We start from the raw sequence: 103912 nt of genomic DNA, 5'->3' as shown, positions 1-103912 counted from the left end.
GCTTGGCCCTCTGTGAAAAACAACTGGGATCCAGCTTCCCTGTGATGCTGAATTATATAAGCGGAAGAACATAAATAGATAGAAGGATGGATGATTGTATTTTGTGTACAATTGTTGAAGTGTAAAAAGGGTTGGCCCTCCGTGGTGCCCTAAGCAAAGTTTGATTTTTGGAGCCCTTTAATAGTGCCAATAATAGTGATTAATGATCACCTACTATAAATGTATTTCATTTTCTAATGTTGATGTTGTTGTAATCCACAGTGAAAAATGTCATAAAAACAGAGAGAAACAATAGATCAAACCTGAGAGCTGCACAGTTGCAGCAGTGTGGTTTACGTCATTGTGTTGTCAGCCTGTTTTACACATCGGTGGTTTCTTATTGACATGTAAAAAGATCTGAAATCGTAGTAAATTCAGCTGCTATTGTGGGCTGGGGATGATTTACACTTAACATTTTAATAACTGGGTACTGAATGTCAGAGGCCCAATGTTCCCTCTAATTTTTCACGTGTCTGAGCGAACACACAAACTCCCTGAGCGATCCCTTGGACCAATGAGCGACATCAGACGTGTGCACTGTGGTCACGCCGGCATCGAATCCATCCAAGTTACATGGTTTATTAAAAGAATCAAATTACAGCGTTTACATTTATGTTAGACTACTTTTAATTAACTGCTTTAGCCCATTTACCATGAAAATGTAAAAAAAAATCTTGTTCATGACCTGTGCAGTATGTTAACACTATTGGAAGTAAAAATAACTTGAACTCCAATTTCGAAAACACAACTTTCTTTTTTCTTTTATAAAGCTCTGACTTGTATCATGAGTCTGTGGTCTGGGAGAGAGTCCTGTAACTCTCTGTCTACAAAATATAGTAAATAATGACCAATGCTGAGCAATTAATTATATAGTTACTTCTTCAAAAAAGTAACTCAGTTTGGCAAACAAAGTTTTTTGCAGCTATTTTTTTAAATGCAGCCAAGGCGTTTTTAAATAAACATTTCAAACTATTTACAGAACAATCAGCTGTTCTGCATCAAATCTGATGCCACACAAATTATTTGTTCCCCTCCAAAAAATAATTTCTGTCCACTATGAGATAAAGGAAAAGAACAACAGCCTGATACCTGCAGGCCTGACAGCAGGAGATGTATCACTCCTGTAACACCTGTAACATTCAGCAGTCGCCTCATTGTTCTGACACACACAACAAAACTACTGACTACACTACACACTAACTACACAAGATTTGTGCTAAACGTTGCAAATCTCTCACATCTCAAAGCACCGCCATCACTCCTAAAACTTCCCCCCGTTTCTTAACAACTAGACGCCACGTTGCCATATCATTCTTTGATTGGTCGACATGGTACTTTTTTGGACGAATAGGAAAGGCAGAGGGGGGTGGGGTTTGTTTTTGCTCACAGGTGGAGAGCGCTTTCGAGTGTTTTCCTTATAAAACGCCGTTTTTACCGTTTCTTCCTGCAGTAAATATAAACAACGATAGTATTCAGAAAGAAAACAAAACATTGCAGATGTTTTTATCACAACTCTGGTTTTACGTGGCCTATCAACACAATTTAAAAACTGGTGTAAAGTCCCCAATTTTTCCGTCAATTGTTCCGTCTGTCCTGCTCACATCTCCAATGGTTGTACACGTTGTCATTAACATGGCTTCACTCCACATCAGCCACGCCGCTTTGCCAGCTAAAACACTGGTGTCGGCACATAAGGACGCTGTCATAGCCTGCCAACAACGTTGATTGGCTGCGCATACACGCATTATTGGCTGGACTATGGGATAAGGTGGCATCGTTCCCATATGGGAGCAGCCAGTCACTTACTGACTAACACTGCAAAACAGAATTGTTAAAGTATTAATTTTAATTTCAATTCAGGTTAGATTTTTTTTGGTGCGCAACGCAGAATTTCTGTGCGCAGAGACTGTGCCAGCAGTGCGCAATTGCGCACGTGCGCAGCTTAGAGGGAACATTGCATAGGCCCACTAAAAGTTACAAAATAAGCTACTATCAAATACATTTTCTGTAAACACATCAGAAGGTTATTTATGTGGCAAAAAGTTAGATCTATACAAAATGTTGCAGGGAAACGGAGAAGGAGCTCGTATAGGTTTGAGTTTTATTCACATCTATTGTGCAGGTACAAATAGCAGAGTGGAAAACTTTATACTTTGTGTTTGCAAACATTAATTTATGAAGATTAATTAACATGAGTGTAGCACAAAGTAAAGGTGGAAGCAGTATTCTGACATGACAGTGCAATCAAAACACATTTTGCCACAACAATCTGTGAATAATTGTAACAAACAACTGTCATTTTAATATTGGACAAACTAGTTGTGCAGCCCTAACCTGAAATATGCTGTTTGTTCTGAATGAAAAACGTTAGTCTTTGGTAAACATTTTAATCCCATTTATAGATGCAATATGTTATTTCAGTTAAGACTAAATGTTACCACACGTTCCCATCATTAGAGCGCATTTAAAGTGTGGAGAAGTCTGTGAAGGTTCTCAGTCATCCAGGTCATCGTAGTCTAAGGAGCTTGGAAAGAAAAGCGCCTGGACTTCTTTGAGTTACTTGAAGACGTTTCACCTCTCATCCGAGAAGCTTCTTCAGTTCTAAGGGTCAAATGGTGGAGAGTCCAAGCTGTATTGAAGAATTTCTAACTTCATGTAGGCTAAACAGCGGCCTAGAATTAGACTCAAAACCCTGCAGTGCCCAAAATAAAGGGGGCATTAATGTGCCAGATTCAACAGAACACCAGAAATAACTGCTAAGATGGGTCCAACACATCTGAGTTCATGCTGGAGGAACTGTGGGACACACTCTGCCAACCACACTCATATATTGTGGCTCTGCCCTAAACTCTGTGTATTCTGGAGGCAGATATTTGATGCTCTCAAAGACATTTTCCAAGGTAAATATTCCACTAAGTCCTACAGTAGCAGTGTTGGGAAGGATTGCAGAACATATTGACTGCAAAGCCAAAAGTTACCTGCTAAATATATGACTCACTGCAGCCCTAAAATGCATAACTATCAGATGGTTAAAACCAGATATAATCTATGGATCCAGTGAGTGTCTGTCTGATGGAACAAATTACATACTCAGACTACAGAAACAAGTCTTTGAGAAACGGTGGGGACCCATGTTACCTTTACTATTACAATGAAGAACACCACCTAATTTTGTGAGCTCTCTCTCTCTACACACGCACACACGTGTGTGCTGGACATTCATGGCTGCTTTGTGTAGTTACAGTTGAATAGAGGAAGTGTAGGATGTATCACTGCTGATTCAAAATAACATGTAAGAGTTTGTGGAATGTTCTTTGTCTGTGTGTCTGTATATAAGATGTAAGGGCGGTGGCCACAATTCAGAGATGGTCCTGGTATTTCACTGGGAAGCTCTCTCCACATTGTAATGTGTTTATTAAACCCGCTTCAAATCAAGCTCACTGGGTGCAGGTTATTGTTAAATTTTCCTCAACAATTTGGCGTTGTCAGGCTGGATTCCTCAGGTGAGTTTTGCTGAATCACTGGTATGTGGTGACTGGCCATCCTGAGGTAAAATTGCCTCAGTCCCACCGTTCCTTTGTTTTCAAAAAGGGGGAATGGCGGGGTGTGCTTCAGCAACTCACACATGCAGGAATTTTTAAAAGAACCAAGAGAGGCACTGCAGAGGATCTGCATCAGTGAGCTGTTTTGATTTGGGAGGGTTTTATACGGGTGTAATTCATGGTTTGTATCACTGCAGTGAAAACTGATGTTACTGATCACGAGAGAGGAACATATGTTAGTGACAAGTTTCTGTGTTGTGTCCCACCTGTATCTACACAGACCCTGTGGTCTATATCATGAGCACCTACACATTAAACAACTGTAACATTATAATGGCATCAAGCTCACACTGAGGCCTGTGGGGCACTATCAGCCACTGAGACAACAGACAAATTTAAGTGTTTTAACATATGAATATTAAATACTTAAGGGCTACTTGTTTAAACAATGGAGGTGAACGATACATCATCATTTTACATGATAATATCACAGATGATAGACTAAATGAATAGATTTTAGGTGCTTGTGCATTCTTAAAGTCTGATATGTTGAACTGAACTGAGTGTGTCAGCTGTTCAAAGCCTCTCCCAGTCAGTGCTGTTCTCCATGCCTGTCTTACTGCACATGGTGTAATTAGCACAAACACTTTAAAGGTGAACATTTAGGACTTACTGCAAATGTTACTATGTCAAAGTTTCTGTGACTCAAACAGAGGAAATTTTGATTTTTTTATTTCCACACCGAAATTATTTAAAAGTATTTAATAGCATATCACACCCAAAATATGCTTCGGTTCACATTTAACTCCAGAAAATCATCAATCAAAACATGGATATTACCTGACCACAGATTCGTGGTGATGTCACTGCTCTTTTAACTGTTTGGTGTCTTTGCTTTGTTTGCTGGTTGTAGAAATGGTTTATTTGAGCTTTGAGCTGAGATTCAGAGGTTTCTGTGGACACTGCTCATGTCGGCACTTATATTTCTGACCTTTTCTTATAGCCGATTAAATATGATCTCCTCCCTTTTGCCCCCATTTTTGGTGGTGTAGGCACAAATGATCAGGCATGACATTTTCATAATAAATAAGATACTGCAAATAATTATTTGTGCGATTGAAGTGAATTGAAAATGTGTATGCAATCATACAGTTTTAAAGATTTGGCCTAAATAACGTTGGAGTGAATGAGTCTAAACATGATGACCAAACTAGTGATACCCTGACACACACACACACACACACACACACACACACACACACACACACACACACACACACACACACACACAGCATGTTATGCCAGTTTCAGCTGAAACTATGTTTCAAACCATATTCTGGGTCTTTAGTTCACCATTTATGAGGTTTCAAGAAGAAAATAAAAGACAGATCTGAATGTTTGAAAATGTTTTGGAAAGATTCTGTAAAGATGAGATGAAAAATACTCAAAGGATAAATTTAATTGGTTTATTATTTAGATAAGGTGAAAAAAGTTAAACAAACAAATAAATGAAGAAAAAAGGCAGAGGAGAGAAAACCCCAACAATCCCCTCTGAGCAAGCACTTGGCGACATTGGGGAGGAAAAACTGCCTTTAAATGGGCAGAAACCTCCGGCAGAACCAGGCTCAGGAGGGACAGTCAACTGCCGGGACTGGTTGGGGGTTTTAAATGGATGATTCCTCATCCATTTAACACATCTTTGGTGGAGTTTAAATGTAAAATGGGCAAAATTCATCGTGATCGTGACTCCTCACATCAGCATGCTTGGTTACCCGACAACATTAAAACGACTTGCAAATATGTTTAAATGGATGATTCCTCATCCATTTAAAACATCTTTGGTTGCATTTAAATGTAAAATGTGCAAAATTCCTCACGATCGTGACTCCTCATGTCAGCAGGCTTGGTTAGACGATCACAAAAAAATGACTCGCAGAGATGTTTTAAATGGATGATTCCTCATCCATTTAAAACATCTTTGGTTGCGTTTAAATGTAAAATGCACAAAATTCCTCGCGATCGTGACTCCTCACGTCAGCAGGCTTGGTTAGACGATCACAAAAAAATGACTCGCAAAGATGTTTTAAATGGATGATTCCTCATCCATTTAAAACATCTTTGGTTGCGTTTAAATGTAAAATGCGCAAAATTCCTCGCGATCGTGACTCCTCACGTCAGCAGGCTTGGTTAGACGATCACAAAAAAATGACTCGCAAATATGTTTAAATGGATGATTCCTCATCCATTTAAAACATCTTTGGTTGCGTTTAAATGTAAAATGCGCAAAATTCCTCGCGATCGTGACTCCTCACATCAGCAGGCTTGGTTAGACGATCACAAAAAAATGACTCGCAAAGATGTTTTAAGTGGATGATTCCTCATCCATTTAAAGCATCTTTGGTTGCGTTTAAATGTAAAATGCGCAAAATTCCTCACGATCGTGACTCCTCACGTCAGCAGGCTTGGTTAGACGATCACAAAAAACTGACTCGCAAAGATGTTTTAAGTGGATGATTCCTCATCCATTTAAAACATCTTTGGTTGCGTTTAAATGTAAAATGCGCAAAATTCTTCACGATCGTGACTCCTCAAGCATGCTTGGTTAGACGATCACAAAAAAATGACTCGCAAAGATGTTTTAAGTGGATGATTCCTCATCCATTTAAAACATCTTTGGTTGCGTTTAAATGTAAAATGCGCAAAATTCTTCACGATCGTGACTCCTCAAGCATGCATGGTTATACGATCACAAAAAAATGACTCGCAAAGATGTTTTAAATGGATGATTCCTCATCCATTTAAAACATCTTTGGTTGCGTTTAAATGTAAAATGCGCAAAGTTCCTCACGATCGTGACTCCTCACGTCAGCATGCTTGGTTAGACGATCACAAAAAAATGACTCGCAAAGATGTTTTAAGTGGATGATTCCTCATCCATTTAAAACATCTTTGGTTGCGTTTAAATGTAAAATGCGCAAAGTTCCTCGCTATCGTGACTCCTCACGTCAGCATGCTTGGTTAGACGATCACAAAAAAATGACTCGCAAAGATGTTTTAAATGGATGAGGAATCATCCATTTAAAACATCTTTGGTTGCGTTTAAATGTAAAATGCGCAAAGTTCCTCGCGATCGTGACTCCTCACGTCAGCATGCATGGTTAGACGATCACAAAAAAATGACTCGCAAAGATGTTTTACATGGATGATTCCTCATCCATTTAAAACATCTTTGGTGGCGTTTAAATGTAAAATGCGCAAAATTCCTCATTTTACGCAGGACTCCTCACGTCAGCATGCTTGGTTAGACAATCACAAAAAAATGACTCGCAAAGATGTTTTAAATGGATGAGGAATCATCCATTTAAAACATCTTTGGTGGAGTTTAAATGTAAAATGCGCAAAATTCCTCGCGATCGTGACTCCTCACGTCAGCAGGCTTGGTTAGACGATCACAAAAAAATGACTCGCAAAGATGTTTTAAGTGGATGATTCCTCATCCATTTAAAACATCTTTGGTGGAGTTTAAATGTAAAATGCACAAAATTCCTCGCGATCGTGACTCCTCACGTCAGCAGGCTTGGTTAGACGATCACAAAAAAATGACTCGCAAATATGTTTAAATGGATGATTCCTCATCCATTTAAAACATCTTTGGTTGGGTTTAAATGTAAAATGAGCAAAATTCCTCGCGATCGTGACTCCTCACGTCAGCAGGCTTGGTTAGACGATCACAAAACAACGACTCGCAAAGATGTTTTAAGTGGATGATTCCTCATCCATTTAAAACATCTTTGGTTGCATTTAAATGTAAAATGTGCAAAATTCCTCACGATCGTGACTCCTCATGTCAGCAGGCTTGGTTAGACGATCACAAAAAAATGACTCGCAGAGATGTTTTAAGTGGATGATTCCTCATCCATTTAAAACATCTTTGGTTGCGTTTAAATGTAAAATGCACAAAATTCCTCGCGATCGTGACTCCTCACGTCAGCAGGCTTGGTTAGACGATCACAAAAAAATGACTCGCAAAGATGTTTTAAATGGATGATTCCTCATCCATTTAAAACATCTTTGGTTGCGTTTAAATGTAAAATGCGCAAAATTCCTCACAATCGTGACTCCTCACGTCAGCAGGCTTGGTTAGACGATCACAAAAAAATGACTCTCAAAGATGTTTTAAATGGATGATTCCTCATCCATTTAAAACATCTTTGGTTGCGTTTAAATGTAAAATGCGCAAAATTCCTCGCGATCGTGACTCCTCACGTCAGCATGCATGGTTAGACGATCACAAAAAAATGACTCGCAAATATGTTTAAATGGATGATTCCTCATCCATTTAAAACATCTTTGGTTGCGTTTAAATGTAAAATGCGCAAAATTCCTCGCGATCGTGACTCCTCACGTCAGCAGGCTTGGTTAGACGATCACAAAAAAATGACTCGCAAAGATGTTTTAAATGGATGATTCCTCATCCATTTAAAACATCTTTGGTTGCGTTTAAATGTAAAATGCGCAAAATTCCTCGCGATCGTGACTCCTCACGTCAGCAGGCTTGGTTAGACGATCACAAAAAAATGACTCGCAAATATGTTTAAATGGATGATTCCTCATCCATTTAAAACATCTTTGGTTGCGTTTAAATGTAAAATGCGCAAAATTCCTCGCGATCGTGACTCCTCACATCAGCAGGCTTGGTTAGACGATCACAAAAAACTGACTCGCAAAGATGTTTTAAGTGGATGATTCCTCATCCATTTAAAACATCTTTGGTTGCGTTTAAATGTAAAATGCGCAAAATTCTTCACGATCGTGACTCCTCAAGCATGCTTGGTTAGACGATCACAAAAAAATGACTCGCAAAGATATTTTAAGTGGATGATTCCTCATCCATTTAAAACATCTTTGGTTGCGTTTAAATGTAAAATGCGCAAAATTCCTCGCGATCGTGACTCCTCACGTCAGCAGGCTTGGTTATACGATCACAAAAAAATGACTCGCAAAGATGTTTTAAATGGATGATTCCTCATCCATTTAAAACATCTTTGGTTGCGTTTAAATGTAAAATGCGCAAAGTTCCTCGCGATCGTGACTCCTCACGTCAGCAGGCTTGGTTAGACGATCACAAAAAAATGACTCTCAAAGATGTTTTACATGGATGATTCCTCATCCATTTAAAACATCTTTGGTGGCGTTTAAATGTAAAATGCGCAAAATTCCTCATTTTACGCAGGACTCTTCACGTCAGCATGCTTGGTTAGACGATCACAAAAAAATGACTCGCAAAGATGTTTTAAGTGGATGATTCCTCATCCATTTAAAACATCTTTGGTTGCGTTTAAATGTAAAATGCGCAAAATTCCTCACGATCGTGACTCCTCACGTCAGCAGGCTTGGTTAGACGATCACAAAAAAATGACTCGCAAATATGTTTAAATGGATGATTCCTCATCCATTTAAAACATCTTTGGTTGCGTTTAAATGTAAAATGCGCAAAATTCCTCGTTTTACGCAGGACTCCTCACGTCAGCATGCATGGTTAGACAATCACAAAAAAATGACTCGCAAAGATGTTTTAAATGGATGATTCCTCATCCATTTAAAACATCTTTGGTGGAGTTTAAATGTAAAATGGGCAAAATTCGTCGTTTTACGCAGGACTCCTCACGTCAGCATGCATCTTTGGCTCTCCAACGGGAGATTGAGAGACCAGCTTTGGACTGGTTTCCTCTCCACTTGGTGACAGTGGGGAGGAAAAACTGCCTGTAAACGAGGACAAACCTCCGGTAGAACCAGGCTCAGGAGGGGACAGTCAACTGCCGGGACTGGTTGGTGGGGTTAACAGAGGTGGAGCAAGACGAGGCTACATCAGGTGAGGAAGCCGTAGCGTCTCTCCTCTGGAACAAGTGGAACCATTTCTTCTTTACGTACTTTCTTACTTTTCCAGGAGCGCTTTTCTTCTCCAGGATGATTTCTCAGCTCGTGGAAGGTTTCTGATGCTGCTGCTGAAACGAACTGAAACTTGCTGTTGCTCACCCCTATTTATAGAAAAACATCAAAGGATTCTTAAGATCTATGACATCATCACTCCCTAAGCCAATGAGATTGTCGCTTTGGAGCGTGATGTCACAGGAGGCGGGCCACGCCCCCCGCCGCCATGACAGCTTCAGCTATGGTTCGTACGTGTTGTGTAGTCGGTTGCAACGTTAGATCTCACGATCGTGAAGGCAAGAAACTGGATAATGGGCTCTTTTCATCGTTTTCCATCCTGGCGGCGACGTGAGGGATCCCATGTATCCGATATCACCAAACAAAGACGCCAGGCATGGATTGCAGCGGTGAGACGAGCGGATATCGAGTTCCGTGCAATCTCCAGCTTTTTGTTGGTTTGCTCGCGGCATTTTCTCTCCGGTGAGTTCTAAATTAATTCATATCACTATTAAAAGGCTTTTAGTGTTTTTTCTCAATGTGCTGCGGTCATAGATAATGAGATAAAACATGCTAACGTGTGATGCTGCACAACCACGTCATGTCGACTGAGTAGCTTTTGATTTGGCATTATTTCAGGCAAACCAGCATATGAAATGGATGTAACAAATCCAGACTGGGCACCAACACTGGGGCACGACGACAAACCTGTGTCAGACTCGGACCGGCACGCAAGGCGTATGCAACAGAAGCGAAAAAGAGCACCCATTGCAGGTAAACACCCCCCCCCCTCCAAAAACATACTAAATTGCTCTTATGGTACACTAATCCACACATAACTTAAAGATGAATCACACACATGTCATTGGAATATTGGTGTACATTAACCTTTTGTCTATGCACTATTTTTATCTTACAGGCTTGATGATCGATGAAGGTCTGACAGAAGAACAACAACAAAATAAACATGTCATGGAGGCAGTGGACAGCAATTGTGTTGGACAAGTGGAGGTTGACGTACCAGCTGCAAATGTGGACAGTGGTGATGGAGTGACAGCGTCACGGAAGCTGAAGGGCAGACGAAGGATTGTGTGTGCAGTCAACAGGGCAGAGCAGAAATAAACCGGCTGTTGGAGGAGAACAGACTGCTTCGAGCACAGTTGCAAAAGACAGAGCTGAATGAAACTTTCTTAAAGGACGATACCGAAAAAGTAAGATATTACACTGGACTACATTGTTATGCTGTCTTAATGTCCCTCTTCAACACTGTCAAAGATTTCCTGCCAATATCAAAGAAACTGACAGGTTTCCAAATGCTCTTACTCACACTAATGCGTCTGAGACTTGATCTTCCAGTCCAGCATCTTTTCATCTATTCGATGTGTCCCACAAAACACTGTCTTCTGTCTTCACCGATACCATTGATGTTTTGTATGCCCGCTTAGGAGCACTGGTGCACTGGCCTGAGAGGCACTGTCTGCAGGCGACAATGCCTCCACAGTTTACTGAAACTTTTGGAAAACGAGTAGCCATCATTGTTGACTGTTTTGAGATTCGAACAGAAAGACCATCTAATTTAAAGGCACGCGCACAAACATACTCTCATTACAAGGGTACACACACCATAAAATACCTCATCGGGATTACACCCCATGGAGCTATTTCTTTCATTTCCAGGGGATGGGGGGGTCGTGCATCAGATAAACACATCACAGAGAGATGTGGCATTCTTCAAAAGCTGTTACCAGGGGACGTAGTATTGGCTGACAGAGGCTTTGACATCAGAGATGCTGCAGGAATGATGTGTGCACAGGTCAAGATTCCAGCTTTCACAAAAGGCTACGACGTGCCCACCTGAGAATTCACGTTGAGCGAGTAACAGGTAGTTTGCGCAACAAGTTCAAAATGTTACACACTACAATGCCAATCCGATTACTCTTATCATGTGACGATTGATAAGATCGTTAAGGTTTGCTGTGTTTTTGTTAATATGTGCCCCAGTGTTGTTGTCAAACCAGGGCCAAATGACACTTGCTCCTGTTGAGTATTCTTAAAGCTGTTTTTTTGGATGTACAGTACATTGTAAATAGTTGTACTTTGTGTGAAGTTGTTTTAATAAAACAAAAAAGAATAGTATATTTGTTTGTTTTTCTTTATTATAGATCTATTCACATGTACACAGCAATCACATAAAAATGAAATGCAAACTATTTACATCGCACCACACAGCTGTCATCAATCTTTAACCACAACATGAAACATTACAGGCTATTTAGAGCAGCACGTTGTTTCGAGAAGTATTTCCCAACAAGTTCAGGAAGGCACAGTTTACGAAAGAAGTCTTGTGCTTGCTTTAAGCGCGGTTTCCAGAAATCCACAGCAGGGAAGACGGCAAGGTCTCTCTGTGTCCACAAAACGAGGTCACAGTGGTTGGCGCCCGTAACAATTTTTTCAAAGTACCGTCTCTTGGCGTCTTGCACAATCGGTCGCGATACAGCCCTTTGTCTTTTGCGCTGATTTTGAGCATGGTTCTGGCAGTCCCGAATCCAACACTCCAACACTGTGTGCTTGTTTTGCTTTCTGGCCTACTGACATGGCGCCGCGATCCCACAATGCACTGCGGCGTGACGTCAACTCCAAAGCCCTATTTTTTTTTAAACTGTTTTCAAACTTAACTTAAAATTTCAGTGTTTTATTTGTATATTGCAAAATCACAATAATCTTCCAATTTAGAACTACAAGTAAAAAAAATTAATTTTCATAAACCACGCAGAGCCGCACCATAAGGACTAAAGAGCCGCGTGCGGTTGCCGACCCCTGATCTAAAGGGTTTAACAAAAAGCTTCCTGCTGGAAAATGAAATGTCCCCACTGGGCGATCGTGGCTCAAGAGTTGGGGGTTCGCCTTGTAATCGGAAGGTTGCTGGTTTGAGCCCCGGCTTGGACAGTCTTGGTCGTTGTGTCCTTGGGTAAGACACTTCACCTGTTGCCTACTGGTGGTGGTCAGAGGGCCTGGTGGCATCAGTATCCGGCAGCCTCGCCTCTGTTAGTGAAAGTGAAACATGCTTTCATCTGTTTTTGGTAATGTGCTGGAAAAGCTTGAAAATCGACCTTGAATGTGCTTAAAAAGTGCTTACAGTTATTATTACAGTTTATAGCAGGACTTTCATGGCAACAGCTAATCTTTATTTTGTTTACTGGGAAATGAAATGCTGCCAATTCACAAAGCTGTGTTTCAGCTGCACTTCCTGTTGTAGACTTGTGATGCACACAGGCTCTGTTCCAGCACTCAGCATGTTCTTCCTTATTTGCTCCACCAGGGGGAGTTCCTCAACTATGACATCCTGATAGGAGTGAACCAGGGAGAGGGACTGAAGTTTGTGGACGACAGTGAGGACAACGACGGCATCTCAGCTGCGGCGTTCGACTACACCATCTCCAACTTTGTTGACAACCTCTACGGATACCCAGAGGGTGAGGACGCCACCTCTGTACACTGCCACTTTTTCAGTTATTCCATTTTACAGCCTCCTCTCACTTAACTGCATTTTGCAGCATCATCAGGTTTTGTCTTATTAGGAGCCGCGTTTGTTGATCTGTTAGTTTTTTTCTGTTTACTGTAATAAATGGATTAAAATAAACGGATAATCATCAAAATGACAAATGTGGACAATTATCAAAGCTTACATTACAGTTCTGACAGCTTGAGTTCACATGAATTTTCAAAAGAATATAAAAACCTGTGAAAGTGCTTTAAGCGTTTAAAACATGCGAGTAAAGAATGGAATCAGTAACATGTGAGCCCAGTGAAGTGCATCAAACAAGACAAGCGTGCTAAAGAGAGCCACTCATCCACATCACGGCGTGTCTGCGCCTTAACCTTTGAGGCTCTGTGGGCAGTAATGCTATCATCCCCCAGGTAGTCGGCTCCCAGTCTCAGTGTCTGTGTTTCTGACAGATCGGCCTGCGAACCCGTCACAGCCGGACCACAGTCACAGTACAGACATGTTTGGATAATGCAGTCATGCTTCCTCTCTGTGCCTGTCACTCGTTCTGTTATCTGAAAGACTTTTTTTTCCTCTCTAGATTTCTCACTCGCTTCCTGGCTCTTGGTTCATCTCACCAACATTTGCTTTGGTTTCATATCTTTTCATCAGACCGATCTCTTAAAAAATGTCTCGCACTGCTGTTACTTTGCTCTTAGCAGTTTTTCACTTTTATCTTTCTTCCCCCTCCTTTTGTCCCCTCCTGTGCTTCTTCACCAGGCAAAGACATCCTGAGGGAGACCATTAAGTTCATGTACACAGACTGGGCGGACAGGGACAACGGCGACATGCGGCGGAAGACTCTGTTGGCCCTGTTTACGGACCACCAGTGGGTGGCACCAGCTGTGGCCACTGCCAAACTCCATGCTGAGTTTCAGTCCCCAGTTTACTTTTACACGTTCTACCACCACTGCCAGACGGAGACGCGGCCCGAGTGGGCCGACGCCGCGCACGGAGACGAGATACCTTACGTGTTCGGCGTACCGATGATCGGTGCCACGGACCTGTTCCCGTGCAACTTCTCCAAGAACGATGTGATGCTGAGCGCTGTGGTCATGACTTACTGGACTAACTTCGCAAAGACTGGGTAGGCCTCATGTCGTAGTGTAAACTGTACACGTTACTGTATGTTCTCTGACAGCCTTCTAGTCATCTTGAATACTTGAATCTGGGTTGCTAGTTTAATTCTCGTGTGGCTTTGAAGAATTGAACATACTGGTTGACCAAAAGCATCCAGATCCCAGAGCAGCCGGTTGGTCTTAGATAGTTGAAAGGCTGCACAGAGAATGGGCCTCCTGTCTGTATTCAGTGTATTGATTCCACATGTTACTTATAATGGAGACTGAATATAACTTTGAACTGAAACGTTTAACCTTTATGCTCCACCAGGGACCCCAACCTGCCCGTCCCTCAGGACACCAAGTTCATTCATACCAAGCCCAACCGCTTCGAGGAGGTCATCTGGACCAAGTTCAACTCAAAGGACAAGCAGTACCTTCACATCGGTTTGAAACCTCGTGTCAGAGACAACTACAGAGCTAACAAAGTGGCCTTTTGGCTGGAATTAGTCCCTCATCTTCACAGCCTGCACGACGTGCTCTTTCCCACCACTACGCGCTCCCCTGCAGGCCGTGATCCCGGCACCACGAGGCCTCGAACCACTCGTCATCCTTACCCTACCTTCCCGTCAGATCCCGAGCCCGAGGGCTCAGAGCGCCCGCCCCAGGACCTCTTTCCCGGAGACACCCGCGACTACTCCACTCTCATTTGACACGCCTCCCTCCTGTTCTTCTCTAAAAATTCCCAATCTGCTGAGCAGTTTGGAGGGGGGAGGCGTACACTAAACATATAACTATAAAAACACTCATATCTTTCATTCTACCAGCATTTTTAGGTGCCAAGTAAGTACTGCTGTGTTTCATTTCTCATCGAGGGAGAAGAAAAACGAAAGAAAAATAGAGTATCGCTATTTACCGTCAACTAACAGAGTTCTGTCATGTTCTCGTGACAAAGTGCCAAACTGGCCTCAGTCGTGTTTTTCTTTCTTTCATCTTCTCTTTTTGTTGTTTTGTTTGAAGCATTTGTTTAATTGTTGTTTTTTATTGTGTGGAAATAATTTTTCTGAAAATATAGATATAGAGAAATGATATAGAGAAAAGCAGAAAAAGGCCAACAGTAAAAACTCAGACTCCAGCATGAGCTCCTTCCTGCTGCTTAACCAATCACCTTCCTCCATATCATCACTGCTCCCTCCCTCCTCCTCTCGCCATCCTACACCACCTTTGTTATTTAACACCGACCCCCCCAATCTGATAATCAGACAAATTCCCAGACACCTGACTTCACTGTGTCGACACCGTTCCTGACTATTTCTGACCTCAGGTCAGCTCTGCTATTATCCTCACATTAAGGGTTCGTTCACCTGCCTGCAGATGATCTGTGAGCTCGTCGGTTGTAAATTAAACTCTAAGCACACTGAGGGTAACCGGGAGGCGTTCAGGGCCTGCAGTGCAGAGCTGCAACATGACAAAAAGGGATGGGGGCTCAGATCTCCTGAACAGGGTGGAAACAACACGGTGGGTTTGTGCTGTTTGTGATTCCTGCTCCGTCACTCTGGTGGAGACGACTGCAGCTCAGCAGCGCTCCCTGCTGATCCTCTGATGAAGATGTCAACAGTATGTAAACTGAGCTGATGTGCTGCTGTTTGAGCCCACGTGGTAGCGTACGTCCAGTATGGGAGAACTTAGTCACCGGTGCTGTCTTTGCTTGTGCTCTAGCTTTAGCCTGTTTGATTGTTTGTTTTCTATTTTATTACTGCCTAAAAGGGGAGGTGGGGGAAACACATGCCTGACTTCTCCTGTCAGAGGTTTTGTAAGCTCACTGGAAGGGAAACGTGCACAATGTAAATCATAAAACAACTGACTGGGGCTGTGCTGCAGGTGGATCAGTGCTGTGGACAGTAGCTGTGGAAAAGAGACTGGACAAAGACTCTCAGCCTTAAATACAGGACAGAGGATGATCCGATCATCTTTCAGCTAACAGTGTCGAGCAGAAGGACGGCCGGCTGATGCGTCCGTACGAACCCTTTTGTACTCACTCCTGTGTATAAGGAGGCGGCGAGGGGTTGTGTAGTTAACCTCAGCACCACACAGCTACAGCAGAGGAGAGAACACAAACGAGTCCTTTCATTCGGCTCTGTTCTTTCTCCTTGTCTGTTTTATAAGCTAACACTAGAAGGCGCCATTGTGGCACATTCAGCGCTCACTCTGAGGTCACTGGACAGAGAAGAAAATACCAAACTGGGAGACGGATGGAGACGAAACATCTGGAAGATCAGAACTGTACATTTTTAAGTGTAAGAAAAAAAACAGACAAAATATTTGTAAATATTAAGTTTCTTGTTTATTTTATGTTTTGTTTTTTTGGGGTTTTTTGGAGTGAATGAATGATATGCTTATTTTGTGATGACAAAAGACAACAGGTGCAGTTTGTAATGAGAAGAAAAAAATGGCCGTTAGCTTGAGGTTTCAAATGAGTTCATCCTTACCACCGATCAGTTTTGTCTTTGTTTCTTCAACATTTATTTTATTTTTGTCATAACGTTGATCGTTATCATGTGACCATCCTGTAGCAGGAAGGTCGCTGTAGCAGAAGTCATCTCCACTGAAGCCCCCTCACAGCAGAGGGCCAGTCATGCTGTTTATTAGAATTTGCTAGTTTCCAGTGAGAAAAAACATTTTCATCAAGTTTTAAATCCTTTCGTTGCTCTTTTCTCTGCGATTATCATAAAATCGTCGTCCTCTTTTCAAGCCTTAGCTCGCTTTTATTTTGAAAAATGAGTCTTGTGATCAGAGATGAATCTGTGCTGCATGATGTGCGTAACATCAGAGCGATAAAAGCCAGCTTTGCCTTTCAGTGATTCGCAGTAAGGACATAAATGACCTAAACTGAGACAGAAAAAAGTGCAGTCAGTTAAATGTTAGCTCACCTAACATGTAGCAGTGTTTACATGTAGCCATGTTTGACAGACTCCAGGGCTTTGATACCATAAGATGCCTCATATCCTCACAGACTCATGAGATCACACAGGTGGTCTGACCTGCTCGTGTCACACTGTGCTGTCTGTCTGTCTGTCCGTTGTTTTTCTCCTGCAGTGATGTTATGTAGCAGAAAAACAGTTGGATGCTGGAAAAGTGCAGAGCGATGGGTGACGTGTGGAGAACATCACAGTCTGTGTGTGTTCAACAGCTGTTAGAGCCACACTTTGTCCTTTCTGTGGTATAACTGCTGGATTTATTTTATTCCAACACTTAGAAACTGTCAGCAAAGCAAAACTTCATGATTGGATGATCCTGTGTCACGTCCACAGTGTCAAACGTGCACAGAGACAGTGACACCCACAGAGAAACCCTCAGCTTGGTGTCCATTGCAAATCTGCACCTGTTGTCTTGTTTCTACTTTCTTTGTTGAACTCAGAAACTCGAGACTTGAGATGAAGAAAAATGTTAAATAATGGAATAAAAAAAAGATGATTATTAAAAAAAGTAAAGTAAAATTATATAAATAAATGAGGTGATGATATTTCTGTTTACTTTAGAAGTTATTATACACTGTATGCTGCGATTCTGATCTGGGAAACATTAAAGACATTCATAGCCAGACTGCTGACTTTGTGTTTTTATTCAGTCGCCTAACAGAAGTGCAGTAAGAAACGATTTAGCCCATCCTGATTTCTTAGCTGTTTGCATATTTGACACACTTACATGTTTCAGATCATGAAGAACATTTTTATGATAGATAAAGATGACCAGAGTCAGTGTAAAATAAAGCTTTTACATGTATTGCTGGGAGGTTGGCAGCTCCCTCCACTGCTTGGCCCTCTGTGAAAAACAACTGGGATCCAGCTTCCCTGTGATGCTGAATTATATAAGCGGAAGAAAATAAATAGATAGAAGGATGGATGATTGTATTTTGTGTACAATTGTTGAAGTGTAAAAAGGGTTGGCCCTCCGTGGTGCCCTAAGCAAAGTTTGATTTTTGGAGCCCTTTAATAGTGCCAATAATAGTGATTAATGATCACCTACTATAAATGTATTTCATTTTCTAATGTTGATGTTGTTGTAATCCACAGTGAAAAATGTCATAAAAACAGAGAGAAACAATAGATCAAACCTGAGAGCTGCACAGTTGCAGCAGTGTGGTTTACGTCATTCTGTTGTCAGCCTGTTTTACACATCGGTGGTTTCTTATTGACGTGTCTGAAGATCTGAAATCGTAGTAAATTCAGCTGCTATTGTGGGCTGGGGATGATTTACACTTAACATTTTAATAACTGGGTACTGAATGTCAGAGGCCCAATGTTCCCTCTAATTTTTCACGTGTCTGAGCGAACACACAAACTCCCTGAGCGATCCCTTGGACCACTGAGCGACATCAGACGTGTGCACTGTGGTCACGCCGGCATCGAATCCATCCAAGTTACATGGTTTATTAAAAGAATCAAATTACAGCGTTTACATTTATGTTAGACTACTTTTAATTAACTGCTTTAGCCCATTTACAATGAAAATGTAAAAAAAAATCTTGTTCATGACCTGTGCAGTATGTTAACACTATTGGAAGTAAAAATAACTTGAACTCCAATTTCGAAAACACAACTTTCTTTCTTTTCTTTTTTTTCTTTTATACAGCTCTGACTTGTATTATGAGTCTGTGGTCTGGGAGAGAGTCCTGTAACTCTCTGTCTCCAAAATACAGCATATAATGACCAATGCTGGGCAATTAATTATATAGTTACTTCTTCAAAAAAGTAACTCAGTTTGGCAAACAACGTTTTTTGCAGCTATTTTTTTAAATGCAGCCAAGACGTTTTTAAATAAACATTTCAAACTATTTACAGAACAATCAGCTGTTCTGCATCAAATCTGATGCCACACAAATTATTTGTGCCACTCCAAAAAATAATTTCTGTCCACTATGAGATAAAGGAGAACAACAGTCTGATACCTGCAGGCCTGACAGCAGGAGATGCATCACTCCTGTACAGTGCTTTAAGTGGCCCAGAAGAGGTGCCGGTACTCTATTTTTTTTCCGCCTCCCCTGAGGTAACAACAACTATATTGAATGGGTTTTATATACAACAGTCAACAGACAACCTTATACAAAATAATAAATCATTTTATTAGTTTGTGGATTTGCTTGAGCTAGAAAGAGCTACTGAACATAAATAAAATGTGCAAAAAGGTATTGAATTTTTTTTTTAAACAAAATGTACATAAAATAAATTATAAACTAATTTGTATTTTGCTCTCTCTTGAGCACTTGTAAAGTGTACCTGCAGAGCTTGGTAGTTCTCCCATACCACTGTTCTCTCACTTGAAGCAACCCAAACATAATAACCATAGAACAGTAGAACATAATCTTGAGTCTTGAAGATGGTTCATTTCTTTACCCCTGAAAAATATACAAAAGCAGATTCAGCAAAATACAATCACAGTACACCAAATGAAAAATGAGAAATACTGTACAAATCATTTTACCTAGAAAAGGCTCCAGCATGTTTTGGGCTCCACTTTCCTTTCACTTTGGGCTTCGCAGTTTGTGGATGTTGCACTTCTCCTCCCTAGTGCCAGCCATGTCTGCACATATGTTTGTGTGTTAAACTGATCCAAGGGTGGTCCGTTGCATTTCAGGAAAATCATATTTGAAAGCCTTTTGATGTTGAGAGAGTTTCTTTTATCTGTCAAAGTATCATTCATTGAGCTGAAAGCTCGCTCGCATTCACTTGTTGATACTGCAATGGTGTGGACAGCTGTAAGAAGCGGCTTCAGGGCTGCTGGTGTCTTGGAAGCTTTAAGGTCTTTATACTCCCTAAATCCTAGGACACTTTCCCTCTCCCCAACTCTGAATCTCTGACATAAACGTCTGACCGCTGCATCCCCATATTGAATATCTAGAGATGCAGGCCAGGAGTCAGACTGGAGGACCTTGATGTCTGAGAGGAGGTGACTATCTGTCTTTTCAGATGAGGTTTTACTGACATGCGAGGAAGTTGTTGGAGTCATCCTGCACTTAACATTTTCAGCCAGGCTATGGAAAAATTGGCCATGGTTGATTTTTATAACCCTCTGATTTTCATGCAGGCATACATTTCTGAAGATTTTCTCCTTTTCAGCTTCAATGGCAGTTTGTGTGGGACCAGGTGTGGATACCATTGAGCACTCTCGGTTAACTCCCTTTGGTTTTTTGGTGATGCATGGTAGAGGGAGTAAAGCTGATCTAAGAATATTTTAAAGTGGTTGATTCCTCCTACCTCCTTCAAAACATCACAAACTGCCAGTTCCAGTCTGTGATTGGAACAATGCCAGACAAACAGGTAAGGGAATTTGGAACAAAGCTGCGCAGCAACTCCTGCTTTCCTCCCAAGCATCACTGAGGCTCCATCACAAGCAAATGCCAACAAATGTTGCTGTAGGTAGTGAGGGTCAAAGCCATTATTATGAAGACATCCTAACAGTGCTTCAGTGATGTCCTTTGCTGTGGTCCCCTGCAGCTCAATCAGTTCAAAAAATATTGTGTCTGGATTTTCAGTGGAAATAGCTGACCGCAGGCACACGACAAGCACAGACTTTCCACTTATTGTAGTGGATTCATCAATGAGCACACACAATTTTCTTTCATTCATCACTATGTCATTGACTACCTTCTTTTTCATTTCAGCTGCAATGTGATCCAGTATATTTGCACATGAGTTATTAGAGTGCAAAACTCTGCCCATCTTGACACCATTTAAGACTTGCAACTGGACATCTATTGGCATGTCTGTAAAGGGACGCCCATGCTTGCCAATCTTATAAGCTGTTCTAAACACATTGCAAGTTGAAGCGTAGTCAGCCTTTCTCATATCTTCAATGTGTTTTTGCATTGTATTTTGTGTTGCCTTCTCTTTTATTTCAACTGCTTTCTTGTGATAAATTGAGTCTCTGTGCTCTTTTATTTTCTTTCGTAGTGAGTTTTGTTGTGCAGCCTTGTCCCTTCCAAAAGACGAGATTAAGCACCCACTCCACTCCTGCGACACTCTCTGCCCTTGCTGCATGTCCACGCGAGCACAAACTTGACTACACACACTACAACCCAACTTTTGATTTCTGCTGATCAGCCACTTGTAATTTGTGGAGAAATACCGGACTTGTGCTTGGGACCAACATTCTGGCCACTCATGCTCGCTAACGCGGCTGTTGTCATCGGTAGAAATGGTGTCATTCTCGTCCTCGTCGTCGCCAAAAGTGCCGTCGTCCGCGGCTGCGGGACTAGTGCAGCTTTCATTAGCTTGCGTCTGACCTGCAGCGATATCATTCTGGCTTGGTGGGGTGTCAGCCAGCGAGTCCTCTGATTCTGACCTTGTTCTTTTACTACTCAGAGTCTGAAGCCAGGAGAGCATATTAAGTGTTCATTGTTTTTGTATTTTAACGAGCAGCTGTTTGCGCGTTTTACACACCCTCTCCGGACCACGTTGAGTTGTTGACATGACAACGGCAAAAGCGACGCATGCGCTTTTCACTTGTAAAACACATTGGTGTATGGGTAATGTAGTCTCTGCTCTCGGTGGGACGAATTAGGAAGCGTGCTTGTGAAGGGCGCTCTGAAAAGCGGCAGTGCAGCCAAACGATGTGCAAATGAGAGTACCGGTACGCTAAAAGCACGTTCTGGGCGCATGGAGAGGTGGCGGTACTCTCAAGAGCTATATTTAGAAGTGGCGGTACTGAGTACCGGCGCGTACCGGCCCACTTAAAGCACTGCTCCTGTAACACCTGTAACATTCAGCAGTCGCCTCATTGTTCTGACGCACACAACAAAACTACTGACTACACTACACACTAACTACACAAGATTTGCGCTAAACGTCGCAAATCTCTCACATCTCAAAACACCACCGTCACTCCTAAAACTTCCCCCGTTTCTTAACAAATAGATGCCACGTTGCCATATCATTTTTTGATTGGTCGACATGGTACTTTTTTAGACGAATAGGAAAGGCAGAGGGGGTGGGGTTTGTTTTTGCTCACAGGTGGAGAGCGCTTTCGAGCCTTTTTTCTTATAAAACGCCGATTTAACCGTTTCTTCCCGCAGTAAATATAAACAACGATAGTATTCAGGAAGAAAACCAAACATTGCATTTTTTTTATCACAACTCTGGTTTTACGTGGCCTATCAACACGATTTAAAAACTGGTGTAAAGTCCCCAATTTTTCCGTCAATTGTTCCGTCTGTCCTGCTCACATCTCCAATGGTTGTACACGTTGTCATTAACATGGCTTCACTCCACATCAGCCACGCCGCTTTGACAGCTAACACACCGGCGTTGGCACATAAGGACGCTGTCATAGCCTGTCAACAACGTTGATTGGCTGCGCATATACGCATTATTGGCTGGACTATGGGATAAGGTGGCATCGTTCCCATATGGGAGCAGCCAGTCACTTACTGACTAACACTGCAAAACAGAATTGTTAAAGTATTGATTTTAATTTCAATTCAGGTTAGATTTTGTTTGGTGCGCAACACAGAATTTCTGTGCGCAGAGACTGTGCCAGCAGTGCGCAGCTTAGAGGGAACATTGCATAGGCCCACTAAAAGTTACAAAATAAGCTACTATCAAATACATTTACTGTAAACACATCAGAAGGTTATTTATGTGGCAAAAAGTTAGATCTATACAAAATGTTGCAGGGAAACGGAGAAGGAGCCTCGTATAGGTTTGAGTTTTATTCACATCTGTTGTGCAGGTACAAATAGCAGAGTGGAAAACTTTATACTTTGTGTTTGCAAACATTAATTTATGAAGATTAATTAACATGAGTGTAGCACAAAGTAAAGGTGGAAGCAGTATTCTGACATGACAGTGCAATCAAAACACATTTTGCCACAACAATCTGTGAATAATTGTAACAACTGTCATTTTAATATTGGACAAACTAGTTGTGCAGCCCTAACCTGAAATATGCTGTTTGTTCTGAATGAAAAACGTTAGTCTTTGGTAAACATTTTAATCCCATTTATAGATGCAATATGTTATTTCAGTTAAGACTAAATGTTACCACACGTTCCCATCATTAGAGCGCATTTAAAGTGTGGAGAAGTCTGTGAAGGTTCTCAGTCATCCAGGTCATCGTAGTCTAAGGAGCTTGCAAAGAAAAGCGTCTGGACTTCTTTGAGTTACTTGAAGACGTTTCACCTCTCATCCGAGAAGCTTCTTCAGTTCTAAGGGTCAAATGGTGGAGAGTCCAAGCTGTATTGAAGAATTTCTAACTTCATGTAGGCTAAACAGCGGCCTAGAATTAGACTCAAAACCCTGCAGTGCCCAAAATAAAGGGGGCATTAATGTGCCAGATTCAACAGAACTCCAGAAATAACTGCTAAGATGGGTCCAACACATCTGAGTTCATGCTGGAGGAACTGTGGGACACACTCTGCCAACCACACTCATATATTGTGGCTCTGCCTTAAACTCTGTGTATTCTGGAGGCAGATATTTGATGCTCTCAAAGACATTTTCCAAGGTAAATATTCCACTAAGTCCTACAGTAGCAGTGTTGGGAAGGATTGCAGAACATATTGACTGCAAAGCCAAAACTTACTTGCTAAATATATGACTCACTGCAGCCCTAAAATGCATAACTATCAGATGGTTAAAACCAGATATAATCTATGGATCCAGTGAGTGTCTGTCTGATGGAACAAATTACATACTCAGACTACAGAAACAAGTCTTTGAGAAACGGTGGGGACCCATGTTACCTTTACTATTACAATGAAGAACACCACCTAATTTTGTGAGCTCTCTCTCTCTACACACGCACACACGTGTGTGCTGGACATTCATGGCTGCTTTGTGTAGTTACAGTTGAATAGAGGAAGTGTAGGATGTATCACTGCTGATTCAAAATAACATGTAAGAGTTTGTGGAATGTTCTTTGTCTCTGTGTCTGTATATAAGATGTAAGGGCGGTGGCCACAATTCAGAGATGGTCCTGGTATTTCACTGGGAAGCTCTCTCCACATTGTAATGTGTTTATTAAACCCGCTTCAAATCAAGCTCACTGGGTGCAGGTTATTGTTAAATTTTCCTCAACAATTTGGCGTTGTCAGGCTGGATTCCTCAGGTGAGTTTTGCTGAATCACTGGTATGTGGTGACTGGCCATCCTGAGGTAAAATTGCCTCAGTCCCACCGTTCCTTTGTTTTCAAAAAGGGGGAATGGCGGGGTGTGCTTCAGCAACTCACACATGCAGGAATTTTTAAAAGAACCAAGAGAGGCACTGCAGAGGATCTGCATCAGTGAGCTGTTTTGATTTGGGAGGGTTTTATACGGGTGTAATTCATGGTTTGTATCACTGCAGTGAAAACTGATGTTACTGATCACGAGAGAGGAACATATGTTAGTGACAAGTTTCTGTGTTGTGTCCCACCTGTATCTACACAGACCCTGTGGTCTATATCATGAGCACCTACACATTAAACAACTGTAACATTATAATGGCATCAAGCTCACACTGAGGCCTGTGGGGCACTATCAGCCACTGAGACAACAGACAAATTTAAGTGTTTTAACATATGAATATTAAATACTTAAGGGCTACTTGTTTAAACAATGGAGGTGAACGATACATCATCATTTTACATGATAATATCACAGATGATAGACTAAATGAATAGATTTTAGGTGCTTGTGCATTCTTAAAGTCTGATATGTTGAACTGAACTGAGTGTGTCAGCTGTTCAAAGCCTCTCCCAGTCAGTGCTGTTCTCCATGCCTGTCTTACTGCACATGGTGTAATTAGCACAAACACTTTAAAGGTGAACATTTAGGACTTACTGCAAATGTTACTATGTCAAAGTTTCTGTGACTCAAACAGAGGAAATTTTGATTTTTTTATTTCCACACCGAAATTATTTAAAAGTATTTAATAGCATATCACACCCAAAATATGCTTCGGTTCACATTTAACTCCAGAAAATCATCAATCAAAACATGGATATTACCTGACCACAGATTCGTGGTGATGTCACTGCTCTTTTAACTGTTTGGTGTCTTTGCTTTGTTTGCTGGTTGTAGAAATGGTTTATTTGAGCTTTGAGCTGAGATTCAGAGGTTTCTGTGGACACTGCTCATGTCGGCACTTATATTTCTGACCTTTTCTTATAGCCGATTAAATATGATCTCCTCCCTTTTGCCCCCATTTTTGGTGGTGTAGGCACAAATGATCAGGCATGACATTTTCATAATAAATAAGATACTGCAAATAATTATTTGTGCGATTGAAGTGAATTGAAAATGTGTATGCAATCATACAGTTTTAAAGATTTGGCCTAAATAACGTTGGAGTGAATGAGTCTAAACATGATGACCAAACTAGTGATACCCTGACACACACACACACACACACACACACACACACACACACACATACACACACACACACACACAGCATGTTATGCCAGTTTCAGCTGAAACTATGTTTCAAACCATATTCTGGGTCTTTAGTTCACCATTTATGAGGTTTCAAGAAGAAAATAAAAGACAGATCTGAATGTTTGAAAATGTTTTGGAAAGATTCTGTAAAGATGAGATGAAAAATACTCAAAGGATAAATTTAATTGGTTTATTATTTAGATAAGGTGAAAAAAGTTAAACAAACAAATAAATGAAGAAAAAAGGCAGAGGAGAGAAAACCCCAACAATCCCCTCTGAGCAAGCACTTGGCGACATTGGGGAGGAAAAACTGCCTTTAAACGGGCAGAAACCTCCGGCAGAACCAGGCTCAGGAGGGACAGTCAACTGCCGGGACTGGTTGGGGGTTTTAAATGGATGATTCCTCATCCATTTAACACATCTTTGGTGGAGTTTAAATGTAAAATGGGCAAAATTCATCGTGATCGTGACTCCTCACATCAGCATGCTTGGTTACCCGACAACATTAAAACGACTTGCAAATATGTTTTAAATGGATGATTCCTCATCCATTTAAAACATCTTTGGTTGCATTTAAATGTAAAATGTGCAAAATTCCTCACGATCGTGACTCCTCATGTCAGCAGGCTTGGTTAGACGATCACAAAAAAATGACTCGCAGAGATGTTTTAAATTGATGATTCCTCATCCATTTAAAACATCTTTGGTTGCGTTTAAATGTAAAATGCACAAAATTCCTCGCGATCGTGACTCCTCACGTCAGCAGGCTTGGTTAGACGATCACAAAAAAATGACTCGCAAAGATGTTTTAAATGGATGATTCCTCATCCATTTAAAACATCTTTGGTTGCGTTTAAATGTAAAATGTGCAAAATTCCTCACGATCGTGACTCCTCATGTCAGCAGGCTTGGTTAGACGATCACAAAAAAATGACTCGAAGAGATGTTTTAAATGGATGATTCCTCATCCATTTAAAACATCTTTGGTTGCGTTTAAATGTAAAATGCGCAAAATTCCTCGCGATCGTGACTCCTCACGTCAGCAGGCTTGGTTAGACGATCACAAAAAAATGACTCGCAAATATGTTTAAATGGATGATTCCTCATCCATTTAAAACATCTTTGGTTGAGTTTAAATGTAAAATGCGCAAAATTCCTCGCGATCGTGACTCCTCACGTCAGCAGGCTTGGTTAGACGATCACAAAAAAATGACTCGCAAAGATGTTTTAAGTGGATGATTCCTCATCCATTTAAAGCATCTTTGGTTGCGTTTAAATGTAAAATGCGCAAAATTCCTCACGATCGTGACTCCTCACGTCAGCAGGCTTGGTTAGACGATCACAAAAAACTGACTCGCAAAGATGTTTTAAATGGATGATTCCTCATCCATTTAAAACATCTTTGGTTGCGTTTAAATGTAAAATGCGCAAAGTTCCTCGCGATCGTGACTCCTCACGTCGGCATGCTTGGTTAGACGATGACAAAAAAATGACTCGCAAAGATGTTTTAAATGGATGAGGAATCATCCATTTAAAACATCTTTGGTTGCGTTTAAATGTAAAATGCGCAAAGTTCCTCGCGATCGTGACTCCTCACGTCAGCATGCTTGGTTAGACGATCACAAAAAAATGACTCGCAAAGATGTTTTACATGGATGATTCCTCATCCATTTAAAACATCTTTGGTGGCGTTTAAATGTAAAATGCGCAAAATTCCTCATTTTACGCAGGACTCCTCACGTCAGCATGCTTGGTTAGACAATCACAAAAAAATGACTCGCAAAGATGTTTTAAATGGATGAGGAATCATCCATTTAAAACATCTTTGGTGGAGTTTAAATGTAAAATGCACAAAATTCCTCGCGATCGTGACTCCTCACGTCAGCAGGCTTGGTTAGACGATCACAAAAAAATGACTCGCAAAGATGTTTTAAGTGGATGATTCCTCATCCATTTAAAACATCTTTGGTTGGGTTTAAATGTAAAATGCGCAAAATTCCTCGCGATCGTGACTCCTCACGTCAGCAGGCTTGGTTAGACGATCACAAAAAAATGACTCGCAAAGATGTTTTAAATGGATGAGGAATCATCCATTTAAAACATCTTTGGTGGAGTTTAAATGTAAAATGCGCAAAGTTCCTCGCGATCGTGACTCCTCACGTCAGCAGGCTTGGTTAGACGATCACAAAAAAATGACTCGCAAAGATGTTTTAAATGGATGAGGAATCATCCATTTAAAACATCTTTGGTTGCGTTTAAATGTAAAATGCACAAAATTCCTCGCGATCGTGACTCCTCACGTCAGCAGGCTTGGTTAGACGATCACAAAAAAATGACTCGCAAATATGTTTAAATGGATGATTCCTCATCCATTTAAAACATCTTTGGTTGCGTTTAAATGTAAAATGTGCAAAATTCCTCGCGATCGTGACTCCTCACGTCAGCAGGCTTGGTTAGACGATCACAAAAAAATGACTCGCAAATATGTTTAAATGGATGATTCCTCATCCATTTAAAACATCTTTGGTTGGGTTTAAATGTAAAATGAGCAAAATTCCTCGCGATCGTGACTCCTCACGTCAGCATGCATGGTTAGACGATCACAAAACAACGACTCGCAAAGATGTTTTAAGTGGATGATTCCTCATCCATTTAAAACATCTTTGGTTGCATTTAAATGTAAAATGTGCAAAATTCCTCACGATCGTGACTCCTCATGTCAGCAGGCTTGGTTAGACGATCACAAAAAAATGACTCGCAGAGATGTTTTAAGTGGATGATTCCTCATCCATTTAAAACATCTTTGGTTGCGTTTAAATGTAAAATGCACAAAATTCCTCGCGATCGTGACTCCTCACGTCAGCAGGCTTGGTTAGACGATCACAAAAAAATGACTCGCAAAGATGTTTTAAGTGGATGATTCCTCATCCATTTAAAACATCTTTGGTTGCGTTTAAATGTAAAATGCACAAAATTCCTCGCGATCGTGACTCCTCACGTCAGCAGGCTTGGTTAGACGATCACAAAAAAATGACTCGCAAAGATGTTTTAAATGGATGATTCCTCATCCATTTAAAGCATCTTTGGTTGCGTTTAAATGTAAAATGAGCAAAATTCCTCACGATCGTGACTCCTCACGTCAGCAGGCTTGGTTAGACGATCACAAAAAACTGACTCGCAAAGATGTTTTAAGTGGATGATTCCTCATCCATTTAAAACATCTTTGGTTGCGTTTAAATGTAAAATGCGCAAAATTCCTCGCGATCGTGACTCCTCACGTCAGCAGGCTTGGTTAGACGATCACAAAAAAATGACTCGCAAAGATGTTTTAAATGGATGATTCCTCATCCATTTAAAACATCTTTGGTTGCGTTTAAATGTAAAATGCGCAAAGTTCCTCGCTATCGTGACTCCTCACGTCAGCATGCTTGGTTAGACGATCACAAAAAAATGACTCGCAAAGATGTTTTAAATGGATGATTCCTCATCCATTTAAAGCATCTTTGGTTGCGTTTAAATGTAAAATGTGCAAAATTCCTCGCGATCGTGACTCCTCACGTCAGCAGGCTTGGTTAGACGATCACAAAAAAATGACTCGCAAATATGTTTAAATGGATGATTCCTCATCCATTTAAAACATCTTTGGTTGGGTTTAAATGTAAAATGAGCAAAATTCCTCGCGATCGTGACTCCTCACGTCAGCAGGCTTGGTTAGACGATCACAAAACAACGACTCGCAAAGATGTTTTAAGTGGATGATTCCTCATCCATTTAAAACATCTTTGGTTGCATTTAAATGTAAAATGTGCAAAATTCCTCACGATCGTGACTCCTCACGTCAGCAGGCTTGGTTAGACGATCACAAAAAAATGACTCGCAGAGATGTTTTAAGTGGATGATTCCTCATCCATTTAAAACATCTTTGGTTGCGTTTAAATGTAAAATGCACAAAATTCCTCGCGATCGTGACTCCTCACGTCAGCAGGCTTGGTTAGACGATCACAAAAAAATGACTCGCAAAGATGTTTTAAGTGGATGATTCCTCATCCATTTAAAACATCTTTGGTTGCGTTTAAATGTAAAATGCACAAAATTCCTCGCGATCGTGACTCCTCACGTCAGCAGGCTTGGTTAGACGATCACAAAAAAATGACTCGCAAAGATGTTTTAAATGGATGATTCCTCATCCATTTAAAGCATCTTTGGTTGCGTTTAAATGTAAAATGCGCAAAATTCCTCACGATCGTGACTCCTCACGTCAGCAGGCTTGGTTAGACGATCACAAAAAACTGACTCGCAAAGATGTTTTAAGTGGATGATTCCTCATCCATTTAAAACATCTTTGGTTGCGTTTAAATGTAAAATGCGCAAAATTCTTCACGATCGTGACTCCTCACGTCAGCATGCTTGGTTAGACGATCACAAAAAAATGACTCGCAAAGATATTTTAAGTGGATGATTCCTCATCCATTTAAAACATCTTTGGTTGCGTTTAAATGTAAAATGCGCAAAATTCCTCGCGATCGTGACTCCTCACGTCAGCAGGCTTGGTTATACGATCACAAAAAAATGACTCGCAAAGATGTTTTAAATGGATGATTCCTCATCCATTTAAAACATCTTTGGTTGCGTTTAAATGTAAAATGCGCAAAGTTCCTCGCTATCGTGACTCCTCACGTCAGCATGCTTGGTTAGACGATCACAAAAAAATGACTCGCAAAGATGTTTTAAATGGATGATTCCTCATCCATTTAAAACATCTTTGGTTGCGTTTAAATGTAAAATGCGCAAAGTTCCTCGCGATCGTGACTCCTCACGTCAGCATGCATGGTTAGACGATCACAAAAAAATGACTCTCAAAGATGTTTTAAGTGGATGATTCCTCATCCATTTAAAACATCTTTGGTGGCGTTTAAATGTAAAATGCGCAAAATTCCTCATTTTACGCAGGACTCTTCACGTCAGCATGCTTGGTTAGACAATCACAAAAAAATGACTCGCAAAGATGTTTTAAATGGATGAGGAATCATCCATTTAAAACATCTTTGGTGGAGTTTAAATGTAAAATGCGCAAAATTCCTCGCGATCGTGACTCCTCACGTCAGCAGGCTTGGTTAGACGATCACAAAAAAATGACTCGCAAAGATGTTTTAAGTGGATGATTCCTCATCCATTTAAAACATCTTTGGTTGGGTTTAAATGTAAAATGCGCAAAATTCCTCACGATCGTGACTCCTCACGTCGGCATGCTTGGTTAGACGATCACAAAAAAATGACTCGCAAATATGTTTAAATGGATGATTCCTCATCCATTTAAAACATCTTTGGTTGCGTTTAAATGTAAAATGCGCAAAATTCCTCACGATCGTGACTCCTCACGTCGGCATGCTTGGTTAGACGATCACAAAAAAATGACTCACAAAGATGTTTTAAATGGATGATTCCTCATCCATTTAAAACATCTTTGGTTGCGTTTAAATGTAAAATGAGCAAAATTCCTCGCGATCGTGACTCCTCACGTCAGCAGGCTTGGTTAGACGATCACAAAAAAATGACTCGCAAATATGTTTAAATGGATGATTCCTCATCCATTTAAAACATCTTTGGTTGCGTTTAAATGTAAAATGCGCAAAATTCCTCGCGATCGTGACTCCTCACGTCAGCATGCTTGGTTAGACGATCACAAAAAAATGACTCGCAAAGATGTTTTAAATGGATGATTCCTCATCCATTTAAAACATCTTTGGTTGCGTTTAAATGTAAAATGCGCAAAATTCCTCACAATCGTGACTCCTCACGTCAGCAGGCTTGGTTAGACGATCACAAAAAAATGACTCTCAAAGATGTTTTACATGGATGATTCCTCATCCATTTAAAACATCTTTGGTGGCGTTTAAATGTAAAATGCGCAAAGTTCCTCGCGATCGTGACTCCTCACGTCAGCATGCATGGTTAGACGATCACAAAAAAATGACTCTCAAAGATGTTTTAAGTGGATGATTCCTCATCCATTTAAAACATCTTTGGTGGCGTTTAAATGTAAAATGCGCAAAATTCCTCATTTTACGCAGGACTCTTCACGTCAGCATGCTTGGTTAGACAATCACAAAAAAATGACTCGCAAAGATGTTTTAAATGGATGAGGAATCATCCATTTAAAACATCTTTGGTGGAGTTTAAATGTAAAATGCGCAAAATTCCTCGCGATCGTGACTCCTCACGTCAGCAGGCTTGGTTAGACGATCACAAAAAAATGACTCGCAAAGATGTTTTAAATGGATGATTCCTCATCCATTTAAAACATCTTTGGTTGGGTTTAAATGTAAAATGCGCAAAATTCCTCACGATCGTGACTCCTCACGTCGGCATGCTTGGTTAGACGATCACAAAAAAATGACTCGCAAATATGTTTAAATGGATGATTCCTCATCCATTTAAAACATCTTTGGTTGCGTTTAAATGTAAAATGCGCAAAATTCCTCACGATCGTGACTCCTCACGTCGGCATGCTTGGTTAGACGATCACAAAAAAATGACTCACAAAGATGTTTTAAATGGATGATTCCTCATCCATTTAAAACATCTTTGGTTGCGTTTAAATGTAAAATGAGCAAAATTCCTCGCGATCGTGACTCCTCACGTCAGCAGGCTTGGTTAGACGATCACAAAAAAATGACTCGCAAATATGTTTAAATGGATGATTCCTCATCCATTTAAAACATCTTTGGTTGCGTTTAAATGTAAAATGCGCAAAATTCCTCACAATCGTGACTCCTCACGTCAGCAGGCTTGGTTAGACGATCACAAAAAAATGACTCGCAAAGATGTTTTAAGTGGATGATTCCTCATCCATTTAAAACATCTTTGGTTGCGTTTAAATGTAAAATGCGCAAAATTCCTCACGATCGTGACTCCTCACGTCAGCAGGCTTGGTTAGACGATCACAAAAAAATGACTCGCAAAGATGTTTTAAGTGGATGATTCCTCATCCATTTAAAACATCTTTGGTTGCGTTTAAATGTAAAATGCGCAAAATTCCTCACGATCGTGACTCCTCACGTCAGCAGGCTTGGTTAGACGATCACAAAAAAATGACTCGCAAAGATGTTTTAAATGGATGAGGAATCATCCATTTAAAACATCTTTGGTTGCGTTTAAATGTAAAATGCGCAAAATTCCTCGCGATCGTGACTCCTCATGTCAGCATGCTTGGTTAGACGATCACAAAAAAATGACTCGCAAAGATGTTTTACATGGATGATTCCTCATCCATTTAAAGCATCTTTGGTTGCGTTTAAATGTAAAATGCGCAAAATTCCTCGTTTTACGCAGGACTCCTCACGTCAGCATGCATGGTTAGACAATCACAAAAAAATGACTCGCAAAGATGTTTTAAATGGATGATTCCTCATCCATTTAAAACATCTTTGGTGGAGTTTAAATGTAAAATGGGCAAAATTCGTCGTTTTACGCAGGACTCCTCACGTCAGCATGCATCTTTGGCTCTCCAACGGGAGATTGAGAGACCAGCTTTGGACTGGTTTCCTCTCCACTTGGTGACAGTGGGGAGGAAAAACTGCCTGTAAACGAGGACAAACCTCCGGTAGAACCAGGCTCAGGAGGGGACAGTCAACTGCCGGGACTGGTTGGTGGGGTTAACAGAGGTGGAGCAAGACGAGGCTACATCAGGTGAGGAAGCCGTAGCGTCTCTCCTCTGGAACAAGTGGAACCATTTCTTCTTTACGTACTTTCTTACTTTTCCAGGAGCGCTTTTCTTCTCCAGGATGATTTCTCAGCTCGTGGATGGTTTCTGATGCTGCTGCTGAAACGAACTGAAACTTGCTGTTGCTCACCCCTATTTATAGAAAAACATCAAAGGATTCTTAAGATCTATGACATCATCACTCCCTAAGCCAATGAGATTGTCGCTTTGGAGCGTGATGTCACAGGAGGCGGGCCACGCCCCCCGCCGCCATGACAGCTTCAGCTATGGTTCGTACGTGTTGTGTAGTCGGTTGCAACGTTAGATCTCACGATCGTGAAGGCAAGAAACTGGATAATGGGCTCTTTTCATCGTTTTCCATCCTGGCGGCGACGTGAGGGATCCCATGTATCCGATATCACCAAACAAAGACGCCAGGCATGGATTGCAGCGGTGAGACGAGCGGATATCGAGTTCCGTGCAATCTCCAGCTTTTTGTTGGTTTGCTCGCGGCATTTTCTCTCCGGTGAGTTCTAAATTAATTCATATCACTATTAAAAGGCTTTTAGTGTTTTTTCTCAATGCGCTGCGGTCATAGATAATGAGATAAAACATGCTAACGTGTGATGCTGCACAACCACGTCATGTCGACTGAGTAGCTTTTGATTTGGCATTATTTCAGGCAAACCAGCATATGAAATGGATGTAACAAATCCAGACTGGGCACCAACACTGGGGCACGACGACAAACCTGTGTCAGACTCGGACCGGCACGCAAGGCGTATGCAACGGAAGCGAAAAAGAGAACCCATTGCAGGTAAACACCCCCCCTCCAAAAACATACTAAATTGCTCTTATGGTACACTAATCCACACATAACTTAAAGATGAATCACACACCTGTCATTGGAATATTGGTGTACATTAACCTTTTGTCTATGCACTATTTTTATCTTACAGGCTTGATGATCGATGAAGGTCTGACAGAAGAACAACAACAAAATAAACATGTCATGGAGGCAGTGGACAGCAATTGTGTTGGACAAGTGGAGGTTGACGTACCAGCTGCAAATGTGGACAGTGGTGATGGAGTGACAGCGTCACGGAAGCTGAAGGGCAGACGAAGGATTGTGTGTGCAGTCAACAGGGCAGAGCAGAAATAAACCGGCTGTTGGAGGAGAACAGACTGCTTCGAGCACAGTTGCAAAAGACAGAGCTGAATGAAACTTTCTTAAAGGACGATACCGAAAAAGTAAGATATTACACTGGACTACATTGTTATGCTGTCTTAATGTCCCTCTTCAACACTGTCAAAGATTTCCTGCCAATATCAAAGAAACTGACAGGTTTCCAAATGCTCTTACTCACACTAATGCGTCTGAGACTTGATCTTCCAGTCCAGCATCTTTTCATCTATTCGATGTGTCCCACAAAACACTGTCTTCTGTCTTCACCGATACCATTGATGTTTTGTATGCCGACTTAGGAGCACTGGTGCACTGGCCTGAGAGGCACTGTCTGCAGGCGACAATGCCTCCACAGTTTACTGAAACTTTTGGAAAACGAGTAGCCATCATTGTTGACTGTTTTGAGATTCGAACAGAAAGACCATCTAATTTAAAGGCACGCGCACAAACATACTCTCATTACAAGGGTACACACACCATAAAATACCTCATCGGGATTACACCCCATGGAGCTATTTCTTTCATTTCCAGGGGATGGGGGGGTCGTGCATCAGATAAACACATCACAGAGAGATGTGGCATTCTTCAAAAGCTGTTACCAGGGGACGTAGTATTGGCTGACAGAGGCTTTGACATCAGAGATGCTGCAGGAATGATGTGTGCACAGGTCAAGATTCCAGCTTTCACAAAAGGCTACGACGTGCCCACCTGAGAATTCATGTTGAGCGAGTAGCAGGTAGTTTGCGCAACAAGTTCAAAATGTTACACACTACAATGCCAATCCGATTACTCTTATCATGTGACGATTGATAAGATCGTTAAGGTTTGCTGTGTTTTTGTTAATATGTGCCCCAGTGTTGTTGTCAAACCAGGGCCAAATGACACTTGCTCCTGTTGAGTATTCTTAAAGCTGTTTTTTTGGATGTACAGTACATTGTAAATAGTTGTACTTTGTGTGAAGTTGTTTTAATAAAACAAAAAAGAATAGTATATTTGTTTGTTTTTCTTTAGATCTATTCACATGTACACAGCAATCACATAAAAATGAAATGCAAACTATTTACATCGCACCACACAGCTGTCATCAATCTTTAACCACAACATGAAACATTACAGGCTATTTAGAGCAGCACGTTGTTTCGAGAAGTATTTCCCAACAAGTTCAGGAAGGCACACTTTACGAAAGAAGTCTTGTGCTTGCTTTAAGCGCGGTTTCCAGAAATCCACAGCAGGGAAGACGCGAATCACAGCAAGGTCTCTCTGTGTCCACACAACGAGGTCACAGTGGTTGGCGCCCGTAACAATTTTTTCAAAGTACCGTCTCTTGGCGTCTTGCACAATCGGTCGCGATACAGCCCTTTGTCTTTTGCGCTGATTTTGAGCATGGTTCTGGCAGTCCCGAATCCAACACTCCAACACTGTGTGCTTGTTTTGCTTTCTGGCCTACTGACATGGCGCCGTGATCCCACAATGCACTGCGGCGTGATGTCAACTCCAAAGCCCTATTTTTTTTAAACTGTTTTCAAACTTAACTTAAAATTTCAGTGTTTTATTTGTATATTGCAAAATCACAATAATCTTCCAATTTAGAACTACAAGTAAAAAAAATTTATTTTCATAAACCACGCAGAGCCGCACCATAAGGACTAAAGAGCCGCGTGCGGTTGCCGACCCCTGATCTAAAGGGTTTAACAAAAAGCTTCCTGCTGGAAAATGAAATGTCCCCACTGGGTGATCGTGGCTCAAGAGTTGGGAGTTCGCCTTGTAATCGGAAGGTTGCTGGTTTGAGCCCCGGCTTGGACAGTCTTGGTCGTTGTGTCCTTGGGTAAGACACTTCACCCGTTGCCTACTGGTGGTGGTCAGAGGGCCCGGTGGCATCAGTATCCGGCAGCCTCGCCTCTGTTAGTGAAAGTGAAACATGCTTTCATCTGTTTTTGGTAATGTGCTGGAAAAGCTTGAAAATCGACCTTGAATGTGCTTAAAAAGTGCTTACAGTTATTATTACAGTTTATAGCAGGACTTTCATGGCAACAGCTAATCTTTATTTTGTTTACTGGGAAATGAAATGCTGCCAATTCACAAAGCTGTGTTTCAGCTGCACTTCCTGTTGTAGACTTGTGATGCACACAGGCTCTGTTCCAGCACTCAGCATGTTCTTCCTCATTTTCTCCACCAGGGGGAGTTCCTCAACTATGACATCCTGATAGGAGTGAACCAGGGAGAGGGGCTGAAGTTTGTGGACGACAGTGAGGACAACGACGGCATCTCAGCTGCGGCGTTCGATTACACCATCTCCAACTTTGTTGACAACCTCTACGGATACCCAGAGGGTGAGGACGCCACCTCTGTACACTGCCACTTTTTCAGTTATTCCATTTTACAGCCTCCTCTCACTTAACTGCATTTTGCAGCATCATCAGGTTTTGTCTTATTAGGAGCCGCGTTTGTTGATCTGTTAGTTTTTTTCTGTTTACTGTAATAAATGGATTAAAATAAACGGATAATCGTCAAAATGACAAATGTGGACAATTATCAAAGCTTACATTACAGTTCTGACAGCTTGAGTTCACATGAATTTTCAAAAGAATATAAAAACCTGTGAAAGTGCTTTAAGCGTTTAAAACATGCGAGTAAAGAATGGAATCAGTAACATGTGAGCCCAGTGAAGTGCATCAAACAAGACAAGCGTGCTAAAGAGAGCCACTCATCCACATCACAGCGTGTCTGCGCCTTAACCTTTGAGGCTCTGTGGGCAGTAATGCTATCATCCCCCAGGTAGTCGGCTCCCAGTCTCAGTGTCTGTGTTTCTGACAGATCGGCCTGCGAACCCCTCACAGCCGGACCACAGTCACAGTACAGACATGTTTGGATAATGCAGTCATGCTTCCTCTCTGTGCCTGTCACTCGTTCTGTTATCTGAAAGACTTTTTTTTCCTCTCTAGATTTTTCACTCGCTTCCTGGCTCTTGGTTCATCTCACCAACATTTGCTTTGGTTTCATATCTTTTGATCAGACCGATCTCTTAAAAAATGTCTCGCACTGCTGTTACTTTGCTCTTAGCAGTTTTTCACTTTTATCTTTCTTCCCCCTCCTTTTGTCTCCTCCTGTGCTTCTTCACCAGGCAAAGACATCCTGAGGGAGACCATTAAGTTCATGTACACAGACTGGGCGGACAGGGACAACGGAGACATGCGGCGGAAGACTCTGTTGGCCCTGTTTACGGACCACCAGTGGGTGGCACCAGCTGTGGCCACTGCCAAACTCCATGCTGAGTTTCAGTCCCCAGTTTACTTTTACACGTTCTACCACCACTGCCAGACGGAGACGCGGCCCGAGTGGGCCGACGCCGCGCACGGAGACGAGATACCTTACGTGTTCGGCGTACCGATGATCGGTGCCACGGACCTGTTCCCGTGCAACTTCTCCAAGAACGATGTGATGCTGAGCGCTGTGGTCATGACTTACTGGACTAACTTCGCAAAGACTGGGTAGGCCTCATGTCGTAGTGTAAACTGTACACGTTACTGTATGTTCTCTGACAGCCTTCTAGTCATCTTGAATACTTGAATCTGGGTTGCTAGTTTAATTCCCGTGTGGCTTTGAAGAATTGAACATACTGGTTGACCAAAAGCATCCAGATCCCAGAGCAGCCGGTTGGTCTTAGATAGTTGAAAGGTTGCACAGAGAATGGGCCTCCTGTCTGTATTCAGTGTATTGATGCCACATGTTACTTATAATGGAGACTGAATATAACTTTGAACTGAAACGTTTAACCTTTATGCTCCACCAGGGACCCCAACCTGCCCGTCCCTCAGGACACCAAGTTCATTCATACCAAGCCCAACCGCTTCGAGGAGGTCATCTGGACCAAGTTCAACTCGAAGGACAAGCAGTACCTTCACATCGGTTTGAAACCTCGTGTCAGAGACAACTACAGAGCTAACAAAGTGGCCTTTTGGCTGGAATTAGTCCCTCATCTTCACAGCCTGCACGACGTGCTCTTTCCCACCACTACGCGCTCCCCTGCAGGTCGTGACCCCGGCACCACGAGGCCCAGAAACAACGTTCCTCGAACCACTCGTCATCCTTACCCTACCTTCCCGTCAGATCCCGAGCCCGAGGGCTCAGAGCGCCCGCCCCAGGACCTCTTTCCCGGAGACACCCGCGACTACTCCACCGAACTGAGCGTGACAGTTGCAGTTGGAGCGTCGCTCCTCTTCCTCAACATCCTGGCCTTCGCCGCCCTTTACTACAAGCGTGACAAGCGGCACGAGATGCGCCGGCACCGGCTGTCCCCTCAGCGGGGCGGCCCCGCCAACGACCTGGCTCACAGCCAGGAGGAGGAGATCATGTCCCTGCAGATGAAGCACTCAGAGCACGACGCTCACCACGACATGGAGCCCCTGCGACCCCACGACATCCTGCGGCCCGCCTGCCCTCCCGACTACACCCTGGCACTGCGCCGCGCCCCCGACGACGTGCCGCTGATGACGCCAAACACCATCACCATGATCCCCAGCACCATCACCAGCATGCAGCCTCTTCACGCCTTCAACACATTCCCCTCCACCGGCCACAACAACACCCTGCCCCACCCCCACTCCACCACCAGGGTATAGTAGGGACAGGCCCGACACAGCGCCACCTAGGGACCAGGAACACTGGCTCTGCTACCGCTCTGGAAGGGAGGCCTCTAGACGTGGGCCTTCGTTCTGTCCTCTTATTCTCTTCTTTCTCCAAAAGCAACTACACCTGCTGCGTCATGTGCTGTGAAACTTGGCAGCTCCCTCCACTGGTGGCATGTGGAGGTGCAACTGAAGTGTACAGCAGCAGATGAGCAGTTTGGGGTGGGGGTGGGGTGGGTGACTCAGATCTTTCAAAGATACTGTTTTCAAAGACGGTCTGCTGTTTCCAGGCTCAAGACCTCCAACATTTGTCAAAGGGACGAATGCTCTCTCGCTCCTCGCTGTTTTCTCTTTTTTACGTTGGCGTCATCTCTTTTTCCATCTCCTGTGTGTTATGTGCACATTATGCTTCTCTTTTCTACATCCCTGTTTTACTACTGCTCTCTTCCTCTCATTTGACACGCCTCCCTCCTGCTCTTCTCTAAAAATTCCCGATCTGCTGAGCAGTTTGGAGGGGGGAGGCGTACACTAAACATATAACTATAAAAACACTCATATCTTTCATTCTACCAGCATTTTTAGGTGCCAAGTAAGTACTGCTGTGTTTCATTTCTCATCGAGGGAGAAGAAAAACGAAAGAAAAATAAAGTATCGCTATTTACCGTCAACTAACAGAGTTCTGTCATGTTCTCGTGACAAAGTGCCAAACTGGCCTCAGTCGTGTTTTTCTTTCTTTCATCTTCTCTTTTTTTGTTGTTTTGTTTGAAGCATTTGTTTAATTGTTGTTTTTTATTGTGTGGAAAGAATTTTTCTGAAAATATAGATATAGAGAAATGATATTATATATAGTTCTATATAAAATGTGTACAAAGGAGAAAGTATATAAAAGGGTTTTCTCAGTGGGGGATCTATGCATGAATTATTTTTAAAGACGCGGGGAAAAGGACACTGTACCTGTCGATGCACGTTTCCCAAGACTAAACGAGTCATATCGCTCCATGTTTGCTACTTTTGGTTTTTGGTTTTCTCCCGCAGAGTAAGAGCATCGCAGGAGCTCCTGAAGTCAAACGACGCCTCCCAGCACTCATTTATTAAAACGGAGTCGATGCCAAAAGTCTTAAACGTTAGAATCAAAGCAACAGCTGTGAACTCAGTCATGGTGTCATGTGCAGCCTTCATCTTACTGTCACTACTTTTTCATTTTAGGGTACGTGAGGTAAAGCGTCCGTCGATGTAGCTTGATTGTACAAAATTATTTTTCTACGTTATTAACAAAACAGAGCAGAGACTGATGCTGCTCCTGTCTGACCCCCTTATGTCGTGTGTGTGTGTGTGTGTGTGTGTGTGTGTGTGTGTGTGTGTGTGTGTGTGTGTGTGTGTGTGTGTGTGTGGGAGTGGCAGTCGCTGTGTGAGTGTGATATCACATCTGCATCACTCAAGCGTAGGCGGGCCCGCGTCAGACAACAATAAACAAAAAGCAGAAAAAGGCCAACAGTAAAAACTCAGACTCCAGCATGAGCTCCTTCCTGCTGCTTAACCAATCACCTTCCTCCATATCATCACTGCTCCCTCCCTCCTCCTCTCTCCATCCTACACCACCTTTGTTATTTAACACCGACCCCCCCAATCTGATAATCAGACAAATTCCCAAACACCTGACTTCACTGTGTCGACACCGTTCCTGACCATTTCTGACCTCAGGTCAGCTCTGCTATTATCCTCACATTAAGGGTTCGTTCACCTGCCTGCAGATGATCTGTGAGCTCGTCGGTTGTAAATTAAACTCTAAGCACACTGAGGGTAACCGGGAGGCGTTCAGGGCCTGCAGTGCAGAGCTGCAACATGACAAAAAGGGATGGGGGCTCAGATCTCCTGAACAGGGTGGAAACAACACGGTGGGTTTGTGCTGTTTGTGATTCCTGCTCCGTCACTCTGGTGGAGACGACTGCAGCTCAGCAGCGCTCCCTGCTGATCCTCTGATGAAGATGTCAACAGTATGTAAACTGAGCTGATGTGCTGCTGTTTGAGCCCACGTGGTAGCGTACGTCCAGTATGGGAGAACTTAGTCACCGGTGCTGTCTTTGCTTGTGCTCTAGCTTTAGCCTGTTTGATTGTTTGTTTTCTATTTTATTACTGCCTAAAAGGGGAGGTGGGGGAAACACATGCCTGACTTCTCCTGTCAGAGGTTTTGTAAGCTCACTGGAAGGGAAACGTGCACAATGTAAATCATAAAACAACTGACTGGGGCTGTGCTGCAGGTGGATCAGTGCTGTGGACAGTAGCTGTGGAAAAGAGACTGGACAAAGACTCTCAGCCTTAAATACAGGACAGAGGATGATCCGATCATCTTTCAGCTAACAGTGTCGAGCAGAAGGACGGCCGGCTGATGCGTCCGTACGAACCCTTTTGTACTCACTCCTGTGTATAAGGAGGCGGCGAGGGGTTGTGTAGTTAACCTCAGCACCACACAGCTACAGCAGAGGAGAGAACACAAACGAGTCCTTTCATTCGGCTCTGTTCTTTCTCCTTGTCTGTTTTATAAGCTAACACTAGAGGGCGCCATTGTGGCACATTCAGCGCTCACTCTGAGGTCACTGGACAGAGAAGAAAATACCAAACTGGGAGACGGATGGAGACGAAACATCTGGAAGATCAGAACTGTACATTTTTAAGTGTAAGAAAAAAAACAGACAAAATATTTGTAAATATTAAGTTTCTTGTTTATTTTATGTTTTGTTTTTTTGGGTTTTTTGGAGTGAATGAATGATATGCTTATTTTGTGATGACAAAAGACAACAGGTGCAGTTTGTAATGAGAAGAAAAAAATGGCCGTTAGCTTGAGGTTTCAAATGAGTTCATCCTTACCACCGATCAGTTTTGTCTTTGTTTTTTCAACATTTATTTTATTTTTGTCATAACGTTGATCGTTATCATGTGACCATCCTGTAGCAGGAAGGTCGCTGTAGCAGAAGTCATCTCCACTGAAGCCCCCTCACAGCAGAGGGCCAGTCATGCTGTTTATTAGGATTTGCTAGTTTCCAGTGAGAAAAAACATTTTCATCAAGTTTTAAATCCTTTCGTTGCTCTTTTCTCTGCGATTGTCATAAAATCGTCGTCCTCTTTTCAAGCCTTAGCTCGCTTTTATTTTGAAAAATGAGTCTTGTGATCAGAGATGAATCTGTGCTGCATGATGTGCGTAACATCAGAGCGATAAAAGCCAGCTTTGCCTTTCAGTGATTCGCAGTAAGGACATAAATGACCTAAACTGAGACAGAAAAAAGTGCAGTCAGTTAAATGTTAGCTCACCTAACATGTAGCAGTGTTTACATGTAGCCATGTTTGACAGACTCCAGGGCTTTGATACCATAAGATGCCTCATATCCTCACAGACTCATGAGATCACACAGGTGGTCTGACCTGCTCGTGTCACACTGTGCTGTCTGTCTGTCCGTTGTTTTTCTCCTGCAGTGATGTTATGTAGCAGAAAAACAGTTGGATGCTGGAAAAGTGCAGAGCGATGGGTGACGTGTGGAGAACATCACAGTCTGTGTGTGTTCAACAGCTGTTAGAGCCACACTTTGTCCTTTCTGTGGTATAACTGCTGGATTTATTTTATTCCAACACTTAGAAACTGTCAGCAAAGCAAAACTTCATGATTGGATGATCCTGTGTCACGTCCACAGTGTCAAACGTGCACAGAGACAGTGACACCCACAGAGAAACCCTCAGCTTGGTGTCCATTGCAAATCTGCACCTGTTGTCTTGTTTCTACTTTCTTTGTTGAACTCAGAAACTCGAGACTTGAGATGAAGAAAAATGTTAAATAATGGAATAAAAAAAAGATGATTATTAAAAAAAGTAAAGTAAAATTATATAAATAAATGAGGTGATGATATTTCTGTTTACTTTAGAAGTTATTATACACTGTATGCTGTGATTCTGATCTGGGAAACATTAAAGACATTCATAGCCAGACTGCTGACTTTGTGTTTTTATTCAGTCGCCTAACAGAAGTGCAGTAAGAAACGATTTAGCCCATCCTGATTTCTTAGCTATTTGCATATTTGACACACTTACATGTTTCAGATCATGAAGAACATTTTTATGATAGATAAAGATGACCAGAGTCAGTGTAAAATAAAGCTTTTACATGTATTGCTGGGAGGTTGGCAGCTCCCTCCACTGCTTGGCCCTCTGTGAAAAACAACTGGGATCCAGCTTCCCTGTGATGCTGAATTATATAAGCGGAAGAAAATAAATAGATAGAAGGATGGATGATTGTATTTTGTGTACAATTGTTGAAGTGTAAAAAGGGTTGGCCCTCCGTGGTGCCCTAAGCAAAGTTTGATTTTTGGAGCCCTTTAATAGTGCCAATAATAGTGATTAATGATCACCTACTATAAATGTATTTCATTTTCTAATGTTGATGTTGTTGTAATCCACAGTGAAAAATGTCATAAAAACAGAGAGAAACAATAGATCAAACCTGAGAGCTGCACAGTTGCAGCAGTGTGGTTTACGTCATTGTGTTGTCAGCCTGTTTTACACATCGGTGGTTTCTTATTGACATGTAAAAAGATCTGAAATCGTAGTAAATTCAGCTGCTATTGTGGGCTGGGGATGATTTACACTTAACATTTTAATAACTGGGTACTGAATGTCAGAGGCCCAATGTTCCCTCTAATTTTTCACGTGTCTGAGCGAACACACAAACTCCCTGAGCGATCCCTTGGACCACTGAGCGACATCAGACGTGTGCACTGTGGTCACGCCGGCATCGAATCCATCCAAGTTACATGGTTTATTAAAATAATCAAATTACAGCGTTTACATTTATGTTAGACTACTTTTAATTAACTGCTTTAGCCCATTTACAATGAAAATGTAAAAGAAATCTTGTTCATGACCTGTGCAGTATGTTAACACTATTGGAAGTAAAAATAACTTGAACTCCAATTTTGAAAACACAACTTTCTTTTTTCTTTTATACAGCTCTGACTTGTATCATGAGTCTGTGGTCTGGGAGAGAGTCCTGTAACTCTCTGTCTACAAAATATAGTAAATAATGACCAATGCTGAGCAATTAATTATATAGTTACTTCTTCAAAAAAGTAACTCAGTTTGGCAAACAAAGTTTTTTGCAGCTATTTTTTTAAATGCAGCCAAGGCGTTTTTAAATAAACATTTCAAACTATTTACAGAACAATCAGCTGTTCTGCATCAAATCTGATGCCACACAAATTATTTGTTCCCCTCCAAAAAATAATTTCTGTCCACTATGAGATAAAGGAGAACAACAGTCTGATACCTGCAGGCCTGACAGCAGGAGATGCATCACTCCTGTAACACCTGTAGCATTCAGCAGTCGCCTCATTGTTCTGACACACACAACAAAACTATTGACTACACTACACACTAACTACACAAGATTTGCGCTAAACGTTGCAAATCTCTCACATCTCAAAGCACCGCCATCACTCCTAAAACTTCCCCCCGTTTCTTAACAACTAGACGCCACGTTGCCATATCATTCTTTGATTGGCCGACATGGTACTTTTTTGGACGAATAGGAAAGGCAGAGGGGGGTGGGGTTTGTTTTTGCTCACAGGTGGAGAGCGCTTTCGAGTGTTTTCCTTATAAAACGCCGTTTTTACCGTTTCTTCCTGCAGTAAATATAAACAACGATAGTATTCAGAAAGAAAACAAAACATTGCAGATGTTTTTATCACAACTCTGGTTTTACGTGGTCTATCAACACAATTTAAAAACTGGTATAAAGTCCCCAATTTTTCCGTCAATTGTTCCGTCTGTCCTGCTCACATCTCCAATGGTTGTACACGTTGTCATTAACATGGCTTCACTCCACATCAGCCACGCCGCTTTGCCAGCTAAAACACTGGTGTCGGCACATAAGGACGCTGTCATAGCCTGTCAACAACGTTGATTGGCTGCGCATACACGCACTATGGGATAAGGTGGCATCGTTCCCATATGGGAGCAGCCAGTCACTTACTGACTAACACTGCAAAACAGAATTGTTAAAGTATTAATTTTAATTTCAATTCAGGTTAGAATTTTTTTGGTGCGCAACGCAGAATTTCTGTGCGCAGAGACTGTGCCAGCAGTGCGCAATTGCGCACGTGCGCAGCTTAGAGGGAACATTGCATAGGCCCACTAAAAGTTACAAAATAAGCTACTATCAAATACATTTTCTGTAAACACATCAGAAGGTTATTTATGTGGCAAAAAGTTAGATCTATACAAAATGTTGCAGGGAAACAGAGAAGGAGCTCGTATAGGTTTGAGTTTTATTCACATCTATTGTGCAGGTACAAATAGCAGAGTGGAAAACTTTATATTTTGTGTTTGCAAACATTAATTTATGAAGATTAATTAACATGAGTGTAGCACAAAGTAAAGGTGGAAGCAGTATTCTGACATGACAGTGCAATCAAAACACATTTTGCCACAACAATCTGTGAATAATTGTGACAAACAACTGTCACGTTAATATTGGACAGACTAGTTGTGCAGCCCTAACCTGAAATATGCTGTTTGTTCTGAATGAAAAACGTTAGTCTTTGGTAAACATTTTAATCCCATTTATAGATGCAATATGTTATTTCAGTTAAGACTAAATGTTACCACACGTTCCCATCATTAGAGCGCATTTAAAGTGTGGAGAAGTCTGTGAAGGTTCTCAGTCATCCAGGTCATCGTAGTCTAAGGAGCTTGCTAAGAAAAGCGTCTGGACTTCTTTGAGTTACTTGAAGACGTTTCACCTCTCATCCGAGAAGCTTCTTCAGTTCTAAGGGTCAAATGGTGGAGAGTCCAAGCTGTATTGAAGAATTTCTAACTTCATGTAGGCTAAACAGCGGCCTAGAATTAGACTCAAAATCCTGCACTTGCCCAAAATAAAGGGGGCGTTAATGTACCAGATTCTACAGAACACCAGAAATAACTGCTAAGATGGGTCCAACACATCTGAGTTCATGCTGGAGGAACTGTGGGACACACTCTGCCAACCACACTCATATATTGTGGCTCTGCCCTAAACTCTGTGTATTCTGGAGGCAGATATTTGATGCTCTCAAAGACATTTTCCAAGGTAAATATTCCACTAAGTCCTACAGTAGCAGTGTTGGGAAGGATTGCAGAACATATTGACTGCAAAGCCAAAAGTTACCTGCTAAATATATGACTCACTGCAGCCCTAAAATGCATAACTATCAGATGGTTAAAACCAGATATAATCTATGGATCCATGTCTGTCTGATGGAACAAATTACATACTCAGACTACAGAAACAAGTCTTTGAGAAACGGTGGGGACCCATGTTACCTTTCCTATTACAATGAAGAACACCACCTAGTTTTGTGAGCTCTCTCTCTCTCCACACACACACACACACACACACACACACACACACACACACAGCATGTTATGCCAGTTTCAGCTGAAACTATGTTTCAAACCATAATCCGGGTTTTTAGTTCACCATTTATGAGGTTTCAAGAAGAAAATAAAAGACAGATCTGAACGTTTGAAAATGTTTTGGAAAGATTCTGTAAAGATGAGATGAAAAATACTCAAAGGATAAATTTAATTGGTTTATTATTTAGATAAGAATAACAAGCAAGTAAAGGAAGAAACAAGGTAAAATGAAGAAGTAAGGAAAGAAGTTAAACAAGTAAAAGAAGAAACAAGGTAAAATGAAGTAATAATGAAAGAAGTTAAACAAGTAAAAGAAGAAACAAGGTAAAATGAAGTAATAATGAAAGAAGTTAAAGAAGTAAAAGAAGAAACAAGGTAAAATGAAGTAATAATGAAAGAAGTTAAACAAGTAAATGAAGAAACAAGGTAAAATGAAGTAATAATGAAAGAAGTTAAACAAGTAAATGAAGAAACAAGGTAAAATGAAGTAATAATGAAAGCAGTTAAACAAGTAAAAGAAGAAACAAGGTAAAATGAAGTAATAATGAAAGAAGTTGAACAAGTAAATGAAGAAACAAGGTAAAATGAAGTAATAATGAAAGCAGTTAAACAAGTAAATGAAGAAACAAGGTAAAATGAAGTAATAATGAAAGAAGTTAAACAAGTAAAAGAAGAAACAAGGTAAAATGAAGTAATAATGAAAGAAGTTAAACAAGTAAATGAAGAAACAAGGTAAAATGAAGTAATAATGAAAGCAGTTAAACAAGTAAAAGAAGAAACAAGGTAAAATGAAGTAATAATGAAAGAAGTTGAACAAGTAAATGAAGAAACAAGGTAAAATGAAGTAATAATGAAAGCAGTTAAACAAGTAAAAGAAGAAACAAGGTAAAATGAAGTAATAATGAAAGAAGTTAAACAAGTAAATGAAGAAACAAGGTAAAATGAAGTAATAATGAAAGAAGTTAAACAAGTAAATGAAGAAACAAGGTAAAATGAAGTAATAATGAAAGCAGTTAAACAAGTAAAAGAAGAAACAAGGTAAAATGAAGTAATAATGAAAGAAGTTGAACAAGTAAATGAAGAAAAAAGGTAAAATGAAGTAATAATGAAAGAAGTTAAACAAGTAAATGAAGAAACAAGGTAAAATGAAGTAATAATGAAAGCAGTTAAACAAGTAAAAGAAGAAACAAGGTAAAATGAAGTAATAATGAAAGAAGTTGAACAAGTAAATGAAGAAACAAGGTAAAATGAAGTAATAATAAAAGAAGTTAAACAAGTAAAAGAAGAAACAAGGTAAAATGAAGTAATAATGAAAGAAGTTAAACAAGTAAAAGAAGAAACAAGGTAAAATGAAGTAATAATGAAAGAAGTTGAACAAGTAAATGAAGAAACAAGGTAAAATGAAGTAATAATGAAAGAAGTTAAACAAGTAAATGAAGAAACAAGGTAAAATGAAGTAATAATGAAAGCAGTTAAACAAGTAAAAGAAGAAACAAGGTAAAATGAAGTAATAATGAAAGAAGTTGAACAAGTAAATGAAGAAACAAGGTAAAATGAAGTAATAATGAAAGAAGTTAAACAAGTAAAAGAAGAAACAAGGTAAAATGAAGTAATAATGAAAGAAGTTAAACAAGTAAATGAAGAAACAAGGTAAAATGAAGTAATAATGAAAGAAGTTAAACAAGTAAATGAAGAAACAAGGTAAAATGAAGTAATAATGAAAGAAGTTAAACAAGTAAATGAAGAAACAAGGTAAAATGAAGTAATAATGAAAGAAGTTAAACAAGTAAATGAAGAAAAAAGGTAAAATGAAGAAATAATGAAAGAAGTTAAACAAGTAAATGAAGAAACAAGGTAAAATGAAGTAATAATGAAAGAAGTTAAACAAGTAAATGAAGAAACAAGGTAAAATGAAGTAATAATGAAAGAAGTTAAACAAGTAAATGAAGAAACAAGGTAAAATGAAGTAATAATGAAAGAAGTTAAACAAGTAAATGAAGAAACAAGGTAAAATGAAGTAATAATGAAAGAAGTTAAACAAGTAAATGAAGAAAAAAGGTAAAATGAAGAAATAAGGAAAGAAGTTAGGAGAGAAAACCCCAACAATCCCCTCTGAGCAAGCACTTGGCGACAGTGGGGAGGAAAAACTGCCTTTAAACGGGCAGAAACCTCCGGCAGAACCAGGCTCAGGAGGGGACAGTCAACTGCCGGGACTGGTTGGGGGGGTTAACAGAGGTGGAGCAAGACGAGGCTACATCAGGTGAGGAAGCAGTAGCGTCTCTCCTCTGGAACAAGTGGAACCATTTTTTCTTTTTTTTCATGCACTTTTCCACGAGCGCTTTTTTCTGCAGGATGAGATTTCTCAGCTCGTCGATGGTTTCTGCGTTTTTTTTCTTCAAGTTTCTCACATCTTTGTTCCACCTCTTCCAATGCTGCTTGTTGTTCTTCAAGCTTGTCTTTGAGTTGTTTGGATGTTGCCTCCTGTATCAGCTTGTCCTTGTGCATGTCTGCATTTCTCTGTTGGACCTCTTTGTGCTTGTCTTTTAACTGCTTCTTTCTTTTCTTGATTTCTTGATTTTTGTCTTCATGTATTTTGTCTTCTTGTTGTTTTTGTGACTGCATTTGAGTGTGTTCACTCTTCAAGTTATTGAATTCCACCAAACGCCCCTTAACGAGCTCGGAGTTGTTTCTCGCTATCTGATCGATCCTTTTCTGCATCTGTGAGCACCGTTTCTCCAGTTTGTCCCTTTCTTCTTCCACTTTAGTTGCTTTGTCCTTCAGCTGATTACAAAACTCTTGCAGTTTTAGATTTTTAGACTGAAAGTCCTGGACGATGCGTTTTCCTTCTTTCAGTCTTTCCTGCTGTTGCTCTTTCTGTTGAAGAAGGTCTTTATTTTGGCGCAGTGTTTCATCCAGGCTTTCTCTCAGCATGCGGTATTTTTCCTGCATGCTCTTCAGTTTGTGCTGCATGTCTTGTTGCTTTTTGTCCTGCTCTTCCTTCTGTTGGAGGAATTTATTCTTTTCTTCCACAGCTTCATGGAGCTGTCTTTGGAGGAGCCAATTTTTTCGGTCCATGTGTTGGAGATCCCGCTGTATCTTATCAGTCATCGTTTTCTTGTCTTGGAGCTGGTTGGTCATTTCTTTTAGTTCTGCGCGCTTTTGCCTGTTTTCTTTATTGAGGTGCACAATCTGCTCTCGGGCCTGAGCAAACTTGATTCCCCAGCCCTCATTAATAATGTTTATGTCCGGCTGGCGCTGTTGTCTTTCTTCCAGCTCTTTATTTTGGGCTTCCATTCGTCTACACTTGTCCTCCAGTTGAAGTTTTTCTTCTTCAATTTGTTGCATTTTTTTCTGGAGAAGGTAGTTTTCCTTCCTACTCTCCTCTAATGCCCTTTGGGAGGATGAGACGCCATTTGGGGAAATCGGCCGGCCACTCCAGGAAGGAGAGGCGGCGTAATCTTTTTGAATTGGTTGTTTTTTTCTTGGAAACATGTTGGAGTTTCTATACGATGACTTTGAAGAGCTTTCCAAATGTTTCTGTGGTGAACGTTTTGTATGCTGCAAACACAGATGCTGCTGAAACGAACTAAATCTTGCTGTTTCTCACCCCTATTTAAGGAAAAACATCAAAGGACTTATGACGTTCTATGACATCATCACTCCAATGAGATTGTCACAAGACGTTTTGGAATGGGGTGTTTTTTTTTAAACTGTTTTCAAACTTAACTTAAAATTTCAGTGTTTCCTAGTTGTGGACTATTGGTTAGTCCAGCCGATAAAGAAATTAATTGTCACAAACATCCCTAATATTACATAACAGACGACAGAAAACAAGACAGTTTTTTTTCTAATAGAGGTATAATAAAAGTTTTTTTAATTATCCTACTTTTTATAAAAGAGAACATTTATTAAAGAGTATGTATTTAATTAAAAAACTCTGTTCATCTAAAGCAGGGGTCAACAACCTTTAAGACCCAAAGAGCCATAATTGGCCTATCTGGGGTTGAAAGGCTCGATAAATGCACGGCGTTTCGCCGGGTACACCGGCTTCCGCGAGTGTGATGCTTATTTTGAGCGATGAAAAAATAACAAAATATAATTTTATTTGTATATTGCAAAATCACAATAATCTTCCAATTTAGAACTACAAGTAAAAAAAAAAAGAACTGGCATAAATAAAATACACTTCAGCTAATTACTAATTTATTTTCCCAAACCACGCAGAGCCGCACTATAAGGACTAAAGAGCCGCATGAGGCTCCGGAGCCGCAGGTTGCCGACCCCTGATCTAAAGGCTATAACAAAAAGCTTCCTGCTGGAAAATGAAATGTCCCCATTAAGAGTCTGAATCAGGAGCCGATGACATTACTCTGTAAACTCTCAAAGCACTTTAATAAACAAGCAAACAGTTCCACCTCTCGCATTATTGCGTAAAGTTGACAGCGCGTCAGGCAAATAGGCAGGCTCCATCCCCGGCCTCTAGCGACTGTGGAAGTCGCTACATCTTTAGTCAACAAAAAACGGCATTCTGGAGAAGCCAGCCACAAGCAGGATCAAAGAAATCAGATCAAGGAACCTGAAAGACGCCAAGTAAGTGCAGCGCATCTGAATGAGTGAGCCCAGCAGCACCGACACACCTGACGCAATTCTGAGGAGCGCAGGTAAGAATACCTGTGCATGTCTGGTTGTGGAAAAGGAAGCGACATTGCATTAGCGCTGAGATGTTTTAAGAGGAGACACTGAATGGAATGAATGTTGGTTAAATGTGCAATGTTTTTGGCTGCGCTCTTGGATTGATGACTGCGCTGCGTCTTATTAATTATGCTGCTTGGATGATGTTCAAATGGACAATTAAAGTGCCGTTACGTTGAAAGGATTTTATGGTCAAAGTCTATTGTGGCTTCCAGTGGATATATGTTTTAATGGATGATCACTGAAGATTAAAATAAATAAATAAATAAAAAATCGAACAAACAAACGGGAAAATCATGAGTCAAACAGGTGATGATGATTGTTCCTCTAATGATTTGGGGGAAAAGAGAGAAAGAAAAATGACTGGAAAGGCATTGTTGAATAAAATCGAAAAATCACAAAATGAATGCAAAATATATGTTAATAAAATGAAAGGACTAATACAAAAAATGAAAGCGCTCATGCAACACAATGAAAATCTTTCTCAAATTAAGCAGTATTTGGTGGATTTAAAGGCACTGTGCGAAAAGGCTTCAAGTTCACATGTTGAGGTGTTGTCTTTGGTGCCAGAGGAAGTAATAAAACAAGAGGAATGCTTTTCAAGTATCATGAAATACACAAATGTGTTTTTAAATGAAATTCAGAACTGGATAAATCAAAGAGAACAAAATCCTGCTGTTTGTCCAAAGCAAATCAATTTATTGGAAAACAATGTTGCATCAAATACTGAGACAGAAGTGGAGGATGATATCAAGCCAAGTGATAGTGTTTCTGTTGTGATATTTTGATACCATGGTAGCATTTACTGAGTATTGTTTTTGATGATATTATACAAAGGACCCTGTTTCTGCAATGCCCTTTGTTTTAACCTCATCTCCTCTTGCTGTGTCAACTGAAGATTTTATGGTGTGAAAGTAGATACTAAGGTTGGAGGGAAAACACCAACAAATCACTCTTTTACTTATCACTCCCTTGCAGAAGATGTTTATGTGAAGACCATCTGGGTTGTGTCAGAACTCACGGATGTAGGAGACCTCTGTATAAGATTTATAGGCCTTGTGAGTGCATCTTTATTGCCCTTGCTGAACAAAGGATTCCAACTGTCGAAGGACACCACCCCACCCAGTGGGCAGGGTCTGAACTGAAACTTGTTGTCTGCCTATAAAAACTGCTGCACAAAGAATAAACTTTGAGTTAGTTTGGGATGACAATTTAGAACAGTCTCCGCGTCTTTTTGTTCTTCCAAACTGCTCCCGGTACTCCGGCCGGTGCTGTAATTAACCGTTGATCATACTTGAGAATATTCTAATTGTTATAGGTTAAAGGATGAACTCTGATGATGAAAGCCCACGCCTCAGAGAAACCCGGAATGGAGTTTCTTGCAGTTTCAAATGTTGAAAGCCACAAAACTTCTTCAAGATCTTCAACTTCATCTGTTCGTATGAAAGCTGAGGCAGAGTTGGCAGCTTTAAAGACGCGGGGAAAAGGACACTGTACCTGTCGATGCACGTTTCCCAAAATCTAAACGAGTCATATCGCTCCATGTTTGCTACTTTTGGTTTTTGGTTTTCTCCCGCAGAGTAAGAGCATCGCAGGAGCTCCTGAAGTCAAACGACGCCTCCCAGCACTCATTTATTAAAACGGAGTCGATGCCAAAAGTCTTAAACGTTAGAATCAAAGCAACAGCTGTGAACTCAGTCATGGTGTCATGTGCAGCCTTCATCTTACTGTCACTACTTTTTCATTTTAGGGTACGTGAGGTAAAGCGTCCGTCGATGTAGCTTGATTGTACAAAATAATTTTTCTACGTTATTAACAAAACAGAGCAGAGACTGATGCTGCTCCTGTCTGACCCCCTTATGTCGTGTGTGTGTGTGTGTGTGTGTGTGTGTGTGTGTGTGTGTAGGAGCGGCAGTCGCTGTGTGAGTGTGATATCACATCTGCATCACTCAAGCGTAGACGGGCCCGCGTCAGACAACAATAAACAAAAAGCAGAAAAAGGCCAACAGTAAAAACTCAGACTCCAGCATGAGCTCCTTCCTGCTGCTTAACCAATCACCTTCCTCCATATCATCACTGCTCCCTCCCTCCTCCTCTCTCCATCCTACACCACCTTTGTTATTTAACACCGACCCCCCCAATCTGATAATCAGACAAATTCCCAGACACCTGACTTCACTGTGTCGACACCGTTCCTGACCATTTCTGACCTCAGGTCAGCTCTGCTATTATCCTCACATTAAGGGTTCGTTCACCTGCCTGCAGATGATCTGTGAGCTCGTCGGTTGTAAATTAAACTCTAAGCACACTGAGGGTAACCGGGAGGCGTTCAGGGCCTGCAGTGCAGAGCTGCAACATGAAAAAAGGGATGGGGGCTCAGATCTCCTGAACAGGGTAGAAACAACACGGTGGGTTTGTGCTGTTTGTGATTCCTACTCCGTCACTCTGGTGGAGACGACTGCAGCTCAGCAGCGCTCCCTGCTGATCCTCTGATGAAGATGTCAACAGTATGTAAACTGAGCTGATGTGCTGCTGTTTGAGCCCACGTGGTAGCGTACGTCCAGTATGGGAGAACTTAGTCACCGGTGCTGTCTTTGCTTGTGCTCTAGCTTTAGCCTGTTTGATTGTTTGTTTTCTATTTTATTACTGCCTAAAAGGGGAGGTGGGGGAAACACATGCCTGACTTCTCCTGTCAGAGGTTTTGTAAGCTCACTGGAAGGGAAACGTGCACAATGTAAATCATAAAACAACTGACTGGGGCTGTGCTGCAGGTGGATCAGTGCTGTGGACAGTAGCTGTGGAAAAGAGACTGGACAAAGACTCTCAGCCTTAAATACAGGACAGAGGATGATCCGATCATCTTTCAGCTAACAGTGTCGAGCAGAAGGACGGCCGGCTGATGCGTCCGTACGAACCCTTTTGTACTCACTCCTGTGTATAAGGAGGCGGCGAGGGGTTGTGTAGTTAACCTCAGCACCACACAGCTACAGCAGAGGAGAGAACACAAACGAGTCCTTTCATTCGGCTCTGTTCTTTCTCCTTGTCTGTTTTATAAGCTAACACTAGAGGGCGCCATTGTGGCACATTCAGCGCTCACTCTGAGGTCACTGGACAGAGAAGAAAATACCAAACTGGGAGACGGATGGAGACGAAACATCTGGAAGATCAGAACTGTACATTTTTAAGTGTAAGAAAAAAAACAGACAAAATATTTGTAAATATTAAGTTTCTTGTTTATTTTATGTTTTGTTTTTTGGGGGTTTTTTGGAGTGAATGAATGATATGCTTATTTTGTGATGACAAAAGACAACAGGTGCAGTTTGTAATGAGAAGAAAAAAATGGCCGTTAGCTTGAGGTTTCAAATGAGTTCATCCTTACCACCGATCAGTTTTGTCTTTGTTTCTTCAACATTTATTTTATTTTTGTCATAACGTTGATCGTTATCATGTGACCATCCTGTAGCAGGAAGGTCGCTGTAGCAGAAGTCATCTCCACTGAAGCCCCCTCACAGCAGAGGGCCAGTCATGCTGTTTATTAGGATTTGCTAGTTTCCAGTGAGAAAAAACATTTTCATCAAGTTTTAAATCCTTTCGTTGCTCTTTTCTCTGCGATTGTCATAAAATCGTCGTCCTCTTTTCAAGCCTTAGCTCGCTTTTATTTTGAAATATGAGTCTTGTGATCAGAGATGAATCTGTGCTGCATGATGTGCGTAACATCAGAGCGATAAAAGCCAGCTTTGCCTTTCAGTGATTCGCAGTAAGGACATAAATGACCTAAACTGAGACAGAAAAAAGTGCAGTCAGTTAAATGTTAGCTCACCTAACATGTAGCAGTGTTTACATGTAGCCATGTTTGACAGACTCCAGGGCTTTGATACCATAAGATGCCTCATATCCTCACAGACTCATGAGATCACACAGGTGGTCTGACCTGCTCGTGTCACACTGTGCTGTCTGTCTGTCCGTTGTTTTTCTCCTGCAGTGATGTTATGTAGCAGAAAAACAGTTGGATGCTGGAAAAGTGCAGAGCGATGGGTGACGTGTGGAGAACATCACAGTCTGTGTGTGTTCAACAGCTGTTAGAGCCACACTTTGTCCTTTCTGTGGTATAACTGCTGGATTTATTTTATTCCAACACTTAGAAACTGTCAGCAAAGCAAAACTTCATGATTGGATGATCCTGTGTCACGTCCACAGTGTCAAACGTGCACAGAGACAGTGACACCCACAGAGAAACCCTCAGCTTGGTGTCCATTGCAAATCTGCACCTGTTGTCTTGTTTCTACTTTCTTTGTTGAACTCAGAAACTCGAGACTTGAGATGAAGAAAAATGTTAAATAATGGAATAAAAAAAAGATGATTATTAAAAAAAGTAAAGTAAAATTATATAAATAAATGAGGTGATGATATTTCTGTTTACTTTAGAAGTTATTATACACTGTATGCTGTGATTCTGATCTGGGAAACATTAAAGACATTCATAGCCAGACTGCTGACTTTGTGTTTTTATTCAGTCGCCTAACAGAAGTGCAGTAAGAAACGATTTAGCCCATCCTGATTTCTTAGCTGTTTGCATATTTGCCACACTTACGTGTTTCAGATCATGAAGAACATTTTTATGATAGATAAAGATGACCAGAGTCAGTGTAAAATAAAGCTTTTACATGTATTGCTGGGAGGTCGGCAGCTCCCTCCACTGCTTGGCCCTCTGTGAAAAACAACTGGGATCCAGCTTCCCTGTGATGCTGAATTATATAAGCGGAAGAACATAAATAGATAGAAGGATGGATGATTGTATTTTGTGTACAATTGTTGAAGTGTAAAAAGGGTTGGCCCTCCGTGGTGCCCTAAGCAAAGTTTGATTTTTGGAGCCCTTTAATAGTGCCAATAATAGTGATTAATGATCACCTACTATAAATGTATTTCATTTTCTAATGTTGATGTTGTTGTAATCCACAGTGAAAAATGTCATAAAAACAGAGAGAAACAATAGATCAAACCTGAGAGCTGCACAGTTGCAGCAGTGTGGTTTACGTCATTGTGTTGTCAGCCTGTTTTACACATCGGTGGTTTCTTATTGACATGTAAAAAGATCTGAAATCGTAGTAAATTCAGCTGCTATTGTGGGCTGGGGATGATTTACACTTAACATTTTAATAACTGGGTACTGAATGTCAGAGGCCCAATGTTCCCTCTAATTTTTCACGTGTCTGAGCGAACACACAAACTCCCTGAGCGATCCCTTGGACCAATGAGCGACATCAGACGTGTGCACTGTGGTCACGCCGGCATCGAATCCATCCAAGTTACATGGTTTATTAAAATAATCAAATTACAGCGTTTACATTTATGTTAGACTACTTTTAATTAACTGCTTTAGCCCATTTACCATGAAAATGTAAAAAAAAATCTTGCTCATGACCTGTGCAGTATGTTAACACTATTGGAAGTAAAAATAACTTGAACTCCAATTTCGAAAACACAACTTTCTTTTTTCTTTTATACAGCTCTGACTTGTATCATGAGTCTGTGGTCTGGGAGAGAGTCCTGTAACTCTCTGTCTACAAAATATAGTAAATAATGACCAATGCTGAGCAATTAATTATATAGTTACTTCTTCAAAAAAGTAACTCAGTTTGGCAAACAAAGTTTTTTGCAGCTATTTTTTTAAATGCAGCCAAGGGGTTTTTAAATAAACATTTCAAACTATTTACAGAACAATCAGCTGTTCTGCATCAAATCTGATGCCACACAAATTATTTGTTCCCCTCCAAAAAATAATTTCTGTCCACTATGAGATAAAGGAAAAGAACAACAGCCTGATACCTGCAGGCCTGACAGCAGGAGATGCATCACTCCTGTAACACCTGTAACATTCAGCAGTCGCCTCATTGTTCTGACACACACAACAAAACTATTGACTACACAACAGACTAACTACACAAGATTTGCGCTAAACGTTGCAAATCTCTCACATCTCAAAGCACCGCCATCACTCCTAAAACTTCCCCCCGTTTCTTAACAACTAGACGCCACGTTGCCATATCATTCTTTGATTGGCCGACATGGTACTTTTTTGGACGAATAGGAAAGGCAGAGGGGGGTGGGGTTTGTTTTTGCTCACAGGTGGAGAGCGCTTTCGAGTGTTTTCCTTATAAAACGCCGTTTTTACCGTTTCTTCCTGCAGTAAATATAAACAACGATAGTATTCAGAAAGAAAACAAAACATTGCAGATGTTTTTATCACAACTCTGGTTTTACGTGGTCTATCAACACAATTTAAAAACTGGTGTAAAGTCCCCAATTTTTCCGTCAATTGTTCCGTCTGTCCTGCTCACATCTCCAATGGTTGTACACGTTGTCATTAACATGGCTTCACTCCACATCAGCCACGCCGCTTTGCCAGCTAAAACACTGGTGTCGGCACATAAGGACGCTGTCATAGCCTGCCAACAACGTTGATTGGCTGCGCATACACGCATTATTGGCTGGACTATGGGATAAGGTGGCATCGTTCCCATATGGGAGCAGCCAGTCACTTACTGACTAACACTGCAAAACAGAATTGTTAAAGTATTAATTTTAATTTCAATTCAGGTTAGAATTTTTTTGGTGCGCAACGCAGAATTTCTGTGCGCAGAGACTGTGCCAGCAGTGCGCAATTGCGCACGTGCGCAGCTTAGAGGGAACATTGCATAGGCCCACTAAAAGTTACAAAATAAGCTACTATCAAATACATTTTCTGTAAACACATCAGAAGGTTCTTTATGTGGCAAAAAGTTAGATCTATACAAAATGTTGCAGGGAAACAGAGAAGGAGCTCGTATAGGTTTGAGTTTTATTCACATCTATTGTGCAGGTACAAATAGCAGAGTGGAAAACTTTATACTTTGTGTTTGCAAACATTAATTTATGAAGATTAATTAACATGAGTGTAGCACAAAGTAAAGGTGGAAGCAGTATTCTGACATGACAGTGCAATCAAAACACATTTTGCCACAACAATCTGTGAATAATTGTGACAAACAACTGTCACTTTAATATTGGACAGACTAGTTGTGCAGCCCTAACCTGAAATATGCTGTTTGTTCTGAATGAAAAACGTTAGTCTTTGGTAAACATTTTAATCCCATTTATAGATGCAATATGTTATTTCAGTTAAGACTAAATGTTACCACACGTTCCCATCATTAGAGCGCATTTAAAGTGTGGAGAAGTCTGTGAAGGTTCTCAGTCATCCAGGTCATCGTAGTCTAAGGAGCTTGCTAAGAAAAGCGTCTGGACTTCTTTGAGTTACTTGAAGACGTTTCACCTCTCATCCGAGAAGCTTCTTCAGTTCTAAGGGTCAAATGGTGGAGAGTCCAAGCTGTATTGAAGAATTTCTAACTTCATGTAGGCTAAACAGCGGCCTAGAATTAGACTCAAAATCCTGCACTTGCCCAAAATAAAGGGGGCGTTAATGTACCAGATTCTACAGAACACCAGAAATAACTGCTAAGATGGGTCCAACACATCTGAGTTCATGCTGGAGGAACTGTGGGACACACTCTGCCAACCACACTCATATATTGTGGCTCTGCCCTAAACTCTGTGTATTCTGGAGGCAGATATTTGATGCTCTCAAAGACATTTTCCAAGGTAAATATTCCACTAAGTCCTACAGTAGCAGTGTTGGGAAGGATTGCAGAACATATTGACTGCAAAGCCAAAAGTTACCTGCTAAATATATGACTCACTGCAGCCCTAAAATGCATAACTATCAGATGGTTAAAACCAGATATAATCTATGGATCCATGTCTGTCTGATGGAACAAATTACATACTCAGACTACAGAAACAAGTCTTTGAGAAACGGTGGGGACCCATGTTACCTTTCCTATTACAATGAAGAACACCACCTAGTTTTGTGAGCTCTCTCTCTCTCCACACACACACACACACACACACACACACACACACACACACACACACACACACACACACACACACACACAGCATGTTATGCCAGTTTCAGCTGAAACTATGTTTCAAACCATAATCCGGGTTTTTAGTTCACCATTTATGAGGTTTCAAGAAGAAAATAAAAGACAGATCTGAACGTTTGAAAATGTTTTGGAAAGATTCTGTAAAGATGAGATGAAAAATACTCAAAGGATAAATTTAATTGGTTTATTATTTAGATAAGAATAACAAGCAAGTAAAGGAAGAAACAAGGTAAAATGAAGAAGTAAGGAAAGAAGTTAAACAAGTAAAAGAAGAAACAAGGTAAAATGAAGTAATAATGAAAGAAGTTAAACAAGTAAAAGAAGAAACAAGGTAAAATGAAGTAATAATGAAAGAAGTTAAAGAAGTAAAAGAAGAAACAAGGTAAAATGAAGTAATAATGAAAGAAGTTAAACAAGTAAATGAAGAAACAAGGTAAAATGAAGTAATAATGAAAGAAGTTAAACAAGTAAATGAAGAAACAAGGTAAAATGAAGTAATAATGAAAGCAGTTAAACAAGTAAAAGAAGAAACAAGGTAAAATGAAGTAATAATGAAAGAAGTTGAACAAGTAAATGAAGAAACAAGGTAAAATGAAGTAATAATGAAAGCAGTTAAACAAGTAAATGAAGAAACAAGGTAAAATGAAGTAATAATGAAAGAAGTTAAACAAGTAAAAGAAGAAACAAGGTAAAATGAAGTAATAATGAAAGAAGTTAAACAAGTAAAAGAAGAAACAAGGTAAAATGAAGTAATAATGAAAGAAGTTGAACAAGTAAATGAAGAAACAAGGTAAAATGAAGTAATAATGAAAGAAGTTAAACAAGTAAATGAAGAAACAAGGTAAAATGAAGTAATAATGAAAGCAGTTAAACAAGTAAAAGAAGAAACAAGGTAAAATGAAGTAATAATGAAAGAAGTTGAACAAGTAAATGAAGAAACAAGGTAAAATGAAGTAATAATGAAAGAAGTTAAACAAGTAAATGAAGAAACAAGGTAAAATGAAGTAATAATGAAAGAAGTTGAACAAGTAAATGAAGAAACAAGGTAAAATGAAGTAATAATGAAAGAAGTTAAACAAGTAAAAGAAGAAACAAGGTAAAATGAAGTAATAATGAAAGAAGTTAAACAAGTAAATGAAGAAACAAGGTAAAATGAAGTAATAATGAAAGAAGTTAAACAAGTAAATGAAGAAACAAGGTAAAATGAAGTAATAATGAAAGAAGTTAAACAAGTAAATGAAGAAACAAGGTAAAATGAAGTAATAATGAAAGAAGTTAAACAAGTAAATGAAGAAACAAGGTAAAATGAAGTAATAATGAAAGAAGTTAAACAAGTAAATGAAGAAACAAGGTAAAATGAAGTAATAATGAAAGAAGTTAAACAAGTAAATGAAGAAAAAAGGTAAAATGAAGAAATAATGAAAGAAGTTAAACAAGTAAATGAAGAAACAAGGTAAAATGAAGTAATAATGAAAGAAGTTAAACAAGTAAATGAAGAAACAAGGTAAAATGAAGTAATAATGAAAGAAGTTAAACAAGTAAATGAAGAAACAAGGTAAAATGAAGTAATAATGAAAGAAGTTAAACAAGTAAATGAAGAAACAAGGTAAAATGAAGTAATAATGAAAGAAGTTAAACAAGTAAATGAAGAAACAAGGTAAAATGAAGAAATAAGGAAAGAAGTTAGGAGAGAAAACCCCAACAATCCCCTCTGAGCAAGCACTTGGCGACAGTGGGGAGGAAAAACTGCCTTTAAACGGGCAGAAACCTCCGGCAGAACCAGGCTCAGGAGGGGACAGTCAACTGCCGGGACTGGTTGGGGGGGTTAACAGAGGTGGAGCAAGACGAGGCTACATCAGGTGAGGAAGCAGTAGCGTCTCTCCTCTGGAACAAGTGGAACCATTTTTTCTTTTTTTTCATGCACTTTTCCACGAGCGCTTTTTTCTGCAGGATGAGATTTCTCAGCTCGTCGATGGTTTCTGCGTTTTTTTTCTTCAAGTTTCTCACATCTTTGTTCCACCTCTTCCAATGCTGCTTGTTGTTCTTCAAGCTTGTCTTTGAGTTGTTTGGATGTTGCCTCCTGTATCAGCTTGTCCTTGTGCATGTCTGCATTTCTCTGTTGGACCTCTTTGTGCTTGTCTTTTAACTGCTTCTTTCTTTTCTTGATTTCTTGATTTTTGTCTTCATGTATTTTGTCTTCTTGTTGTTTTTGTGACTGCATTTGAGTGTGTTCACTCTTCAAGTTATTGAATTCCACCAAACGCCCCTTAACGAGCTCGGAGTTGTTTCTCGCTATCTGATCGATCCTTTTCTGCATCTGTGAGCACCGTTTCTCCAGTTTGTCCCTTTCTTCTTCCACTTTAGTTGCTTTGTCCTTCAGCTGATTACAAAACTCTTGCAGTTTTAGATTTTTAGACTGAAAGTCCTGGACGATGCGTTTTCCTTCTTTCAGTCTTTCCTGCTGTTGCTCTTTCTGTTGAAGAAGGTCTTTATTTTGGCGCAGTGTTTCATCCAGGCTTTCTCTCAGCATGCGGTATTTTTCCTGCATGCTCTTCAGTTTGTGCTGCATGTCTTGTTGCTTTTTGTCCTGCTCTTCCTTCTGTTGGAGGAATTTATTCTTTTCTTCCACAGCTTCATGGAGCTGTCTTTGGAGGAGCCAATTTTTTCGGTCCATGTGTTGGAGATCCCGCTGTATCTTATCAGTCATCGTTTTCTTGTCTTGGAGCTGGTTGGTCATTTCTTTTAGTTCTGCGCGCTTTTGCCTGTTTTCTTTATTGAGGTGCACAATCTGCTCTCGGGCCTGAGCAAACTTGATTCCCCAGCCCTCATTAATAATGTTTATGTCCGGCTGGCGCTGTTGTCTTTCTTCCAGCTCTTTATTTTGGGCTTCCATTCGTCTACACTTGTCCTCCAGTTGAAGTTTTTCTTCTTCAATTTGTTGCATTTTTTTCTGGAGAAGGTAGTTTTCCTTCCTACTCTCCTCTAATGCCCTTTGGGAGGATGAGACGCCATTTGGGGAAATCGGCCGGCCACTCCAGGAAGGAGAGGCGGCGTAATCTTTTTGAATTGGTTGTTTTTTTCTTGGAAACATGTTGGAGTTTCTATACGATGACTTTGAAGAGCTTTCCAAATGTTTCTGTGGTGAACGTTTTGTATGCTGCAAACACAGATGCTGCTGAAACGAACTAAATCTTGCTGTTTCTCACCCCTATTTAAGGAAAAACATCAAAGGACTTATGACGTTCTATGACATCATCACTCCAATGAGATTGTCACAAGACGTTTTGGAATGGGGTGTTTTTTTTAAACTGTTTTCAAACTTAACTTAAAATTTCAGTGTTTCCTAGTTGTGGACTATTGGTTAGTCCAGCCGATAAAGAAATTAATTGTCACAAACATCCCTAATATTACATAACAGACGACAGAAAACAAGACAGTTTTTTTTCTAATAGAGGTATAATAAAAGTTTTTTTAATTATCCTACTTTTTATAAAAGAGAACATTTATTAAAGAGTATGTATTTAATTAAAAAACTCTGTTCATCTAAAGCAGGGGTCAACAACCTTTAAGACCCAAAGAGCCATAATTGGCCTATCTGGGGTTGAAAGGCTCGATAAATGCACGGCGTTTCGCCGGGTACACCGGCTTCCGCGAGTGTGATGCTTATTTTGAGCGATGAAAAAATAACAAAATATAATTTTATTTGTATATTGCAAAATCACAATAATCTTCCAATTTAGAACTACAAGTAAAAAAAAAAAAGAACTGGCATAAATAAAATACACTTCAGCTAATTACTAATTTATTTTCCCAAACCACGCAGAGCCGCACTATAAGGACTAAAGAGCCGCATGAGGCTCCGGAGCCGCAGGTTGCCGACCCCTGATCTAAAGGCTATAACAAAAAGCTTCCTGCTGGAAAATGAAATGTCCCCATTAAGAGTCTGAATCAGGAGCCGATGACATTACTCTGTAAACTCTCAAAGCACTTTAATAAACAAGCAAACAGTTCCTCCTCTCGCATTATTGCGTAAAGTTGACAGCGCGTCAGGCAAATAGGCAGGCTCCATCCCCGGCCTCTAGCGACTGTGGAAGTCGCTACATCTTTAGTCAACAAAAAACGGCATTCTGGAGAAGCCAGCCACAAGCAGGATCAAAGAAATCAGATCAAGGAACCTGAAAGACGCCAAGTAAGTGCAGCGCATCTGAATGAGTGAGCCCAGCAGCACCGACACACCTGACGCAATTCTGAGGAGCGCAGGTAAGAATACCTGTGCATGTCTGGTTGTGGAAAAGGAAGCGACATTGCATTAGCGCTGAGATGTTTTAAGAGGAGACACTGAATGGAATGAATGTTGGTTAAATGTGCAATGTTTTTGGCTGCGCTCTTGGATTGATGACTGCGCTGCGTCTTATTAATTATGCTGCTTGGATGATGTTCAAATGGACAATTAAAGTGCCGTTACGTTGAAAGGATTTTATGGTCAAAGTCTATTGTGGCTTCCAGTGGATATATGTTTTAATGGATGATCACTGAAGATTAAAATAAATAAATAAATAAAAAATCGAACAAACAAACGGGAAAATCATGAGTCAAACAGGTGATGATGATTGTTCCTCTAATGATTTGGGGGAAAAGAGAGAAAGAAAAATGACTGGAAAGGCATTGTTGAATAAAATCGAAAAATCACAAAATGAATGCAAAATATATGTTAATAAAATGAAAGGACTAATACAAAAAATGAAAGCGCTCATGCAACACAATGAAAATCTTTCTCAAATTAAGCAGTATTTGGTGGATTTAAAGGCACTGTGCGAAAAGGCTTCAAGTTCACATGTTGAGGTGTTGTCTTTGGTGCCAGAGGAAGTAATAAAACAAGAGGAATGCTTTTCAAGTATCATGAAATACACAAATGTGTTTTTAAATGAAATTCAGAACTGGATAAATCAAAGAGAACAAAATCCTGCTGTTTGTCCAAAGCAAATCAATTTATTGGAAAACAATGTTGCATCAAATACTGAGACAGAAGTGGAGGATGATATCAAGCCAAGTGATAGTGTTTCTGTTGTGATATTTTGATACCATGGTAGCATTTACTGAGTATTGTTTTTGATGATATTATACAAAGGACCCTGTTTCTGCAATGCCCTTTGTTTTAACCTCATCTCCTCTTGCTGTGTCAACTGAAGATTTTATGGTGTGAAAGTAGATACTAAGGTTGGAGGGAAAACACCAACAAATCACTCTTTTACTTATCACTCCCTTGCAGAAGATGTTTATGTGAAGACCATCTGGGTTGTGTCAGAACTCACGGATGTAGGAGACCTCTGTATAAGATTTATAGGCCTTGTGAGTGCATCTTTATTGCCCTAGCTGAACAAAGGATTCCAACTGTCGAAGGACACCACCCCACCCAGTGGGCAGGGTCTGAACTGAAACTTGTTGTCTGCCTATAAAAACTGCTGCACAAAGAATAAACTTTGAGTTAGTTTGGGATGACAATTTAGAACAGTCTCCGCGTCTTTTTGTTCTTCCAAACTGCTCCCGGTACTCCGGCCGGTGCTGTAATTAACCGTTGATCATACTTGAGAATATTCTAATTGTTATAGGTTAAAGGATGAACTCTGATGATGAAAGCCCACGCCTCAGAGAAACCCGGAATGGAGTTTCTTGCAGTTTCAAATGTTGAAAGCCACAAAACTTCTTCAAGATCTTCAACTTCATCTGTTCGTATGAAAGCTGAGGCAGAGTTGGCAGCTTTAAAGACGCGGGGAAAAGGACACTGTACCTGTCGATGCACGTTTCCCAAAATCTAAACGAGTCATATCGCTCCATGTTTGCTACTTTTGGTTTTTGGTTTTCTCCCGCAGAGTAAGAGCATCGCAGGAGCTCCTGAAGTCAAACGACGCCTCCCAGCACTCATTTATTAAAACGGAGTCGATGCCAAAAGTCTTAAACGTTAGAATCAAAGCAACAGCTGTGAACTCAGTCATGGTGTCATGTGCAGCCTTCATCTTACTGTCACTACTTTTTCATTTTAGGGTACGTGAGGTAAAGCGTCCGTCGATGTAGCTTGATTGTACAAAATAATTTTTCTACGTTATTAACAAAACAGAGCAGAGACTGATGCTGCTCCTGTCTGACCCCCTTATGTCGTGTGTGTGTGTGTGTGTGTGTGTGTGTGTGTGTGTGTGTAGGAGCGGCAGTCGCTGTGTGAGTGTGATATCACATCTGCATCACTCAAGCGTAGACGGGCCCGCGTCAGACAACAATAAACAAAAAGCAGAAAAAGGCCAACAGTAAAAACTCAGACTCCAGCATGAGCTCCTTCCTGCTGCTTAACCAATCACCTTCCTCCATATCATCACTGCTCCCTCCCTCCTCCTCTCTCCATCCTACACCACCTTTGTTATTTAACACCGACCCCCCCAATCTGATAATCAGACAAATTCCCAGACACCTGACTTCACTGTGTCGACACCGTTCCTGACCATTTCTGACCTCAGGTCAGCTCTGCTATTATCCTCACATTAAGGGTTCGTTCACCTGCCTGCAGATGATCTGTGAGCTCGTCGGTTGTAAATTAAACTCTAAGCACACTGAGGGTAACCGGGAGGCGTTCAGGGCCTGCAGTGCAGAGCTGCAACATGAAAAAAGGGATGGGGGCTCAGATCTCCTGAACAGGGTAGAAACAACACGGTGGGTTTGTGCTGTTTGTGATTCCTACTCCGTCACTCTGGTGGAGACGACTGCAGCTCAGCAGCGCTCCCTGCTGATCCTCTGATGAAGATGTCAACAGTATGTAAACTGAGCTGATGTGCTGCTGTTTGAGCCCACGTGGTAGCGTACGTCCAGTATGGGAGAACTTAGTCACCGGTGCTGTCTTTGCTTGTGCTCTAGCTTTAGCCTGTTTGATTGTTTGTTTTCTATTTTATTACTGCCTAAAAGGGGAGGTGGGGGAAACACATGCCTGACTTCTCCTGTCAGAGGTTTTGTAAGCTCACTGGAAGGGAAACGTGCACAATGTAAATCATAAAACAACTGACTGGGGCTGTGCTGCAGGTGGATCAGTGCTGTGGACAGTAGCTGTGGAAAAGAGACTGGACAAAGACTCTCAGCCTTAAATACAGGACAGAGGATGATCCGATCATCTTTCAGCTAACAGTGTCGAGCAGAAGGACGGCCGGCTGATGCGTCCGTACGAACCCTTTTGTACTCACTCCTGTGTATAAGGAGGCGGCGAGGGGTTGTGTAGTTAACCTCAGCACCACACAGCTACAGCAGAGGAGAGAACACAAACGAGTCCTTTCATTCGGCTCTGTTCTTTCTCCTTGTCTGTTTTATAAGCTAACACTAGAGGGCGCCATTGTGGCACATTCAGCGCTCACTCTGAGGTCACTGGACAGAGAAGAAAATACCAAACTGGGAGACGGATGGAGACGAAACATCTGGAAGATCAGAACTGTACATTTTTAAGTGTAAGAAAAAAAACAGACAAAATATTTGTAAATATTAAGTTTCTTGTTTATTTTATGTTTTGTTTTTTGGGGGTTTTTTGGAGTGAATGAATGATATGCTTATTTTGTGATGACAAAAGACAACAGGTGCAGTTTGTAATGAGAAGAAAAAAATGGCCGTTAGCTTGAGGTTTCAAATGAGTTCATCCTTACCACCGATCAGTTTTGTCTTTGTTTCTTCAACATTTATTTTATTTTTGTCATAACGTTGATCGTTATCATGTGACCATCCTGTAGCAGGAAGGTCGCTGTAGCAGAAGTCATCTCCACTGAAGCCCCCTCACAGCAGAGGGCCAGTCATGCTGTTTATTAGGATTTGCTAGTTTCCAGTGAGAAAAAACATTTTCATCAAGTTTCAAATCCTTTCGTTGCTCTTTTCTCTGCGATTGTCATAAAATCGTCGTCCTCTTTTCAAGCCTTAGCTCGCTTTTATTTTGAAAAATGAGTCTTGTGATCAGAGATGAATCTGTGCTGCATGATGTGCGTAACATCAGAGCGATAAAAGCCAGCTTTGCCTTTCAGTGATTCGCAGTAAGGACATAAATGACCTAAACTGAGACAGAAAAAAGTGCAGTCAGTTAAATGTTAGCTCACCTAACATGTAGCAGTGTTTACATGTAGCCATGTTTGACAGACTCCAGGGCTTTGATACCATAAGATGCCTCATATCCTCACAGACTCATGAGATCACACAGGTGGTCTGACCTGCTCGTGTCACACTGTGCTGTCTGTCTGTCTGTCCGTTGTTTTTCTCCTGCAGTGATGTTATGTAGCAGAAAAACAGTTGGATGCTGGAAAAGTGCAGAGCGATGGGTGACGTGTGGAGAACATCACAGTCTGTGTGTGTTCAACAGCTGTTAGAGCCACACTTTGTCCTTTCTGTGGTATAACTGCTGGATTTATTTTATTCCAACACTTAGAAACTGTCAGCAAAGCAAAACTTCATGATTGGATGATCCTGTGTCACGTCCACAGTGTCAAACGTGCACAGAGACAGTGACACCCACAGAGAAACCCTCAGCTTGGTGTCCATTGCAAATCTGCACCTGTTGTCTTGTTTCTACTTTCTTTGTTGAACTCAGAAACTCGAGACTTGAGATGAAGAAAAATGTTAAATAATGGAATAAAAAAAAGATGATTATTAAAAAAAGTAAAGTAAAATTATATAAATAAATGAGGTGATGATATTTCTGTTTACTTTAGAAGTTATTATACACTGTATGCTGTGATTCTGATCTGGGAAACATTAAAGACATTCATAGCCAGACTGCTGACTTTGTGTTTTTATTCAGTCGCCTAACAGAAGTGCAGTAAGAAACGATTTAGCCCATCCTGATTTCTTAGCTGTTTGCATATTTGCCACACTTACATGTTTCAGATCATGAAGAACATTTTTATGATAGATAAAGATGACCAGAGTCAGTGTAAAATAAAGCTTTTACATGTATTGCTGGGAGGTCGGCAGCTCCCTCCACTGCTTGGCCCTCTGTGAAAAACAACTGGGATCCAGCTTCCCTGTGATGCTGAATTATATAAGCGGAAGAACATAAATAGATAGAAGGATGGATGATTGTATTTTGTGTACAATTGTTGAAGTGTAAAAAGGGTTGGCCCTCCGTGGTGCCCTAAGCAAAGTTTGATTTTTGGAGCCCTTTAATAGTGCCAATAATAGTGATTAATGATCACCTACTATAAATGTATTTCATTTTCTAATGTTGATGTTGTTGTAATCCACAGTGAAAAATGTCATAAAAACAGAGAGAAACAATAGATCAAACCTGAGAGCTGCACAGTTGCAGCAGTGTGGTTTACGTCATTGTGTTGTCAGCCTGTTTTACACATCGGTGGTTTCTTATTGACATGTAAAAAGATCTGAAATCGTAGTAAATTCAGCTGCTATTGTGGGCTGGGGATGATTTACACTTAACATTTTAATAACTGGGTACTGAATGTCAGAGGCCCAATGTTCCCTCTAATTTTTCACGTGTCTGAGCGAACACACAAACTCCCTGAGCGATCCCTTGGACCAATGAGCGACATCAGACGTGTGCACTGTGGTCACGCCGGCATCGAATCCATCCAAGTTACATGGTTTATTAAAATAATCAAATTACAGCGTTTACATTTATGTTAGACTACTTTTAATTAACTGCTTTAGCCCATTTACCATGAAAATGTAAAAAAAAATCTTGTTCATGACCTGTGCAGTATGTTAACACTATTGGAAGTAAAAATAACTTGAACTCCAATTTCGAAAACACAACTTTCTTTTTTCTTTTATACAGCTCTGACTTGTATCATGAGTCTGTGGTCTGGGAGAGAGTCCTGTAACTCTCTGTCTACAAAATATAGTAAATAATGACCAATGCTGAGCAATTAATTATATAGTTACTTCTTCAAAAAAGTAACTCAGTTTGGCAAACAAAGTTTTTTGCAGCTATTTTTTTAAATGCAGCCAAGGGGTTTTTAAATAAACATTTCAAACTATTTACAGAACAATCAGCTGTTCTGCATCAAATCTGATGCCACACAAATTATTTGTTCCCCTCCAAAAAATAATTTCTGTCCACTATGAGATAAAGGAAAAGAACAACAGCCTGATACCTGCAGGCCTGACAGCAGGAGATGCATCACTCCTGTAACACCTGTAACATTCAGCAGTCGCCTCATTGTTCTGACACACACAACAAAACTATTGACTACACTACACACTAACTACACAAGATTTGCGCTAAACGTTGCAAATCTCTCACATCTCAAAGCACCGCCATCACTCCTAAAACTTCCCCCCGTTTCTTAACAACTAGACGCCACGTTGCCATATCATTCTTTGATTGGCCGACATGGTACTTTTTTGGACGAATAGGAAAGGCAGAGGGGGGTGGGGTTTGTTTTTGCTCACAGGTGGAGAGCGCTTTCGAGTGTTTTCCTTATAAAACGCCGTTTTTACCGTTTCTTCCTGCAGTAAATATAAACAACGATAGTATTCAGAAAGAAAACAAAACATTGCAGATGTTTTTATCACAACTCTGGTTTTACGTGGTCTATCAACACAATTTAAAAACTGGTGTAAAGTCCCCAATTTTTCCGTCAATTGTTCCGTCTGTCCTGCTCACATCTCCAATGGTTGTACACGTTGTCATTAACATGGCTTCACTCCACATCAGCCACGCCGCTTTGCCAGCTAAAACACTGGTGTCGGCACATAAGGACGCTGTCATAGCCTGCCAACAACGTTGATTGGCTGCGCATACACGCATTATTGGCTGGACTATGGGATAAGGTGGCATCGTTCCCATATGGGAGCAGCCAGTCACTTACTGACTAACACTGCAAAACAGAATTGTTAAAGTATTAATTTTAATTTCAATTCAGGTTAGAATTTTTTTGGTGCGCAACGCAGAATTTCTGTGCGCAGAGACTGTGCCAGCAGTGCGCAATTGCGCACGTGCGCAGCTTAGAGGGAACATTGCATAGGCCCACTAAAAGTTACAAAATAAGCTACTATCAAATACATTTTCTGTAAACACATCAGAAGGTTCTTTATGTGGCAAAAAGTTAGATCTATACAAAATGTTGCAGGGAAACAGAGAAGGAGCTCGTATAGGTTTGAGTTTTATTCACATCTATTGTGCAGGTACAAATAGCAGAGTGGAAAACTTTATACTTTGTGTTTGCAAACATTAATTTATGAAGATTAATTAACATGAGTGTAGCACAAAGTAAAGGTGGAAGCAGTATTCTGACATGACAGTGCAATCAAAACACATTTTGCCACAACAATCTGTGAATAATTGTGACAAACAACTGTCACTTTAATATTGGACAGACTAGTTGTGCAGCCCTAACCTGAAATATGCTGTTTGTTCTGAATGAAAAACGTTAGTCTTTGGTAAACATTTTAATCCCATTTATAGATGCAATATGTTATTTCAGTTAAGACTAAATGTTACCACACGTTCCCATCATTAGAGCGCATTTAAAGTGTGGAGAAGTCTGTGAAGGTTCTCAGTCATCCAGGTCATCGTAGTCTAAGGAGCTTGCTAAGAAAAGCGTCTGGACTTCTTTGAGTTACTTGAAGACGTTTCACCTCTCATCCGAGAAGCTTCTTCAGTTCTAAGGGTCAAATGGTGGAGAGTCCAAGCTGTATTGAAGAATTTCTAACTTCATGTAGGCTAAACAGCGGCCTAGAATTAGACTCAAAATCCTGCACTTGCCCAAAATAAAGGGGGCATTAATGTGCCAGATTCTACAGAACACCAGAAATAACTGCTAAGATGGGTCCAACACATCTGAGTTCATGCTGGAGGAACTGTGGGACACACTCTGCCAACCACACTCATATATTGTGGCTCTGCCCTAAACTCTGTGTATTCTGGAGGCAGATATTTGATGCTCTCAAAGACATTTTCCAAGGTAAATATTCCACTAAGTCCTACAGTAGCAGTGTTGGGAAGGATTGCAGAACATATTGACTGCAAAGCCAAAAGTTACCTGCTAAATATATGACTCACTGCAGCCCTAAAATGCATAACTATCAGATGGTTAAAACCAGATATAATCTATGGATCCATGTCTGTCTGATGGAACAAATTACATACTCAGACTACAGAAACAAGTCTTTGAGAAACGGTGGGGACCCATGTTACCTTTCCTATTACAATGAAGAACACCACCTAGTTTTGTGAGCTCTCTCTCTCTCCACACACACACACACACACACACACACACACACACACACACACACACACACACACACACACACACACACAGCATGTTATGCCAGTTTCAGCTGAAACTATGTTTCAAACCATAATCCGGGTTTTTAGTTCACCATTTATGAGGTTTCAAGAAGAAAATAAAAGACAGATCTGAATGTTTGAAAATGTTTTGGAAAGATTCTGTAAAGATGAGATGAAAAATACTCAAAGGATAAATTTAATTGGTTTATTATTTAGATAAGAATAACAAGCAAGTAAATGAAGAAACAAGGTAAAATGAAGTAATAATGAAAGAAGTTAAACAAGTAAATGAAGAAACAAGGTAAAATGAAGTAATAATGAAAGAAGTTAAACAAGTAAATGAAGAAACAAGGTAAAATGAAGTAATAATGAAAGAAGTTAAACAAGTAAATGAAGAAAAAAGGTAAAATGAAGTAATAATGAAAGAAGTTAAACAAGTAAATGAAGAAAAAAGGTAAAATGAAGTAATAATGAAAGAAGTTAAACAAGTAAATGAAGAAACAAGGTAAAATGAAGTAATAATGAAAGAAGTTAAACAAGTAAATGAAGAAAAAAGGTAAAATGAAGTAATAATGAAAGAAGTTAAACAAGTAAATGAAGAAAAAAGGTAAAATGAAGTAATAATGAAAGAAGTTAAACAAGTAAATGAAGAAACAAGGTAAAATGAAGTAATAATGAAAGAAGTTAAACAAGTAAATGAAGAAAAAAGGTAAAATGAAGTAATAATGAAAGAAGTTAAACAAGTAAATGAAGAAACAAGGTAAAATGAAGTAATAATGAAAGAAGTTAAACAAGTAAATGAAGAAAAAAGGTAAAATGAAGTAATAATGAAAGAAGTTAAACAAGTAAATGAAGAAAAAAGGTAAAATGAAGTAATAATGAAAGAAGTTAAACAAGTAAATGAAGAAACAAGGTAAAATGAAGTAATAATGAAAGAAGTTAAACAAGTAAATGAAGAAACAAGGTAAAATGAAGTAATAATGAAAGAAGTTAAACAAGTAAATGAAGAAACAAGGTAAAATGAAGTAATAATGAAAGAAGTTAAACAAGTAAATGAAGAAAAAAGGTAAAATGAAGTAATAATGAAAGAAGTTAAACAAGTAAATGAAGAAACAAGGTAAAATGAAGTAATAATGAAAGAAGTTAAACAAGTAAATGAAGAAAAAAGGTAAAATGAAGTAATAATGAAAGAAGTTAAACAAGTAAATGAAGAAACAAGGTAAAATGAAGTAATAATGAAAGAAGTTGAACAAGTAAATGAAGAAACAAGGTAAAATGAAGTAATAATGAAAGAAGTTAAACAAGTAAATGAAGAAAAAAGGTAAAATGAAGTAATAATGAAAGAAGTTAAACAAGTAAATGAAGAAAAAAGGTAAAATGAAGAAATAAGGAAAGAAGTTAGGAGAGAAAACCCCAACAATCCCCTCTGAGCAAGCACTTGGCGACAGTGGGGAGGAAAAACTGCCTTTAAACGGGCAGAAACCTCCGGCAGAACCAGGCTCAGGAGGGGACAGTCAACTGCCGGGACTGGTTGGGGGGGTTAACAGAGGTGGAGCAAGACGAGGCTACATCAGGTGAGGAAGCAGTAGCGTCTCTCCTCTGGAACAAGTGGAACCATTTTTTCTTTTTTTTCATGCACTTTTCCACAAGCGCTTTTTTCTGCAGGATGAGATTTCTCAGCTCGTCGATGGTTTCTGCGTTTTTTTTCTTCAAGTTTCTCACATCTTTGTTCCATCTCTTCCAATGCTGCTTGTTGTTCTTCAAGCTTGTCTTTGAGTTGTTTGGATGTTTCCTCCTGTATCAGCTTGTCATTGTGCATGTCTGCATTTCTCTGTTGGACCTCTTTGTGCTTGTCTTTTAACTGCTTCTTTCTTTTCTTGATTTCTTGATTTTTGTCTTCATGTATTTTGTCTTCTTGTTGTTTTTGTGACTGCATTTGAGTGTGTTCACTCTTCAAGTTATTGAATTCCACCAAACGCCCCTTAACGAGCTCGGAGTTGTTTCTCGCTATCTGATCGATCCTTTTCTGCATCTGTGAGCACCGTTTCTCCAGTTTGTCCCTTTCTTCTTCCACTTTAGTTGCTTTGTCCTCCAGCTGATTACAAAACTCTTGCAGTTTTAGATTTTTAGACTGAAAGTCCTGGACGATGCGTTTTCCTTCTTTCAGTCTTTCCTGCTGTTGCTCTTTCTGTTGAAGAAGGTCTTTATTTTGGCGCAGTGTTTCATCCAGGCTTTCTTTCAGCATGCGGTATTTTTCCTGCATGCTCTTCAGTTTGTGCTGCATGTCTTGTTGCTTTTTGTCCTGCTCTTCCTTCTGTTGGAGGAATTTATTCTTTTCTTCCACAGCTTCATGGAGCTGTCTTTGGAGGAGCCAATTTTTTCGGTCCATGTGTTGGAGATCCCGCTGTATCTTATCAGTCATCGTTTTCTTGTCTTGGAGCTGGTTGGTCATTTCTTTTAGTTCTGCGCGCTTTTGCCTGTTTTCTTTATTGAGGTGCACAATCTGCTCTCGGGCCTGAGCAAACTTGATTCCCCAGCCCTCATTAATAATGTTTATGTCCGGCTGGCGCTGTTGTCTTTCTTCCAGCTCTTTATTTTGGGCTTCCATTCGTCTACACTTGTCCTCCAGTTGAAGTTTTTCTTCTTCAATTTGTTGCATTTTTTTCTGGAGAAGGTAGTTTTCCTTCCTACTCTCCTCTAATGCCCTTTGGGAGGATGAGACGCCATTTGGGGAAATCGGCCGGCCACTCCAGGAAGGAGAGGCGGCGTAATCTTTTTGAATTGGTTGTTTTTTTCTTGGAAACATGTTGGAGTTTCTATACGATGACTTTGAAGAGCTTTCCAAATGTTTCTGTGGTGAACGTTTTGTATGCTGCAAACACAGATGCTGCTGAAACGAACTAAATCTTGCTGTTTCTCACCCCTACTTAAGGAAAAACATCAAAGGACTTATGACGTTCTATGACATCATCACTCCAATGAGATTGTCACAAGACGTTTTGGAATGGGGTGTTTTTTTTTAAACTGTTTTCAAACTTAACTTAAAATTTCATTGTTTCCTAGTTGTGGACTATTGGTTAGTCCAGCCGATGATGAAATTAATTGTCACAAACATCCCTAATATTACATAACAGACAACAGAAAACAAGACAGTTTTTTTTCTAATAGAGGTATAATAAAAGTTTTTTTAATTATCCTACTTTTTATAAAAGAGAACATTTATTAAAGAGTATGTATTTAATTAAAAAACTCTGTTCGTCTAAAGCAGGGGTCAGCAACCTTTAAGACCCAAAGAGCCATAATTGGCCTATCTGGGGTTGAAAGGCTCGATAAATGCACGGCGTTTCGCCGGGTACACCGGCTTCCGCGAGTGTGATGCTTATTTTGAGCGATGAAAAAATAACAAAATATAATTTTATTTGTATATTGCAAAATCACAATAATCTTCCAATTTAGAACTACAAGTAAAAAAAAAAGAACTGGCATAAATAAAATACACTTCAGCTAAATACTAATTTATTTTCCCAAACCACGCAGAGCCGCACTATAAGGACTAAAGAGCCGCATGAGGCTCCGGAGCCGCAGGTTGCCGACCCCTGATCTAAAGGCTATAACAAAAAGCTTCCTGCTGGAAAATGAAATGTCCCCATTAAGAGTCTGAATCAGGAGCCGATGACATTACTCTGTAAACTCTCAAAGCACTTTAATAAACAAGCAAACAGTTCCACCTCTCGCATTATTGCGTAAAGTTGACAGCGCGTCAGGCAAATAGGCAGGCTCCATCCCCGGCCTCTAGCGACTGTGGAAGTCACTACATCTTTAGTCAACAAAAAACGGCATTCTGGAGAAGCCAGCCACAAGCAGGATCAAAGAAATCAGATCAAGGAACCTGAAAGACGCCAAGTAAGTGCAGCGCATCTGAATGAGTGAGCCCAGCAGCACCGACACACCTGACGCAATTCTGAGGAGCGCAGGTAAGAATACCTGTGCATGTCTGGTTGTGGAAAAGGAAGCGACATTGCATTAGCGCTGAGATGTTTTAAGAGGAGACACTGAATGGAATGAATGTTGGTTAAATGTGCAATGTTTTTGGCTGCGCTCTTGGATTGATGACTGCGCTGCGTCTTATTAATTATGCTGCTTGGATGATGTTCAAATGGACAATTAAAGTGCCGTTACGTTGAAAGGATTTTATGGTCAAAGTCTATTGTGGCTTCCAGTGGATATATGTTTTAATGGATGATCACTGAAGATTAAAATAAATAAATAAATAAAAAATCGAACAAACAAACGGGAAAATCATGAGTCAAACAGGTGATGATGATTGTTCCTCTAATGATTTGGGGGGAAAGAGAGAAAGAAAAATGACTGGAAAGGCATTGTTGAATAAAATCGAAAAATCACAAAATGAATGCAAAATATATGTTAATAAAATGAAAGGACTAATACAAAAAATGAAAGCGCTCATGCAACACAATGAAAATCTTTCTCAAATTAAGCAGTATTTGGTGGATTTAAAGGCACTGTGCGAAAAGGCTTCAAGTTCACATGTTGAGGTGTTGTCTTTGGTGCCAGAGGAAGTAATAAAACAAGAGGAATGCTTTTCAAGTATCATGAAATACACAAATGTGTTTTTAAATGAAATTCAGAACTGGATAAATCAAAGAGAACAAAATCCTGCTGTTTGTCCAAAGCAAATCAATTTATTGGAAAACAATGTTGCATCAAATACTGAGACAGAAGTGGAGGATGATATCAAGCCAAGTGATAGTGTTTCTGTTGTGATATTTTGATACCATGGTAGCATTTACTGAGTATTGTTTTTGATGATATTATACAAAGGACCCTGTTTCTGCAATGCCCTTTGTTTTAACCTCATCTCCTCTTGCTGTGTCAACTGAAGATTTTATGGTGTGAAAGTAGATACTAAGGTTGGAGGGAAAACACCAACAAATCACTCTTTTACTTATCACTCCCTTGCAGAAGATGTTTATGTGAAGACCATCTGGGTTGTGTCAGAACTCACGGATGTAGGAGACCTCTGTATAAGATTTATAGGCCTTGTGAGTGCATCTTTATTGCCCTAGCTGAACAAAGGATTCCAACTGTCGAAGGACACCACCCCACCCAGTGGGCAGGGTCTGAACTGAAACTTGTTGTCTGCCTATAAAAACTGCTGCACAAAGAATAAACTTTGAGTTAGTTTGGGATGACAATTTAGAACAGTCTCCGCGTCTTTTTGTTCTTCCAAACTGCTCCCGGTACTCCGGCCGGTGCTGTAATTAACCGTTGATCATACTTGAGAATATTCTAATTGTTATAGGTTAAAGGATGAACTCTGATGATGAAAGCCCACGCCTCAGAGAAACCCGGAATGGAGTTTCTTGCAGTTTCAAATGTTGAAAGCCACAAAACTTCTTCAAGATCTTCAACTTCATCTGTTCGTATGAAAGCTGAGGCAGAGTTGGCAGCTTTAAAGACGCGGGGAAAAGGACACTGTACCTGTCGATGCACGTTTCCCAAAATCTAAACGAGTCATATCGCTCCATGTTTGCTACTTTTGGTTTTTGGTTTTCTCCCGCAGAGTAAGAGCATCGCAGGAGCTCCTGAAGTCAAACGACGCCTCCCAGCACTCATTTATTAAAACGGAGTCGATGCCAAAAGTCTTAAACGTTAGAATCAAAGCAACAGCTGTGAACTCAGTCATGGTGTCATGTGCAGCCTTCATCTTACTGTCACTACTTTTTCATTTTAGGGTACGTGAGGTAAAGCGTCCGTCGATGTAGCTTGATTGTACAAAATAATTTTTCTACGTTATTAACAAAACAGAGCAGAGACTGATGCTGCTCCTGTCTGACCCCCTTATGTCGTGTGTGTGTGTGTGTGTGTGTGTGTGTGTGTGTGTGTGTAGGAGCGGCAGTCGCTGTGTGAGTGTGATATCACATCTGCATCACTCAAGCGTAGACGGGCCCGCGTCAGACAACAATAAACAAAAAGCAGAAAAAGGCCAACAGTAAAAACTCAGACTCCAGCATGAGCTCCTTCCTGCTGCTTAACCAATCACCTTCCTCCATATCATCACTGCTCCCTCCCTCCTCCTCTCTCCATCCTACACCACCTTTGTTATTTAACACCGACCCCCCCAATCTGATAATCAGACAAATTCCCAGACACCTGACTTCACTGTGTCGACACCGTTCCTGACCATTTCTGACCTCAGGTCAGCTCTGCTATTATCCTCACATTAAGGGTTCGTTCACCTGCCTGCAGATGATCTGTGAGCTCGTCGGTTGTAAATTAAACTCTAAGCACACTGAGGGTAACCGGGAGGCGTTCAGGGCCTGCAGTGCAGAGCTGCAACATGAAAAAAGGGATGGGGGCTCAGATCTCCTGAACAGGGTAGAAACAACACGGTGGGTTTGTGCTGTTTGTGATTCCTACTCCGTCACTCTGGTGGAGACGACTGCAGCTCAGCAGCGCTCCCTGCTGATCCTCTGATGAAGATGTCAACAGTATGTAAACTGAGCTGATGTGCTGCTGTTTGAGCCCACGTGGTAGCGTACGTCCAGTATGGGAGAACTTAGTCACCGGTGCTGTCTTTGCTTGTGCTCTAGCTTTAGCCTGTTTGATTGTTTGTTTTCTATTTTATTACTGCCTAAAAGGGGAGGTGGGGGAAACACATGCCTGACTTCTCCTGTCAGAGGTTTTGTAAGCTCACTGGAAGGGAAACGTGCACAATGTAAATCATAAAACAACTGACTGGGGCTGTGCTGCAGGTGGATCAGTGCTGTGGACAGTAGCTGTGGAAAAGAGACTGGACAAAGACTCTCAGCCTTAAATACAGGACAGAGGATGATCCGATCATCTTTCAGCTAACAGTGTCGAGCAGAAGGACGGCCGGCTGATGCGTCCGTACGAACCCTTTTGTACTCACTCCTGTGTATAAGGAGGCGGCGAGGGGTTGTGTAGTTAACCTCAGCACCACACAGCTACAGCAGAGGAGAGAACACAAACGAGTCCTTTCATTCGGCTCTGTTCTTTCTCCTTGTCTGTTTTATAAGCTAACACTAGAGGGCGCCATTGTGGCACATTCAGCGCTCACTCTGAGGTCACTGGACAGAGAAGAAAATACCAAACTGGGAGACGGATGGAGACGAAACATCTGGAAGATCAGAACTGTACATTTTTAAGTGTAAGAAAAAAAACAGACAAAATATTTGTAAATATTAAGTTTCTTGTTTATTTTATGTTTTGTTTTTTGGGGGTTTTTTGGAGTGAATGAATGATATGCTTATTTTGTGATGACAAAAGACAACAGGTGCAGTTTGTAATGAGAAGAAAAAAATGGCCGTTAGCTTGAGGTTTCAAATGAGTTCATCCTTACCACCGATCAGTTTTGTCTTTGTTTCTTCAACATTTATTTTATTTTTGTCATAACGTTGATCGTTATCATGTGACCATCCTGTAGCAGGAAGGTCGCTGTAGCAGAAGTCATCTCCACTGAAGCCCCCTCACAGCAGAGGGCCAGTCATGCTGTTTATTAGGATTTGCTAGTTTCCAGTGAGAAAAAACATTTTCATCAAGTTTCAAATCCTTTCGTTGCTCTTTTCTCTGCGATTGTCATAAAATCGTCGTCCTCTTTTCAAGCCTTAGCTCGCTTTTATTTTGAAAAATGAGTCTTGTGATCAGAGATGAATCTGTGCTGCATGATGTGCGTAACATCAGAGCGATAAAAGCCAGCTTTGCCTTTCAGTGATTCGCAGTAAGGACATAAATGACCTAAACTGAGACAGAAAAAAGTGCAGTCAGTTAAATGTTAGCTCACCTAACATGTAGCAGTGTTTACATGTAGCCATGTTTGACAGACTCCAGGGCTTTGATACCATAAGATGCCTCATATCCTCACAGACTCATGAGATCACACAGGTGGTCTGACCTGCTCGTGTCACACTGTGCTGTCTGTCTGTCTGTCCGTTGTTTTTCTCCTGCAGTGATGTTATGTAGCAGAAAAACAGTTGGATGCTGGAAAAGTGCAGAGCGATGGGTGACGTGTGGAGAACATCACAGTCTGTGTGTGTTCAACAGCTGTTAGAGCCACACTTTGTCCTTTCTGTGGTATAACTGCTGGATTTATTTTATTCCAACACTTAGAAACTGTCAGCAAAGCAAAACTTCATGATTGGATGATCCTGTGTCACGTCCACAGTGTCAAACGTGCACAGAGACAGTGACACCCACAGAGAAACCCTCAGCTTGGTGTCCATTGCAAATCTGCACCTGTTGTCTTGTTTCTACTTTCTTTGTTGAACTCAGAAACTCGAGACTTGAGATGAAGAAAAATGTTAAATAATGGAATAAAAAAAAGATGATTATTAAAAAAAGTAAAGTAAAATTATATAAATAAATGAGGTGATGATATTTCTGTTTACTTTAGAAGTTATTATACACTGTATGCTGTGATTCTGATCTGGGAAACATTAAAGACATTCATAGCCAGACTGCTGACTTTGTGTTTTTATTCAGTCGCCTAACAGAAGTGCAGTAAGAAACGATTTAGCCCATCCTGATTTCTTAGCTGTTTGCATATTTGCCACACTTACATGTTTCAGATCATGAAGAACATTTTTATGATAGATAAAGATGACCAGAGTCAGTGTAAAATAAAGCTTTTACATGTATTGCTGGGAGGTCGGCAGCTCCCTCCACTGCTTGGCCCTCTGTGAAAAACAACTGGGATCCAGCTTCCCTGTGATGCTGAATTATATAAGCGGAAGAACATAAATAGATAGAAGGATGGATGATTGTATTTTGTGTACAATTGTTGAAGTGTAAAAAGGGTTGGCCCTCCGTGGTGCCCTAAGCAAAGTTTGATTTTTGGAGCCCTTTAATAGTGCCAATAATAGTGATTAATGATCACCTACTATAAATGTATTTCATTTTCTAATGTTGATGTTGTTGTAATCCACAGTGAAAAATGTCATAAAAACAGAGAGAAACAATAGATCAAACCTGAGAGCTGCACAGTTGCAGCAGTGTGGTTTACGTCATTGTGTTGTCAGCCTGTTTTACACATCGGTGGTTTCTTATTGACATGTAAAAAGATCTGAAATCGTAGTAAATTCAGCTGCTATTGTGGGCTGGGGATGATTTACACTTAACATTTTAATAACTGGGTACTGAATGTCAGAGGCCCAATGTTCCCTCTAATTTTTCACGTGTCTGAGCGAACACACAAACTCCCTGAGCGATCCCTTGGACCAATGAGCGACATCAGACGTGTGCACTGTGGTCACGCCGGCATCGAATCCATCCAAGTTACATGGTTTATTAAAATAATCAAATTACAGCGTTTACATTTATGTTAGACTACTTTTAATTAACTGCTTTAGCCCATTTACCATGAAAATGTAAAAAAAAATCTTGTTCATGACCTGTGCAGTATGTTAACACTATTGGAAGTAAAAATAACTTGAACTCCAATTTCGAAAACACAACTTTCTTTTTTCTTTTATACAGCTCTGACTTGTATCATGAGTCTGTGGTCTGGGAGAGAGTCCTGTAACTCTCTGTCTACAAAATATAGTAAATAATGACCAATGCTGAGCAATTAATTATATAGTTACTTCTTCAAAAAAGTAACTCAGTTTGGCAAACAAAGTTTTTTGCAGCTATTTTTTTAAATGCAGCCAAGGGGTTTTTAAATAAACATTTCAAACTATTTACAGAACAATCAGCTGTTCTGCATCAAATCTGATGCCACACAAATTATTTGTTCCCCTCCAAAAAATAATTTCTGTCCACTATGAGATAAAGGAAAAGAACAACAGCCTGATACCTGCAGGCCTGACAGCAGGAGATGCATCACTCCTGTAACACCTGTAACATTCAGCAGTCGCCTCATTGTTCTGACACACACAACAAAACTATTGACTACACTACACACTAACTACACAAGATTTGCGCTAAACGTTGCAAATCTCTCACATCTCAAAGCACCGCCATCACTCCTAAAACTTCCCCCCGTTTCTTAACAACTAGACGCCACGTTGCCATATCATTCTTTGATTGGCCGACATGGTACTTTTTTGGACGAATAGGAAAGGCAGAGGGGGGTGGGGTTTGTTTTTGCTCACAGGTGGAGAGCGCTTTCGAGTGTTTTCCTTATAAAACGCCGTTTTTACCGTTTCTTCCTGCAGTAAATATAAACAACGATAGTATTCAGAAAGAAAACAAAACATTGCAGATGTTTTTATCACAACTCTGGTTTTACGTGGTCTATCAACACAATTTAAAAACTGGTGTAAAGTCCCCAATTTTTCCGTCAATTGTTCCGTCTGTCCTGCTCACATCTCCAATGGTTGTACACGTTGTCATTAACATGGCTTCACTCCACATCAGCCACGCCGCTTTGCCAGCTAAAACACTGGTGTCGGCACATAAGGACGCTGTCATAGCCTGCCAACAACGTTGATTGGCTGCGCATACACGCATTATTGGCTGGACTATGGGATAAGGTGGCATCGTTCCCATATGGGAGCAGCCAGTCACTTACTGACTAACACTGCAAAACAGAATTGTTAAAGTATTAATTTTAATTTCAATTCAGGTTAGAATTTTTTTGGTGCGCAACGCAGAATTTCTGTGCGCAGAGACTGTGCCAGCAGTGCGCAATTGCGCACGTGCGCAGCTTAGAGGGAACATTGCATAGGCCCACTAAAAGTTACAAAATAAGCTACTATCAAATACATTTTCTGTAAACACATCAGAAGGTTCTTTATGTGGCAAAAAGTTAGATCTATACAAAATGTTGCAGGGAAACAGAGAAGGAGCTCGTATAGGTTTGAGTTTTATTCACATCTATTGTGCAGGTACAAATAGCAGAGTGGAAAACTTTATACTTTGTGTTTGCAAACATTAATTTATGAAGATTAATTAACATGAGTGTAGCACAAAGTAAAGGTGGAAGCAGTATTCTGACATGACAGTGCAATCAAAACACATTTTGCCACAACAATCTGTGAATAATTGTGACAAACAACTGTCACTTTAATATTGGACAGACTAGTTGTGCAGCCCTAACCTGAAATATGCTGTTTGTTCTGAATGAAAAACGTTAGTCTTTGGTAAACATTTTAATCCCATTTATAGATGCAATATGTTATTTCAGTTAAGACTAAATGTTACCACACGTTCCCATCATTAGAGCGCATTTAAAGTGTGGAGAAGTCTGTGAAGGTTCTCAGTCATCCAGGTCATCGTAGTCTAAGGAGCTTGCTAAGAAAAGCGTCTGGACTTCTTTGAGTTACTTGAAGACGTTTCACCTCTCATCCGAGAAGCTTCTTCAGTTCTAAGGGTCAAATGGTGGAGAGTCCAAGCTGTATTGAAGAATTTCTAACTTCATGTAGGCTAAACAGCGGCCTAGAATTAGACTCAAAATCCTGCACTTGCCCAAAATAAAGGGGGCATTAATGTGCCAGATTCTACAGAACACCAGAAATAACTGCTAAGATGGGTCCAACACATCTGAGTTCATGCTGGAGGAACTGTGGGACACACTCTGCCAACCACACTCATATATTGTGGCTCTGCCCTAAACTCTGTGTATTCTGGAGGCAGATATTTGATGCTCTCAAAGACATTTTCCAAGGTAAATATTCCACTAAGTCCTACAGTAGCAGTGTTGGGAAGGATTGCAGAACATATTGACTGCAAAGCCAAAAGTTACCTGCTAAATATATGACTCACTGCAGCCCTAAAATGCATAACTATCAGATGGTTAAAACCAGATATAATCTATGGATCCATGTCTGTCTGATGGAACAAATTACATACTCAGACTACAGAAACAAGTCTTTGAGAAACGGTGGGGACCCATGTTACCTTTCCTATTACAATGAAGAACACCACCTAGTTTTGTGAGCTCTCTCTCTCTCCACACACACACACACACACACACACACACACACACACACACACACACACACACACACACACACACACACAGCATGTTATGCCAGTTTCAGCTGAAACTATGTTTCAAACCATAATCCGGGTTTTTAGTTCACCATTTATGAGGTTTCAAGAAGAAAATAAAAGACAGATCTGAATGTTTGAAAATGTTTTGGAAAGATTCTGTAAAGATGAGATGAAAAATACTCAAAGGATAAATTTAATTGGTTTATTATTTAGATAAGAATAACAAGCAAGTAAATGAAGAAACAAGGTAAAATGAAGTAATAATGAAAGAAGTTAAACAAGTAAATGAAGAAACAAGGTAAAATGAAGTAATAATGAAAGAAGTTAAACAAGTAAATGAAGAAACAAGGTAAAATGAAGTAATAATGAAAGAAGTTAAACAAGTAAATGAAGAAAAAAGGTAAAATGAAGTAATAATGAAAGAAGTTAAACAAGTAAATGAAGAAAAAAGGTAAAATGAAGTAATAATGAAAGAAGTTAAACAAGTAAATGAAGAAACAAGGTAAAATGAAGTAATAATGAAAGAAGTTAAACAAGTAAATGAAGAAAAAAGGTAAAATGAAGTAATAATGAAAGAAGTTAAACAAGTAAATGAAGAAAAAAGGTAAAATGAAGTAATAATGAAAGAAGTTAAACAAGTAAATGAAGAAACAAGGTAAAATGAAGTAATAATGAAAGAAGTTAAACAAGTAAATGAAGAAAAAAGGTAAAATGAAGTAATAATGAAAGAAGTTAAACAAGTAAATGAAGAAACAAGGTAAAATGAAGTAATAATGAAAGAAGTTAAACAAGTAAATGAAGAAAAAAGGTAAAATGAAGTAATAATGAAAGAAGTTAAACAAGTAAATGAAGAAAAAAGGTAAAATGAAGTAATAATGAAAGAAGTTAAACAAGTAAATGAAGAAACAAGGTAAAATGAAGTAATAATGAAAGAAGTTAAACAAGTAAATGAAGAAACAAGGTAAAATGAAGTAATAATGAAAGAAGTTAAACAAGTAAATGAAGAAACAAGGTAAAATGAAGTAATAATGAAAGAAGTTAAACAAGTAAATGAAGAAAAAAGGTAAAATGAAGTAATAATGAAAGAAGTTAAACAAGTAAATGAAGAAACAAGGTAAAATGAAGTAATAATGAAAGAAGTTAAACAAGTAAATGAAGAAAAAAGGTAAAATGAAGTAATAATGAAAGAAGTTAAACAAGTAAATGAAGAAACAAGGTAAAATGAAGTAATAATGAAAGAAGTTGAACAAGTAAATGAAGAAACAAGGTAAAATGAAGTAATAATGAAAGAAGTTAAACAAGTAAATGAAGAAAAAAGGTAAAATGAAGTAATAATGAAAGAAGTTAAACAAGTAAATGAAGAAAAAAGGTAAAATGAAGAAATAAGGAAAGAAGTTAGGAGAGAAAACCCCAACAATCCCCTCTGAGCAAGCACTTGGCGACAGTGGGGAGGAAAAACTGCCTTTAAACGGGCAGAAACCTCCGGCAGAACCAGGCTCAGGAGGGGACAGTCAACTGCCGGGACTGGTTGGGGGGGTTAACAGAGGTGGAGCAAGACGAGGCTACATCAGGTGAGGAAGCAGTAGCGTCTCTCCTCTGGAACAAGTGGAACCATTTTTTCTTTTTTTTCATGCACTTTTCCACAAGCGCTTTTTTCTGCAGGATGAGATTTCTCAGCTCGTCGATGGTTTCTGCGTTTTTTTTCTTCAAGTTTCTCACATCTTTGTTCCATCTCTTCCAATGCTGCTTGTTGTTCTTCAAGCTTGTCTTTGAGTTGTTTGGATGTTTCCTCCTGTATCAGCTTGTCATTGTGCATGTCTGCATTTCTCTGTTGGACCTCTTTGTGCTTGTCTTTTAACTGCTTCTTTCTTTTCTTGATTTCTTGATTTTTGTCTTCATGTATTTTGTCTTCTTGTTGTTTTTGTGACTGCATTTGAGTGTGTTCACTCTTCAAGTTATTGAATTCCACCAAACGCCCCTTAACGAGCTCGGAGTTGTTTCTCGCTATCTGATCGATCCTTTTCTGCATCTGTGAGCACCGTTTCTCCAGTTTGTCCCTTTCTTCTTCCACTTTAGTTGCTTTGTCCTCCAGCTGATTACAAAACTCTTGCAGTTTTAGATTTTTAGACTGAAAGTCCTGGACGATGCGTTTTCCTTCTTTCAGTCTTTCCTGCTGTTGCTCTTTCTGTTGAAGAAGGTCTTTATTTTGGCGCAGTGTTTCATCCAGGCTTTCTTTCAGCATGCGGTATTTTTCCTGCATGCTCTTCAGTTTGTGCTGCATGTCTTGTTGCTTTTTGTCCTGCTCTTCCTTCTGTTGGAGGAATTTATTCTTTTCTTCCACAGCTTCATGGAGCTGTCTTTGGAGGAGCCAATTTTTTCGGTCCATGTGTTGGAGATCCCGCTGTATCTTATCAGTCATCGTTTTCTTGTCTTGGAGCTGGTTGGTCATTTCTTTTAGTTCTGCGCGCTTTTGCCTGTTTTCTTTATTGAGGTGCACAATCTGCTCTCGGGCCTGAGCAAACTTGATTCCCCAGCCCTCATTAATAATGTTTATGTCCGGCTGGCGCTGTTGTCTTTCTTCCAGCTCTTTATTTTGGGCTTCCATTCGTCTACACTTGTCCTCCAGTTGAAGTTTTTCTTCTTCAATTTGTTGCATTTTTTTCTGGAGAAGGTAGTTTTCCTTCCTACTCTCCTCTAATGCCCTTTGGGAGGATGAGACGCCATTTGGGGAAATCGGCCGGCCACTCCAGGAAGGAGAGGCGGCGTAATCTTTTTGAATTGGTTGTTTTTTTCTTGGAAACATGTTGGAGTTTCTATACGATGACTTTGAAGAGCTTTCCAAATGTTTCTGTGGTGAACGTTTTGTATGCTGCAAACACAGATGCTGCTGAAACGAACTAAATCTTGCTGTTTCTCACCCCTACTTAAGGAAAAACATCAAAGGACTTATGACGTTCTATGACATCATCACTCCAATGAGATTGTCACAAGACGTTTTGGAATGGGGTGTTTTTTTTTAAACTGTTTTCAAACTTAACTTAAAATTTCATTGTTTCCTAGTTGTGGACTATTGGTTAGTCCAGCCGATGATGAAATTAATTGTCACAAACATCCCTAATATTACATAACAGACAACAGAAAACAAGACAGTTTTTTTTCTAATAGAGGTATAATAAAAGTTTTTTTAATTATCCTACTTTTTATAAAAGAGAACATTTATTAAAGAGTATGTATTTAATTAAAAAACTCTGTTCGTCTAAAGCAGGGGTCAGCAACCTTTAAGACCCAAAGAGCCATAATTGGCCTATCTGGGGTTGAAAGGCTCGATAAATGCACGGCGTTTCGCCGGGTACACCGGCTTCCGCGAGTGTGATGCTTATTTTGAGCGATGAAAAAATAACAAAATATAATTTTATTTGTATATTGCAAAATCACAATAATCTTCCAATTTAGAACTACAAGTAAAAAAAAAAGAACTGGCATAAATAAAATACACTTCAGCTAAATACTAATTTATTTTCCCAAACCACGCAGAGCCGCACTATAAGGACTAAAGAGCCGCATGAGGCTCCGGAGCCGCAGGTTGCCGACCCCTGATCTAAAGGCTATAACAAAAAGCTTCCTGCTGGAAAATGAAATGTCCCCATTAAGAGTCTGAATCAGGAGCCGATGACATTACTCTGTAAACTCTCAAAGCACTTTAATAAACAAGCAAACAGTTCCACCTCTCGCATTATTGCGTAAAGTTGACAGCGCGTCAGGCAAATAGGCAGGCTCCATCCCCGGCCTCTAGCGACTGTGGAAGTCACTACATCTTTAGTCAACAAAAAACGGCATTCTGGAGAAGCCAGCCACAAGCAGGATCAAAGAAATCAGATCAAGGAACCTGAAAGACGCCAAGTAAGTGCAGCGCATCTGAATGAGTGAGCCCAGCAGCACCGACACACCTGACGCAATTCTGAGGAGCGCAGGTAAGAATACCTGTGCATGTCTGGTTGTGGAAAAGGAAGCGACATTGCATTAGCGCTGAGATGTTTTAAGAGGAGACACTGAATGGAATGAATGTTGGTTAAATGTGCAATGTTTTTGGCTGCGCTCTTGGATTGATGACTGCGCTGCGTCTTATTAATTATGCTGCTTGGATGATGTTCAAATGGACAATTAAAGTGCCGTTACGTTGAAAGGATTTTATGGTCAAAGTCTATTGTGGCTTCCAGTGGATATATGTTTTAATGGATGATCACTGAAGATTAAAATAAATAAATAAATAAAAAATCGAACAAACAAACGGGAAAATCATGAGTCAAACAGGTGATGATGATTGTTCCTCTAATGATTTGGGGGGAAAGAGAGAAAGAAAAATGACTGGAAAGGCATTGTTGAATAAAATCGAAAAATCACAAAATGAATGCAAAATATATGTTAATAAAATGAAAGGACTAATACAAAAAATGAAAGCGCTCATGCAACACAATGAAAATCTTTCTCAAATTAAGCAGTATTTGGTGGATTTAAAGGCACTGTGCGAAAAGGCTTCAAGTTCACATGTTGAGGTGTTGTCTTTGGTGCCAGAGGAAGTAATAAAACAAGAGGAATGCTTTTCAAGTATCATGAAATACACAAATGTGTTTTTAAATGAAATTCAGAACTGGATAAATCAAAGAGAACAAAATCCTGCTGTTTGTCCAAAGCAAATCAATTTATTGGAAAACAATGTTGCATCAAATACTGAGACAGAAGTGGAGGATGATATCAAGCCAAGTGATAGTGTTTCTGTTGTGATATTTTGATACCATGGTAGCATTTACTGAGTATTGTTTTTGATGATATTATACAAAGGACCCTGTTTCTGCAATGCCCTTTGTTTTAACCTCATCTCCTCTTGCTGTGTCAACTGAAGATTTTATGGTGTGAAAGTAGATACTAAGGTTGGAGGGAAAACACCAACAAATCACTCTTTTACTTATCACTCCCTTGCAGAAGATGTTTATGTGAAGACCATCTGGGTTGTGTCAGAACTCACGGATGTAGGAGACCTCTGTATAAGATTTATAGGCCTTGTGAGTGCATCTTTATTGCCCTTGCTGAACAAAGGATTCCAACTGTCGAAGGACACCACCCCACCCAGTGGGCAGGGTCTGAACTGAAACTTGTTGTCTGCCTATAAAAACTGCTGCACAAAGAATAAACTTTGAGTTAGTTTGGGATGACAATTTAGAACAGTCTCCGCGTCTTTTTGTTCTTCCAAACTGCTCCCGGTACTCCGGCCGGTGCTGTAATTAACCGTTGATCATACTTGAGAATATTTTAATTGTTATAGGTTAAAGGATGAACTCTGATGATGAAAGCCCACGCCTCAGAGAAACCCGGAATGGAGTTTCTTGCAGTTTCAAATGTTGAAAGCCACAAAACTTCTTCAAGATCTTCAACTTCATCTGTTCGTATGAAAGCTGAGGCAGAGTTGGCAGCTTTAAAGACGCGGGGAAAAGGACACTGTACCTGTCGATGCACGTTTCCCAAAATCTAAACGAGTCATATCGCTCCATGTTTGCTACTTTTGGTTTTTGGTTTTCTCCCGCAGAGTAAGAGCATCGCAGGAGCTCCTGAAGTCAAACGACGCCTCCCAGCACTCATTTATTAAAACGGAGTCGATGCCAAAAGTCTTAAACGTTAGAATCAAAGCAACAGCTGTGAACTCAGTCATGGTGTCATGTGCAGCCTCCATCTTACTGTCACTACTTTTTCATTTTAGGGTACGTGAGGTAAAGCGTCCGTCGATGTAGCTTGATTGTACAAAATTATTTTTCTACGTTATTAACAAAACAGAGCAGAGACTGATGCTGCTCCTGTCTGACCCCCTTGTGTATGGCACATGTGTATTCTGACTTGTGTGTGTGTGTGTGTGTGTGTGTGTGTGTGTGTGTGTGTGCTGCTGTCGCTGTGTGAGTGTGATATCACATCTGCATCACTCAAGCGTAGGCGGGCCCGCGTCAGACAACAATAAACAAAAAGCAGAAAAAGGCCAACAGTAAAAACTCAGACTCCAGCATGAGCTCCTTCCTGCTGCTTAACCAATCACCTTCCTCCATATCATCACTGCTCCCTCCCTCCTCCTCTCTCCATCCTACACCACCTTTGTTATTTAACACCGACCCCCCCAAACTGATAATCAGACAAATTCCCAAACACCTGACTTCACTGTGTCGACACCGTTCCTGACCATTTCTGACCTCAGGTCAGCTCTGCTATTATCCTCACATTAAGGGTTCGTTCACCTGCCTGCAGATGATCTGTGAGCTCGTCGGTTGTAAATTAAACTCTAAGCACACTGAGGGTAACCGGGAGGCGTTCAGGGCCTGCAGTGCAGAGCTGCAACATGACAAAAAGGGATGGGGGCTCAGATCTCCTGAACAGGGTGGAAACAACACGGTGGGTTTGTGCTGTTTGTGATTCCTGCTCCGTCACTCTGGTGGAGACGACTGCAGCTCAGCAGCGCTCCCTGCTGATCCTCTGATGAAGATGTCAACAGTATGTTGTGCTGCTGTTTGAGCCCACGTGGTAGCGTACGTCCAGTATGGGAGAACTTAGTCACCGGTGCTGTCTTTGCTTGTGCTCTAGCTTTAGCCTGTTTGATTGTTTGTTTTCTATTTTATTACTGCCTAAAAGGGGAGGTGGGGGAAACACATGCCTGACTTCTCCTGTCAGAGGTTTTGTAAGCTCACTGGAAGGGAAACGTGCACAATGTAAATCATAAAACAACTGACTGGGGCTGTGCTGCAGGTGGATCAGTGCTGTGGACAGTAGCTGTGGAAAAGAGACTGGACAAAGACTCTCAGCCTTAAATACAGGACAGAGGATGATCCGATCATCTTTCAGCTAACAGTGTCGAGCAGAAGGACGGCCGGCTGATGCGTCCGTACGAACCCTTTTGTACTCACTCCTGTGTATAAGGAGGCGGCGAGGGGTTGTGTAGTTAACCTCAGCACCACACAGCTACAGCAGAGGAGAGAACACAAACGAGTCCTTTCATTCGGCTCTGTTCTTTCTCCTTGTCTGTTTTATAAGCTAACACTAGAGGGCGCCATTGTGGCACATTCAGCGCTCACTCTGAGGTCACTGGACAGAGAAGAAAATACCAAACTGGGAGACGGATGGAGACAAAACATCTGGAAGATCAGAACTGTACATTTTTAAGTGTAAGAAAAAAAACAGACAAAATATTTGTAAATATTAAGTTTCTTGTTTATTTTATGTTTTGTTTTTTTGGGGTTTTTTGGAGTGAATGAATGATATGCTTATTTTGTGATGACAAAAGACAACAGGTGCAGTTTGTAATGAGAAGAAAAAAATGGCCGTTAGCTTGAGGTTTCAAATGAGTTCATCCTTACCACCGATCAGTTTTGTCTTTGTTTTTTCAACATTTATTTTATTTTTGTCATAACGTTGATCGTTATCATGTGACCATCCGGTAGCAGGAAGGTCGCTGTAGCAGAAGTCATCTCCACTGAAGCCCCCTCACAGCAGAGGGCCAGTCATGCTGTTTATGCTAGTTTGCTAGTTTTCAGTGAGAAAAAACATTTTCATCAAGTTTTAAATCCTTTCGTTGCTCTTTTCTCTGCGATTATCATAAAATCGTCGTCCTCTTTTCAAGCCTTAGCTCGCTTTTATTTTGAAATATGAGTCTTGTGATCAGAGATGAATCTGTGCTGCATGATGTGCGTAACATCAGAGCGATAAAAGCCAGCTTTGCCTTTCAGTGATTCGCAGTAAGGACATAAATGACCTAAACTGAGACAGAAAAAAGTGCAGTCAGTTAAATGTTAGCTCACCTAACATGTAGCAGTGTTTACATGTAGCCATGTTTGACAGACTCCAGGGCTTTGATACCATAAGATGCCTCATATCCTCACAGACTCATGAGATCACACAGGTGGTCTGACCTGCTCGTGTCACACTGTGCTGTCTGTCTGTCTGTCCGTTGTTTTTCTCCTGCAGTGATGTTATGTAGCAGAAAAACAGTTGGATGCTGGAAAAGTGCAGAGCGATGGGTGACGTGTGGAGAACATCACAGTCTGTGTGTGTTCAACAGCTGTTAGAGCCACACTTTGTCCTTTCTGTGGTATAACTGCTGGATTTATTTTATTCCAACACTTAGAAACTGTCAGCAAAGCAAAACTTCATGATTGGATGATCCTGTGTCACGTCCACAGTGTCAAACGTGCACAGAGACAGTGACACCCACAGAGAAACCCTCAGCTTGGTGTCCATTGCAAATCTGCACCTGTTGTCTTGTTTCTACTTTCTTTGTTGAACTCAGAAACTCGAGACTTGAGATGAAGAAAAATGTTAAATAATGGAATAAAAAAAAGATGATTATTAAAAAAAGTAAAGTAAAATTATATAAATAAATGAGGTGATGATATTTCTGTTTACTTTAGAAGTTATTATACACTGTATGCTGTGATTCTGATCTGGGAAACATTAAAGACATTCATAGCCAGACTGCTGACTTTGTGTTTTTATTCAGTCGCCTAACAGAAGTGCAGTAAGAAACGATTTAGCCCATCCTGATTTCTTAGCTATTTGCATATTTGACACACTTACGTGTTTCAGATCATGAAGAACATTTTTATGATAGATAAAGATGACCAGAGTCAGTGTAAAATAAAGCTTTTACATGTATTGCTGGGAGGTCGGCAGCTCCCTCCACTGCTTGGCCCTCTGTGAAAAACAACTGGGATCCAGCTTCCCTGTGATGCTGAATTATATAAGCGGAAGAAAATAAATAGATAGAAGGATGGATGATTGTATTTTGTGTACAATTGTTGAAGTGTAAAAAGGGTTGGCCCTCCGTGGTGCCCTAAGCAAAGTTTGATTTTTGGAGCCCTTTAATAGTGCCAATAATAGTGATTAATGATCACCTACTATAAATGTATTTCATTTTCTAATGTTGATGTTGTTGTAATCCACAGTGAAAAATGTCATAAAAACAGAGAGAAACAATAGATCAAACCTGAGAGCTGCACAGTTGCAGCAGTGTGGTTTACGTCATTCTGTTGTCAGCCTGTTTTACACATCGGTGGTTTCTTATTGACGTGTCTGAAGATCTGAAATCGTAGTAAATTCAGCTGCTATTGTGGGCTGGGGATGATTTACACTTAACATTTTAATAACTGGGTACTGAATGTCAGAGGCCCAATGTTCCCTCTAATTTTTCACGTGTCTGAGCGAACACACAAACTCCCTGAGCGATCCCTTGGACCAATGAGCGACATCAGACGTGTGCACTGTGGTCACGCCGGCATCGAATCCATCCAAGTTTCATGGTTTATTAAAAGAATCAAATTACAGCGTTCACATTTATGTTAGACTACTTTTAATTAACTGCTTTAGCCCATTTACAATGAAAATGTAAAAAAAAATCTTGTTCATGACCTGTGCAGTATGTTAACACTATTGGAAGCAAAAATAACTTGAACTCCAATTTCGAAAACACAACTTTCTTTCTTTTCTTTTTTTTCTTTTATACAGCTCTGACTTGTATTATGAGTCTGTGTGAGTGTCCTGTAACTCTCTGTCTCCAAAATACAGCATATAATGACCAATGCTGGGCAATTAATTATATAGTTACTTCTTCAAAAAAGTAACTCAGTTTGGCAAACAACGTTTTTTGCAGCTATTTTTTTAAATGCAGCCAAGGCGTTTTTAAATAAACATTTCAAACTATTTACAGAACAATCAGCTGTTCTGCATCAAATCTGATGCCACACAAATTATTTGTGCCACTCCAAAAAATAATTTCTGTCCACTATGAGATAAAGGAGAACAACAGTCTGATACCTGCAGGCCTGACAGCAGGAGATGCATCACTCCTGTACAGTGCTTTAAGTGGCCCAGAAGAGGTGCCGGTACTCTATTTTTTTTCCGCCTCCCCTGAGGTAACAACAACTATATTGAATGGGTTTTATATACAACAGTCAACAGACAACCTTATACAAAATAATAAATCATTTTATTAGTTTGTGGATTTGCTTGAGCTAGAAAGAGCTACTGAACATAAATAAAATGTGCAAAAAGGTATTGAATGTTTTTTTTTAACAAAATGTACATAAAATAAATTATAAACTAATTTGTATTTTGCTCTCTCTTGAGTCACTGCTGCTATCAGCAGCAGCACTTGTAAAGTGTACCTGCAGAGCTTGGTAGTTCTCCCATACTACTTTCACTGTTCTCTCACTTGAAGCAACCCAAACATAATAACCATAGAACAGTAGAACATAATCTTGAGTCTTGAAGATGGTTCATTTCTTTACCCCTGAAAAATATACAAAAGCAGATTCAGCAAAATACAATCACAGTACACCAAATGAAAAATGAGAAATACTGTACAAATCATTTTACCTAGAAAAGGCTCCAGCACGTTTTGGGCTCCACTTTCCTTTCACTTTGGGCTTCGCAGTTTGTGGATGCTGCACTTCTCCTCCCTAGTGCCAGCCATGTCTGCACATATGTTTGTGTGTTAAACTGATCCAAGGGTGGTCCGTTGCATTTCAGGAAAATCATATTTGAAAGCCTTTTGATGTTGAGAGAGTTTCTTTTATCTGTCAAAGTATCATTCATTGAGCTGAAAGCTCGCTCGCATTCACTTGTTGATACTGCAATGGTGTGGACAGCTGTAAGAAGCGGCTTCAGGGCTGCTGGTGTCTTGGAAGCTTTAAGGTCTTTATACTCCCTAAATCCTAGGACACTTTCCCTCTCCCCAACTCTGAATCTCTGACATAAACGTCTGACCGCTGCATCCCCATATTGAATATCTAGAGATGCAGGCCAGGAGTCAGACTGGAGGACCTTGATGTCTGAGAGGAGGTGACTATCTGTCTTTTCAGATGAGGTTTTACTGACATGCGAGGAAGTTGTTGGAGTCATCCTGCACTTAACATTTTCAGCCAGGCTACGGAAAAATTGGCCATGGTTGATTTTTATAACCCTCTGATTTTCATGCAGGCATACATTTCTGAAGATTTTCTCCTTTTCAGCTTCAATGGCAGTTTGTGTGGGACCAGGTGTGGATACCATTGACTCAAACACCCGGATTTGTCGGTCCAGCTGCCTGTCGGCTTGATCCAAAGTCATGTCCCATCTCTGGAGCATTCTTGAGAGGTCACTGAGTTCTGTGAAAGCGTCATACATGATGCCAAGATTGACCACAAAAGAAACAGTAGTGAGAACATCATTGAGTCCTTTGTATTTTGCTCTCTCTCTTGAGTCCCTGCTGCTATCAGCAGCAGCACTTGTAAAGTGTACCTGCAGAGCTTGGTAGTTCTCCCATACTGCTTTCACTGTTCTCTCACTTGAAGCAACCCAACGCACTGATAAAACACGGCCTATCACAAGGAGACGTTGTCCAACATTGTGAGCACTCTCGGTTAACTCCCTTTGGTTTTTTGGTGATGCATGGTAGAGGGAGTAAAGCTGATCTAAGAATATTTTAAAGTGGTTGATTCCTCCTACCTCCTTCAAAACATCACAAACTGCCAGTTCCAGTCTGTGATTGGAACAATGCCAGACAAACAGGTAAGGGAATTTGGAACAAAGCTGCGCAGCAACTCCTGCTTTCCTCCCAAGCATCACTGAGGCTCCATCACAAGCAAATGCCAACAAATGTTGCTGTAGGTAGTGAGGGTCAAAGCCATTATTATGAAGACATCCTAACAGTGCTTCAGTGATGTCCTTTGCTGTGGTCCCCTGCAGCTCAATCAGTTCAAAAAATATTGTGTCTGGATTTTCAGTGGAAATAGCTGACCGCAGGCACACGACAAGCACAGACTTTCCACTTATTGTAGTGGATTCATCAATGAGCACACACAATTTTCTTTCATTCATCACTATGTCATTGACTACCTTCTTTTTCATTTCAGCTGCAATGTGATCCAGTATATTTGCACATGAGTTATTAGAGTGCAAAACTCTGCCCATCTTGACACCATTTAAGACTTGCAACTGGACATCTATTGGCATGTCTGTAAAGGGACGCCCATGCTTGCCAATCTTATAAGCTGTTCTAAACACATTGCAAGTTGAAGCGTAGTCAGCCTTTCTCATATCTTCAATGTGTTTTTGCATTGTATTTTGTGTTGCCTTCTCTTTTATTTCAACTGCTTTCTTGTGATAAATTGAGTCTCTGTGCTCTTTTATTTTCTTTCGTAGTGAGTTTTGTTGTGCAGCCTTGTCCCTTCCAAAAGACGAGATTAAGCACCCACTCCACTCCTGCGACACTCTCTGCCCTTGCTGCATGTCCACGCGAGCACAAACTTGACTACACACACTACAACCCAACTTTTGATTTCTGCTGATCAGCCACTTGTAATTTGTGGAGAAATACCGGACTTGTGCTTGGGACCAACATTCTGGCCACTCATGCTCGCTAACGCGGCTGTTGTCATCGGTAGAAATGGTGTCATTCTCGTCCTCGTCGTCGCCAAAAGTGCCGTCGTCCGCGGCTGCGGCACTAGTGCAGCTTTCATTAGCTTGCGTCTGACCTGCAGCGATATCATTCTGGCTCGGTGGGGTGTCAGCCAGCGAGTCCTCTGATTCTGACCTTGTTCTTTTACTACTCAGAGTCTGAAGCCAGGAGAGCATATTAAGTGTTCATTGTTTTTGTATTTTAACGAGCAGCTGTTTGCGCGTTTTACACACCCTCTCCGGACCACGTTGAGTTGTTGACATGACAACGGCAAAAGCGACGCATGTGCTTTTCACTTGTAAAACACATTGGTGTATGGGTAATGTAGTCTCTGCTCTCGGTGGGACGAATTAGGAAGCGTGCTTGTGAAGGGCGCTCTGAAAAGCGGCAGTGCAGCCAAACGATGTGCAAATGAGAGTACCGGTACGCTAAAAGCACGTTCTGGGCGCATGGAGAGGTGGCGGTACTCTCAAGAGCTATATTTAGAAGTGGCGGTACTGAGTACCGGCGCGTACCGGCCCACTTAAAGCACTGCTCCTGTAACACCTGTAACATTCAGCAGTCGCCTCATTGTTCTGACGCACACAACAAAACTACTGACTACACTACACACTAACTACACAAGATTTGCGCTAAACGTCGCAAATCTCTCACATCTCAAAACACCACCGTCACTCCTAAAACTTCCCCCGTTTCTTAACAACTAGATGCCACGTTGCATTATCATTTTTTGATTGGTCGACATGGTACTTTTTTAGACGAATAGGAAAGGCAGAGGGGGTGGGGTTTGTTTTTGCTCACAGGTGGAGAGCGCTTTCGAGCCTTTTTTCTTATAAAACGCCGATTTAACCGTTTCTTCCCGCAGTAAATATAAACAACCAGTATTCAGGAAGAAAACCAAACATTGCATTTTTTTTATCACAACTCTGGTTTTACGTGGCCTATCAACACGATTTAAAAACTGGTGTAAAGTCCCCAATTTTTCCGTCAATTGTTCCGTCTGTCCTGCTCACATCTCCAATGGTTGTACACGTTGTCATTAACATGGCTTCACTCCACATCAGCCACGCCGCTTTGACAGCTAACACACCGGCGTTGGCACATAAGGACGCTGTCATAGCCTGTCAACAACGTTGATTGGCTGCGCATATACGCATTATTGGCTGGACTATGGGATAAGGTGGCATCGTTCCCATATGGGAGCAGCCAGTCACTTACTGACTAACACTGCAAAACAGAATTGTTAAAGTATTAATTTTAATTTCAATTCAGGTTAGATTTTTTTGTGCGCAACGCAGAATTTCTGTGCGCAGAGACTGTGCCAGCAGTGCGCAATTGCGCACGTGCGCAGCTTAGAGGGAACATTGCATAGGCCCACTAAAAGTTACAAAATAAGCTACTATCAAATACATTTTCTGTAAACTACGGTGGCCCCTAGAGACAAAGCACGTACAAACTCCAAAACACTTACAAAATCCAAAACACGTGCAAAATACAAAACACGTGCAAAATCCAAAACACGTGCAAACCCCAAAACACGCGCAAACTCCAAAACACATGCAAAATCCAAAACACAACGGAAGTGCTCCAGGACGCTCGGGGCAGTGTTGAGCTTTTGTTACCTAGTAACTACACAAGCCAGGAAGTACCAATGACCGGATTTGGGGTCTGCAGCCTTAAAGGCCGCATTTTAAGGCCGATTATGTCACAGCGACACGACAAAGACTGTCCCAATTCAAAGGCTGCTCGAAATGCGGCCCTCAAATGCGTCCTTAATTTCCCTGAATTTTAAGGATGGGTCTGTGTAGCCTTCATGGCCCAACATATCCCAGACTTCATAGCGCGGCGGTGGTTTGGATAATTTTGCCGAAAAAAAACGGCGGAAGCGGAGCGAACGAAGAGTAAACTTCCAGAAGTAAGTACTGAATATTATGTCACTTATTTATGCGCAAATGTTTTTATAATGAAGAACATTAAAACATTACTGTTGGCAACATGTCGGGAAAGTTATGTGACATTAGCGACGTTTGTACTAACTTGGTTTTAAAGCCTTCACTTCAAAATATTCGCCGTTCAATAGCTGACTTTAATCTTACAGAGAATGTGATGATTTTATGCGTAATTAAAGTCAGTCATGTCAGTCAGCTGACGGTTCACTCCTTAAGCTGAAAAAAAGATGCTTTAATCACAGGAGTCACACATGTGTCCACTGTACCATCTGGGAACTCTTCTTGTTTAGCACTCGTAATGACACAAACACTAAATCCTCCTTCTCTGGTGCTGTTTTGTAGCAGTGTGTACACCTGAGACTGTCACCTGTCTGTCTGTCCTGCACTCTCTCTCTGTTTCTTTCTCTCTGATTGTGGAATAAAAGTATGAACATGTATTTATAAGTCACACTTGTGTTTGAATCCTGCAGCTTATCACACATTTGATTTCTATGTGTGACACCTGCAAGTGTCCAGAGTGAGGACAGACTGAGGGACCCACTGCATTACATCATCTGTGAGGCTTTGCACCCCTGATGATCCACCAGGACAATCTCAGCAGTATGTGAGGAAGAGGAGGAGGAAGAGCCAGCAGCAGCTAACAGATGGAGAGAATAGACAGACTGTTCCCTGTTTGTGAAGGACTGCTAGAAAAGTTTAAAATAACTAATTGTCTGTCCTGAATCAGTCTTATTAGGTAATGTTCAAATAATTTTATCATTCCAGTGTTTCCAGTGTGGGAGAAAGTACTCAGGGCCTTCAAGTTACGCACTATGAAAGGCAGCAACAAGTTTAATGTTCAGAAACCTAAAGTCTGTATCAGCAGCAGAATGGAACTAAAAATAAATGTTTGTTTCAGTTCTATGAAGCTTTGAGTATTTTGGATCAGTAGCTGCTGTGTTTGTTGCATCATATTGCTGTAACTGTTTATATGCTTTATATATTCTGAGGTAAGTTGATCTATAGTGTTACATCATATTCTATAAGGATGTTATGTGTTTGTATACTTTCTGCCCAGTTTGACCAATTTAGCAGACGTCAGCCTGTTTAAAGCTCTGATATCTATTCTGTATGACTTAAAGCAGTTATGACATGGTCTGATTTTCTCACCCAATAAAGGAATATTTAATACATCAGTCTACTCTTCATTTTATCAGAAACATATATATACTATTATATATTGTACATATATTTATTAGTTTCAGATGTAGCCATTCTTGTATTTTGCTTGTTTACATTATTGTATTTTGCACAACTCTGTTGCTTGTGAAGCTCGCACACAAGAATTTCACTCACATGTGCTGTACCAATGTACCTGCACATGTGATGTGACAATAAAAGTGATTTGATTTGAAACAGCTCACAGCTTGTACATTTTCTTTTTACACATGTATGTAAGCATTTGAGCCAAATTTAGTAATGCCAACATACTGAAGGAACAACATTTGTCTCTTATACAGTTGTGGTCAAAGGTTTACATACACTTGTAAAGAATATAATATAATGGCTCTACCGAGTGTCCTGTTATTTCTAAAACTCTGATTTTTCTCTGATAGAGTGATTGGAACAGATACTTCTTTGTCACAAAAAACATTCATGAAGTTTGGTTCTTTTATGACTTTATTATGGGTTAACAGAAAAAAGTGATCACATCTGCTGGGTCAAAAATATACATACAGCAGTGCTAATATTTGGTTACATGTCCTTTAGCCATTTTCACTTCAATTAGGCGCTTTTGGTAGCCATCTACAAGCTTCTGGCAAGCTTCTGGTTGAATCTTTGACCACTCCTCTTGACAGAATTGGTGCAGTTCAGTTAAATTTGATAGCTTTCTGACATGGACTTGTTTCTTCAGCATTGTCCACATGTTTTCAATGGGGTTTAAGTCAGGACTTTTGGAAGGCCATTCTAAAACCTTTATTCTAGCCTGACTTAGCCATTCCTTTACCACTTTTGATGTCTGTTTGGGGTCATTGTCCTGTTGGAACACCCAACTGTGCCCAAGACCCAACCTTCGTGCTGATGATTTTAGTTTATGTTGAAGAATGTGAAGGTAATCCTCCTTCTTCATTGTCCCATTTACTCTCTGTAAAGCACCAGTTCCATTGGCAGCAAAACAGCCCCACAGCATAATACTCCCACCACCATGCTTGATTGTAGGCATGGTGTTCTTGGGGTTGAAGGCCTCACCTTTTCTCCTCCAAACATATTGCTGGGCATTGTGGCCAAAAAGCTCGATTTTTGTTTCGTCTGACCACAGAACTTTCCTCCAGAAGGTCTTATCTTTGTCCATGTGATCAGCAGCAAACTTCAGTCGAGCCTTAAGGTGCCGCTTTTGGAGCAAGGGCTTCCTTCTTGCACGGCAGCCTCTCAGTCCATTGAGATGCAAAACACGTTTGACTGTAGACAATGACACCTGTGTTTCAGCAGCTTCAAATTCTTGGCAGATCTGCTTTTTGGTGATTCTTGGTTGACTCTTCACCCTCCTGACCAATTTTTTCTCAGCAGCAGGTGATAGCTTGCGTTTTCTTCCTGATCTTGGCAGTGACGAAACAGTGTCATGCACTTTATACTTACAAACAATTGTTTACACTGTTGCTCTTGGGACATGCAGCTGCTTTGAAATGGCCCCAAGTGACTTTCCTGACTTGTTCAAGTTAATAATTCGCTTTTTCAGATCCATGCTGAGCTCCTTTGACTTTCCCATTGTAGCGTTTGTGGGCGTTTCTATCCAATGAGCCCTATTTAACTGGCCTAAGAGAAGTCACCAGCTGTAGTCACTCATAATCACTCACAAGAAGTTAAGAGGCCATGCTATGAAGCTCAGTTCACTGACAACTTTCTAAGTCACCAAAATTGCTAATTCATGTTGCTGTATGTATAATTTTGACCCAGCAAATGTGATCACTTTTTTCTGTTAACTCATAATAAAGTCATTAAAGAACCAAACTTCATGAACGTTTTTTGTGACAAAGAAGTATCTGTTCCAATCACTCTATCAGAGAAAAATCAGAGTTTTAGAAATAACAGGACACTCGGTAGAGCCATTATATTCTATTCTTTACAAGTGTATGTAAACTTTTGACCACAACTGTATATGATACACCTATATATGCACTGTCAATATACATTTTGAACCAGCTGCAGATGTCAGAGTAACAACTGACTGACCCCCACATAAAGTGCGTTACAGTAGTCCACAGGGGAAGAAATAAAAGCATGGATCACGGTTTCAAAGTGCTGCCTAGAAAGAAACGATTTCACTCTTGCCAGTCGCCTTAAATGATAAAAATGGACTGGTCCAACTTAAAACCAAGGGCAGTAACAACAGGTTTAAAATAAACCTCCAGGGGTTCCAAATGAAAAGAAGAGGACTCACAGGGGCCACTGGGTCCAAACACCAACAAATCTGTTTTCTTTTCATTCAAATTTAAAAAGTTTAGAGCCAACCAAGCTTTAATGTCATCTAGGCATGTCAAGAGAGGTTTTATTCAGATGCCATCCTTCGGCTTCAGTGGCAAATAAATTTGGCAGTCATTCCTATATACTTGTCTTTGAGTGAAGATTTAAGGTGGTAAGACATGTAAATAACTGCAACTTGAATCTGTACTGAAGCTCAGTATTTGACAAAGAGTTCATGTTCACTGCTGTAATACCTAATAATGACTAGTATAATAACCATAATATTGGCCATATTATATTTACATTACCAAAGTGATATGACTTTAGTCTCATGAACAACATTAGCTAATTGTTATTTACTAGCTAATCTTAAATGACTGTTCAGTACAGAAATGAAGCCCAAAAATCATGTTTTACTGTCCTGTGGTCTCAGCCTCAGATACTTATCAAATCACACAAAGCTCTTGTAGAAACAAACAAACAAATGAAAAAAAATATGTTCTCCTTCATTTCTGTCAAAAAAAGTTGTATGACACGTTTCCAGCTGTTAGTATCATAGTTGCTAGGCAACCTGGGAAGCACAACGGAGACTAGAGCCCATGTGTTTGCAACAAACTTGCCGTTTATTTTACAAATCGAGCTCAACACTGCCCCTAGCGTCCTGGAGCACTTCCGTTGTGATTTGGAGTTTGCATGTGTTTTGAATTTTGTACGTGTTTTGGATTTTGCACGTGTTTTGGATTTTGTACGTGTTTTGTATTTTGCATGTGTTTTGGATTTTGTACGTGTTTTGGATTTTGTACGTGTTTTGTATTTTGCACGTGTTTTGAATTTTGTACGTGTTTTGGATTTTGCACGTGTTTTGGAGTTTGCACGTGTTTTGAATTTTGTACGTGTTTTGGATTTTGCACGTGTTTTGGATTTTGCATGTGTTTTGGATTTTGTATGTGTTTTGGAGTTTGCATGTGTTTTGAATTTTGTACGTGTTTTGGATTTTGCACGTGTTTTGGATTTTGTATGTGTTTTGGAGTTTGCACGTGTTTTGAATTTTGTACGTGTTTTGGATTTTGCACGTGTTTTGGATTTTGCACGTGTTTTGGAGTTTGTACGTGTTTTGGATTTTGCACGTGTTTTGGATTTTGTATGTGTTTTGGAGTTTGCACGTGTTTTGAATTTTGTACGTGTTTTGGATTTTGCACGTGTTTTGGATTTTGTATGTGTTTTGGAGTTTGCACGTGTTTTGAATTTTGTACGTGTTTTGGATTTTGCACGTGTTTTGGATTTTGCACGTGTTTTGGAGTTTGTACGTGTTTTGGATTTTGCATGTGTTTTGGATTTTTGTACGTGTTTTGAATTTTGCACGTGTTTTGGAGTTTGCACGTGTTTTGAATTTTGTACGTGTTTTGGATTTTGCACGTGTTTTGGATTTTGCATGTGTTTTGGATTTTGTATGTGTTTTGGAGTTTGCATGTGTTTTGAATTTTGTACGTGTTTTGGATTTTGCACGTGTTTTGGATTTTGTATGTGTTTTGGAGTTTGCACGTGTTTTGAATTTTGTACGTGTTTTGGATTTTGCACGTGTTTTGGATTTTGTATGTGTTTTGGAGTTTGCACGTGTTTTGAATTTTGTACGTGTTTTGGATTTTGCACGTGTTTTGGATTTTGCACGTGTTTTGGAGTTTGTACGTGTTTTGGATTTTGCATGTGTTTTGGATTTTTGTACGTGTTTTGAATTTTGTACGTGTTTTGAATTTTGTACGTGTTTTGAATTTTGTACATGTTTTGGAGTTTGCACGTGTTTTGGAGTTTGCACGTGTTTTGGATTTTGCACGTGTTTTGGATTTTGCACGTGTTTTGTATTTTGTATGTGTTTTGGAGCTTGTACGTGTCTTGGATTTTGTACGTGTTTTGGATTTTGCATGTGTTTTGGAGTTTGCATGTGTTTTGGATTTTGTATGTGTTGAGGAGTTTGTGCATGCTATTTGGAATTTGTAAGTGTTTTGGAGTTTATACATGCTTTGTCTCTAGGGGCCACCGTAGTAAACACATCAGAAGGTTATTTATGTGGCAAAAAGTTAGATCTATACAAAATATTGCAGGGAAACGGAGAAGGAGCTCGTATAGGTTTGAGTTTTATTCACATCTGTTGTGCAGGTACAAATAGCAGAGTGGAAAACTTTATACTTTGTGTTTGCAAACATTAATTTATGAAGATTAATTAACATGAGTGTAGCACAAAGTAAAGGTGAAAGCAGTATTCTGACATGACAGTGCAATCAAAACACATTTTGCCACTACAATCTGTGAATAATTGTAACAACTGTCATTTTAATATTGGACAAACTAGTTGTGCAGCCCTAACCTGAAATATGCTGTCTGTTCTGAATGAAAAACGTTAGTCTTTGGTAAACATTTTAATCGCATTTATAGATGCGATATGTTATTTCAGTTAAGACTGAATGTTACCACACGTTCCCATCATTAGAGTGCATTTAAAGTGTGGAGAAGTCTGTGAAGGTTCTCAGTCATCCAGGTCATCGTAGTCTAAGGAGCTTGCAAAGAAAAGCGTCTGGACTTCTTTGAGTTACTTGAAGACGTTTCACCTCTCATCCGAGAAGCTTCTTCAGTTCTAAGGGTCAAATGGTGGAGAGTCCAAGCTGTATTGAAGAATTTCTA

The 103912-nt window shown here is 40.3% G+C and overlaps 3 protein-coding genes, 1 long non-coding RNA gene and 7 pseudogenes across 4 annotated transcripts; 5 read left to right on the top strand and 6 right to left on the bottom strand.

Moving 5' to 3' along the window:
• The first annotated feature begins 9722 nt into the window (after window positions 1–9722).
• Window positions 9723–10475, top strand: LOC146580559 (uncharacterized). Its single transcript, XR_014891286.1, has 3 exons — window positions 9723–9992; window positions 10149–10283; window positions 10429–10475. It is a non-coding gene; the product is annotated as an uncharacterized LOC146580559 (long non-coding RNA).
• A 79-nt stretch (window positions 10476–10554) lies between these two features.
• On the top strand, window positions 10555–11642 carry LOC146580558 (uncharacterized; annotated as a pseudogene).
• A 2397-nt stretch (window positions 11643–14039) lies between these two features.
• On the top strand, window positions 14040–15424 carry LOC146580557 (neuroligin-2-like). Its single transcript, XM_085269625.1, has 2 exons — window positions 14040–14140; window positions 14443–15424. Exons 1-2 carry the CDS (start codon window positions 14040–14042, stop codon window positions 14822–14824), a joined length of 483 nt encoding a protein of 160 aa, XP_085125751.1. The 3' UTR covers window positions 14825–15424.
• A 4076-nt stretch (window positions 15425–19500) lies between these two features.
• LOC146580556 (E3 SUMO-protein ligase KIAA1586-like) lies at window positions 19501–21493 on the bottom strand. Its single transcript, XM_085268067.1, has 2 exons — window positions 20366–21493; window positions 19501–19506 (listed from the first exon to the last, which is right to left on the bottom strand). The coding sequence occupies exons 1-2, from the start codon at window positions 21491–21493 to the stop codon at window positions 19501–19503; spliced, it is 1134 nt and encodes a 377-aa protein (XP_085124193.1).
• Window positions 21494–33464: 11971 nt separating this feature from the next.
• Window positions 33465–35399, top strand: LOC146580555 (uncharacterized; annotated as a pseudogene).
• Window positions 35400–36130: 731 nt separating this feature from the next.
• LOC146580554 (neuroligin-2-like) lies at window positions 36131–39110 on the top strand. Its single transcript, XM_085268066.1, has 4 exons — window positions 36131–36160; window positions 36589–36742; window positions 37534–37900; window positions 38203–39110. The coding sequence occupies exons 1-4, from the start codon at window positions 36131–36133 to the stop codon at window positions 39029–39031; spliced, it is 1380 nt and encodes a 459-aa protein (XP_085124192.1). The 3' UTR covers window positions 39032–39110.
• Window positions 39111–48464: 9354 nt separating this feature from the next.
• Window positions 48465–50109, bottom strand: LOC146580553 (uncharacterized; annotated as a pseudogene).
• A 10650-nt stretch (window positions 50110–60759) lies between these two features.
• On the bottom strand, window positions 60760–62385 carry LOC146580552 (uncharacterized; annotated as a pseudogene).
• A 10231-nt stretch (window positions 62386–72616) lies between these two features.
• On the bottom strand, window positions 72617–74424 carry LOC146580551 (uncharacterized; annotated as a pseudogene).
• Window positions 74425–84589: 10165 nt separating this feature from the next.
• LOC146580550 (uncharacterized) lies at window positions 84590–86397 on the bottom strand (annotated as a pseudogene).
• Window positions 86398–93784: 7387 nt separating this feature from the next.
• Window positions 93785–96109, bottom strand: LOC146580549 (E3 SUMO-protein ligase KIAA1586-like; annotated as a pseudogene).
• Between the last annotated feature and the right edge of the window lie 7803 nt (window positions 96110–103912).

This window comes from Mchenga conophoros, linkage group LG3 (genome assembly GCF_057382185.1).
Source record: "Mchenga conophoros isolate Kocher_MC1m ecotype Shallow Benthic linkage group LG3, M_conophoros_male_GT1.1, whole genome shotgun sequence".
Classification (NCBI taxonomy): domain Eukaryota; kingdom Metazoa; phylum Chordata; class Actinopteri; order Cichliformes; family Cichlidae; genus Mchenga; species Mchenga conophoros.
Note: the sequence above shows the minus strand (reverse complement) of the source record. Positions and strands in the feature narration are given on the sequence as shown.

Excerpts from the sequence above, each read along its gene's own strand:
- LOC146580557 (XM_085269625.1), top strand. The coding sequence starts at position 14,040 with ATGATCGGTGCCACGGACCTGTTCCCGTGCAACTTCTCCAAGAACGAT. Across the intron at positions 14,141-14,442 it reads ACTAACTTCGCAAAGACTGG|GGACCCCAACCTGCCCGTCC; the intron begins GTAGGCCTCATG and ends ATGCTCCACCAG.
- LOC146580556 (XM_085268067.1), bottom strand. The coding sequence starts at position 21,493 with ATGCTCTCCTGGCTTCAGACTCTGAGTAGTAAAAGAACAAGGTCAGAA.
- LOC146580554 (XM_085268066.1), top strand. The coding sequence starts at position 36,131 with ATGTCCCCACTGGGTGATCGTGGCTCAAGA. Across the intron at positions 36,743-37,533 it reads CCTCTACGGATACCCAGAGG|GCAAAGACATCCTGAGGGAG; the intron begins GTGAGGACGCCA and ends CTTCTTCACCAG. Across the intron at positions 37,901-38,202 it reads ACTAACTTCGCAAAGACTGG|GGACCCCAACCTGCCCGTCC; the intron begins GTAGGCCTCATG and ends ATGCTCCACCAG.